A 144,179-nucleotide genomic window follows, 5' to 3' on the forward strand; every position below is an offset into this window, starting at 1 on the left:
AACTGGCTCCCATTATTGTTCTGTCTTTCCTTTAAACTGCTTTTGTGGAGTTGTGTGAAGTGTTGCAGTTGTGTGGTGCAGTGTTGTATATTTCAACTGAACTTGTTCGACTCATGTTGAATACTTTGTAAATAACATATATATATATATATATATATATATAGCACCTTCTTACATTTAAACGCCTATAATAAATCCATGCTGGCAGCGACGGCTCGTTCCGTACTCGTTTACCACGAGAAATACTTGGGTTCGAATGTGCTTCGCGCTTACCCCTGCCATTTGTGCGTGTGCGTGTGCGCGTATGTATGAAAGCACCACAAGCGGATGTGTAGAAGCGTTAGGCGATTCTTCTGGACCCTAAAATAACTAACAAGAACTGGTTGGAAGGGCCTTCCTCGCAAGGCTGCCTTTGGTGTGGCCTAAAACTGTGGCTACTATTTAACCGGGGCTATTTAACCGGTCTAAAGCTGTGGCTACCACCTATTTACAGTCCTACCACTTATGTAATGCCACCGAAGGTTGTCTTGACTTTGTTTGCCTAATCGTTAGTAGCGCTTTAGTTACAAGCTTAGGAGCAAACAAGCACCCTTTTTGTGCTACCAGAAAGTAAGTTATTTGCCCCTCAAGCATTTCCTACCGTGATACCGGTGCACGGAGTTATTGTAATTGGTTCCTTAGGCAAACATGCTTTATTGATACGGCCGTCACACTCACACACGCACGCACGCATACACACACGAATTTTCAAATGAACGAAACTGGTACACTTTAGTCCCTGTTGTGTCAGTTAAAAGGCCACTTGTCAGTTCTGTTTCTGAGACCTGCGAAGGCGCATTGCTCGTTCCACTTTATGTGAGGTTTCTTTCTCTCACGATTTCCAACTTCATAACACCTGCATTTTCCTTTCAATAACTCTAAGTACTGTTACACATAGATTCCCTTTTTAATGCACAAACACTACTACCCGCATCTTGGGTTTTGCCAAGGGGGCTGTGAGGCTACCCTCGAGTAATCAATGTAAAAAAAGAAAAAACTTGCCGCAAGTGGGTTTCTAAGCTAGGCCAAGTCGAAGAGATCAGCTTCGCCGACCACTGCGTTAGACTATTGAATGGGTTATTTCGATGACCCTTGTTTTTCCTTTATTCTCGGCTAAGACAATACCACATGACTAGAAACTATTACGTACAATACATCATCGTCCCACTACTGTGCGTGTTTTAATAAAAGTCGTCAAGAATTCTCTTCCAGCAACAATCTACCATCCTTACTGTTATGACGTGGCTGAAGCAGAAAGGAGTCTTGGTAGCATAGGCCCCTAACGTCTTGTTGTGAAAAAAAGTACGAAGCACTTCAACACGCCTTCACTGATTTTTGGGCAGCCGTTTTTCACTGGGAGATCGTATAGTGCAATCTCAAAAAAGAACTTCCCATTACCTTGCGTGGATTCTGTATCGGCCCCTTGAAAGTGATCGGGGCATATGCTATTTAATATAGTCGTGATCCTGGGCCTTCACAGTTCTTGAAAGACGAGAATCTAGATGTCAATACATATTTGACACATGATAACTTCACTGAAACTGTTTCGTTCATTTCAAAGGTCTGCTGACTACCCCCCCCCCCCCCCCCTCCCAGAAGAAGAAACACTGTGAGTGGGTGAGGATACTCTCGGTGGCAGACTTCACATGCCAAGCTACAAGTATTTCACTCCATGCATCGCCTGTAGCCGTCTTCGTCGTCTTACGCTCCTTTAAAAAGTTGCATTAAAGACAATAATTAGATCTCCTACATCTTAACAAAAGCATAAAATACTTATTAAACACTTAGGTCAATATGGAAAGACTTTGCAAAAGCATGCCTAAACAAAACTAAAGTTAGCTAAACGAGTGCTAAATTGTGCCCCTGCATGTATATCGGTGCTTCGCCACGTTAAATCACCTCAATGTTCTTTGGCAGCTTTAAGTTTCGACTCATTCGTACTGGGGTGCACATTGCTTTAAGACTCATTTCAATAGGAATTTCCCACTTTTTCATGACACACATGAGGCACTAGTTATTACGTGCTCTTTGGGGGAAGTGATCTCTGTTCACTCTCGAATTACGAGAGAAAAAACACAGAACAAGAGAAGAGTGAGAAGAGAAATAATATCAGGAGCGCGACGAGTCGCGAGGCGACTGACTTTATTATCAAGCTGCTAGAACGGCAGAAAAGAAATAAACTCAAGAAAAACACAATAATTAGCGAAAGAAAACATCCCATCCAGACCGCAGATAAGACGTGGGGGGTGCTGTTGAGAAGGAAGGCATAGAGATATATTAAGCAGAGGACGCCACGCAGTCCACACATCGCGCTCGCTTCTCGGAGTCTTTGGAGGAAAAATCTTCCGTGGCGTGTGGTCCTCAATATTTGGCCTCAAAAACTGTCAAAATAGCTCTAGCCTGAACGCCGGACAGCTAGTAGTTCTAAAAAGTGTGTCCTTGTGGTGTACGTATCAAGCAGGCCGTAGAATCAGAGTCCAAAGCAGAGGTAACGTTGTCACTTAGAGCCAGCCGCAACAGTTAAAACGGGCGACCGTACACGATGAAAAACAGTACCGAGGCGACCTCGACCTTCAGGTCTTTCGAGGCCGTGTACGTGTTTATGGCGGTGTTGTACGCCTTAACGCCAACGAACTTGTACCTGACTCTTACCACGGACTCGTCTTACACCGGCCAACGGTGCGAGGCCTGCGCTCCGGTGCCGGAGCCACCTACGTTGTACTCCGTCCACGCGTCCGCAGGCGCTCTCGGTGATGTAGGTACTCCCGAGCGACGTGTCCGGCGCACCTTCATAACTTATTCACTGGTGAGTAATCATCCGCCAGTTTCGTTGTTTATTAGCTTGTTAACTCCATAAATGCAGTCTCGTTCAAAGTGCAACAAAAATGCACTGACAGTTGTTCTAGCTTGTGCTGCATATCTTGAAACCCCGTATTTGGGTTGCCTGTCTCTATCCTCGTCCTTGTGTTGTGGACTGGTTCGACGCCGAAAGGAAAGGAATTCAATAAATCTACATCGATTTTCGATCCATCGGATCTTTCGCATGTTGATTTTGTCGATGCTACCAGCTGTACTTTCTATAAGAAGGACCAAAGCTTTTTTAACTCGCTTACTGCTTCGGCAGACTAATACTTGACCTGAGTATAAGCATTCGGGTAATTCCAAATTTAAGGACATTTTGTCGGATTAGCAGCAATTATTTTTTTCTGTAAAAAATGTGCCTCCGTTTTAATTGCATAGAACGAAGTTGGAGCATGCTCAGCAGTGATTAAAACTTGCGGAGAGAAAAGACATTCACTTGATTTCCTTTTTACTACTGATCCCCACAGCCATGGGTAAGGGGTTAGGGGACTTAACTGCCGTTCTAAAGATCTGGGTTTGATACCGGCCGCGTTCAACGGAGACGAAATGCAAGGCACCAGTCGTTACGCGTGAAGAACACCACGTGCTCAACATTATCGAAGTCTTCCTCTACAGAGAACTTCTTTGTCGTTGTCTCCTTAGAACGTTAAAATTATCAAGCCTTGGAGCCCATTTAAAAATTATTTTTAACCTATATACTGGGCAATCAGACTCGCCTCCTATCCCAGAAAATTCTTTTTTTCTGCTAAGACATGCTGAGATTTTCCGCCGCTCATTATCTTATCTCCCTTGGTATGTCACATTCATTGACTCTTACGGCGCGCCTTGTTACATAATGAGGTGGACTTATAGCACCAACTCTGGCGCTGGCTAGATCTTGAGTTGATTTCTGATGACTGCAGCATTTTATGGTTTCTTTCAAGAGCATGAAGGAGACGTATGCCATCATATGGACGACACAGCCGACATAAGAGATGTTGTCGTGTTATTCATATTTTAGTAGGATGCATTCTAAACATAAGACACGCCAATCAGTGCTGTGGTAAAACTAGAGAAGGTACGATATACGGATGTCACACGTTGCCTCAATATATGCCACCGAGGTAATTTTGAAGAACACCTTTAACAGGCAGTTTTGTTTTTATCTTCAATTTTACGCAAATTGCCTTTGACTTTTTTTCATTTTCGAGCGAAATGAGCAATGAGTAAAGCGAGCCTTATACTGGGGTCATAAAAATTGGTATTCGGTATACTCCAATTAAGAGGCCCACAGCTAACCAAAGCATGTAGAGATATTGTAGTAGAAATGGAAATATATTTACTGCTACTGCAGGAATAAATCACTACAGTATAAAAGTAAGGAGAACTCATAATGTTAAATTGTTGTTCAGAACTGCTCACAATAAGCTGAATCGTCATCCTGCATTGAAACGTTGCCATTATGTTGCATATTCCATCATGTGGACACATCTGGGGGCAACATTGCCGATATACATGTGGGAAGTGCACAGTTTTTTTCTTTCAGGAGCGTCCGGTATATTTTAACGCGAACCTAATAAAGTCCTCCTCAGCGGCGAATTTGGAGGATTCATTGGAATGGTCGAAAAGTTTTGACGTCATACATGGAGAGGTGGAATTGAAATGCGATAAAAACATTTTCAAAAATTATTCAAGGTCGCAACATGACTAAAGGGCCATTTGGATATGTAAGTATATAATGCAAACGAATAGAAGCCAAAGTCACGGACCCTCGAATCCGGAGATAGGCATGAGCTCCCCTACATTTTCTGATCTTCCTTTTTAAATTAATCACATTTTTATGGTATCCCGGCATTAACGAAATACCAGGTGTAGGCGTCGAGTGGACCCAGGTACTGCGGTTTTCGGCTAACGAAGACGATGTCGCGGGCTCTATTTCAGCCTGCGCTTCCGCAGACTTACCCTGCAGTGCACCTAGCAGTTAACGCTATCACTTTAAATAAATGAACAAATTGTAAATAAATAAATACTTAACATAAATAAACATTATTAATCAAGAATCCACAATGAATCTACCGAAATAAGCAAAAAATAATTAATGAATTCACCAATCCCTCAATCATTAATTCGATTAACCTGTCCTTCATTCTGTCCTTCAGTCATATAATAGAAATTGCGAAGGATGTCTGAGCCGATGATTAATTAAGAAAGGAAAGGCCTTGCTCTAGTTTCACTTTGACCGCTAATGTGGTTTGGTTCATAAGGTTGAACGTCACAAAGCGAATCAAGCTATGAGAGACGCTTGACCGATACTGGTTGTACAGACACCGCTACCAATCAACCCGCATGCTTTTCATAATGCGAACGTTTTGGAGTAAACAGTTAAAAAGCGTATAAACTAGTGAATAGAACATAAATTAAAATTGCCCTGATAGATAAAAATTTGACCCATTTGTTCACCGATGTATATTTGCTTCTTTTTTTGTATGTCGCAGGGAGTTTTCTGCTACAAAGTAAGACGCTGCGGTCTTGGGCAGCAAGGCCCCCCCGGGACACCTGGTGACGTATTACTCGTACTTGTTGCATAGCGAATCATCACAGAAATGACAAGTAGAAACTTGCATCATGTGGGAAAGGAGCAAATGCACGCCGATTCGAGGTTATCACGAATAACAACAGCCTCCCAAGGACCCGCCCCAGATAAAAATGGAGAAGATAGCTCAAGTTTTATCGAAAGGCAAGTAGTGCCACAACGCAGTACAAAGTAGAGTAGTCCGTGGATATCGAATTTTGTGTTACGGCATACACATAAAACGAATAAAAGGAGCCCAACTTAATGAAAGTGAGCTGTGGGATGCCGGATACCTCTTCAAATAGCTACCAGGTCACGTGAAATACAACAAATAAATCGTGGAAAATATTAGTTGCACTGAAGAAGAGACATTCTCTGAATCGACAGTGGGCTTGTCAAACATCTATGTAGAAACACTGAGTACGGGCGGTGTCCCAGAATGAACGTGTACCTATGCACAGTACTCCATTACAGCGCCGTGCCCTGAAGTTTTGCCTGTCCATCTAAAGAGCATTTCACTTCCTCACTAACCATAAACTCTTTTTGTGTTTCGCTTTGGCGTGAGTTCGCCTCAGTTAAAATTCCTCACATTTATCTATTTTAACCACTTGTTTCATGTATACCCTTCTTGTACAAGCTTTGTCCTCTATAAACGGTTCATAACGTCAACCGGCATTTCAGCGCTCTTTCAAAGCTGGCTAAATTCTTGGTTTGTCACATATAAGCCTCTACCTGTCTGTACATTTCATTTCGTTTTATTCTCTGTAATACCATGCACGTGAATCTTATATCTCTCTATAGCTATGCTCTACTTTATCACAAAAACTGACGCTTTTCTAACTTCAAAGCTGCGAGACATGCCCGGTCTTTCGCGTGCCCACATGATGACAGGTCTGTTTGTTCCAGTGGTGGCTGGTGGATCAAAAATCAATGGGAGCTGGAAGATATGACACCTGCTGGGCTTTATATGTGTTTTTGGGAAGTGCATGGGTACGGCCGCCACTTGTAAAATTCGGATACCGGATTTCGGGCGTTCGAGCCACCATTGAGTTGCGTAGGTCGACCATATTAATGCACATTACCTCTACGCTACTGATTCATTCTGCTTCACGAAACAGATCACTTCATCGAAAAGGAGCAATCTGCCCGCAGCTATAACAGAGCACAGTGCGAAAGCGCCATATGAAGTGCCGGTATAACCGTATGCCTTATACGTATATTGTACACACGGTGTTATGTCGTACGTGAAATACGGTACAAGGTATACCGGTATACGGAATACTGATACGAGAAATGGGCGCTTTTCACTGCTGCATCTTTGAAGGGCACTCATCCGCAGATGCAGGCGAAACGGAGAAATGTCCGTGTTCTGTGCGATGTCAATGCACGTTAAAGATCTCCAGGTGGTCGAAATTACTCCATAGCCCTCCACTACGGCTCCTCTTTCTCTCTTTCCACTTTTTCTTAGATATTCACAGAACAAGTGTGACAGATACAGCTCCTTTGAATTCCTGTGGACCATTATTATTATTATTATTATTATTATTATTATTATTATTATTATTATTATTATTATTATTATTATTATTATTATTATTATTATTATTATTATTATTATTATTATTATTATTATTATTATTATTATTATTATTATTGTTGTTATTATTATTATTGTTGTTGTTATTATTATTATTATTATTATTATTATTATTATTATTATTATTATTATTATTATTATTATTATTATTATTATTATTATTATTATTATTATTATTATTATTATTATTATTATTATTATTATTATTATTATTATTATTATTATTATTATTATTATTATTATTATTATTATTACTGCGCTCTGCATCTTGGCATCTAAGGCGTTCTTCTCTATGCTCGGTCGTCTCTGTTGCATTGGCAGTGTCGCCCATCGGCCGTGGTGGCCGTGAGCTCCGAATTTATGCTCAGCGCACCTGTTGCTCCTACCCAGTTTTCGTGCATGTCTACACACAGCGAAATGCGTTGCTGATTAGCGTAGCGTAGCTATTGCTACAAAATAAATTAGAACTCGGAGTTCCCAAAGGCTCGGTTCAGTATTCGGACGAAAACGAATTTTCTATCTTTCATAAAAGCAGCAGAGCAGGCAAAAAAGCAGAAGCACACACAGGCACAAAGACAACGCTGCACTGACAGTTACACCGGAAACCGCAGATCTTCTCCCTTCACTTTACCTCTGCAGCTAACTTCTTCCTTAACTTTAACGTCTTGCAGGTAAGCGTAAACAATCTATTTCCTTTTTCAACACTATCACCGAAGGCATGCTAACACATTGGTCTCCCGAGTTCCTGATTGCACATACTTCAAAAATTTCCCTTGTTAACCTGTCCTTATTTATTCTCAAAACATGCACATTGTGAAGGTTAGCTGAGCATTTTTGTACTTTGTACCTAACCTCTTTTGTTCGCAACTATTTGTCGGTGCGCCTTCTCCGACCATAACCATCCAGTGATATTACTAAGGACAAAACTATCTCAATTCAGCAGCACGTTTTTTTTTTGTTTTGTTTTTTTTTTTTTTTTTTTTACGTAGTACAACACGGAGGACCAACTGCGAGATTAGGTGTTCTGTCGATGCAGTCACTAACAGTTCGTGGTTGGGTGATATCTGGGCAGCGTGAGGGAACGACTGGTGTTTGAAGTTTATCCATGGGTGCACTCCCTCTGCAAAGAGAAAGCATTTTCTCTGTTCTTTCTCTATAAGGATGCATGGAGCAAGTGACAGGGATACCAACGGCTTTCGAAAATGGTCAGTGAGCAATGAGGATGAGAAAAGAACGAGTCGTAATTGGAGGAGGATATTACAATTTCCTGTTTCGCAAGAGCGCATGGTATGCGGCTCTCTGTTCGGTTAGGAAGCAGGTGTTTCGTATAATCTCTAAGGAAAAAGGCACCAAGGAAAGCAGGAAAGAGTGACTGATCAAACAAAGCACTCTGTGTGCAACTGATTTTTCGCGTCCGTATTTTGATATATGCTTAAGATAAAATTTCAAAATTTTGTTACTTCATGCATATACAATGTCACCGAAGTACACGTCTTTCCAAACAACGTGATAGTCGATGTCTGCTGAATGATTACGACCACTCCTGTTTCTAGACAAGGCCTGAAAGTTTACTAATCGAGTGCTTTTTATTTTGTTTTTGTATTTTTAATGCGCAAATGTGAAATTCAGCACCAGGACCGCAAATCGGATGCTCGACATAGTGAATTTACAGATGAACAACATTAGGGCTAAGAAATAAAGCCAAACATAAAGGAGTTCTTTCCACATTGCGCACGCCGGCAAGGACCACGGGGCTCGAACGGTGTTCCGGGACGACCGGGCCTAAACGGCAAGGACGGCAAAGCCGGAATTCCAGCACGTAACGGCAAAGATGGAGTTGACGGTCTGATAGGTTTCCTACCCATAGATTAAACACCAGTGCTGTCTAGAATTCTAACAGCAAATAATCATGTGAGTGTGCTGAAACGCACCATCATTGCTGAGATTTCTGTTATTCATAATCTTGATGTTGTTTGGCGCTGTGCTCACGGCAATTTGTCACTTAAATGTGAATACAAGCACTGAGTATTTTTTGTGCTTCTTCTGAGGAGACTTAGATTAAGCTGTGGGAACAGCAAGAGATAGTTACCATTCAGAGACTTTCATCATACTGCTTCTGAATGCTACAAATATTTCTGCCGAGAACAGCAACGAGGCCATCTGGGGCCGCTAAGTTGGGTGAAAGACGGCTAAGAGGGAAACGAGAAGGCAAATACTACGAGTTAGCCACATCGGCTGCGTTTTGGCGAGCGCTCGCATCAGCGTCCGTGACGTGAGAAAGTTGTGTCAAAACTCCTTTGGAATGTCCTAATAGCAAGGCTTGATAGCAACAAAGCAGATACGAAGGCTGTCTGGGCAGAAACGCGAAAGACAAAGCAGGAACTATTCGTCGATGTAGAAAAGGCTAACCTGTCATTTCTCCCTTTTTTTTTTTTAAGGAATGGACGGATTCCCTGGACCCCAGGGACCACCGGGTGCAAAAGGAGAGGCAGGTGAGCAGTAAAGGGGCATGTCCTAGGTGTGTATATTTATTTTCACTAACTGTAGCGTTTTGTAAATGAGCTACTCGTTTCTTTTAAGAATGACAGTTTTTGCCTCAATGCATCAGCGTATCCATGCTTGCATCTAGAGGCAGCCAGAGGAGGTTGAAGAACGGTGTAATGATTATATCACTGTCCGCTACGAAGCACACCTTGCTGCGTACGTCAATTTTGTGCGTCTTGATTATTTAATACCCCTTGCATCACCTCTGACCATAACTGTGTAAACGGCAACAGTTTTTCCTCCTGCTTGCGGAACAGTATCAAATTGTAAGATTTTTACACTAAATGCGTTTACAGCTACACCTCCGAAAACTAGATGCACAATTGCAGAGATGAATCGCAATAACAGATATAAAGGAGATAATGCAGAGGATTTGTTACAAAGTACCTAATGCAGCAAAGAGACAACCGCAATTTTCATCGCGTGTAGAGATATACCAAGAAGACGTAGAATTATTTTCAATTTTTGTGATGTCTACTTATGCACCTGAGTCCGGGTTCCTAGCTTTAACGGTTTTAAACATTAAACATTTGCTTAAATTTTTTTATAATTTGTAGTTCGAATATGTTTTAACATATATCTGCGACTTTCTTTCACCCCTGGACTGTAAAGGCCTAGAACGAATAAGTCCACAAATTTCGAATCTTTTTCCTTGTATTTAGCAGCGACTAATTAAGAGTGTGCAAAGAGAAATACCGAAATTAATTCTCGTATCTTATCCCACCTTCATATATCAACGTCGACAAACTTTCCAAAATACTGCGATGATTTGCGTACGGCAATATTATAATATGTTATATCAGAGTATACTATCATTACACCAGCACATTGGTTGGCTACTGGGCTGCCACTTCAGTGGTATACTTCTCGTACTTGGCGTGCTTCTCCCGATAGCGCATGTGTTTCGTGTAACTCGCGGTGCATCATTCAACACTGATTGTGCTTAGCCATTAACGCGATAAAAGAATAAAAAAATCCAAAACGAAGCAAGGAAGAAAGAGTCACACACTGAGTTGCATGCTTAGTTATGTCCCCCTTTACTTGGCAGAAGCGATTTGTCTCAGGACTCGTCTCTGCGGTGCGTTAGATCATATTAATAAACAAGCCCGATGAATAAAGGCTGTACTGAGAGCTTCCCTTTCGCACCACCTTGCAGTGTACAGAAAAGAAACCAGCTTCGAAAAAAAAAATGCGCGCAACGTTCTTTATACCCCTGTCACGTGGCCATGTTGAAACACGATTGCGTGTTTCAACGGCATTGGATATTTTCAGTCCCGATTGAGCTCGGAGGAGCTGCACCGCTGCTACGTGGGAAAACTCAAAGGCCGTTGGAACAGTTATGGTGTTTGGCGCCAAACTTTTGTGGTGGCAATGGTTGCTTTCGGTTTCACGTAAGGAACTAAACTCTTTCTGTAAGTATAAAATCACATGCTACTTCTAGCTTTTTTCTTAGTAATTGCAGGTTTTTAGTGGTTATTAAATGACAACTATGTTTGATACCAATATTCGCAGTTTTGTATTGCTTTCAGATAACTCATATCGAGGCAGCTTGCTTGTGGGTTTTCTGCGGCTTAGACAGTGTTCGCTGTGTCGCTGCTATGTGGCTGTGTTTCTTCGCGTACAGGTTGCAATCCAGACCATCTCCTTATTTACTTTGTGTGTTCGGGCACGTTGGTAGCCATGTGTGACGAAGCGACGAATACAGACACCTAGAACATGGGTCTCCTCGCTACAATCTCCACATCTTGACGCTAACATTGAGGCGTCAAAAGTTGAGGCAGATACCATCGATGAAGATCGGATGTTGTTGCATAGACTGAACGCCGCAACAGTGGCAGAACCGTCAATCGTGAAAGATGCTCTTCCATTAGGATAGCTAGCTAGGTGGTTCGAGGAGATGGTGCGGCATCTCGGCGGAAAGTACTTCAAGTGCGCGCTTCGAGTCACGCCGGTCACCTTTGGCTACGTTGTCGATACGGTGCGACAGCTGCTTTAGCGAAAAAACACAAAAATGAAAGAGGCCATCACTGTCGACCAGCGGGTCGCGATCATGCTATTATATCGTCTCTGTTCCATCTAGTCGGCGTTAATCGGTCCGGCCTGTGCATTTTGCTGCCAGTCACGCTCCATTCCTCAAACTGAAGGTATTCTGGGACACCAAGGAATGAAAGGTGACGTCGGGACTCTGGAGTTTCCAGGAGCTGTCGGACAACCGGGAACGAAGGGAGACAAAGGTTTGCTTGGTCAACCTATTGGTAACGATGATCAGAGTATGACACCAGCATTATATACCATTATTATACCAGTGCCTTTGTACCAGAACATTATATGTCATTACTATATAATACTATAACATAATTAGTATTACACAATATTGTGCGACACCACATTATAGTCTTGTACCAGCACTAAAATACCATCATTACACCAGCACATTGGTCGGCTGCTCTTCTGCACAGGAACTGCTCTGTTGCTGCCAAGCAGCATCCAGTGATTTGACGTGTTAAGCCCGCGGTCCAAGCAGCGTCTGATCGATGGTCTGAGTCCGTGCATATCACTGTCAGTAACTCTTCACTGTACGAAGTGCAGGTATTCCAGGCAACCCAGGGAAGAAAGGTGACGTGGGGCTGCAGGGGTCTGTGGAATTTCTAGGATTCATCGGAATACCGGGCATGAAGGGAGACAAAGGTGAGCTGGGTCAACGAATCAGTCATGTAGGGTGAGAGTGCGACACCAGCTTTATATGCCCTTATTATACCAGCACGTTTATACTTTCTTATAATACTTCTATAGCATTTTTACCTTTGTAATATATTGTGCGATACTACACTATAGTATTATTGTACCGGCACTAAATTACCATCATTATACCAGCACATTGGTCGGATGCTGGGCTACCACTTCAGTGGTATACTTCTCGTACTTCGCGTGCTCCTCTCGGTATGGCGCATGCGATTCGTGTAATTCGCAACGCGTGTTATTCAACACTGATTGTGCTTCGACTTCGTTATCTCTAAATGAATAGAAGTATCGAAAACTAAGCAAGGAATACAGATTCACGCATACGTTCCATGCTTAGTAATATCACCCTTTACTTGGCAGAAGCAATTCGTCTCAGGACTCGTCTGCGCGGTGCGTTATATAACACTAATAAACGTGCCCGATGAGCAAAGGCAATACCCAGAGATTTCCTTTTGTACCACTTTGCAGTGTATAGATAATAAACCAGCTAGGAAAAACAATTACCACAACGTGTTTTACACGGTAGGTTCCGTGGACCATACCACGGCCATTTTCAAAGGCGATTAACTCCATAGGCATCGATGTTGTCATTTGTGATTGAACTCGAAGGAGTTGTGCCGATACGCGACAAAATGCGACAAACGCAGTTGAAATCGTTCGTGTGTTTGGCGTCAAACTTTTGGGGCGCCACTGTCGTTGCTGTCGGTTTTCCTTAAAGAACTAAAATCTTTTTATAAAAATAAAACAAAAAATAACTTTTACTTTCTGTTTTAGTTACTACTGGATTTTATGTGTTATTAAATAAAAACTTCGTTTCATTTTCAACATGTTGGCGTTCGTACGAATTGTCGCAGTTTTCAAATGTTGTCTCAGCACTGATATCGCGACCGTTTTCCTGCGGGTTTTCTGCGGCACGTTCAGTACGCTGTGTCGCTGCTGTGTTTCTTCGCATGCGAGCCGGCTGCAATCCAGTCCATCTCCCTATAGGGAAGAACACCTGAAGTTTGCTCCCTCTATAACAGCGCCGCCTCTCTCCCCTGGCGGTCATTTCTGAGATACTGCCCGGTAATGTCGCCAGCGGAGCACGTTGAATCAACCTCGTCGTGACTGATACGCGCGCTGTACGCACGCTGCTCGCGCGGGAAGGACGTTATGTCGTGAGTTGAGGAACGGCTTCTCTTGGCTCTTTTTTATTAAAAGTCACAACAGCGTCATGCATGCAGTGTAACAGAGTGTCAGCAATTACTAGTGGTTTTGCCACTTCTTGCAAGCTGTTGCTTTAGAGGGTGCAGTCATAAATGCTAAAAACAATGTTTGCGATAAAACGTTTTGGTCGCACAGTTTATAAGCACAGAGGAAGAGAGGGAGAGAGAAAGAGAGGACACGCGCCTGCAAGTTTTCACCCGCAAATGCACCACATTTCTATGTTATTAATAAAGTATGACATCAATTATTTCAGACACATTTATGTACCAAATGTTTGCACAGAATCGTAACATCTAGATATGCATTTCTCTATTATTGTTATTTAATGACGAGTGTTTGTGTACACGAATGCAATTTCGAAACAAATTTTTTAGAAACCAAAGTGTTTGCTTGCGCATCAGCGAGCACTTGAGTTTGAGTGATGGCTCTGAGAAAAGGTTGTTTTGGTGATATGCGCATTATGATAGCTTTACCAAAATAAAGAACCGTTTATCTGCTTGGTACTTATTCGCCAAGCTTAAGCAGTGCTCTGTTGAACATAACTCAGAAGCTGATAGAATTTTGAGCATATTCGGTGGATGGTCTCGTTTTTCTCTTCAGCCTCGTATATAGCCTCCGGGGTTGTTAAAGTAAAGAAAATGTTTATTATTTTTCGCAGGAAAAAAATATAAAATCGCAAATATTCGGTAAGCGAAATTGTATGCACGGCACATAGCCATAGAACAAAGTTTTGAATTGTGAAGAGCACTACTTCAAAAGAGTTCGCTACTTCAAATTCTACGTAGTAAATTCGCTTACCACTTACTTGAGACACTAAATGCGCCGTTACGATAATAGGGTTTTAGTCAATTTGCCTCAAGAAATGTGCATGATCCACTGGTATATTTTGAAACAATTTTCACGTTCGCGTTGCCAAATTCTTCTAATACTCTGAAGCATATATACGTATGTGCAAGCGATTAAACACGAACGAAAAAGCACTCGACTGCACAAATAATTTGCAGCAGCCCAACACATGCAGAACTGACCCTTTTCAAGAGCTACTGTCAATGGTAGGGGGAACTGGCCTGCCCGGACAATTATTAGTAATCGACTAGAGAGGCTACTTTTTCACTGTAAAGCCCCAAGATAGTTTTTTAGAGTGACGCCTGCAACACCCACCTGCGAAGCTGCGGTCTCATTCTCATCGCCATCAATGCCCAAGCGGAGAACCAAGGTGTTGGTTCTCGCTGCAATCTCCCAGCTTGACGATGGCATCGAGACGTCAAAAGATGAGGCAGATATTATCGAAGAAGAGCTGTTGCTATTGAATGGACTTGGTGAGGCCACATTTGCACGCGGCAGAACCGTTGGTCGTGAAGATGGTCTTTCAATCGCAGCACTAGGTGGCTGCAGGAGACGGTACCGCTACGCGGCGAAACGTACTTTAGGTGCGCTTTCCAGGTCATGCCGCCCACGTTTCGCTACATTGTCGGTACGGTTCGACTCGTGCTGGAGCGAAAAGACGCAAACATGAAAGAGGCCATCCCTGTCGAGAAGCGGGTCGCGATCGGGCTATTATACCGGCTCTGTTCCATATACGTCAGGGTTGAGCACTCTGAGTCCATGTATCTCGCCGCCAGTTAACTAAAAATAAATAAGCATCTACTTACTGTTGATGAAGATGGGAGTTCCAAATCACCTCATCTGTCTCCTCAGGAACCTGTATGAAGGGCAAGAGGCCACAGTCAGAACTGGGCATGGTCTTACTGATTGGTTTCCGATTAAGAAATGAGTGAGACAAGGCTGCATACTGTCGCCCTGCCTATTTAACCTATATGCTGAGTGCATCATGAGGAAGGCCGGTCTGGACGAGTCTTCACCTGGAGTGAAGATTGCTAGGAAACGTATCAACAACCTTAGATATGCGGATGATACCACTTTAATGGCAGAAAGTGAAGTGGAACTCAAGACACTTCTGATGCACGTACAAGAAGAGAGTGAGAAGTTTGGGCTTAAACTGAACATTACAAAGACAAATATCATGGCGTCTTGCCCCATCAAGTCCTGGAGCATCAAGGGACAAGAAGTAGAAGTTGTGACAGATTTTCACTTCTTGGGCTCCAAGATAACCCCGGAAGGAGACTGCAGCCATGAAATTAGGAGACGATGCTTCTGGGAAGGAGAGCCATGGCTAGCCTTGACCGCCTAGTAAAGAGCAGAGACATTAGTCTGCCAACCAAGATCCGTATAACTCGTGCTATGGTCTTTCCAGTTGTGATGTATGGATGCGAGAGTTGGACTGTGAAGAAGGCTGACCGCCGAAGAATAGACGCGTTTGAATTGTGGTGCTGGCGGAGACTCTTGAGAGTTCCTTGGACTGCCAGAAGATCAAATCAGTCGATATTATCGACCATAAACCCTGACAGCTCATTGCAGGGTCAAATTCTAAAGTTAAAGCTCAGCTACTTTGGTCATCTGATGAGAAGAGAGGAGTCGCTGGAGAAAGATTTAATGTTGGGAAAGGTTGAGGGTCACCGGAGAAGGGGTAGGCAGCGAACGCGATGGTTAGGTGGCGTCCTCGAGGCGCTGCAGATGAAGTTATGTGATGTTAGGAAGATAGTGAGAGACCGGAAAGCGTGGCGTGATATGGTCCATAGGGTCACGAAGAGTCGGACACGGATGAACAATTGGACTGAACTGAACTGTTGATGAAACGAAATCACAATAGAGTATTAAATACCAATAAAAGCGTGTAGAAACACTTGAGCTCCAACTTTAAGGATATGGTGCGGCGACGTTAATGGCCCTCGTCTGCAGTTCCCATTGTGGTCCCTTGTTCGCGAAAATGAACTATGACACTCACCTAATCACAAATTTCTTGCCTCTCTCTGTTATAGCACATAATTTCATTGCATAGAGCCTAGAGCTACCAAAAATACTTGAAGGGCCACCCGTATATATGCACAAAGCTCCGCTTCAACCATGCATGTCGCATACGAAATTGCTGGTAGGCCTCTAAGAAGTAGCGTGCCGGAATCGGGTTCTAACGTCCCTTGAAGGTTCTATCCTCATCGCAACCTCACATCTCAAAACAAAAGCTCGAATTGGCAGCCCGGCAATATTATTTGGCCTCGTTACATCACACAGTCTGTCGAACAGTCAATGCTGGGCTGTGACCCTGCCAGAAACATGATCGTGGTTGTGGTTTTTCGCTCATCATGCCGAGATTACGAATGCTAACATTGGCATTTAGGAAGGATATTCGTAGACGACGGGGCTGTAACGGTATAGCTATAACAACCGTGTAAATAATGCTGTAATTCCTAACAGAGAACAAGAAGGCGTGGAGATGCCACCTGATGATAGAGAAGGTTTCCGGTTAAGGCTTGCACACCTTACACTTGATCTCATAGACATATCTCCTCTTACGGGATGCAGCTGAATTGAGCCGCCGTCGTGGCTCAGTGGTAATGACGTTCGTGACCTCATTTCGGTGGAGGCAAAAACACACCTGCGCTCTGTAAGATTTCATGCAAGTCAAAAAACCCCAGGTGTCTAAATTAATCCGCATCCTTCTTATACGGCATTCCTAATGGCCGCATGTGGGGCAATGGGACTTCAAATATCATTTTTTTTTACGATTTAAAGAAAGCTGCCAGGCAGAAACGCGAAAGAGAAAGCAGGAAATATTGATCGAAGGGGAAAAGGCTAAGCTGTCATTTCTTCCCTGTTTTAAAAGGAAATGACGGACTCCCGGGACCCGAGGGACCACCAGGTGCAAAAGGAGCCGCAGGTGAGCAGTGAAGGGCATGTCCAACGTGCGTATATTTAATTCCGCTAGATGCAGTGTTCTATAAACGAGCTACTCTTTTTTTTTTTATGAATTATAATTTTTGCCTCAATGCATCATAGGATGCATGCATGCATCCAGAGGCAGTCAGAGAAGGTTGAATAAGGGAAATGATTAAAATGCAACACATCACTGTCCACTACGAAGCAGATTTTGTTGTCTGCATAAATTTCATACGTCTTAACTATTTAATGCTTTGTCCATCACGTCTGACACTGACTATGTAAATGGCGACAGTTCTTATTTCTGATTGTCGAACAGTACCCGTCCTTAATGCAACAGATCCGTCCTTAAGAAATAGTAACGCCCTTAATTAAACAACGAAACAATCGCGACTTCCTTCGGCAGTTGTGATATACCAAAAAATAAAACGTAAAACTATTTTAAATTTTGGTCTGCTCATGAATTACTCGTAATTAGCGCATAGCGAAGGATCGAAGAAGTGAGGAGTAAAAATTTGGACCACTTAGCAAAATAGCAAAGCACGCCGATTGGAGGTTATCACCAATAACGAAGGTTTCACAAGGACCCGCACCAAACAAAGATGAAGAGGATAGCCTAAAGGTTATCGACAGGCAAGTTGTGCCACAATGCAATACACAGTACAGTAATTCGTTCGTATTCAATATTTATTTGCGGCATACGAATAATAGCGAATAAAATGAAGCCAGCTTAATCAATGTGTGCTGTGGGATGCCGGCTACCTCTTCAAATATATACCATGTCACGTGAAATGTAGCAATTAAGCCGCAGAAAATTCTAGTTGCACTGCAGAAAAATTTTTTTAAATCGACACTGAGACAAACAATCTACGCCAGGGTTGAGCGGTCTAAGTCCGTATGTCTCGCTGCCAGTGACGCTCCACACTTCGATATGCAGGTATTCCTGGCATCCCCGGGAAGAAAGGTGACGTGGGGCTGCAGGGGCCTCCGGGATTTCCAGGACCTATCGGACCACCAGGCTTAAAGGGAGACAAAGGTGAGCTTAGTCAACGAAAATGTCATGTGGGTGAGAGCATGACACCAGCATTATATACCATTATTTAACAGCACCTTTGATACGAGCGTCATGAACTTTAATACTCCCCTAATCACAGATCCTTTAACTGGTGTCTATTCCTACACATGTGCTCATTTGCATAAAATCGTGAGCTACCAACAATACATGGAGGACCACCCGACATATGTAGACAAAATTCCACATTAACCATGCATGCCGTATAAGAACCTGCCCTTGAGACCTCTATGGGTAGCCTGCCCGACTGGTGTACTGGAAAGCTCGATACTCATCTTAGCCTCACATCGCAAACCAAAAGCCCGAATTGGCATCCCGGCCATATAATTTGGCCTCGTCACATCACGCAGCACGTCGATCAAGCAAAGCCTGGTCCTGTGACCCTGCGAGAGACAAGCTTGTCGTTCTTTGCTCACCACGCCGAAAGCATCGACGCCGACATCGACGCTAAGGAAGGATATTCTGGGAGGACGGGGCTGTAACGCTATCGCTATAACAACCGCGTAAATAATGCCGTAATGCCTAACAGTGAACAAAAAGACGTGACGATGCGCGTTGATAGAAGAGAAAAGCCGCTCGAGTATGCCATGGCGATGCTCTCTATTTGAGTTGCAAAGCCCGAATATCGAATATGTTTACCTGCAGCGACCTCTTTCTTTAACGAAGGATTTTACCGGCAAGGAAATATTTTAGATTCAACACCGTTCGTGCAGGCATCAGTGATTTTTAGAAATCCGTAATATAAAGGCTTTCCAGTTGAACACTTGCACACCTTGCGCTTAGTATCTGGGACATCTCTCCTCTTATGCGATGCAGCAGCATTGAGTCACCCTCGTGACTCAGTGGCGATGACGTTCGCGGCCTCATTTCGGTTGAGGCAAAGTAAAACACACCTAGCGCTGTGTAATGCCATGCAAGTTAATTATTCCCAGGGGTCTAAATTAATCAGCATCCTTCAGATACGGCATCCTTCATAGCCGCGTGTGTGGTATTGGGACGTCAAATATCTTTATTTATCACTTCAAATATACATTCAGGCATTAGAATATGGGACAGGATGCGTTATCTTGCAATAACATATTTGGACACAGTAGTCCAGATCGCGGCCATCTATTCACTTGACCAGACATTCACATCTGAATTAGGGGACTTCGGTTGGGCCAGAAACAAACTCTCGAATAAAATCAGTTTTGATGGTGACTTTTTGCATATCGAAGGATGGCGATTTAGGGACTGAGAAATCTCCTGTTGGTGACTTTTTGCCTGTTTTCGTCTTTTGTCGCAGTCATTTTCTTCGAAGCGCCGTGTAGTTTTGTGCAGCGCGCTTGAATCGAAGGAGTGGCGACGCAGTTGTCCAATTTCTGTGTAAACCCACTATTAGGCTGGATTTTGATTCATGGTCATTATGAAGGCTTCGCAGCTTATGCAATGCACGAACTTCATCGGCCGACAGCGCCCTCAGAAATACCGAAAGGTCTCTCGACAAAAAGTATGGGTCTCATTCGCCTCAACTGTGATTGAGTATGCGTGGATAGTAGAAACACTGAGCACGGGGGGTGTCTCTGAATGAACGAGTACCAATGCACAATGCTCCATCACACCGCCGTGCATTCAATTGTTGTCTGTCCATCTAAAGAGCATTTCACTTCATCACTAACCTTGAAATATTTTTATGTTCCGCTTTGACGTGTAATCGCCTCAGTTGAAATCGAACACTTTTATCTCTTTGAACTAATTTTACCTTGCATACGCTTCTCATACGAGCTTCGTCCTACATGAACAGTTCATATCCTTAGACGGTATGTCAGCGCTCTTCCAAAGCTGGCTACAATCTCTGCTCGCCATCTCAGAGCCTATGCCTATCAGTACATTTCAATGCATTTGATTCTCTATAACACTGGCATATATCATTGTTCTATCTATTTATCGCTATGTTGCAATTTATCTCACAAATTGTCGCTTTTACAACTTACAAAATGCGAGACATACCCAGGCGTTTACGTGCCCACAAGATGACAGGTCTATTTGTTTAATGGGGGCTGGTGGATCAGAAATCAATGGGAGCTGGAAGGTATGGCACCTGTTGTGCTTTATATGTGTTTCGGAAGTGCATGGGAACTAGGGAGTGCGGCAGCCAATTATAAACATTTTATGCCTGTTTTCGGACGTTCGAGCCGCCGTTGCGTTGCGTACTTAGACCACTTTAATGCACATCACCTCTACGCTGCTGATTTATTCTTCTTCAACACAAGAAAAATCACTTCAATGCAAAGGAGCACGATGCCGTAAGCTGTGACACAGCATAATGTGAAAGCGTTATATGGAGTTCCGGTATACCCGATTGCCTTATACGTACATCGTACACACGGTGTTGTATACTACATAGAATACGGTATAACGTATACCGGTATACGCAATACTCGCACGAAAAATAGCTGCTTTTCGCTGCCGCATCCTTGAAAAACACAAATCGTGCATTACGGTGCTCTGTAAATACTTGTTCGAACTAGCTTCCGCGCGACTGTTTCAGTTGAAAAAGTCTTCATAAAAAGTAAAAACCTAGCAAGCCCCGCATCGAAAGTGCACTCCGCAATGCAGTGGTGTCCCGGTCTGTTAACAATCTTCAGGTCTTGGCGTCAGCATTACACCTAACTCCGGCTGGGCGGCTTCGATTTCAGTGACGGTCTCAGTATAGGCGCCTTAATTTTGATACAGATCATTTATGAAAGCTATCTAGGGAGCCTGACTTCTACGTATGGTAATCTTCGCAGTTTCATCCCGTAAAGGCATTATCCTTCCTTTTCTCACGGAGATATGCACAGTGCGTGCGCAACGGTGCACGCACCGAGTATATTGCGGCTATACACTGCGTATCATCAAGTGATTTTCTGCGTTAAGCCCGCAGTCCGAGCAACATCTGATCGGCGACAGGCTGCCGGTAGCCGTGCGGCCCAAATGAGAATGGTCGTATCGGGAGGTGAATAGCTTTCAATGCTCAGCATGGTGCCAGTAGAGTTCTGTTTCCATATACGCCGTCCCCAACTATGTCCCTCATGTTATCCTCCTCGCTTCCTTTCATTGGTGACCTGATGATGAGCTAAAAACAAGTCGTAAGAGGAGGACAAGATTACACTTTCCTGCTTCGGATAACTGAAATGGAGATAATACTTAAGGGAAGAGGCTCACATGATTGAAACGAACACGTGACCGCGCCGTATGCGGCTCTTGCTTTGAGCCCTGCACACTGCTTGCACTGTCGGGATGCACAGGAAAGTCACACTTAGGAAGTGGTTGTTACGCATAATTTTAAAGGAAAGGGACATCAAAAAGAGCAGGAAAGAGTGGCTGACCAAACGAAGCGCGTCATATGCTCCTTGTTTTCCCGCCTGCGTACTTCACCTTGTGCTTGGAATCAGTTCAGTTCAGTCGTTCAGTCGTGTCCGACTCTTCGTGACCCTATGGACCATATCACGCCACGCTTTCCGCTCTCTCACTATCTTCCTAACATCACATAACTTCATCTGCAGCGCCTCGAGGATGCCATCTAACCATCGCGTTCGATGCCTACCCCTTCTCCGGTGACCCTCAACCTTTCCCAACATCAAATCTTTCTCCAGCGACTCCTCTCTTCTCATCAGATGACCTTTTTTTTAGAATTTGACCCTCCAATGAGCAGTTAGGGTTTATGGTCGACAATATCGACTGATTTGATCTTTTGACAGTCCAAGGAACTCTGAGTAGTCTCGGCCAGCACCACAATTCAAACGCGTCAATTATTCGGCGGTCAGCCTTCTTCACAGTCCAACTCGTATCCATAGATCACAACTGAAAAGACCATAGCACGAGTTATACGGATCTTGGTTAGCCGTGCAATGTATCTGCTCCTTACTGGGCGGTCAAGACTAGCCATGGCTCTCTTTCCCAGGAGCAGGCGTCTCCTAATTTCATGGCTGCAGTCTCCTTCCGGGGTAATCTTGGAGCCCAAGAAGAGAAAATCTGTCACAGCTTCCACTTCTTGTCCCTTGATGCTCCAGGACTTGATAGGGCAAGACGCCATGATCTTTGTCTCTTTAATGTTCAGTTTAAGTCCAAACTTCTCACTCTCTTCTTGTACGCGCATCAGAAGTCTCTTGAGTTCCACTTCACTTTCTGCCATTAAAGTGGTATCATCCGCATATCTAAGGTTGTTGATAAGTTTCCAAGCAATCTTCACTCCAGCTGAAGACTCGTCCAGACCGGCCTTCCTCATGATGCACTCAGCATATAGGTTAAATAGGCAAGGCGACAATGTGCAGACTTGTCTCACTCTTTTTTCAATCGGAAACCAATCGGTAAGACCATGCCCAGTTCTAAATGTGGCCTCTTGCCCTTCATACAGGTTCCTGAGGAGACAGATGAGGTGAATTGTAACTCCCATCTCTTGGAGAGTTTGCCACAATCTGCTGTGATCTACGCAGTCAAACTCTTTCGCATGATCAATAAAGCCGAAGTAGATGGATTTCTGGAACTCTCTTGCTTTTTCCATGATCCAGTGAAGGTTGGCAATCTGGTCTCTAGTTCCTCTGCCCTTGCGAAACCCAGCTTGCACGTCCTGAAGCTCCTGATCCACATACTGCTGCCTACCTTGGAGGATTTTTAACATCACCTTGCTAGCATGAGAAATAAGCGCGATCGTGCGGTAGTTGGAACAATCTTTGGCACTGCCTTTCTTTGGAATGGGGATGTAAACTGATCTCCTTCACTCCTGTGGCCACTGCAGGGTTGTCCAAATTCGCTGACATAATGTATACAGAACATTAACAGCGTCATGGTTGAGGTTTTGAAGCAACTCAGCTGGAATGCCATCATTTCCGCTAGCTTTGTTCTTAGCAAGGATGGCTAAGGCCCATTCAACTTCACTCTTCAGGCTGCCCGGCTCGAGATCAGTAATCAGAACCGTCTTATGTTGGGTTTGCACATCCGGGTCCTTCTTGTACAGTTCTGTGTATTCCTGCCACCTTTTTTTATATCTGAGGCTTCAGTGAGGTCCCTGCCTCGTTTGTCCTTTATGACGCCCAGCTTAGCACAGAAGCTTCCTTTGATATCTTTGATTGTCTTATACAGAGCTCTTGTGTTCCTCAATTGGCTGTTGTCCTCAACTGCTTGGCACTGTATGTTCAGGAAGGCATTCTTATCTCTTCTTCCTATTTTCCGAAAATTCGCATTGAAAACCTTGTATCTTTCTCTTGGAATAGAACTTCCCGATTTTATTATTTATTACTTATAAAACGTCACCGAAGTACACGTCTTTCCAAACCACGTGACAGTTGATGTCTTCTAAATGATTCCGACCACTTCTGTTTCTAGACACGGGCTGAAAGCTTCTTATTGGAGTGTTGTTTTTTTTTCTTTTCTGATAAAAAATTTTGAATGCATCCAAATTCAAAATGCAGGGCCAGACGGGCGTCCGGGCGCCGACGGCAAAGACGGCAAAGACGGAACTCCGGGACGAAACGGCGCCGATGGAGTTGACGGTAAGATTGGTTTCTACCCACAAATTCGGCACCATTAAACACCATAGATTTTTGGTGCCTAACATCATAACAGCAGTTAATCAGCTGAGTGTACTGAAACGCACCATCATTGCTGAGATTCTTGTTATTCATGATCTTGATTTTATTTGGTTTCGTGTTGTCTGGGATCTGTCATTTAAACGTGGTACGAGCACCAAGCATTCTTTTGGGCTGTATCTAGTTGGGATACATAGATTAGGCTGTGGGAACAGCAAGAGAGAGTTATCATTCTGAGACCTTCGTCATACTGCTTCTGAGTATTTCTGCCGAGCAACAAGGCCACCTAGGGCTGCTTAGTTGGTTGACAGACAGCTAAGCATGAAATGAGAAGGCAAATACTGTGAGCGTAGCCGCTTTGGCTGGTTTTTGTCGAGCGCTCGCATCAGCGTGCATGACCCCAGTAAGCAGTGTCAAAATGTATTTGCAATGTCCTAATATCATGGCTTGATAATAGCAGAGTAGATATGAAAACTGTTCGCGCAGAAACGCCAAAGACAAAGAACTAAATATTCATCGAAGTGTAAAAGGCTTAGGTATCGTTTCTTCCCTGTTTTTAAAAGGAAAGGACGGACTCCCTGGACCCCAGGGACCTCCAGGGGCAAAAGGAGCGCCAGGTGAGCATTCAACTGGCATGTCCGAAGTGCGTATATTTAGTTACACTAACTCTAGTTTTTTGTGAAGGAGCTACTGGTTTTTCTTATGAATGATAGTTTTTGCCTCAACGCATCAGATGGGACATGCATGCATTCAGAGGCAGTCAGAGTAGGTAAATAAGAGAAATGATTAAAATGCGATACATCACTTTCCGCTACAAAGCAGATTTTGTTATTTGCGTAAATTTTGTACGTTTCAACTATTTCAGGCTCTGTGCATCACGTCTGACACTGAATTGAATTGAAAAAATGTATTTCTAGTAATATACAGGAAATAAGCCTCGGGTGAAAAGCTACAACGATAGCTTGAGAGATGCTCGAGGCCCATTAATGGCAGAGCAACAGGACGTCTGACATTAAGGTGAAGATACACATATATAACATGAAAATTATGAGGCACAGATAGAGCACATATATACAAATGAAACAACAAGTTAAAAACCTGCACAGTAAATTAACGGCCCACAATAACGTAACAGTATGCACGAAACATGGCAAAACATAATGAAAATGAAGTGACTATTCTTGTAATAATGTTTAAGGCAAGGAACGGAAAGTACAAAGAGACAGTGCGGAATTAATAAAATATAGCTCAAAGTCCTTAATTGAAGCGGTAAAGATGTTTGGGTTATGTATGCTATAATGATTTAATATGCATGGTAAAGTAAAACGAAGGCTCTGGTTACCGTATAACGTCCTCGTTCGAGGAACGTCCCATATTTGTTTACTTCTGGTGTGAAAGAATTTTTTGTAAGGCTTCAGTCCAGATATATTCTTCCAGATATACTGACTGTGTAAATGGCGACAATTCTTATTTCTGATTGTCGAACAGTACCGTCCTTAATGCAACAAATCCGTCCTTGCGGAACAGTAGCGCCCTTAATTCAATAACGAAATAATCGCAATTTCCGCCGGGAGGAGTAGTGATATACCAAGAAAACGTAGAACTATTTTCAATTTTAGTCTGATGACGGATTACTCTACTTACTGCATAACGAAGGATCAGTTATATGGCGAGTTCAAACTTGGACCACGTAGGAAAATAGTAAAGGCACGCCGATTGGAGGTTGCCACCAATAACTGCAGCTTCATAAGGACCCGCACCAGAGAAAGATGTAGAAGATAGCTCAAATGTTATCGCAAGACAAGTAGTGCTACAACGCAGTAGACAGTAGATCAGTTCGTGCGTATTGAATTTTTATTTAATGCATACGAATAAATGCGAATAAAATGAGCCCAGCTTAATCAACGTGAGCGGTGGAATAATGGATCCTTCTTCAAATAGATACCAGGTCACTAGAAATGCAGCAATTAAGTGGCGGAAAATGCTAGTTGCACTGAAGAAAAGAATTTTTCTGAATCTACAGGGGGCTTATAAAACACACCGAAGGAAAATTTGTTACTGGGCTAGTTAGTTTATGACCATACGGGAGAAAAGTAACCGCAAAGCTCCCGTCTCCTGTCTTCTGTTCGTCTGACTTGCGCTTAGTTTTCTCCCTTATAAAACGTCTATTTAAAGGTTGAGCGGTCTGAGACGCTCCGCTCTTCGATGTGCAGGTGTTCCGGGCAACCCCGGGAGAAAAGGTGACGTGGGACTGCAGGGGCCTCAGGGATTTCCAGGACTTGTCGGGCCACCCGGCATGAAGGGAGACAAAGGTGAGCTTGGTCAACGAATCAGTAACATGGATGAGAACGTGACGCAAGCATTATATACCATTATTATGCCAGCACTTTTACACTGTATCACACTATAACATTATTACTTCTATAATATATTGTGCTTTACTACACTACATTATTCTTATACCAGCACTAAAATACCATCATTGTTCCAACACATTGTTCGTCTGCTGGGCTGCCACTTGAGGGGAATATTTCTCGTACTTCGCGTGCTCCTCGCGGTAGCGCAAGCGTTTCGTGTAACTCGCGGCGCGTGTTATTTAAAACTGATGGTGGTTAAACTTTGAAGCTCCAAAAGAATAGAAGTAGCCAAAACGAAGCGAGGAAGACAGAGTCACATACTCAATTGCATGCTTAGTTATATCAGCCTTTGAGTGGCAGAAACGATTTGTCTCAGGACTTGTCTCCGCGGTGCGTTATATAACACCTATAAACGTGCCCGGTGAGCAAGGCCAATACTAAAAGCTTTCCTTTTGCACCCCGTTGCAGAGTGCATAAAATAAAGCAGCTATGAAAAAAAAAAGCCCACAACCTGTTTTACACGGCATATTCCGTGGACCGTACACGGCCATTTTCAAACGCGATTACGTCGATAGCCTTCAAGCTTGAGATTTTCAATCGCGATTAAGCTCGAAGGAGTTGTGCCGCTGCTACGCGGCAGAACTAAAAGGCTGTTGAAATAATTCTGGTGTATGGCGCCAAACGTTTGTGGCGCCACTATCGCTGCTTTCGGTTTCGCTTAAAAAAAAAACTAAAATCTTTCTCTAAGTATATAAAATATGTACCTGTTACTTTTTTTAGTTACTGCGGGATTTTAGTTAATAAATGAAAGCTGCGTTTCTCTGTAAAAGTGTTGGCGTTCATAAAGACTGTCACAGTTTCGTAATGCTCTCGCAACACTGATATCGCGGCTGTTTGCTTGAGGATTTTCTGCGGCATGTTCTGTTCATTGTGTCGCTACTGTCTTTCTTCGCGTGCGCACAGGTTGCAATTCAGACTACCTCCCTATAGGGAAGCGCACCTGAAGTTTGCTCCCACTACACCAGCGCCGCCTCTCTCCCCTAGCGGTCATTTCTAAACTACTGTCCAGTAACGTTAACGGCGGAGCGCATTGAATCACGCACGTCTTGACTGGTCCGCGCGCTGCTCGCGCCGCTGGCGCCCTCTCCTTCACTGTGTGCACGCGCTGACGTACTCGCAGGTGCACAAGAGAGATGATTCTGGTCGCTGTGAGTGATATTTTCATTCCATGGCGTTTAGAGAGGGAAGAAAGTTATTGTGTCGTGGTGGTGCGGAACGGCTTCTCTTGGTTCCTTTTATTAAAAGCACACACCCGCAGCTTGCTTACAGAGTCACAGAATGTCAGCCTTACAGTTGCGTTTCTCCCTTCTTCTTGTAAGCGGTTGTTTAAAGGGAACAGCCATGAATGTTGAAAAAAATGTTCGCGATGATACTTTTTGGTCGCACAGTTTACACGCACTGAGAGAGTATGCACGCGCTCAGACATTTTCACTATGAACTTCGTCCAACTAGACCAGATTTCAATCTTATTGAAAAAGTAAGGCATCATTTATAGCAGACGCATCTATTTACGGAATTTTTCACGGAGTCATAACATTTAGGAAGACATTTTTATATTATCCTCATTTATTGATGAATATTCATGGGCCTGAATGCAGTTTCGAAAAAAAAACATTTTTAGAAGTCAAAATGTTTGCTTGCACATCAATGAGCACTTGCGTATGAGCGGTGGCTCTGCGAATAGGTCTTTTGCGGGGAAAATACGCAGACGCTGTAATAGCATTAAATAAAAAATAACCGTATAAATATATGCTACTTATCAACCAAGCTTACGATATTTTTCTTTTAAACATATGCGAGCAGCTGGTAGGCATATGCTGTGGATGGTCTCGTTCTCCATTTCAGCCTCGCTTATATCCTTCTTTGCTCTTATTTTATTTTCGAATACAGGAAATTTTTAATAATATTCATACAAACAACTACAAAGTTCCCAACTATTCGCTCTGCGAAATTGCATGCACCGGACTGAGCCATTGAACAAAAGTTTGAATTGTGGAGATGACTATCTCAAAAAGTATTTACTTCAAATTCCATGTCGTAAACGATCTTGCCACTAACTTGAGACACAAAATGCGGCGTTACGATAATGGCGTTCTTGTCAGTTTACCTCAGGGCGTGGATACTATCCACTAGCGGTTTTTTACTTTTATTTTTTTCACGTTTTCGTTGCCGAATTTTTCTAATTCTGTGAAGCATATATGCGTATGTATAAGCGCTCAAACATGAAGGAGAATGTACACAACTTGCCAAACAGATTTCCAGCAGTACTACACATGCGTAACCGACCCCTTTCAAAAGCTACTCTCAATGGCAGGGGGAACTGGCCTGCCCAGACAATTAGTTATATGGACTCGGCTGGAGAAGGCGCTTTTCACTGTAAAGCCCTTAGTTCTTTTTCACTGCCGCCTGAAGAGCCCCCCCTGCGAAGCTGCGGTCCCTGTGCACGTTCATCGCCATCAATGATGAAGCGACAAATACAGAGACCAAGGCCATGTTTCTCTTCGCTGCAATCTCCAAGCTTAAAGCTGACATCTTGGCTCCAAAAGCTGAGGCAGATTTTGTCGAAGATAAGCTGTTGTTGTTGAATGAACTAAACGCGGCCACATTTGCATGCGGCAGAACCGTCAGTCATGATAATGGTCTTTCAATCGTGTTCGAGGAGACGTTGCCGCAACTTGGCGAAAAATATTTCTAGTGCGCGCTTCGAGTCACGCGGGCCACGTTTCTCTACATTATCGATACGGTGTGACCGCTGCTGGAGCGACAAGACAAACATCAAAGAGGTCATCCCCGTCGACAAGCAAGTCGCGATCAGGCTATTATACCGGTTCTGTTCCATCTATGTCTGGGTTGAGTGGTCCGAGTCTATGCATCTCGCTGACACTGAAAAAAAGTAAATAGGCAGCTACGTACGGTTGATGAAAAGAATGCCAATAAATAATTAAATACCAAGTAAAATTTGTAGGAACACTAACTCTATCTTTAAGGGTCATCATCATCATCATCATCATTCCTCTTGCTTTTCCTCGTTAGCGTATATCAACTTCGATACCTAATCGCAAATCCCCTACCTAATGTCTCTGTTATGGCACATATGCTCATTGCATACAGTCGCTACCACATGCGTGGAGGACCACTCGACATATATACACAAAGTTCCGCATAAACCGTGCTCCGCATACAAGCATGCCTGTGAGGCCTGTATGGAGTAGCGTGTCCAAATCTGGTTCTAACGTCCATGGAAGGTTCGATCCTCATCTCATTCTCACATCTCCACAGAAAATCACGAATTGGCAGCCTAGCCATATATTGTGGCCTCGTGACTTCACCCGAACACTCAACACCGGGCTATGTGACAATGCCAGGGACATGCTCGTGGTTTTTCACTCACCACGCCGAGAGCACCAATTCCGACAACATTGACGTTGAGGAGTCTATTCTGGGAGGACGAGGTCTGTAAATCTATCGCTATAATAACTGCGTAACTAATGCTGTAATTCCTAGCAGTGACCAAGAAGGCGTGAAGGTGTGGCTTAATGGAAGAGACGAGCCTCTCCAGTATGTCATGGTGCTGTTGTTTATTTGCGTTGCAAAGCCCCTATATCAGGCTCACATGCAGTGACCTGTTTCGTTAACGAGGGGTTTTACCTGCAAGGAAACATTTTAAATTCAACAGCGTTCGTGCAGACATCACTGATTTTCGGAAGTCCACAATATGCACATTTTCCAGTTAAAGACTTGCACACCTTGCTCTTAGTATCATAGACATCGCTCCTCTTATGCGACGCAGCAGCATTGAGTCACCGTGATTGGTCAGGTGCGATGACGTTCGCGGCCTCATTTCGGTGGCGGCAAAGTAAAGCACATCTGTGCACTGTGTGAAGCCATGCAAGTCAGACAACCTCAGGTGTCTAAATCAATACACATCATTCTGATACGGCGTCTCTAATAGCCGCATGCGTGGCCTTGGGGCGTCAAATATTTCTATTTATGATTTCAAATTTACATTCAGGCAGTAGCATATGAGGCAGGATGCGTTTGCTTGAAATAACTTCAGTCGACACGACAGGCTAGATTGCGGACCTTGTAGTTACTTGACCAGAAGATCCAGGTAGAACGAGAGGAAGGAGATGATTTACACGGTATGAAGGAGCACTGAACAAGGGTAAAAGGGGGGACGCCTCAGTTCGCAGGTCGAGCCAACGTTTCGACAAGTGGACTTGTCTTCGTCTTGTGATCTTCGGCGAGAAGATCACACTTGAACCAGCGGACTTTGGTTGGACCAGAAACAAAACGTTGACTGAAATAAGTTTCCAGGGGCTACGTTTTGCATCTCGAAGGATGGTAACTTAGGGCCTTAGAAATCGCCTGTTGGCAACTTCTTGTTAGTTTTCGCCTTTCGTCGTTGGCATGATTGAAAATCGCTGTGTAGTTTCGTGCAGCTCGCTTGAGTACAATGAGTTGCGAAACAGTTACCTAATATCGAAGGTTTCAACCCACCATAGTGCTGGATTATGATGCACGGCTATTACTGAAGCGTCGATGCACGAACTTCCTCTTAAGACAGCGCCCTCAAGAAAAACCAAAAGATATCTCGACAAGAAGTTTAGGTCCCCTTCGCTTCAACGGTGGATTTTAGAAACACTGAGCAAGATTATGTCCTTGAATGAACGAATACCTATGCACAGTGCTCCATAACCTTAAAATATTTTTTTGTTCCGGTTTGGCGTGTAATCGCCTCAGTTAGAATTCCACACTTTTATCTCTTTTAACTACTTTTTTCATACTTACCCTGCTTGTACCATCTTCGTGCTCTATAAACTCTTCATTACGTAAACCGGCATGTCAGCGCTCTTCCATAGCTGGCAAAAATCTCTGTTCGTCATCTATAAGCCTCAACAAGTCTGTGCATTTCAACGCATTTGATTCTCTACAATACCGGGACATAATTGCTCTATCTCTCTATAACTATGTTGTAGTTTATCACTCAAATCGGCGTTTTTCTGACTTGAAAGCTGCGAGACGTGCACGGCGCTTGCGTGCCCACAAGATAAGTTTGTTTCTTTCAATAGCGGTTGATGGATCATAGGTCAATGGGATACAAAACGTACGGCAACTGCAACGCTTTTTGATGTGTTTGCGAAGTGCATGGATACCAGGGAGTACGCGCGCCATTTATAAACTTTGGATGGCTGTTTTCTGGCGTTCGATTCGCCGTTGAGTTGCGCACCTCGACAACTTTAATGCACATCACCTCTACACTGCTTATAGCATTCTGCTCCACACAAGAGAAATCACTCCAATGCAAAAGAGCACTCTGCCCTAAGCTGCTACTGAGCACAAAGTCAAAACGTTATATAGAGCGCCAGTATACCCGTGTGCCTTATACGTATATCGTGTACATGGTGTTATATCGTACATGAAATACGGTATAAGGTATACCGGTATACGGAATACTGATACGAAAAAATAGGTGCTGTTCGCTGCCGCATCCTTGAAGTACACTCGTCTACAGACTCAATTAGCAAGCACCTGCAGAAGCATAATATTCATTCTTCACTGCGCTTTGCGTATACTTGTTTGAAATAGTTTCCAAGTAACTGTTGTGATTGAGAAAGCCTTCATAAAAAATTAAAAACTAGCAACGCGCGCATCAAACTGGCGGTCTGCAACGCAGTGGTGTCCCGGTGTGATAGCATTCTTCAGGTCTTGGCGTCAGCAGTTACATCTAAATCCGTCTGGGCGGCTTCATTTTCAATGGTGGTCTCAAGTATAAGCGGTGTAATTTTGGCAAAGATCATCATTTATGAAAGCTCTTTAGGGGACCTCGTGTCTGCGCGTGCTAATCTCCACAGTCTCAAAGAGTGCAACCATTATCCGCAGTAAGCAACTGTGGACGAAATGATGGATAATAGGGGCGCCAAAAGGAAGGGATGATAAAAAAATGGTAACGTTGTAACGTTAGAATGGCTCTCCTACTCTCACTGGGGGCGTCATTATGGTGCATGCACCGATTATATTGCGGCTATGCACTGCGTAGCATCCGCGTTATGTCCGCGGTCCGAACAGCATCTGATCGGTGGCAGGCTTCGAGAAAGCATTCTCTCGAAGCTTTAGCTGTATCGGTACATGGCGCAGGTAAGTGGAATAGCAACGGTTTTCGAAAGTTGTCAGCGACCAATGTGGAAGAGAAAATAACGAATCCTAAGGGGAGGAGAATATTACACTTTTTTGCTTCTAACAGCTGCACGGAGAGTGATACGCATACGGGAAGAGGTTCAAATGAGGGAAGCGAATACGGGAGCGCAAGCTATGCGGCGCTTGCTCGTAGCCGTGTAGACTGCTAGCAATGTCGGGATTAAGAGAAAAGTGACTCTTAGGAAGTAGTTCTTTAGTATAGTTTTTAAGAAAAGGGCACCAAAGGAAGCAGCAAGAAGTGGCTGATCAAACGAAGCGCATTGTGGGCTACCTGTTATTCCACGTTCGTATTGTGCTTAGAATAAAGCTTCAAAATTTGAGTATTTAATACATCTACAAATCCGCAAAGTACACATCTGTCCAAACCGCGTGATAGTTGATGTCTTATAAATGATTCCGACTACTACTGTTTCTAGGCACGGGTTGAAAGCTTAATATTCTAGCGTTTTTCTTTTTCTTTTTTTACATTTTGAATGCATCCATATGCGAAATGCAGGGCCAGATGGACCGCGCGGCGCCGACGGCAAGGACGGCAAAGACGGAATTCCGGGACGTAACGGCACTGATGGAGTTTGCGGTCTGATAGATTCTCCACCCGTAGTTTAAGCGCCAGTGCTGTCTAACTTCATAACGGAAGTTATTTATCTGAGTCTACTGAAGCGCACCATCTTTGCTAAGATTCTTGTTATTCACTATCTAGATGTTATTTATGAGCTGTCCGAGATCTGTCATTTAAATGTGAATACAAGCACCGAGTATTATTTTAGGCTTATCTTCAGGAATCTTAGATTAGGCGGCGGAAAGATGACGAGAGAGGTAAGATTCAGAGACTTTCGTCATAATATTTCTGTGTACTACAAATATTTCTGCCGAGCGTAGCAACAAGGTCAACTTGGACTGCTAAGTTGGATGAAGTGCAGCCATGCATGAAATGGGAAAACAAATACTACGAGCATAGCCTCTTTGGCTGCGTTTTGGCGAGCTCTTACAACAGCGTGCATTACCCGAGTAAGCAGTGTCAAGATTTCTTTAGAATGTCCTAATATCTTAGCTTGATTATAGAAGAGTACACACGGAGGCTGTCTGGGCAGAAATATGAAAGACAATAGCACAGAATATTTATCGAAGAGGAAAAGGCAAAACTGTCATTTCTTCCTGTTTTTAAAAGGAAAGTGTTTTATACCAGCCAAGGCCTCTGATATGATTGTACAACTGATGACGTGCGCTGGCCCGGCATGCAATGTTGTCTTTAAAAGAGTGTGTCTGTCTGTAAATAAAAGCTTTTTTCGTTGCTGCCAGTGGAGTGTCTGCCTGCTGCTTTAGAACAGAACATCTGGCGACGAAGATGGGATCCTGCGTGCAATTAATCGCTGGCGGCAGGCAGCAGTCACTAGGGTTAACCATGCACGGTGCAAGGCGGCGCAGAGCCCTTGCAATCCAGGATTTCATCGATGGCCGGGAGCAGCGCAAGAAGGTAGTGAGGAAGCGAGGCGTCATGGAGCTTTTGTATGAACTTCAGCGGCTGGTTTGAGCAAGTGAACTGGAACGGGCATTACGACAGGACACGTCAAGGAAATTGGCTCTACAGATAAGTGAAGTTTGCTGATTATGGCAGAACCAGGCCATGGCACTAAGCTCTGCAGGGTGACAGAATTCAGCCCGAAAAGCGATAACATACGCTCTTATTTTGAACAATTTGAGGACTACGTGGACATAAATTATGCCTCTGAAGACAAGGAACTAAAGCTGCTTGTAAATGTACTCGGAATGGAGGCATATGAAGAGTTAAAAAAGATATTGGTGCCTCACGTGCCGTCTCGAAAGACCTTCGGGGTAATTAAACAACTTTTAGTAGCTTATTTCAGCCCAGCTCACTCAATCATTGCAGGGAATTGTGAATATAATCTTCGAATGCAGCATAAAAATGAGTGTCAAAGGTTTCATGACTGAACTGAAGCGCCTTGCAAGAGATTGCAATTTTGGCGAGTTTCTAAATGATTCCCTAATGGACAGATTGGTAGCTGGTTTGCGTGACGAAGAAACTCAACGGGCTCTTATTGCATAAGCAGACCTGACTTTCGAGCTAGCTGCACAACAGGCGTAACAAATACATGAATCTGACCCCCGCCGTGGTGGCCCAGTGGTTACAGCGCTCGATTATTGTTCCCGAGGATGCGGGATCGAATCCCGGACTCGGCGGCCGCTTTTCGATGGAGGCGAAAAGCAAGGCTGTGCGCTGTCAGTGCACGTTAAAGAACCCCAGGCGGTCGAAATTTCCGGAGTCCTTCACTACGGCGTCTCATAGCCTGAGTCGCTTTGGGACGTTAAACCCCCCAAACCAACCAAATCCATGAATTCGATGAAAAACCACCCAGCATCAACTTCACTCGCGATTACCGGGACCGTGATAAGGAAAAGAAACCGAGGGCAGCTGCACGGTTGAAAGTATGATTGTTGGCATAGGAACCACACTTGCCGAAATTGTAACAAAAAGGGGCACTTCCAATCTGTCTGCAAGAGAGGAGTTAAAACAACGGCTCTCAGATACGTTGACACCACGGGCGATGAATCCAATGAATTGAGTTGTCATACTGCATTCTACTAGGGCCCTTGCTCGTTTGTCCCTTGAATGTTTGCAAGCATTCAAGGGGCATAGATCTCAACATTGATGGGCAGACTGTGTCTATGATAACTTACACGAGTGCAGCAGTCACGGTCGTACCAGAGCGTTTGTATAGGCAGTGTTTTCCGCATGTAAAATGCATGCCGATAGCTGTGTCGCTGCGCACTTACGCAGGGGAAAATCTGAAAGTAATTGGAAAAGCAAATGTTTTGGTAGACCAGGAAGAAAGCGAGATTACTTTGCCCGCAGTTATCTAGCGCAAGAGAACGGAGCGTCGATGCCCGCTCTCATGAGAAGAGACTGGCTGGAAAAACTAAAGATAAAATGGAAAGCAGTATACAGTATGTCCGCGGATATACCACTGGAGTAGAGGGTAGAAGCCATACGGAAGATGAATCCCGAAGGTTTCAAGGGCAACCTGGGGAATCGTAAAAAACTACAAAGCTCGTATCTTTGTAAAAAAAAGTGGTTCAAATAGTGTTCACAAAAGCACGACCAATGCCATTTGTCATAAAAGAGGAAGTAGCAAAGCAATTGAAAAAGCTCGAGCAAGCCGGAAGCAGCTGAACGCGACAGTGCTCCATCCTCGGCTGGTTGTCCGTCGTTCTAGCGTATTAGGGCACCGCTACGAGCAGAAGCCGTGAATCGGCTAAGTATTGGGCGGCTGGTCCTCTTTTACTCTTTTTTCCTGTGCATTTGCGCTTTTCACCGTGTTCATAGCGCTCGCAGAGAGATTGTAACTGTAAACGGATGTCTACGCAATCTCCCGGCCAGGGGCGCTCCCCCTGGTCGGCTTTCATTATGCCTCACGATCTACCTCTGGAAGCGTTCCAACGATCTGGCGTTCCAAACATTCCCGTGGCGCTGGTGCCCAAAGATGGCGGATTTATCAAAATGAATAGCCCTGAGACTGTTCGAGCTCAGGCAGCCTCTTTCCTGTATGACTCGATCACAGAAGTGAGGCAGTTTGGGCGTGGCGGGATACTGTTCCGATCTCCAGGCCTCAATTGCGTTAAGTATCTGCTTAAATGCAATTCATTTGGATCGCTTCAGATAAGCAGCTTTATCCCTACTCATCTTGCATGCACAAAAGGATTGGTTCGAGGAGTAGACTCTTCTTTAACTCCAGCTGAGGCCCTCGACCTTCTTTCGGCGGCTGGTGTGGTAGCGGTGTATCGTTGCAGCTGGGAGGTTAATAATACGCGGGTACCAACAGAGTCAGTAATTGCCACATTGGCGGGAACTTCATGCCCGTCAGAGATAAAAGAATGGCCATTGAACTTTCGTGTGGATCCTCTAGAATCTAAGCCACTGCAGTGCACTAATTGCTGGCTATATGGTCACAGTGCTCGTGGTTGTAAGTCCTCCGTGCGGTGTTGCAAATGTGAGGATGGTCATCATTCGTCATCATGTTCACAACAAAATAACAAATGCTGCCTTTGCGGTGGAGCCCACGCTGCAAACACCTTGGAGTGTCCATCTCGAAAACAGGAGCTTCAAATTCTAGAGGTAATAGGTAAAAAACGCTTTTCACGTCGCAACGCTGTAACAGAAGTTAAAGGGCGATTGCACGGTTATGCAGGTGTGTCAGCCCGATCGGGTGTGCCTCTGGATGCATCAATCACAAAGGCGATAATGACTGCAGTGGAAGCCTCAATGACTAAAATGGTCGACCGAATAGCTGCTACTGTCACATAGTGTTTTTCTAACGTTCTGGCAGTTCAGCTAACGCAAGCCCTGCAATTCGAAACAGCCCCTTTCATAGCAAACATGCCCTCTGAAAGGTCTCAACTGCTTGAAAGCACTACTGTTGCTTCGCCTCACAAGGCTACTCCTCCAGATGAGGATGGAGACATTAATGACGCAGAGATGGTGGAATCAGATGTAAGAATTCTAAAACGGTGTGGGTTTCCCATGTCCAACCATTCTTCTCCGCGGTCCCAACCAAAATCAAAGAAACATCAGCATGCATCAAAGCCAAAGGATAATATTTTGGGGCAGGCAGTTGCGGCTGCCCAGATTTCGCCATCATATGGGCACTAAAAGTTATCCAGTGGAACTGTCGTTCAATTATAACAGCTTCAACAGATTTAGTTTACATTTCTTCTCAGTATGATCCAAATATAATTATTTTGCAAGAAACTTGGCTAACAGCCGAAAAGCATTTCTATTTACAAAACTATTATTCCTTCCGACAAGATCGCCAATCAAAAGGAGGAGGTTTAATTATATTTGTCTGTACAAAATAAGGAAGATTCAATGAACATATATGCCTTGTTATTTTGTTTTCATATTTCATAAAAAAGCTCGGTTCATGGCATAACTTCGTATTAGTTTCATCAGGAAGGAAGACCTATAGAAAAGAAACTTTATTAAAGAGCGCGGATGATGGTCCCAAAGTGACCTACGCCTAGTTGACCAAGGGAAGCTTTTTTTCTAGCTCTGTCCAGAGCAGTAAGGACTCCAGGAAGGTGAAGGGTGGGAATGTGGGAACAACACAATGTGACAGGAAATGAGGCCAAGCCGAGCCAGGCAACCCTCAGGCGCTGGAAAACCGTCGACCCATCTCATTCACTTCCTTTTCGGGTAAAACTATGGACCGAATGGCGTTAAACCACTCTCAAAATCATCTTGAAACCTCATTTTTTTTCTTATAAAAGCAGATTCGCTTTCGCCCTTACGTATCAACACACCCAATATGCCTTCATCGCCCTGTCCTCGTTTCAAGTCCTTGCCCTGGTCACGCTGCATGTCCGAAACGCTGTTGTTGTTGTTGTTGATGATGATGTGTTGGGTTTCATCATCATCATCATCATCAGCCTGATCGACTATACCCACTGAAGGGCGAAGGCCTCTCCCATATTTCTCCACTTAACCCGGTTCTGTGCTAGCTGCATCCACTTGACCCCTGCGAACTTCTTAACCTCATCCGCCCACCTAACTTTCTGCCGCCCCCTGCTACGCTTTCCTTCCCTTGGAATCCAGTTTGTTACCCTAAGCGACCATCGGTTATCCTCTCTTCGCACTACAAGTCCTGCCCATGCCCATTTCTTCTTCTTGATTTCCATTAGAATGTCAGTGACTTGAGTTATTTCTCTGACCCACTCTGCACGCTTCCTATCTCTTAATGTTACCATTACCATTTTTCGTTCCATAGCCCTCTGGGTTGTCCTCAACGTAAGTAGAATTCTCTTGGTTAGCCTCCATGTTTCAGCCCCATAGGTGAGTACAGGTAAGATGCAACTGTTGTATACTTTCCTCTTGAGCGATACCGGTAAGCTGCTAGTCATAATCTGCGAGTGCTTGCCAAATGCGCTCTATCCCAATCTTATTATTCTTGTTATTTCCTTTTCATGGTCCGGATCTGCGGTTACTACCTCTCCTAAGTAGACATATTCGCCTACTACTTCCAGTACTTCGCTACCTAATGTAAACTGCTGTATTCCTGAGGCTGTTGAACATTACCTTAACCTTCTGCATATTGATTTTCAAGCCTACCTTTCTACTTTTCCTGTCTAGGTCATCAATCATTATTTGCATTTCATCCCCCGAGTTGCATAGCAAGGCGATGTCATCAGCAAATCGCAGATTACCGAGGTATTCTCCATCTACCCTTATCCCTTACTGCTCCCATTCCAAGTCTCTGAATACTTCCTCTAAACAAGCTGTGAATAGTACTGGGGAGATTGTGTCCCCTTGCCTAACACCTTTCTTTATGGGATTTTTTTTTTTACATTCTTTATGCAGAACTATGGTAGCTATGCAGCCACTATATATATATATATATATATATATATATATATATATATATATATATATATATATATATATATATATATATATATATATATATATATATATATATATATATATATATATATATATATATATATATATCAGTTCAGTCATGTCCGACTCTTCGTGACCCTATTGACCATGTCACGCCACGCTCTTTCCGGTCTCTCACTATCTTCCTAACATCCCATAAATTCATCTGCAGTGCCTCGAGGATGCCATCTAACCATCGCGTTCGCTGCCTACCCCTTCTCCGGCGACCCTCCACCTTTCCCAACATCAAATCTTTCTCCAGCGACTCCTCTCTTCTCATCAGATGACCAAAGTAGCTGACCTTTAACTTTAGAATTTGACCCTCCAATGAGCAGTCAGGGTTTATGGTCGACAATATTGACTGATTTGATCTTCTGGCAGTCCAAGGAACTCTCAAGAGTCTTCGCCAGCACCACAATTCAAACGCGTCAATTCTTCGGCGGTCAGCCTTTTTCACAGTCCAACTCTCGCATCCATACATCACAACTGGAAAGACCATAGCACGAGGTATACGGATCTTGGTTAGCAGTGCAATGTATCTGCTCCTTACTGGGCGGTCAAGGCTAGCCATGGCTCTCTTTCCCAGGAGCAGGCGTCTCCTAATTTCATGGCTGCAGTCTCCTTCCGGGGTTGTCTTGGAGCCCAAGAAGTGAAAATATGTCACAGCTTCCACTTCTTGTCCCTTGATGCTCCAGGACTTGATAGGGCAAGACGCCATGATCTTTGTCTTTTTAATGTTCAGATTAAGTCCAAACTTCTCACTCTCTTCTTGTACGCGCATCAGAAGTCTCTTGAGTTCCGCTTCACTTTCTGCCATTAAAGTGGTATCATCCGCATATCTAAGGTTGTTGATACGCTTTCCAGCAATCTTCACTCCAGCTGAAGGCTCGTCCAGACCGGCCTTCCTCATGATGCACTCTGCATATAGGTTAAATAGGCAGGGCGACAGTATGCAGCCTTTCCTCACTCCTTTCTCAATCGGAAACTAATAAGTAAGACCATGCCCAGTTCTGACTGTGGCCTCTTTCCCTTCATACAGGTTCCTGAGGAGACAGATGAGGTGAATTGGAACTCCCATCTCTTGGAGAGCTTGCCACAATCTGCTGTGATCTACGCAGTCAAACGCTTTCGCATAATCAATAAAGCAGAAGCAGATGGGTTGCTGGAACTCTCTTGCTTTTTCCATGATCCAGCGAAGGTTGGCAATTTGGTCTCTAGTTCCTCTGCCCTTGTGAAACCCAGCTTGCACGTCCGGAAGCTCCCGATCCACATACTGCTGCAGCCTACCTTGGAGGATTTTCAACATCACCTTGCTAGCATGCGAAATAAGCGCGATCGTGCGGTAGTTGGAACAATCTTTGGCACTGCCTTTCTTTGGAATGGGGATGTAAACTGACCTCCTCCAATCATGTGGCCACTGCAGGGTTGTCCAAATCTTCTGACACAATGTATGCAGAATGTTAGCAGCGTCATGGCTGAGGTTTTGAAGCAACTCAGCTGGAATGCTATCAATTCCGCTAGCTTTGTTCTTAGCAAGGCTGGCTAAGGCCCATTCAACTTCACTCTTCAGGATGCCCGGCTCGAGATCAGTGATCACAACCGTCTTATGTTGGGGTTGCACATTCGGGTCCTCCTTGTACAGTTCTTCTGTGTATTCCTGCCACCTCTTCTTTATCGCTGCGGCTTCAGTGAGGTCCTTGCCTCGTTTGTCCTTTATCATGCCCAGCTTAGCACAGAAGCTTCCTTTGATATCTTTGATTGTCTTATACAGAGCTCTTGTGTTCCTTAATTGGCTGTTGTCCTCAACTGCTTGGCACTGTATGTTCAGGAAGGCATTCTTATCTCTCCTTGCTATTTTCTGAAAATCCGCATTGAGAACCTTGTATCTTTCTCTTTCCCCCATAGCTTTTGTCATCCTCCTTTCCTCAGCTATTTGCAAAGCCTCTTCAGATAACCAGTTTGCTTTCTTGCATTTCTTTTGCTTTGGAACTGCCTTAGTAGCAACTTCTTGTATTATATCACGAACATCAGTCCACATCTCTTCGGGCTCTTTGTCTTCTAGATCTAATTCTTGAAATCGATTCCTCACTTCCACAGCATATTCTAATGGAACCTGATCCAGATTATACCTGAAAGGCCTTCTAGTTTTCTGCGTTTTCCTCAATCGAAGCTTAATCTTGGCAACAAGAAGCTGATGATCGGTGCCACAATCGGCCCTAGGCCTTGTTTTTACTGCTTGTATAGCGCTTCTCCATCTCTGCCGGCAAAGAATATAATCGATCTGATTCCTGTACAGACCGTCCGGTGAAGTCCATGTGTACAGGCGCCTCTTGTGCTGTTGAAAAGGAGTGTTCGCTATGGTCAGGTTGTTTTCTTGACAAAACTCTACTAGCCTCTGCCCAGCTTCATTTGGCTCACCAAGACCGAACTTGCCTGTAATTCCGGATATTTCTTCACTCCCTACCTTAGCATTCCAGTCTCCTATGAGAAAAACGACGTCTGATGATGGGGTGCGGTCTAAAAGGCATTGTAGGTCCGCATAAAATCTCTCAACGTCAGCTTCTTCAGCAGTAGTGGTCGGTGCATAGACTTGGATAACTGTTATGTTGAAAGGGTGGCCTTGGATCCGAAGTGAAATCATTCGGTCGTTTTTGGGGTTGTACCCTAGCACTGCTTTGCCCATTCTTCCATTTACTATGAGAGCGACCCCATTCCTTCTCTTGGATTCGTGCCCACAATAAAAGACATAATGGTCGCCGGAGTTAAATTCTCCCATACCGGTCCACTTGAGCTCGCTGATACCCAAGATATCAATGTTCAATCTGTCCATTTGTCGCTTGACGATATCCAGTTTACCTTGCGTCATAGATCTTACATTTTATGTTGCTATGTGATACATCTCCTTGCAACATCGGACTTTCCGGTCGCTTCCCGACACATCCACAACTGAGCGTCCTTTTGGCTTTAGCCCAGCCGCTTCATTCGTCCTGGAGCTACTAGGAATCGCCCTTTGTTCATCCCCAGTAACATGTGGGACGCCTTCCAACCTGGGGGGCTCATCTTCCGACGCCATATCATTAATGGTATTGTGACTGGCCATAGGGTTTTCTTGGCAGGAAATACTGGAGTGGGTTGCCATTACCTTCTCCAGTGAATCACATTTTGTCAGAACTCTCTGCCGTGACCTGTCTATCTTGGGTGGCCCTACACAGCAGAGCTCACGACTTCATCGAGTTTCGCAAGCCCCTCCGCCCCGACAAGGCAGTGATATATATATATATATATATATATATATATATATATATATATATATATATATATATATATATATATATATATATATATATATATATATGTATATCTTCCAGCACTTTCATGTACGGGTCGTCTACCCCCTGATTTCGCATTGCCTGCATCACCGCCGAGGTGTTGGGTTTAATGGCGCATAAGACATCAGGGACATTACAACTTGTTTAGGAGCATTGCCTCCTCTAAAAATTTAAAACCACAGGCTGTTTACGCATTCGAGAGATCATGTAATACGCAATGTTCAAGACACTTGAGTGTGGGTCTTCTCTCTGCTCGTACATACGTTCCTTCTTTCGCATAGAAGGCGAGAATTCCACTTCCTTTGGAATCGTCTCTCGTGCCTCTTAAGGTGTTCTTTTTAATACCATTTTTAACATTTATATGCAGCCGCCATGTCACATGCAACTGAAACAAACATTCCATGCTTGTTCTAGATAGTTTATGCTTACTACCTCACACTGTGCAATACCTAGGGCTCCTCAGCGGAGGCAGAGACTACGTTCCAAGTAGGCGTCGATACTGAACAATGTATTCCAGTTCCCGACTTCTGCAGGGCTCCATCCAGCACCAAAAAAAAAAAATCCGAGCTCCTTTTTTTATCGCGCATCCGCTGGTTATTCGGTGTCTAGACAGCATAGTGAGGAAAATCCATCAGTCGAATCCTTCATATTAATGTCTTACTGCTTCATTTTGTTGCAGAAAAGCAGATATTTGGGCTAGTTGGTAAATGGTTTCATCAAAAAACAGTGCAAACTAAGACACAAGAGTACAAGAGGATTCCTTGTGGTGCTTCATTCTTGTGCGCTTTCTTGTGTCTTACTATCCGTTATTTTTTATTGTGATTATTCATCTTGTTACTAAGTGTCCTCAGACGCTTGGTGCTAGAGAAGGTAGTGACGACAGAGTAGGTACGTACAACTAGACATACAGCCTTGCAGGGTGAAAAAGAGGACATAAAATGACGGCACCATATAAAGTTGAAGTTGAGAGTTTATTAGGGAATCCCAAACAAATTACCAGAATATTCAAAGCGACCATTGACGAGAATACAAAGATACCTTATAAAGCATGACGGGTATACGCTTTATCGTTTCTTGTATCCAGACCCTTTGTAATGTCTCCTCCGAAACAGAGTGCCTGTTTACGCGTCGCGTGATCAAGAGCATCGGCCTGCCAGTGTTGAATCGCAATTGCGGTGGCGCGCTCAGCAACTGGATGCGCGAGATCAAGCCTTATGACCCAAACACCTTCTACGTGGCCAACGAGCTGGACAGCACCTCGCTCCTGGAGTTCCCATCCAAGGCGGCCTTCCGCAGGGGCACAGGCTACCGTACGCTCCGTCTCCCGGCGCCCTTCCAGGGCAACGGGCAGCTGCTGTACAACGGGTCATTCTACTACCACTAAAATGACACCAACTACGTCGTCCGGGTGTCGCTGGCCAATCGAGGCAGCGGGGACCCGCTCAAGTGAGTACATGTGGCTCGGCGTGCCTGATGCAGTACCTTATAATGCTATGCTATGCACGAATGTTGATTAAGGGTAATCATTTCAACCGGTCCAGCTGCGTCCCCTGCAATACGAAAACATCTCGATCGTATAAGTGGCATTCATTATTAATTAATTATTTGATTGTGCAACTGTCACTAATTATTAATATTTTATTTGTAATCAATTAGTAATTACTTAATTAGTCTATACTTATCTATTTGATATCAATAATGAGGAATTCATAACTATTTATTAATGAATTATTACTCATTATTATTAATAAAGCATTATATTTGCATATTACCTTTTTTGCGCATTTGCGCATACTGTGTGGGGTGCGCGGCATTAATTAGTAATTATATAGCTCATTGCGCAACTGTCACAGCTCAGTAATTAGCAATTAACTAGTAACCCGCAAGTAGTAATTAGTAAATAGGAATTATAATGATTCATTGCGCAGACACCACTAATGAGTATATATTAACTAGTCATGTATGAGTATTCAATCATTGATTCACATATGGTCATATAAGGCTCGCATTCACGCATACTGTGGTGGTGCTCTGTGATTGGTCGAGACCTCCATGATGTCATCTCGTCTCGACCAAACAGAGGCGCCACAAAAACGTAACACTTTTGCTGACGACAACGATGAGGCTATAAAGGCTTTCGCCTTAAAAAAAGAGTACGAAAAATAAATAAAACTGTGCAAACGGCAGTGACAGGAGCGCCCCCAATCGGCCTGCCAAACTAAGGGCTCTGCCCTACAACGTTGACTTACACACAGGACCCTCTCTTACAGATAGAAGCAAAAAAACAAAATGACGCAACCCCTACACTCGCTCCGTGTCGCCTACGCATCGACATCGCACCTGAGCATTTTAACGCCACGGTTGTCAATGCCGATTTGGCGTTATTTCAACGCATCCTTCCCACACTTCTTGGCGCCATGCACTGTGGCCCTCCGGTTTTCCCGAGCTCTGCCCCGTCTGTGACCTTCGCCCCTGCGAGCACGTTATCGTTGCTGAAACGACACGAAACGGACCTCCTCATGGCAGGCACATCTCTTGTTATATACGAGTCTCGTCGTTTTCAACTTCGACTCACCAGTTGTTAGACCCTGTTACGCCTGTCACTTCAACGGCTTTCGTTGCTTCGGTCGACCTTGCATTGCGCGAATACCTCAGTGCCGACAGGTAACTTTGTGCTATCACACACCGCGCTCCAGTCCGACCATGATGTTACGTACACACAAGGAACTACTGCTACCAGGGGCTCACATTTGACAGTATCCGCCACGTTACCGTGTGGACACACCAACCTTTACAGCTATACTTCTTTTTGGGCGGATATTGGCCAACTACTATCGCTGACCTGAGAGGGCCTGCCCAGTGCAATACATCTCATTAATATTATAACTGTTAAAGATACGTTCAGTTTTCTCTTTTGAATTTAGCTTAGCAAAAATAAGAGAGTCATTATACATGCATAAGGAGGATGCATAAAACATGCAAGGAGGAGGAGGAGGAGGAGGAGGAAAAAACGTTTAACGAAAACTCAGCCACACATTCCCAGGAGGGCCCCTTAGAGGGCTTCTGGGATAAGGAGCCCTCCTGGAAGTGTCTGACTGAATTTTCATTCACGATTTTCTCCTCCATCTTGGCTTCTTTCACATGCATGTCTTAATAACTTACTTATCTTACAATTGTATTTTAAAAGAAGCGAACAGCCTGGGAACCGTAGCAAAGCGTATTGAAATGCTTTTTTGTTAAAGGGGGCGCGACTGCGAAAACACTTCTTAGCTTCCTATGGCACAAGCAGAATAACAGGGTTGTCGCACAGCTGTCACTCGCATCGCTCTGTAAAGGTCTACATGGTCCTTGCGGGAGGACAGTAAATTCCGCGTACCCCGTACGGATGGAGGTGGCGCTCACGAACGCCCCATAGGTCAGGCTGCACACAGCTCAGCTACACTTCAAAACAGATGATCGGACAGCCGGCCCCGTAACTCAGCTGGTATAACAATGTGGGATGATTGCGGAGGTAGTACAGATTTAAACAGCACCTCGCTTGTTTAACTTCTATTTTGCAATGAAATATCTTTAAAGTAAAATATGGATTACTGCATATAATTTCTTATTGGCTAACTCCACGAATAAAGACCAAATCATTCCTTATAATTTCCAAGGTTGAATGGCTGTTGGCTACCTTCAGTACAGGACCAGGACACTGAAAGGGGAAATGCTCTCAGGAGCACCAAGTCTGTTGCTGTCAGGGTTGTCTTCGAAGTGCCGCTGAGCTCCGAGTTGTGAGTTTGTTCTAGGTGGCATCGTCTCGAGACGAAACCACACTTTAAATGTCATAAGCTTTTCATTTCGACGCGAAATGGAAATTAACACGTCCGTTATCATGCGCTTAATTTACAAAATCATGAAACTAGTTTGCTCCATCAAATGTTCTACCGCATGAGAAAAGTAGGAACGGGAAGGTTCGGCAAAAAAGTTTGAAAATGGGGAGGGCCTTTTGTGACACGTGTTCAGCATGAGTTTTGTTGCTTAAGCGTTCTCCTCAGTAAAAGTACTCTTCAATCGACGCCTGTGTGTGCCCTCTTTCATCGACCTTTTCTCTTTATTTGCACTCTACAAGCCTAGCCTTATTGCGCAGGTGACACAAATATTTGGCAATGAATATGTCTAGCTTGACAGAAAGACATCACGAACGCCTGCTTTCTACTTTTTTATCCTCCCTTGCTTTGTTAAGATTAGGAAGCATGCCTATGGAAACAATTATTGCGTTTATATTGCAAATAAGCTCTTGGAAAAGAGGGTTAATGAATTTTTGTTTAGTAACGGTGTATTCTTAAAATCTTCTGAATATTATCAGGGTGGCAGCGCGGCTGAATCTGGACGATGTCGTTTATTGCAACGGAAGCTACTTGTACGCGGCACGAAGGAACTACGTCAACATCTTGGCCGACGAGAACGGCGTGTGGCTCAGCTACTCCAGCTGCAGATCCAACAACACCATGTTACTCAAGGTGAACTGTATCTTATGCATCCTGTTCTGCCTTTTCGTTAATACCAAGGCCTGCATGCAGTTAATGCTGAGTGGGTCGATTTGTCATCACAGCTGTCATCACACACGTTATTGCACGTGGCAGTCAGTGAGCTTTGTAAGTACAAGGCAGGAGATCACAATTTGGAGACAGTGTGACAAGATGACCCCTATCGTCTACAATTGCTTCTGAATGTGGCTCGGCGCAGGTAAGGCGTTCACTCTACTTCAGGGGCCCTCATCTCATCCCTCACTGTTCCTAGCCTTCAAACCCGTGTTTCCTAAAATTCCTACAATTGCCTTGATTGCCCCGGTATGTCTGTTTTTTTGCCACATCCATGCTACCCCTCCTTCTAAGTGAACGTTGAATACTTCTTTTCTCGCCCCCCCCCCCCCTCCTTTTTTCCAAATTGTATCAAGGAGTGCCCCTGGCTGAAAATTTCTTTATCGGAGGACCGACTGTCCTTGATGGGACAAGCTTCCGATCTTTTTTAAGATGAATTTTCATTCTAAATTGGTTATTGCGACTCCTGAACTGTTGAGGCCATAGCGGACAATGTGAAGGCAGGAAGGACAACAAACCTTCCGAGACTTTTCACTTAACTTTTCAATTTCGGGAGAAGTGGAGGTTGTAGACGGAGAGCGCTAGAGTTAGGGGGCCCCCCGATAACTACTATCAGCATGGTGGGAACAGCCAAGCACCGCAAATTACAGCGGCACGTGCACCTTGTAGCTTTGGCGAACTGGACAAGAAGTTCTTATATTTGGAGCAAAATGTTCTGAAATATTAAAGTCGATAAATCAATGCTCTGATGATTAGCTTTTCTGCACTGAATGTCAGACGGACACTCCGTGCCTGACTGCGCAGGTCCATGAGGAGAGCCTCCGGCCGGAGTGTATCTGGAACTTGACAGTGGACCGCCGACAAGTTGCCCACCTGTTTGTAGTGGGCGGCGTGCTATACGTAGTGAACAGCTCGAGCGAGCATAGCACTGACGTTGGACTCGTGTACGACCTCTACGAAGGAGCACCGCTTACGGATGCACCGCGGCTTAACTTTAGCAACCCCTTCGGCAACACCACATTCCTGACGTACAATCCGGGCGATGCGTCCCTCTACACCACAGACAGTGGATTCCAGTTCCTCTACCCGCTGCTCTTCAACACAACCGAGGCGGCTCAATCGGAGACCAGCAGCCCTGCTTGAACCGCTGCCTGGCAATGAACCCCTGTCCGCCGTTAAGAGATGTCAAGGAACAAGTAAATAATTGTAATAAAGGTTTCCCTTTCGTTTAACCTACCTTTCTATTTCAAATCGCCATTGCTTCCTCTATTACGTACCGTTTGTTAATAAAGTTCATGATTGCTAGGATAGGGGACCTAAAGGTATTTGTCGAAACTACCTGTGAACTCCTAAATCCGAGATGCTTTGGACTTTCTTGCCTTGAAAGTAGTGAGCTTCTGTTATCTGCATTTGTGCTAGTAGGCATCCAATGCATGACGCAAAATCTTGGTAAAATGCGAATCTCTACATGGAGCACCTTGAGAAAAAGATGACGTTAAGGCAGTCGTCGGCTACAAATGGAATTACCCTCCAGGTATGCTACCAAAAATCTCTCCATAGTAGCGAAGCTTATAGTAAAGAATTTTCAAAAACATGGTATGTGTCCCAGCTCTTCGATCTAAGTAATTTTCGTCGCTATACGCAGAAAGCACCTTGCAGATTGGCCAGCTGCCACTGTCATCATATAGATACCAGGGCCCGTATTCCGAGTTTGCGTCGTTATCGAAAGTGTCGCTACCTCCCCGACCTCGAGTAATCTGATTGGTGAAAAAACCCGGAATATGATGTGGCCACCTCTTCCGGTTCCGTATTGGCAACACCCAGTTCCGGCGTTTCGATCAATCAGATGACTCGAGGTCACGTGAGATAGCGACACATCGATAACGACGCAAACTAGGAATACGGGCCCAGCTCAGCATTATGAAGGAGTTTCTCTACCTCAAGAACAGATAGATGTTCCACTGACTGCGATCAATCCATACTGAGCGTAAGCGGCATAAAATAATAGCGTGAGAGGCAGGTGCGCACCAAACGAGGGAAAATAAAGGGGAGGGGCAAAGGGCGTGGCCAAGATATCCAGTCAGCTCAATTATTGGCTACGTGCTTGGTGACAATAGTCCAGTGGAGGCGTACGGACAGCCCATAACGCACGAAGTCCGCTCAGTAGGGTAAAGCACGCACAGTGACAGAAATGCCGAAAGGGAGTGCAAACCAAAGTGAAAGATATTCCATTCGCACCTCTTTTTACCCTCAGTATTTACTCAACATGAAAAAAATTATTCACATTTCTCATCCCTCTAACAATTTATCGGCGATTGCGACTGGACGATTTCGATTCACTGCACTCAGGTGAAGAACGCTCGGTACGGAGACGGTCTAACAATAAGGAGCTCCTTCGTTTCCACTGTTTAACTGCGTAGCATTTTACGTAGCAGCATCTGCGAAGATAAAAAAAAGAATAAAACTAATCGACGATGGCTACATGTCCTTCAGTGGCTGCATCTACGCGAGCAGGTTGTATTAACCAGATTCTATAACACTGCTCGTTGAGCGATGACTGGCGCCTTCCGGTAGCGCGCAGTGCACGGGTATGTAGCAGAGGTGCCCTCAAAGTCTTCCGCAGCACTAAATCCAGGTCACGGAAACATCTGAACAGCAAACCACATCTTATATTAGCACCACTAAATCACTATCGGAAAATGCCTTGATGCTATTGGGAAGAAATTATAGTTCAGCCATCGTACCATTTGTCCAAACGGCGGCTTGTTCCTCGGCATGAAGTACTCGTACTTCCTGAAACCCTTTGATGCGGTGCGTTCTTGTATAAAGCTTTCCAGAAACTTGATAACAATAGATGGAAACCTAAGCAAAATTGTATGCGATAATGTTAATTTCACCAAACTTTAGCACTTTATTGAAGACAATGATTATATTTTCTTCGTCATATATTTTTCCACACAGAACACTGCAAAACAGTGACATGACATTCCTTCTTGCCTTCGTGAAACATGGCACATATTTATATGGGGGACTAGACAAGGCGTAGTGAGATATACAGGGAAATATCCACACGCAGAAAAGACAAAAATATTAGCACGAACGGGAATTTTGAATAATGTAGTAATGAAAAACGACAGAAGAGCATTGATCCCGAAGAAATTTAATAGATTTAGCAATTCAAGCTACCAGTTGGAATTAGGTAATCAGGGAGAATCTCGCGAATTGAACCCAATGCAAATACTTTGGCACTAGCCCCGTATGGTATAGTAACACTGGTATAGACAAGCGGAGTCCTAACCTGGAGAGAGGGGCCTCAAGGCAGATCGTTCTTTAATGTCTGAGCTTCCTATAGAAGAGGACAAAATGCCCTATAGACTCGACTTCCCCGCATCAGTCACATAGGTTTGTCGGTGTCCACTAACACCTTGCTTTTCGCCTCTATCGAAAAGCGGCTGCCGAGGCCAGGATTCAATCCCGCGTCCTTGGGAACAGCAGTCGAGAACCGTAAGAAAAGAAGAGGATGGCTTTATCACCATTTCTAAGCATCTGATTCATCAGCCTACCCTCAAAAGGTAGGGTACGCAGCAACTAATGGTGGCGATACCTTTATTTCACTTTATCACCTATTTTGGCTAATGAAAGCTTATTTTCCGGTCATCACAAATGTATTGCAAAACAGCGTATGCACTCAAAGCAATTTCAATCTGTCCTCAGTGTACCTTTAGCAGCTTGTTTTGCTCTAAAGCGTAGCACTCGTGAATAAACCCGAATGACAAAACGAAATGGTTGTTGCCCTGTTTTTATGCAAGAAACTTACAACGGTTCCGTTCGCAAGCATCTATTCACTGTTCATGGGCTTCTCCTTCCTTGCTGCTTTTTTTTTTCCCGAAGAATTGGTTTGTGGGGTTTAGCGTCCCAAAGCAACTCAGGCTATGAGAGACTCCGTAGTGGAGGACTCCGGAAATTTCGACCACCTGAGGTTCTTTAACTTGCACTGACATCGCACAGCACATGGGTGCCTTGCTTTTCGCCTCTATCGAAAAGCGGCTGCCGAGGCCAGGATTCCATCCCACGTCCTTGGGAACAGTAGTCGAACGCGTAACCACTGAGCTACCCCGGCAGGGCTTTTCGCCGAAGAAGTATTCAAAATAAATTACTTGGTTTTCGCCGAAGAAGTAGTCAATATGAACTGCTTGGTTTCTGCACAAAAAGAGGTGAGAGTTTAGGATTCTATTTCTCTTTTATTCTTTTTCTTCCGAAGAGATGAGCGGGAAGGCGCAGCTGACAAAGAAAATGTGGCAGTAAGTCACCTTAACCGCAAGATGTTGTAGGTTCTAATATCAAAAGAAAACGCCGACAGTAGTATCCACGTCGGTCTTCGGTGAGTGCCGCAAAGGTCGGTCCTGGCATAAGTGCGAGATGAGCTTCGGATCTTTCCTGTTCCTTCGCGCACACTTTTACTTCTCCTCTTAACTGGTTCGCTCTCATATTTCTTCTCCGAGCGCTTGCACACATGCGTTCCAGTGATAGCTTTGGGGAGAAGAAAGCTTTGAGCTTCGTTTGATGTCAATCCGGTCTTTCGGCCGAATCGTCTTCTCGGAAAAGCCCGTAGAGATCGCGAACTTATTTTCATCCTCGAAACAGCACGACAAGTACCAGTAGCTGTAGAAATAAACGTTTCAGTGCAATCTAAAGGATAGCTGGCTGGAACAATGAACTCGGCGTAGGCGGGCGGCAGCGGCTTAATCCAGCCTCGCCACCACACGGCTGGGGCAATGATGGTGTTCACGCGTGTCGTCCCCAGTGGACCACGATGATCACAGTCCACCCTCGATCACAGTTATGCACGCGGCAGGGAGACGAAAAAGAGAGGAAAGAAGAAAGGGAAAATCTTGTTTGTCCCGCGTTCCTTGTGCAGCGCGCGGCCATCTTCTACCCCTAGGTTGTAAACAGCGACTCAATACTGCTGATCAAATAAATCATCATCATCATCACCACCATCATCATCAGCCTGATTATACCCACTGCAGGGCGAAGGCCTCTCCCATATTTCTCCACTTAACCCGGTTCTGTGCTAGCTGCATCCACTTGACCCCTGCGAACTTCTTAATCTCATCCGCCCACCTAACTTTCTGCCGCCCCCTGCTACGCTTTCCTTCCCTTGGAATTCAGTTTGTTACCCTCAGCGACCATCGGTTATCCTCTCTTCGCACTACATGTCCTGCCCATGTCCATTTCTTCTTCTTAATTTCCACTAGGATGTCGGTAACTTGAGTTATTTCTCTGACCCACTCTGCACGCTTCCTATCTCTTAATGTTACCCCTACCATTTTTCGTTCCATAGCCCTCTGGGTTGTCCTCAACTTAAGTAGAACTCTCTTGGTTAGCCTCCACGTTTCAGCCCTATAGGTGAGTATATGATCAAATAAATGACTGAGTGGAATTGAATTGTTAACTTCCACGGCTACCCCCGACCACCGAGTGAGTCTGTACGAAAGCACTCAATTGAAAGTCGAGCAACGACGTCGGGCTTTATACCTGAAACTTTCCAAGACTATCTGCTGGAATGCGTGGATATATCTCCGAGAGAATAGAGCGAATGCTCATTTTGATAGCGTTCGTGGACGTTACAGCCGCTTTCAAGATATCTCTACCATGCCACCCTGGCCTTTATCTCATTTAATTTTGTTTCCAATTGTCGAACTAGGATCAGCGGCGCTAGGTGTCTATGTCCCGGTGTCCAAAAGCAATGTCGGAAGGCGTCGTATTACGTACTTTAAATATAAGCATATTGTGTGTCTCGTTACAAGAATATTCCTTGCGATCCGCCCTAGACATATTTTTACGGTGAAGAAGTTCTCAGTTCGAGCGAACTGCGAACTGAGGCTTCCCCTGTATTCTTGTTCAGTGCTCTTTCATACCATATAGCCATCTTCTTCCTCTCGTTCTACCTAGAAGGCAACTAGTCAGGCAAATCATATATAAACATTTTTCCGCGAATCTGCAACCTGCAAAGTTTTCTCCGAGACTGTAGGTACCGTAGGGATGTAGAGGTAGCTCGCCCGGCTTGCTACCGAAGGGGCAGTAATTCAAGTCCCACTCGACTAGTTCTAAAATTGCTTCCAGTTCAGTAGAAAACAATGGTGTCGGCGTTTCGGAAAACCTAGCTGTCACACATAACATCAAAGGCTGCAATGAAATTTAGGAAACAGGACTTTCGATGAGAAAAAAAGTTCTGCGAATGTCTCAAACAAACTTAAATTCGTAAATAATTTGGTTATATGAAAAGAAAAATTACCCATTCATGCTTAGGTTAAGATTCTAACCACAGCTTTGATCCGCAAGCTGGCACATCACCGTGACGGTTTTATGACTAGGAAAAGTTGACTTTGCTGAAGTACAAGGGCAGGAGATGTATGGGCGGTCCGCGTATTAATGGAATCGCATAATCAGGTCTGCCTTGCGGCCTGATCGCGGCGACCGCAGGCGGAAACGCACTCTCTCGCCAGAACAGTATTTAGTATGTAGTCTTCATTGATTTCAAGCATTTGCATCACATACCCTACTGAAAAAATTGTATACAGCAATAACCTCACATTTTCTCACACAATCTTACTCAATTCACATTAGAAAGCACATACCAGTCGCATATAATTGCATAAGGTCTCATAGTTTCTTGTACATTATCATAAATTATGTACAATATTTTATGATAATGATGCGCACCGAATGACAGTCTATGCAATTAGATGAGATTTTATGAGGTTATTGCCCCGTAGAGCTTTTGGTTTTTCAGTAGGGATGGCTGAGGAGGAGGGAATAAAGGCTGTGCGACAGCGGCTTGGCTGTATGAATGTATGTGTAGTTGCAAAGCACCCTATTTTTCTCACGAACAAAGGAGAATTTTATGAGAAGAAAAGAAAGAAGAGCCCCGAGCGAGAAGCGCAGAGCACGTTGTTCTTCTTTCTTTTCTTCTGATAAAACTATCTTTGGCTCGAGACTCTCTATCGCTCGGTTAATGCCGAGTTGGATTTACCGAGTGAACGAGGGTCGCGAGCCATCAGCAACTCTAGAAATGGAGGTGCTGAGCGATCAATTCGTACGGCCAGCCCTCGCGAACGCAGACTAAGGATAACCCGGTGGGGCTTATGAAAGATGGACCCCGGTGTCTGTATGCTTCGCCTTAGGCAGATGGCAGACCGCTAGGTTTGTCCCCTTCATTTTAAGTCAAGAACAAATTTTTTACTCTTTCCCTCAGGTTGTATTGTATTTTAATATGCATGGCTGGGAACCTTTTAAGCCTTCACTGAATCACGCGATCGCACTCCTAATAGTTCGCCGCTCAACTGTGCCTGCTGCATATTTGACAATACCTGTGCCGCCAAGGTGAAACATTAAAAAGACGACGACTGCCGCATGTGTGTTTCAAGGCTATGTGAAGCGTCTGTGACTCTCTTGCGCTGCAGATTACCGAAACTAAATCTGTATTTATGTCGTTCGAGGCTATCCGCTACTAACCTCTGTGAGTCTTGCAAAAAAATTGAATCTATCGATCATTTTTTTTTTTTCTCTTCTGCCGGAGGTTCCCATCTCTCCGCAAAATTTACTTAGCAACTCCCCTTTCGAGAATAAGCCTTCCACTAACTATTCCAGTTCTCCTCTCCTTCGGGGCAAGCGTGAAGAGATATGCCTTAAACCAGTGTGGGATGCTATTCTTGATTACATAATTTCAACAGGTAGATTCCTATGGTATGATTTCATTACCTTTCCTTTTCCTTTTTATTTTTTCCAAATTCCAGTTAAACATCCATATTTATCTGAATACTCCAGTCCTTGAACATATATAAATTTATAATCTACAAAGCACCCTGGCCAATCTCCCGCCGTGAGTATGTGCCATTTTTTATGAGGTCATCATCATCATCATCATCATCATCATCATCATCGCCGGCACACCTCGTGGCGCGTGGCATCGGCCTGATTGGCTGTTGTGGTGTGGTGATATAATTTGCTAAACCCCGTAATCGTTTAACACAGCCGTGGCCGCGGCGCCACTGGGGGACAACCGCGCAACCTTCACGGCCCCGACGATCAGACACCGCAGCTCAAGATGTGCGCTGCTCCGACTGCTGCCATGGACAGCGTCTTAGCCAACATGACCACCATTTCGGCTGAAGCGAAGCTCCTCTTCTCGGGCGCAGTCAGGGAGTCTGCGTTCGGTCCCCGAGCCATAGCCCGCTCCATGCCTGGCCTCATGGAACAAAGACGGGCTCGCCAAAATTGCGACGTCGTCTTCTGCCCTCCAGGCGATGCAGAGATATGGGCGCACCGCTTTATACTTTCTGCTGAGTAAGTTGCTATGTTTTGCCAACATTTCTTTTTGAGATGGTCTAGCAGGCAACGACCTGCAGCTTGTTCAACGTGTCTGTGGCGCAGAAAAATAGAACGAGAGCCTTCATGCTTATGCGCGCTATTCTTCTACTCGCTTGTTTACTGTTGAACTACAGTTTCCAAACATGCATTTTGTGCCGAACACCTTCTGTGCCTACCCTACCGCGGTGGCGCAGTGGTTACGGCGCTCGACTACTGTTCCCAAGGACGCGGGATCGAATCCCGGCCTCGGCGGCAGCTTTTCGATGGAGGCGAAAAGCAAGGCGCCCGTGTGCTGTGCAATGTCAGTGCACGTTAAAGAACCCCACGTGGTCTAAATTTCCGGAGTCCTCCACTACGGCGTCTTTCATAGCCTGAGTTGCTTTGGGACGTTAAACCCCACAAACCAAACCAAACCAAACCTTCTGTGCCCGTTCAAATATTCATACTCCATTCCGCATTCGACAAGGGGCAGTTAGTGTCTCTTACTGATGCGCTTAATGTACGGTCTACATTCAGTAAAGGATATTTTCAGTGTGATTAATCAAACCTTATGCACGCCTTCGTCAGTGTTATTTTTCTCGGGTCGACAGCCGAAAGCGATATGGGCATGTACCGTTTCTGCGTTCTCTTTCCGTCGTGGTCAGGTGGCATGTTTAAGAAAGCGACCAACGGTGATGCCTACAACCATCCTTTTGCGAATATAAATGAATCACCTCTTCGAATATACTCTCACGCCCTCCTGTCTTGGGCCCGCATTACGACTGTGCGTCGTTTTCAAAAGTGTCCTTCTCGTCGTGACCTCCAGCCATCCGATTGGTGAACACGCCGGAACCAGATGTCAGTTCGGTTGCCATCACTTCCGGTTCCGCGGTGTTACCACCAATAAAGTGAGAGCGAAAACAGCGAAAGCGATACTTCTGAAAACCGCGCAAGCTCGGAATACGGGCCGTGGTTAAGCAGTGAGCGCCATCTGTTTTTCTTCTCCTTCAACACTTGCGCTAATCGGCTGCTCCTGTCCTTTTCCCCCTTCTCTTCCTTCACTCACTCTTCGTGACACTTTTTGCAAACCATACATTTCATAAAGATTGAGAAGCTATATGCGGCTACTATATGAAAACTAAGGCATTCAAGCTATTTTAGACGATCAATATACATTGTATAGTTCTTAAACAGAAGTAATAAAATATATCAATAAATCCTTCTTTAGCTATTCACATATTAACGAATCTTGATGGGGGAGTGTTAATGGCGGGAGTTGTGTACCACGCTGCAAACGCTCTTTTGCGCTGCATTTGTAGCCATGATTGTACGAGACCACGCAGAGATAAAGGTGACTTCTTAGCAATAATTCTTATCTGTTTAGCACTGCACAAAAAATATTTTAGTCCTGCGAATCGTTTTATTTTCTACACGCCTTTTCACTGTATAGATAACGTCTGTGCGCAATATTGTTTCAGCGAGAAGAGTGCGCTTTCTTAAAAACGGCGAAGAGAGCCTGAACGTCCTCATGGGTTAACGCGTGTTTGTAAATCGATAAAATCGTAAAAATTATAAGCCGCAGCTCTTCTTACTATTTGTCTCACCGAATGCAATACTACAGGTACCCTGGCTGCGCCATACTGTTCACCGCGGGCAGGAAAGTGTCGAACGCCGGAGAACCGCCGGAGCCGGTCCCCCCGGTTCGTGTTATCGTGACCGACCTCAACAGAGACATGATCGAGCTGCTTGTCGACTCTGCCTACAGCGCGCCACTCGAAAAACGCATCTGGTTTCACAACGTTGCTCAGGTTCTTGAGTTGTCCCAGGAGCTCAAAGTGAGTGGCTGCCGTTAAACGCCAAACGTCATCCGGATTCCTTGATATGCGCGACCGCAGAACAGAGATTGGTGAGAGGGCCTCTCCATGAAATGAACAGACAGGACTTGACGGACCAGCCCATTCAGTTGGTCACTGTGCATTCATGTTTAAGCCAAGCATAGTGCGGAAGAGTGGAATTAGACCAGCAGCCTGACTAGCACAGTGAGGTGGTTCGAAATAGCGTAGACATGCTGGCGACATCCTGTGCCCCTGACCGTATTCGGAGACAGCTTTTTGTGGCTATGCAGCCAAAGGTACGGAATGGGACTTCTCTTGCATTATTACCACGTTAAGTAGTCGAGGCATATCGTGTCTCAATTATGGTTAACATTTCAGTTCTATCTTGACGTTGAATTATTCGTTTTTGGGGGAGCCAAATACGAAACAATGTGCTCCTTTACAAACTTCAGGCCTATGTAGAAGTAAATTCACGACTAATCAATTGTCCACTCACGAATGTTGTCCAGACAAGCGCGATTGCGCAAGTGTACTAAAACTGGCGGGGAGACGCGGCCGACTAGGCCTACCTATGCTTCGTAGGTTTGCCTACAGGTGGCGCAGCCATTGGCGTACGCACAGCGTGCCATACTCGTGCTGCACTGGCTAGTATTGTAGTATATGCCTAATTTACCTTAATCTAAAAATAAGGTTTATAATTCCGTAATGGTATACAAATTTATTGCAATATATTTAAGATTTCTAGAGGTAATAAGCTGTGATACGGAGAGAGCTGGTGCGTTTTTAGCTGGGTAGCTTTTGACGCATAGCCAGAGAAAGTTCTCTCTCGGTACAGGCTTTCCAATTGTCTTGATTAACCGCAGCTACGAGAACTGAACATAGTTCAGCGCAGGAGGAGTGACTGCAGACCTGCGGCGCATAAGACTCACTCTCCTGACAAGGCTCGCTTCAGACTTAAATAACAGGTTTACTTAAGCACGCGCAGATCACACAGCAGAAGGTTTGATGGCGAAAGCATCAAGCATGATATTGCAGCCAAAGAAAGTGCTTGCACTGGACACGAGGCCGGGAAGTGGAGACATAAGATAACGCCCAATTAACTTTATAGGGCCCTTATAAAAGCGCGCATCATTGTAGTGTTGAATTTCTGATATGCGATCTTCTCTGGCGCAACGGTGTTATCGCTGAGAAAGTGGCCAAAACATCAGCACAGCAGCCGTGAGTCACACTAGGGCGTACGGTGGGCCAACAACATTAGCATCTCCAAGCACGATTGCGACAGCGAGCAACTGACGGTCAACTGGTTTTTAAGGTTCACCTCTACGTTGGTGGTGCACTCAATGGCCGACTACCATCCCTAGACAAAAGTGAAGGCATTTGCTGCGCCAGAACAGGCAAGGGCGGACACTCACTGCTGTTAGTCGTATTTTGGCCTTGAACCTTTCACTGAAAGGGGCCGTGCTTTTCGTGTTTTCTAGTAATGCCACAAACGGTTGCTTTCAACTAGCCACAAAATGTGCAAAACATATAGCTTCTACGTCTCCGTGTCATTTCGACTAATAAAGTGCGCTAATAATGTCAAAAACGTGAACAAATTGGTCACCTAGGTGATATACCCTTGACAGATTATAAAAGATCGCGCACCGCCGGCCTGAGATATATTTCTCGCTTTCGTGCCTGAATGTGAATCTTCAAAAATAATAGCTTCCAACATCCCAATTTTTCTATGCACATATTGTAGCAGTGTCCCCGTGTGTCAGTAATATATATTTACATGATATATTCCTTGTCTTCGCTCTGCGCTGATTGCGAGCGCATGCCTCTTCGAGGCGAGAAAACAGAAGTTCTTCGGCTGGGCAGCTGCCGTTGAGCCGCTGGCCCTTCTTAGCTCGTTGCCGCTTTTTGGTCCTCAGTGACTATTGAGACCTTACTCCCTTACATCTGGAGGAGGTGCTTTATACCTCAACGCATGCTCCGGACACCTACAATCAGCCGAGACTTCAGCCCTCAGAGATATCCTACCATCGCGATTACTCCTACCCAACAGGGCAGCTGACGGCTTCGAGGTTTTGAGCCTAGATTTGTGCCTCTGCAATTTCATCGTACTGTGAAGACACCAACATCTTCTCTGGTACCACCTTGGCCGACCACGCCTCCTATGACCATGCATGCTGATACTTCTGCGCCGTCTTTCGAGCTACAGGTTCCACGAGAGATAAAGAACTTCCAAGGCTTTTTAGGCGAAGACTCGGAAGACGGGGTTGAAAATTGCAGTGCGTCGCCCAACGCATTCGATCGGCCGATGACCAGAAGCGGCAGCACATATTTTTCGTTACATGGGGCAGCTCGCACCTGGTTTGAAAATCACGAGACATCTGTAATAACGCCGTGCAGTTCTTTCAAAGGCCAGTTCCTGCAAGCTTTCACCATCGTCCTCCAAAAGACACGCGTTGAGCTGTTTTTACAGGCGCGAGATCAGCTCCCCGCAACGACAGCGTCCTCGTCTACAACGACGGCATAATGTTATTCCGTCGGGCTGACCTCAACTGTCTGAGGAGAAAAACTTCGTTATCTCAAGGGGAATTAAATAACGTATTATTACTGGCTTAGTGCGATGTCCGCGAAACACCATCACGGATATTATGTCCGAGGCCACTGCCATAAGAAGACGCACGATATGCTATCTAAGCACAGGCCGAAGTCACTCGCCGCAGTCACTCGCCGTGTCTGACCAGCTCCAACTCAGCACCTGGAGGCCCATACATCCGTCCAGCCCCTCCTGCTCGACTTCCTCATGTGCGTTCACGAAAAACGACGTCTGACGCAGTCGCGATCATCACCCATTCTGCTACCACTGTGGCGAGACTAGGCACCTGTACTGCCACTAATTTTACCTAAGAATGAGCCTGCCAGCGCAAAAACCGCAGTGTGCTGTGACGGCCCCCTGCCATTGATGCGTACTTTACAGAATAGCCCAGAATGTCATTCGACTATTCCCGGTTGCCGTCGCTCTTCAGTACTCATCGAGACACTTCCAAACGCCGGCGACGCTTGTTCACCGGTGAAATTCTGAACATCCTCCACCACTGCAAGGATTGTCAAACCTTTTCACGACGATACGACGCGCACCGCCCTGATAAGCTACCTCGAGGCTTATGTTCTCCGACGACACGAAACCAGTTAGTGCCGGACCGCAGCCGTGATCGGACACCGCCACGTTCGCCTCCATAGCAGTAACCGTCGACCTAAACGTTTCAAAGGGTAGAAATGGTCGCAGCGTTCGTAGACACCGGCGCCGTTTTACTGTATTCAGTGGGCCATTGCCATTAGTCTGAAAAAGGTGGATAAACGCTAAGCCCTGTGCTTCGTTCTGTCGGAGGCAACTTGATCACACCGACTGGTGCATGCACGTCTAGACTATCAGTGCAAGAAGAAATGTACCTAGCAAACTTCGTCAAACCTGCCCAGTGCTCCTGTGACGTAATCCTTGGTATGGATTCCTTAATCGAAAAAGGAGCAGTTACTCACCTCAGCAGCGTAGGTTAGTTAGTGGCCTTATCGACTTTACGCAGTGCTTCAGAACGACCAACCGCCCTGTAAATTCTCAATAATAGTGCCATCATTCCGCCCCGTTTCAGTGTCATGACGTCTGTCACCACGACGACACCACGCAACTGCGAAACTTTGAAGGTGTCATGAAGAGCAAACACATCCAGCTTTTCGAACAGTCTTGCTGTCCCCAGGGAAGTTGTTCACCTCCAAGACGGCAAAGCATGACTACGAGCCCCTACATTTAAGCATTGGGACTTTAGTGCTTCCGATTTGTAGTATCGCTCACATTAAAAACGCCTCGGGCCTTACGATGGTGTCGTAGACCCAGCCGGAGAGGCATGTGACCGATTTACAGTGCGACATTAACACCGCGCTTTCTCAAATACAGCAGCGACAAGTGAAAGGTCTTCTCCAGCGCTATCGGCTGACATTCTCCGATTCTCCACTTGTTGGCAGGACCTATCTCTCTCACTGCATTAGTACTGATGACACTGTGCCCCCTCTTAGACAGTCATCTTACAGAGTGCCTCCGACTGATCGCATTGCGGTCACTCGACAAGGAAAAGATGCTTCGCGGCGATGTTATTCATCCCCCCCCCCCCCCCATCCAAGGATTCTGCGGGCTGCTCCTGACGTTCTCGTAAAGAAAATCGATGTCATACAACAGACGTATTTTCTCTGCAACAAATCGATGGTGCTCTGGATCGCCTTCGCTCCACTAATTATTTCTCTGTGATGGACCTTGCATCCAGATACTGACAAATAGAGGTAGATGAGAGAGTTCGAAAGAAGGCAGTATTTATTACTCCGGATGGGCTCTACGAGTTTAAGCAATGGCCTTCGGTCTGTGTTCTGCGCCAGTTACCCTTCAACTGCTTATGAACACAGTACTTGCAGATCTCCATTGACAGACACGTCTCATTTACCTTGACGACGTTGTATCCTTAGCTTCAATGTTCGATGAGCACCTTCGCCGCCCGAAATAGTATTGGAAACCGTAACGTCATCTGAGCTTACCTTGAGAACGAGAACTGTCATTTCGCTTACACCGAACTCGAGTTCTTGGAGCACATCGTAAGCCACGGTTGCATCCTGACAGATACCTAGAAAGCGTCAGCCACTACCATCTTTTCTCCGCCCGAAGACCACAAAACCGTTCGACGATTTATTGGCTTATGTGCCTACTACCGGCTTTTCGACGGATTTCCCTCGATTCGCTGAGCCCTTGACGCGTCTGACAAATACACACACATTTTACTTGTGCCGCACCTCAATTTTAAACCTTTGAAGAGCTACAACGCCAACTATGAATACCTCTCATTTTGTTTCACTTCGACAAAACGCCAACACAGAGTTTCACACCGATGCCAGCAACGTAGACTTTGGTGCCGTCGTATTTCAAATGCAGTGCGGCCAGGAACATGTCATTCATTACGCCTGTCGTTGTCTATCTAAAGATGAGTCTAACTATTTTTTCACAAAAGAAGTATATATAGCCGAGCAGCTTGTTGGCCGAGTTGGTTGAAAATTATGTTAAAACAGCGCTAGAACACGGACAGATAAATAGCAATGTGTGTTTGTCTTTATCTGTCCGTGTTCTATCGTGTTTTAACATTATGTATAGACATTGTATGGACGACATCGATATATCGACCGTAATTTTATGAGAGATATACTATCCACCATGCCCTATGTTGGCTTGCGAAACTGAAGAACCCACCAGCCAGCCTTTTGCGATGGAGTCTGCAATTAACCGAATTCGACATAACTATCACGTACAAGTCTGGTCGCCAGCACTCGGACGCCGATTGCTCTCGCGTGGCCCTGTAGATCTCCACCGATGATATTACTGATGACACCATAATCCTATACGCCATGAGCATCCTAAATGTCTCGCTGAATTCCAGTCTGCAGACCCCGAGCTTAGCCGCATCTTGGACTATATAAACGGTGCAGCAAAACTCTCCCGAGAGCTTTCAAGCGTATTCTTGCGTCGTGACGTGTAGGCTACGGTATTCTGATTAAGAAAAACTTATTCGCCTGCCGTACGCCGTACCTGATTGTTGTAGCTACGTGTCTGCGTGATGAACTAGTATATTCTCATGATGAACCAACTTCCGGACATTTGGGAATCAACCCCACACTTGCAAGGATCCACAAAAAAACTACTGGCCTCATCTTAACGCGGACGTCTCTCACTATGTCAGCTGTCAGCGTCGCAAGGTGCCGTCGACAAACCCACCATGTTCTTGAAGCCAACAGACCCGCCATCAAGGCTCTTCAAGCAGATTGGCATGGACATGCTGTGATCATTCTCCTTTCACACTCCCCTCTACCCAACGGTACTGCATTATAGGCTACTTACGTTTTTCATCCATCACATTGTTCTGCGTCATGCGACCTCCCCTATCATCTCGACGGACAGCCTCGGCAGCAGCGAGAGACGACGCCGGGATGTCGGAGCGCGCGGATTAGTACGACCGGGGAAGAATATTAGAAGCTTCCAATAAACAACTTCGCCCGCTGGCTGTTCCTCGGTGTGTACATCTTGACGACCACGGCTGCGGCCCGAGCTAGCAGTTTGGAGTTTGGCTCTGAGAGCAGAGCCTCAGTCCCGATAGAAACCCCCGCCACTTACAGAGATCCAGGAAATGTATCACTGGCCTTTTCTTAACGCGGACGTTTCACACTGTCAAAACACGTCAAGGCCGTCAGCATCACAATGTGCCGCCGATAAAACCAATTGCGCTTTTGAAGCCGATAGACCCGCCATTGAGGCCCTTCCAGCAGACTGACATGGACGTGCTGGTACCTTTCTGCTTTCGCACTCCGGTAACAGGTTGGCCATCGTTGCTACAAGTACATCACATGATACGAGGAAACCTCCGTTCTACCTAACGGTACAGCCTTAAAGGTTCCAAAGTTTTTTACCATCATATTGTTCTGCGTCAAGGTGCATCGGATATCGTATAGGTGCCGTATTCAGAGCTGAATTCCTGCAGCAAATTTTGCTGCACAGTTCCAGTGACGAAGACACCATACCATCCTCGAACGGCTTGACCAAACGGCTGGACAAAACACTCGTGCTCTCAATGTACGTCAAATGCTCTCAATGTGCCGTCTTTGCCAAAAGTAACCAGGCTGCATATTTTGCTTCTCGCTTGCATTCTAAAGCCAACATTTATTTCCTTTGCTTTACACTGAATTAGAGCTTCAGACGTCGTACGAATTCTCTACTACCCGTCTTAGAAGCGGAATACGCAGCCTGGTTACTTTTGGCAAAGACGGTACGTCGACGTGGAGGACAAAACATGGGATGAAGTGTTGCCGTATGTCGCCCTTGCATACAATACGATGGTTCAAAAAACAACGAACATGTGACCGTCACGCTTAGTCCACGGCCGCGAGGTGACCGTGATGCTCAACGTCATGTTACCGCATCTGGAGGACGCAAACAAGCAGGCTCACTTTCACCCCTTTTAGCATCTCGCTGAAGAGGTCCGTCAGGGCGCGGAGTCAGAACCAAGAACGCCGAGATGTCCAACGCTGCAACCGCCGACATCGTTATGATTGGTACTCAACCGGAGATCATGTGTGGATCTGGTTTCCTAGGCCTCAGCGAGATGCTCCTCTGCCAATATTTTGGACCAGTTGGGGAGCTAACCTAAGGTGTTTACTGGTGGCTTTCAAAAGTCCTGACCACGGTGTAAGAATAGAAGGCTCTCTCAACGACCGCTCCGCACGTTGCACATAAACCCTCGCAGTTTCCAGCGTTCCGAAAGATGGCGCACCAGTAGAAGATAGCAAGAAAATGCTTAAATATTGGGGAAGTATACATTGAGACGGAATATGAACACTTAATTTAAGTATAAACCTTAGCCACAATCAGTTTTTAACTAAAAAATCAGGCGCATATTTTCTCAATGTTTAGCAGTAGTTCTTGTGACCGTCGGGCCTTTAATGCGTAAGAAACATTAGAAATTCCCCACAATTCACTTGCCATCAGGCCTATAAAGAGTGGAGGCCTGTATTTATTGGTCATCCGTTATTTATCAACATGTCGAACCGAAAAACATTCACGGAATTTAGTCCCAGAAATGCAGCTCGTCTGAGCAATGGTGTGGACGGTTGTGGGCGATTATAATTCTTTCGTTATGGCGGGCTGAGCTGAACAGAATAAACTGTCTCAAGCATGCCAAAGAAGCGCGCGCAGGCTGTTTAATTTTGTGAATCGGTCCACATGTTATACTGAAACTGGTTATATATTGCACTCGTAATTAACACCGTTCAATTGATTGGGCACAGATGACTAGATTTATTGTAAAGAGCAAGAAACTCTAAAATTGGTGTCACTGGAGACTGTAAAAAGCTACGCACGGCTTACAAGAAAAACAGTACATAAATTAGAACTCGAAGACAGGTTTTTAGGAACGCTTCTGACTCAACCTAGACCGTCACGAGTCGATGGTAGCCCCGCCAAGAGCTCGAAAGCAAAATATTCGGCGACGCCTCTAGCATGTAGCTGAGACGACACGATGTGGTGTCCTATGAGGATGATTTCTGCAGGCCCTCCTCCGTAGACGTACGGATCTTAATTCGGCGCATCGTCTTGAGGACCATCGAGTGGCTCGTGAAAACTGTGACACTTCTTTGGCACCGAAATGCCGTGCTTCTTAGCAGACCTTTTTCTTTACTTGCTGACTTTCGGCAGGCATGCTGAGAAGTCAGGAAAGAAACTTTTTTGGCACTACACATTTTTCAAGACACGGTCGCCCCGCCGGTGTGGCGCAGTGGTTACGGCGCTCGACTACTGTTCTCAAGGATGTGGGATCGAATCCCGGCCTCGGCGGCCGCTTTTCAATGGAGGCGAAAAGCAAAGGCACCCGTGTGCTGTGCGATGTCAGTGCACGTTAAAGAACCCCAGGTGGTCGAAATTTCCGTAGTCCTCCACTACGGCGTCTCTCATAGCCTGAGTTGCTTTGGGACGTTAAACCCAACAAACAAACCAATCAAGACACGGTCGCCTCGGAGCGCTCACGAGTAGGTGGTCCTTGTAAATATATATTCCCGTGATTTTGACGCGAGATGAGGCTCTACATGCTGCTCCCATAAAAGGTCTGAAGGTTGGAGCAAACGTTCCTCATGTGAGATAACATTTTTTGAAACCTTCAAGCGTTCTTCTTCCTTTGGTGCCGAAAACAGCGACAACTTTTCTTTGCCGGACTTCTAGCCTGTGGCGCATAGCGGAGCATAGCCCTTCCGTCCCATCGTCGACGCACCGGAGCACCGGTGACAGCACCATACACAGCCACAATCAAAATGCGGTAATTTTGCAGTAAAAAAAAAAAAATACAGAGCGAATTAGAGCACCATGCCGTACAAAATTTACGTTTAATGGCGCGTTCACTGCAATCAGATGACAAAGACGACAACGACGCAAACGGCGGGAGCATGCCCGCGCCGCCTGTCAGCAGGGAGCGGAACTGCGAGACTATATTGCAAAGCTCGGAGCCCAGGACAAGCGGCATCGTTGATACACATTTCTATTTTTCACCATGGTCGCTACTCTCCGCAGTCCCTACTCTCCGCAGTCCCGCAGTCCCTGTGGTCCCGTAGTCCATCTAAAACCCTATAACGGCCGACAGAGTAAATGTTTTGTGCGCCGAACGACTGCCCTCCAAGCAATTTTTTTTCCTTCAAATATACTCGTCCAGCATCGGAACGATGCCTAATTTACCCCAGAGATAAATATATAATCGGTGCATTCCTCGTCTTTGTTCTGCCTGATCGCGAGCGTGTACCTCTTCGAGGCGATAAAACCGAAGTGTTTTCGACTGGGCACCTGACGTTGAGTCTGTGGCCCTACCTAACTCGCTGGCACTCTGCGGTCCTCGATGACTGTTGTCGAGACCTTACTATGTGACAATGCTAAAGGGATTCCGTACCCAAGTGAGGGTAAGCTACATTCACCTCTAGTTCCGATCTAAGTGGGGATACCTGCAGGAAAAGCCAGAGAGACTCAGTATAAATTCACTTCTGAACATACTACAAGAAGTTTCTGAAAATGTAATGGTCCTCTTATTTTTCTAATTTTTTGTGTAAGTTTTATAAAAGTCCCAAGTACGGCCGCCGCAAATCTTCCGGGCTTTGTGACGTTTTAATGTGATCTCAGTGAATTTTGATGGCTTTACGCCGTTCTTGAACAAAGGCATACATGCCTTATGTAGCCTGTTTTAACCCGAAAATGGCTGTGGTTCGGTTTGACAAAAAAGGCGGCCTCAGCGTGATTTAAAAATCAGCGTTTCTCGGAAAGGGTCGTGACTCAGTCATGTCGTTACAGGTAACACCGACACCAAAAAAGAAATATTGGGTAGTTAAGTGAAATCAGACTTCTACGCCTCCGAGGTACGTTAGTTCAACTCAGTTAAGAAGCAGTGCGTAAAGAAAAATCAAGTCAGTACTGTAAGAAGGATAAAAAGCAGGTACAAATCCGGCACAAATCCATCAATTGCTTTTGTTCACATGCTGCATTGAGTATATCAGGATCAGGATCATACCTTTGATCCTGAAACTACTCCTATCACACGTGCTCATCGCATTTCTCGTAACTCTCACCCTAACGCCGTCTATCCAATGAAAGCCTGCACCGATACATATTATCAGTCTTTTTTCTTGAAAACAGCTCGAGACTGGAATGGCCTTCCATCCGAAGTGGCAACCATCACCAACCAGCCAATACAAAACCGCCATCGAAGATATTTTGTATTCATATTAAATTCCACAGCCCACCCCTCATGTAATGTCACCGGACCTTTGAGGAATAAATTATAAATATATTGGGGCTCGTCTTGGTGCCTTTAAAGAAATATCTAATAGAGCTGGCGTTGTGGCCCGTCTTGGCGCCTTGAATGAAAAAGCTGGTAGGGCGGGCATTGTGGTTCATCTTCGCGCATTGAAGTGCATTGAAGGGAAAAGGCGGTAGATCGGACGTTGTGGACTGTGTTGGCACTTTGAAGGAAACAACTGGTACAATGGTCCCTGTAGCCCTTCTTGGCGCCTTTAAGGAAAAAGCTGGTATAGCGGGCATTGTGGCGCCTTGAAGAAAAGTTAGCTGTTGTTTAGCTATGGTTAAACCTGGATGGAAGCGGGATCTTTTTTTACCTGGCTACACCTGTGGCCGAATTATGGGAAACAATATCCGCCTTTAAGCGTATGACTCGATAGTGTAGGCTAGTCTGCCAGCCCACGTATAATGCCCTGCTTTAAACAAGCCATACCAACGTGCCTGCGTGGCCAAGGGCTGACGTGAATGCAAGGGTCCTGGCAGGCTGAGTCTGATATCACCCTCCCATATGAAAGGAGAGGCCAAGTTGGCAGCTCCGGCCGAACACTCAGGCAACCTTAAGCCAAGTAAGTGCGCGGTAATGTCAGCTACCAGCTACCCCCTGTCACTGACCCTACCGACAACTACCGACACTAACGGTAAAGGCTTGAGCTGGATGGCTTAGTAAAGCTTCCACTTCAAAAGGTTGGTACGAAGTAGGCACACATGCCCTTGTTCAATGGTAGCTCGAGGCAATAATAAGAATATATGTGAATTGATTACCTTTTGTGAATAGTGTTCGAGGAAACTAATAAAAGATGTTGTCACGTGCTTCGGGTCGTCAGGAGAAGGAAGAAGATGGAGAGAAGAAAAAGAATTTGGTGTGCCTTGCAGACTCGCAGCGCTTAGACTACAAATAAACATCTCCGTTACGTACTGAGTAAGTAACAATATTAGTTTTAGACACCTCTTGTATTTCAAGTACGCGCTACACTGTTTTTGATGGGCAAGTAGAGGTGTCTCTTATGAAATTTGTTCTGTACAGTTTGCACCCCGGGCATTCAACACCTGGTCAATGCGGTGGTTTTCAACTTATGCTTTACACTCTGACGATGCAGGTAAACAAGATTCGCCGTCACTGCCTCAACATGCTAGAGCGGAACCTTGCACCAGACACTTGTATCGGGACTTATCACCTGGCACTCAAGCATCGATACTCTTTCCTGGCAGCTGACGCCCTTCGCTTTCTGATTGGAAACTTCACCGAGGTACAATCTTTATATTGCGGCATGGGCATCCAACAGTTTTGACGCAACCGCGCTAAAGCCCTCGATCCCCGAAAATAAGACATTGGCGTTGTGAGTGAAAAATCACGAGCATGGCACTGGCATGCAATAGCTAGCAGTTGATATGGCTATTCATTAGCTGGATAAGGTTGTCCGATATTACGTTTAGCAGGAGCTTCCAACTCGGGCCTCTCCTTTCATATGTGAAGGTGATATCAGGATCGGCCTGCCAAGACCCTTGCATTCATGATATAGCGAAAAAACCGTATGAGTCACAATAACCTCATACAGATTTCTCATAAAGACTCGTACAAACCTCATACAAATCTCATATAATCTCATATATTCCTCATACGTTGAATGATATTTGTATGAGATTATATGAGAATTATAAGAAATTAGTATGACAAATCTGTACGAGGTTATTGTGACTCATAGAGAATTTTCGCTAGGCCACGCAGGCACGTTCATACGGCTCGGTTAAAGCAGGGCCTGGTAGCCTTGGCTTCCGCGAGTCATTCCCCTCAAAGTGGAGCTTGAGTGTCCCCATAATTTCTGGGATTGCCGAGCGCGAGCATTTAACACTGGTAACCGTTGGCTCAGCAAGGTAATATTTGGACCATAGAGCAGAATACTTCAGAAGCTCTGCATCTGGCACTGTTGAGTTAGTTGCACCATTTTGGGGGCCTGACGCAGGTTTGGAGAGAGAGCGCCGACTACCAGTCGCTCGCGTTCCATGAGTTGCGGGCCATTTTGGCTGATGATCGGCTGAATGCACCTAACGAGGTAGAGGACTCGTTCTGTGCCATCCGAAAGTGGATCTCTGCGGACGTCGCCGAAAGACAGAAATACCTGGCCCAGCTCTTGCCATGTGTACGATTCATACAGTGTACCATTCGGTGAGTCTTGTGTCGTGCCGGTTTAGTACTCAATGCGATTGTTTGTTTTTTTTTTTTTTTCGTCGAGGCAAAGGTGTGTGTTTAAGGTGCCTATGCCTTTAAGGTGCCAATAAGTAAAACACGCATTATAAGAACAAATTATCCCGAGAGCAGATAGCTGGCACGCCACGCTTCGTTCTTCGCCACAAAACTTGCAGTGATTAATTTGTGGGTTGTGAAAAAACTTGTTCGGCAGTGTTGGCCTGCGAGTATCATGCAGTTATTGAAAGGTTCAAATAAGCTTCAACTGATTTTGTTTATAAAGAGCGATGCAAGGTGCTGGGTACATAATTACTTGTCCGCTGGTTTAATATGCAACTGCATTTAAACATTTGTCTATTATTTTCAATTCTTTGAGGTCCATGAACACTGTATTTGAAGTGAACAAATGGAAATGAAGCCTAGGCCTTGAAGTCCGCACCAAATGGAGGTAGACGAAGGCCATTTACTTGCAAAATTAGCCCGTGATTTTTGTTGCGAAAGCAACACTACACCAGCCAGTTCGGCTCATCAAGGACACTCTCGCTTCACATGGGACGATTGTGTCAGAATCAGCCTGCCACGACCTTGTTATTTACGTTACCACTATAGGCCACTAAGGCACATTCAAACGGCTTGGTTAAAGCGGGGCTTTATATGTGGGCTGGTAGCCTACGCTATTACGTCATACCATTAAAAGTGGAGCTTAAGTGCCCTCCAAATTCCAATAAACGCCTTTACCAGCACGTCGTCAGCAGAGTTGAAACCGAGTCTCTCTACTTCACCGATCATCCCAACGTCATCATTGGTATAAAGAATAAACCCCTAGTTGTTACGTGAACAGTTTGTCTTGTCTATACAGAAATTCTAGGGGGCACTTCGGACCACGAAAGTGTGATGAGACGAAAGCCATTATAGCGCAGTGAATCGTAGCCCTCCACAACGGCACCTCCATCTCCCTCTCTTCTTTCCCTCCCACCTTCCTCCCTTCTTTTACGGTGCCCCGCCGGGGTGGTGCAGTGGTAAGACGCCCGACTACTGTGCCGGAGTACCCGGGTTCGAACCCGACCTCGGCGGCTGCGTTTCGATGGAGGCGAAACGAAGAGGTGTCCGTGTGCTGTGCGATGTCAGCGCACGTTAAAGATCCCCAGGTGGTCGAAATTACTCCGTAGCCCTCCACTACGGCTCCTCTTTTTCTCTTTCCACTTTCACTCCCACCTTCCTCCCTTCCCTTACGGCGCGATTGCGGTGTCCACAGAAAACAAGTGAGACAGTTACCGCGCCTTTCCCTTCCTATAAATAAATCAGTTTTTTTTTCTTTTACGGTGTGGTACATGTGTCCGCGCACAGATACTGCGCCTTTTCTATTCTGTAAATCAATTTCAAACGCCGCTGATGCCTGCTTTACTAAATCCTCCTAGATATCTGGGTCTGCTTATGTTTGCTGTGTGGTGGCGCGTTCGAGGAAGCGGCAAATGAAAGGCGCCGCACGGAGCCTGGATCGGACGCCCAGCGGGGTCAACTTCGTATATGTATGAATCGTCTGGTGACGTCATGACCTGTTGTGGCGGTACATATCGCGCGCCCCTTGTCGAACACAACCAGCATGATTTGAACGCATCAAAGCTCACCGGCGTTCTACAATTCGTTTACAGAAAAGAAAAGGCACAGTATATGTTACTCGCGGAATCCCGCTAACATCCTCACGGTAGACAAGGGGTATTAAGAAGAGCGTTTCACGTTTGGTCAGAGTTTCCTTTCGTGTTATGTAGTGTGCCAAAGTCAGGGGTACGTACGGCGCAGTTGTTAAAGAGCTGGGCTGGGATACAAAGGTGGAGGTTCCACTCCTGCTGGATACAAGGTTTATTAACTTATTTTGTCGCGAAAGCAACACTACGCCAGGTCTAACCGCTCGTCGCTGCGTGTCGTGTCCGTGTCCGTGGTCCCCGATCCGGCACTGCGCCTAACAGAAGAAGAAGAAAAAGAACGCTCGGTCACCCGCAGCTAATGATTTCGCTCCTTATTCGGTTCAGCAGCGTTGAACCCTTCTAATTTTTTTCTCTCGCTCTCGAAAGAGTGACATCTCTGGTGACATCTTCTGACATCTTCTGTCGACAACAAAGAGGTGTTAAAGGCTTTCTCCTTAATAGATCTAAACCAAATGCTTAACCACAAGCGTAGCCATGCAGCCGTTGCTATCGCAATTTAACTAGGGTTAACCAGAGCTAAACCACAGCCAACGTTTTTATTCTTTTTTTTTTTTTTTTGCTTTTTTAAGCACACAAATCCTCCGTTCTTAAGCGAAAGTCTGATTGCGCTATTAATTCGTCGCGGTAGTTCTGTGGTTAGGGTTCTCGACTGCTGAATCAAATAATGCAGGATGCGGCAGCGGCGGCCACTCCTCCATCGAAAAGATCCCGGCCTCGGCGGCAGCTTTTCGATGGAGGCGAAAATCAAGGCGCCCGTGTGCTGTGCGATGTCAGTGCACGTTAAAGAACCCCAGGTGGTCGAAATATCCGGAGTCCTCCACTCCGGCGTCTCTCATAGCCTGAGTTGCTTTGGGACGTTAAACCCCACAAACCAACCAACCAACTTTTTAATGGGGGCAAAAACAAAACAACCGTGTGTTGTTTTGTGGGATATCAACCGTGTGTTGATATCCCACAACAAACAGCTGTGGGATATCTGGGCAATGTTAACGAACCTCAGAAGGTCTAAACTTCCGGATCCCACCACTACGACGCCTCTCATAGCCTGAGTCGATTTGTACGTTAATCTCCATAAACCACACTAAACCTAATTTGCCGTTAAAATTTTGCGGTCTATGGATAAGTAAACCAACTTTCGTTTTCTCATAGCCTCCTTTCAGAAGCAACGTTGGCGCTGCGATCACCTCGATACTAGAAGATATAAAAATCCTGCGCATCGTGTGACATGACGTCAGCTACGTGCTAATCCACCATCTGGCTAGTGGCTCCCCTAGCGCTGTGCTTTGACTCTTCAGAGGCTGAACATGACACAAAGCTCGGAATCGCAAAGTACTTTCTTGCCTCTTATAGTGAATTCATTTTGCCGAGTTCTCTACCGGTTCATAAAATACACCGAAGGCTACCACGTTGCGAACATTCATCAGAGCAGCGCAGCTTGATTGTGCTATTACGACACTGTGCGCTGTGCGATAGCGATCGGTATTTCTGTTGAGGTTTGTTTTTCTTAGAAAGCTTTCCGCGCTGTTTTCAAGTAACAATGTAAAACATGCTTGTGCGGTAGAAGTTCTCCTACGCACTCTGCAAACGGGGTGGTCCGAACGAGTATCAGTGTTTCCTGTTACCTCATGCATCTTCAAGAAGGCACAGGACAACCCAGGGCAACGCACCAGTCTGGTACTTGCGCCCTAAGCGTTCTCATAAATTCTCGCTCCGTGCTTTAATCAACGATACCCACTGACATCCTCCGCAGATTTAACGCTTCATTAATATTTTGTTAAATCCGCTGTAGCACTGTAGTCTCTGCACGGCATTTATTTGTTTTGTTTTTTCGAGCAGTGAATGTGAGACGGTGGTCACGGATCCTCTAGTGCAGGCCGATGAAGACAGCGTGCAGGTCCTGAACGTGATATTCGAGGTCAGTTACCCTTTCATGCTAAAATAACTAGACTAATCATTTAATGTAAACGTGAGTGCCTCTGATGCAGTTCCAGCAGCCGTCAGAGTGGAAGCACCTGAAAGGCTTGCAAAAAGGCGTCCAAACATTTCCTACCTCCTTGAGAAATTGCGAGTTATGGTTTGGCCGACCGCAGGCATAAATAAATGGTTCGATACAGGCGCAGAATGTAGACAAAATTTCCGTTCTGTTTTGCACTAGCGCACCTGATTCAGAGCGAAGTAAAATGTAGCCGAGTTGTATCAAATCTATGTGTGGAGCTTAGAATTGTAAATGTATTTAGCGGTAGGCTTGGTTCGCACAGACAGGTTTAATCGTGTGTCTGTAAGTAAAGGTGACTTACGTGTGATGATATCGGTGACTAGATAACCTGATATATACACACCTGGCCTCCACTGCATTTCGTAGCTTTGTTTTTGGTGCCTCCTCGCAGTGGCTCTTTGATTGGAAAATGCTTCTCGAGTCGAAACGGGATCAAATACCGGCATGGATTCGATTTCCGCTTCCACTAAAATTAACTCATCTTTAATTTTTTTTATTGCTGTAGTTACAGGGCCGTTCAGCGAAATTTAGCATCCAACTGAATATTTTCACCTATTTCTGAAACAAACAACACAGCTGATATGTGGATTTCCTCGAATTTTGTACAAATGGGCGGAGAAGGGAAGGCGAAAACGTAGCAGTTAAATCCATTCCTACAATAATATGGTTGCTGTTCCGCGGACACGCTTGCGCCGCGCAGACTGTGTGCGGGCAGCCGATGGAGGCGGATGAGTTCGCCGGCGTGGACCTATCGGCGCAGATGTGGCTCACCCCACGCCTCCCGAAGGGCATCGTCTTCCTCTTCGGCGGCTACGGAGACTGGCGGTACGGGACGGCCAGCAGCGACATGCACGTGTACAACTGCCGCACTGATAGCTGGCGTCGCCTGGGCGAGCAAGACACAGCCCCCAGGTATGCAATTTGCTCGCTTGCTTTCTTCGAGAAAATATTGTCGACATCTCTCCAGGAAACTCACTACAACCCTGTTGAAAAGATAAACTGCGACGAGCAGATCAACTTTTCCTGCACCACATAAATCCAATATTCTCAGTTCGCACTGCGTAGAGCAGCGTGGATGCGGCCGAACCCACAGCGACACTGGAGCAGCTCTCATCCCTTAATTCAAGCCGCTAACTAGGATGTAGCGCCTTTGACGAGCAAACCATGGTCTTTCCTAGGAATTCCCGCTGGGAAAAGTGCCATCTCCGCCATCAAGCAGAAGGTTCTTGGTATTTTTGTCGAGGAAAACAGAGGATATGAACTTGGGTTTTTATTGATGCCCAATATGGCTCTTGCATTACGAAATTATCATGATGAAGTTGTTTTAGGCTCTGCCAGTATTGTTTTGAGGCCGCGCTAGAACAAAAAGTGATCACAATTCATCAAGAGTCCCAACAAAAATTCATTCGCTTGGTCAAAGATCTCGCACAGGTAGAGTAGAGAGGAAAGCAGCCAAGACATATTTTTGAGGAAGCGATAAAATAAGAGTTTGTTTGACGTATTTTATGTGAACTAAACCGGGTTGTCTTTGTTCTCAGAGTGTTCTTATGGTGCAGTTAAGTGTTCTACATTAAAAAAAAAAAGTTACTTTCACCTAAAGTGTGCATCTAATCCAGCAGGACCACGAAAGACTGCATACAACCGGAGCAAATTAGGAGGGAGGAGAGCAGCGAGGCCCTTTGCCGATGGACATAGATTATAGTGCACATATATGTATAGTATTTTACGTGTTATCGATACAAATTGAATATGCCACAAATATAAAAGTGTCACTGACTATTTAAATTTTAAGTCATCGTGAGCTAATGCTCTCGTGATCCATAGTGAATTGTCGAAGGCGTAACGTTTTTGCTTGCTTTTCATATTTCAATTTTTCTCATTTCTTTGTCTGTTTCGTTTGTGTTCATTTCCCTTGTGGCTGAACCTATTGCTACTCTACTGGCAGTTTCGAAAGACGTATAATGCGTTTGTATATTATTCTATGATTTAAAGTGAAATTAGCACAGCGCCAGGCTTGCGCAACCTCTTCAAGGCTGCTCAAATAGCAGCCACCTGCGTGCTACAATTGTGGAATAAGTTCCTGGGTAAGGCAGCTCATGATTTCGCGTGATTTGAATAGCTTTAAATTCAAACGAGGTTTGCTTTGTCGATCTTCACTAGAGACAGGCTATATCAACCAGGTCCTTTAGAAGGCAGGGTCCGTCCATGCCGAAAAGAAAAAAAAACGAATTTTAATCTACATTTCCCACGACTGGACCCTGATATCTGTGTCTGAAGTGACTTCAGGGGCCGTAAAACTGCACGTGCAATATGCTTGAGCTGCCACCTGGAGCCCGTTTCGACTTTATATTATAAAAGAATTCTATGATGATATGCAGCACTGAACAAAGTGATAAGCAATAAATAATTTTAGACTTAAATTTCTTTCCCGCACTAAATCTTGCACGTGAGCATAATAGAACAATTATGTCACAGTACTTAGAGAATTTTCTCTCAGAAAATGTATTGCCATATTAACCTACATTTGTTTCCGCGGGAAAATATACGGCATGAAGCTATCGAAGATATTGATCATTTTAATACTACATGGGACACCCCTTGCAAAACTAATTTTCCAAAGTAACATAGTGACGTAACTCCGTGCGTATTTCACACGCAAGTCAAGCATTTCTTTGTGGATTGCTACACTTTGTAGAGAACGCCGAGACATGTACTCAAGAAAAGCCAAGGAAAACGTACTTATTTCGATGCTCTTAAATGTAACGAAAATTCTCCTCTGCCCTGCAGACTTTTTAAATGTAGCTTTAAGACACTCGTTCAGCGGACAAGGCTGCGTCGGCGCTGTCAAGAACCCCATGTTATGCCAAGGTGTAAAGAAAGAAAACAATTGAATATATCACTTCAAATATGAAATAAAGGTCGGAGCTTGTCTGAAACTGGTTAACTCTAAAAAGCACTTTGAATTTAGGTAAATAAAATATACATAAATTTCCGTCGGGGTTCAAACGCACGAATCTTCGATAATCAACCGACCGATCAACCGACCGGTCGATAATCAAGCTACCGACAAGGCCACGAATCATTTATTTCTTCAATGCATTTATTTCGTAACACAATACAATCTGGCCGAATCGTCAAAGTGCGCTGGTTTACATCCAACTCGTTTCATTATAAAAGATTTAAGTTGATCATCTCCAATACGCTGGGCAAGTGACTCACCTTTCAGAACATATATTACTGGTCGAACAGAAGGCCCAAAAATGCGACATGAATATCATCATGACTAACAGTACTCGGCGTTTTCCCACACTTGGGCTAATTTGGTAGAAAAGCTGCCTCCAAATATGCTGTGTTCTTTTCACTTAAAGCGCGATCTAACGCTTGCACGCTAATGAGTGTGTGTCTAATAATAAAAATAGTTGCTAAACAAGTAGCAAAATGCATGTTGGCGTTTCTGACCCTCTTTGCTTGACGTGGCCGAATGGCGCTTTGACATGCATTCACCACAGGAACACTCCCGCGATCAGATGTACTCGTTCGCCGCTGCGCCAGGAGATGGCACGCGAGTAGAATAAACTTTGCTCTGCGGAGCCTGTCCACGTGGAGCTCTCCTTTGTGACTTCAGCGTTGTCCAATTGGAGGCTGATTTTGCAGCATAAACTTCGTGCCTCGTCCGATTTTCCTGTGATGTTGCTCCCCAGAATACAAGAGGCGACTATCGTGTTATACCTTTAAGGCAGTGTTTAAGTGTCCCCCTCACCCTTTTCTGTAAACGCGGTAGCGGTACACAAAAAATCCAGCATCGGCGATGTGAGCGAAATATCACGGACGTAGCTTTGGCAGGTGGTATTTGGTGGCTGGCAGGGCCGGGCACCACCTGGACATAGGGTCGCCTGACATCACGTGATATGACATGGCTGATTTTTCAGGAGCTACTAACCCAGGCCTCTATTTCAGAGGGGAGGGTGTGATCAGAACCCGCCTACCAGTACTCTTGAATTCTGATTCAGACATGCTGCCCTATAGGCCGCACAGGTACGTCCCTACGGCTTGGTTAAGTGGGGCGTGATACATAAGCCGCACGGCCTTTCCCAATTCGAATATATGCTAAGAGTATGTGTGAGATATTAGAAGAAGAAATTCAAGGATTCCTTATCGGACGAGCAGCAATGTTTATGTGCGCAAGCAATGATTCGCAAGAAGTTTTGGAAAACGGGAGGCATTACTGTTATCATGTCACATTCTTAAAGTCGGCTCTTACATGTCCCCCATTCTTTTCAACCAATTCCTCACAAACCTTGAGTGCTTGGGGGCATCGTTTCAGTTGGAACTAATATCTAAAGCGCAGATGCTTGCGTGGCTATGAAGCCCCAATATTTCCAACAATCACCCGATAAACTTCTTTGCTCGTTATATTTTGATTTCAGAAAAAGACGAACGTCATAAAACCTAACACACCCACCAACCACCAGCATGAGGTCGATCCCCCGCTCGTGAAGTTTCTCTCCTCTTTGACTAAATTCTAGGTACCATGGCAGAAGAGTTGAAATTAACGAAAATGTAGTTTTTATTACCACGCAAAAACATGCATTTAAATAAAATTGCAAGCTGAATCGCCTTTTTGGTGTTTACGAAAAGGAGGATGACCAAGTGTAGAGTGGACATTATGTGGGGCAAAACAAGGTGTCCAGCAATTACTTCATATTAGCTCTCTTAAATTAGCAACACGCGTCGTTTGAGAAAAGAAAACAGCCAGCAGTGCCGAGCTGAAGTTCGGCTAGCTGCTTGTAATTGTGGGGAAATCTGAACAAACACATAATGCTTTCAAGACATCATGCTTCCTCGGCGACAAGGAGTGATTGACGGGAAGTGCCTGTGTGCGGACTATGGGAGCTAGGCATTAGAAAAAAGCATTCTTGAATATGGTTGCCCTATTTTGTCTAATGAAACAAGTTGCCGATACCTTCACATACTGTAGAAAGCAGTTCCTCAACAAATGATCTCTGTGGCCAGATTCTGCCTCAACATGATCATACATACTGGCCACTATGGAGTAAAAAGCCTGAGATTGTCTCCACTTCATCATCATGCGCAAACTTAAGCGTAGTAAAAGGAAATAAAATTCTAAAAATTGAAAGTACGTTTGTTTTCTTAATCACGACTATGGCCAAGAAAAAAAATTGAAGCTTACACTAACTTGCCTCTTCGCAACAATACCCGCGAATCATTCGATGCTGTCAAAACAATACTCGATGTCATAATTTTTCTGGGCGAAAAGCGGTGAAAAGAATTCAGATTTTATGTCCAAATTTCTCAGTAGGCAGAAGAACGGCAGGCTATACAATGCAGTTTGTACTTATTCTAAAGTTCCAATGCTTGCGCTACTAGATACAAGAACGCAATCAGGCATAACGGCACTCGTGTTGTTACCAAGTGTTCATCTGTTCTCCCTGGTCATGCTATGTTCACGCCACCCAAGCAAGCCACCTGAATATCAAGAAATACGGCGCTTTCTTAGCGTTCATTCGAAGAACCTTGTTTTTAATAAAACTTGTTGCTGGGCTAGTTGGTCATGCATTCTGTGCTCGTCCTTTTGCGCTACCTTTTATTCTAAGAACGTTGTTTTTATTTTAAGTGTGACAACTAGAGCCGACTTCAATAACTTTCTCATTTTTGCGCCTTGCCTCTTGTCGACATGCACTGGTTTCCTCTTCCCACAGGTTTGGGCATGGGGCAGCGGTGCTAGGCTCCTGCATCTACATCGTGGGTGGAAAGAACGTCCGCGAGGTTTACTGCTCGGTGGAGTGCTTTGACGTCAGTCGAAACGAGTGGAGCAAGAAGGCCAACCTAACAATCGCCCGCACTAGTCTCAACCTGGTCGCCCTCCAGGCAAGCACGTCCACGACCGAAGAGAACGAATTTCTGGATCACGCTTGCATGCCTATCTACCGATGTCATTTTATTAACGAATGTCATGTGCCTTTACAGTAGACAATTTGCGAGATCAACCCGATCATGTGGTCAATCGGATATAAGCTATTTATAAATCCCGACCTATTCTCTCCCCACGCCTATGCGACCCTGCATGCCAGTTGGGAAAGGTTAAGAACCAAGGTGCTCCTTTAACTTTCTAACCTGGGCGTTCTTGCGAGCAATCTGCAATGTTGCCAGGGCACACGCTAAAACTCGGATCACTCAGAATTCTGCTTAGACTTTGAAATTAATAAGTAGTTTTCAATCTTCACATTCGTCAGTAACAGTCGATTGCAAGAAAGGAAATTCAATTTTTAAATCCAATTCCTAAGCTATAAACGCTTTCTTGCTGGGGACCAAACACCACTGTATCCCAAAACAGCCGCAATAGCGGTTTCCAGAAAGGAGAGAAATTGGACGGAGTTCTCGGTAACCTAAATGTACAGATGCTAATCAGAAAAATATGAAGCCATGTTTTGCAGCAGATTGAGTGAACGCCGTAGTCAGTTTAACACTGGTGCCTACCTTTTGAGGAAGGGTTTTAAAATACTTTTTAGAGCCATATAGACAGAAATTGCCTAGTTTCGGAAACGTGGCAAAATTTCGCGTCTGAATTTGGTCCTGCGCTCACAAGGAGTACGTAAGGGACTGTGATAAAAAATCAGAGTCGCGTTTAGGAAAATTGATGGCGCAAAACAAGAACCCTGCCTACGTAGAATCTGTCAATATATTGACTGTTATTCTTGCTTTAGGCAGGATGTCAATAAATTACGTTCATAACTCTCTTCCAAAAAATGTTAGAAATGTCTTGGTGTGGGCTAAGACAGCCTGTATCTCCTTTACTTTCGGTCTTTTTCGAACCTAAACCCGCATTTCTAGGCTCACAGCAGAAAATTTTATTTTTAAAACCTTATCCTGTTTTTCGTCACTTCTCCCAAATTAGTAACGCCAGTGATGAAATGGACTTTGTGATCACAGATAGGAGTCAATAGCTTCTTGGGCTAGGCTCAGGTATCCGTCACCAATAAACGAAAAGATCCAGAACAGCAAACATTGATTGCGGTAATGAGAAGTGGTGTTTACACGTATACTTCACTATGTTTTATGTAGTCAACCTTTATTACTCGAACTCAGTTTTCCTTGAGTACCTCTGTCAGAGATTATAGTCTCACTATACCAAGCTCCAAAGCGCTGAGATGTTTTATATATACGCAATCTTACAAGGCACTTTTTTTTTTACTCTCCAACATATATCACATGACATCGCAACGTTTGGAGACGTGTTATCATCATATAGTTTAATAATCATTTTTCTTTGCTTGCGCCATTGCATCTTCGCATCATTGCGCTATCATACCACTGTTTCAAAGTTGGTACTGTTCATACGTACACTGTCAAAATATATCTATGCAATATCGACTAAGTTATTCGTATTACTTCTCACTGGCTGCCTTCCAGCTGATGAAGGGGGCGTGTCAGGATTCACAAAATTCCCACGAATACTATGCATCAGAATTAAGCTAGAATGTTACTCAGGGATAAAGAAACTGCGTTAGCTGTCACGAAAGCTGTCTGCTTGATATTTCAACTCGTGACTTGGTATCGACAACTGGTATTACGTTTACAGCGCATCCATTGCCCACTGTTGATTTAATTTACGAGAACAAGCCCCGCCATTGTATAAACGTGTGAGAAACACCAGTGCTGAGTAATGCAACCTACTTAGCATGCTGATAAGCTTTTTATTAGAAGTACCTTCCGCTTGACCTTTATCGCTTGGCATCTACTTCCCTGGTGTCCCCATTGCAGGGCCTAATCTACGCCATAGGGGGCGTATACGACCGTTGGTATACTGTAACTGAAACGGTAGAGCGTTACAACCCCAAGAGGAATGTGTGGTGCATGGTGGCTTCCATGAACGAAGGCAGAAGCCACGCAGCGTCTGCAGTGGCCAGAGGACGCATCTACATGTAAGATATATCGACTCAGATTTATTTAAACATAATTGTTGCACGTTTAAGACCCACTGTAAATCTGGAGAGGTCTATAGGCGTCGTGCACGCCGCCAGGAACCGCCAGCATCGACGATGCGTTCAGCGCCACTGGTGGCCACTTCTGCGTTCAATGAGGGATGGGGCTCTAAGGAATACATATAAACCAGCGTTTTAAAAACATTTTTATGATTTTACAGTGCAACTTCATTGTTGTCGCTTTGTGAAGAAAGGCCGAGTAAATCCACGAATAGGTCACGAAAATATGAAACCGTCGGCTGAGTCCCCCGTGCACGTTTCGCAATATTTTGAAAATATTAAAACTTTGAAATAAGATTTCATGCTCATGCTCGCACGTTGCTTCGGAATTAGATGCGTAAGTCTGCTATACTCCGTTTGAGAAGCTGCTTGCAGGTCTGCGAAAGGTAAGGGTGATCTGTGCTAGCTATGAGGGCGCGCGCAACATTATTGGGCTCCTACCCGCCTGTCGGCGACCGCAGCTGTCAGTGACGCGGGCGCCTTGCGACATCACATAAACTTTTAGATGGTCACCATCCTTCAAAACAGTTTTTTTTAATTTTACCCTATTACTAACATACATCCTTGTCAAAAATATAGTCTACCAGACTTGTTTTTGAGTTCTGCTGGTTTACACATTTTATTACCGGTATTCCAAGTCTCGCAATGGTTCGAGGAATACTCGTTCTCGCTTTTCTGGAGCTTAGGTCTTCATAGGTGCCTCAAGAGCTCTGCCTGCACGGCTATTTTTGTCTATGTCTTCATTTTAATGACTTCATGAAGTCCAAATCTTGTGATTTCATTGAATCGCTTACATGCAACCCAATATTATTCCTGAAAATATTCTGAGGAAAAATGTCGGCTTTTAATCTGACACTCTGTGATAGTGGACTGCTCTTCCTTCAGTATTTTATATAAATTAATCCCGCGAGCTGAATATCATGTTACCCATCCACGCGCTCATTTTCATTCCCAACCTATTCCCATTCGGTAATGATATGGATATGAATCCTCGGGACGTTACACATCCCGCCGATCAATCAATGCTCAGCCATGCCACCTGCCAGCTGTTACCTTCTAGAGGTATGCTTGTGTCAATGAGAAATATAATCATTATTATATTATATTATATTATATTATATTATATTATATTATATTATATTATATTATATTATATTATATTATATTATATTATATTATATTATATTATATTATATTATATTATATTATATTATATTATATTATATTATATTATATTATATTATATTATATTATTAGAGCGAACACGAAGACAATGGACAAGATAAAAGAAAGCCACAGTACAAGCGCTGACTCACAACTGTGCCTAAGCCCTTTACTCCAAAGCCCAGAAAAAACAAAGAAAACGAAACAATCACGTGAAACAACCCCTGGGTTCACCTGCTGCACAAAAAGTCACTTAAAAAAGACACCTCTTTGCTTGAAAGAGCAAGAAAAGTCTTGCTGACACACTTATTGTCCGTTGAAATAAAATATGATTCCATTATCTCTCTCGTCATCTTCTCATAAATACCAACTCGTCCAACAAAGTATCTTGGTGAGAAATATAATGCTTTCTCATTACTCCGTCTGCACGAGGCGGGAGCATGCTCGTATTTTTGACGCCATTGGACGCTGGACACCCAAGCCACTGCATTTTGTGCTAATGGCCCATAAAAGGTTTTCACCTTGAATTTTCTGCAAGGTCTGGCAAAAATCAATAACGGTATAGCGTTAAAGTACCTCTTTCTGCCGAAAATTCGGCGTCGTTGTTGTCGGCGTATCGATCGAACAATTACTGGCATCATTCTGGCAGGTGGTAACTGACAGGGTGACATGGGCGAGCACTCATTCGTCGATGATGTCTTTGAGGTAGCGATAACAAATGCTGTCACAAAGATGAAAGGAGCTGCCAACTCGGGGAGCTCATTTGAGATAGGATGCTGGGATAGGAATCAACATCGAGTACTCCTGGATGCCGTTTCAGGCACACTACTTCTATAGACCACGCGGCCACATTAATACAGCTTGGTTAAAGCTGGGCTGTACATGCATTTCTGGTAATCGCTTACGACCAGTACCAGGAATAAGTGGCTGCTTAGGACGGTGGGGTAATAAAAATATCTGAGATGTCGGAGGCACGATTCAAGTGATCGAAGATTAAACAAACAGAAACCACATGTCTGAGAAAAAAGAACCGCAAGGGGAGCCGCAAACGGAAGCCTATCATGTCATACCGTTCAGGGCGGAGTATAAGGGTTACCCATAATTTTTGTATTTCATACCACCTATTCTTGTCGCCATCCCTGGATCAAGAAGAGCGCGGATGCTAGACATGCGAGTGCCAGGGTACAACAAACGACTTGGTTCATGACCATACGTACTGCCAACATCTCACCGTCTTATCGGTTGCATTGATTTTTTTTTTCTTTTTTTGCGCGCCGTTCAATAAAAGCGGAGCTTGAGTGTACATCTTAAGAAGTCCTTTGGGCTCAAACTAGAAGCTTCACAAAACCAGAAGGACGTAATATGTGGTAATAGCCTGGAAACAAAATTTAGGGTAACTTTCACCCACGTGAATAAAAATAAATTACATCACTACTCTTTGAATGCGTAAATGGGCCATACAATACAAACAGTTTACACCCTAATTGATGAAATAACTAGAAATATCAATGCAGTCTTTATTACGAAGTGTATTTCTTAAAACAAAGAGTAAATATGAAAGCAAAGAATTTGAATCGTAGATCGCGATTATGTTTCGAAACAGTGCTTCAAACCAAATGGTGACACCTAATGCTCTGTGGATCTCAGAAAGAAATAATCTGGATATGTTCCATTTGCAGAGCTTGACTCCGTGCGCTTATACCCCCCTCTTGCTTCCCAGAATCGGCGGCACGCGCACCTTTCGAGCACTGGATAGCGTGGAGTACTACGACCCTTCGTCGAATACGTGGACCCGGGTGGGAACATTGTCAATGCCACGCAGCAGCGCCAGTGCAGTTGCCCACGACAATATGATTTACGTCATGGGCGGCAACGGGGGAGGCATGGACTACACCTCGAGTATGACTCTGTTTCACAGCTTTCTTTTTTTGCGTGCGGTGTAGTGCGAAAATGGTTCCTCTCACTCAAAAAGACGCCATGCTTACGTGACCATCGTAAGCATGACATCTTGAATAATGAGCACTGACGTATCACTGACGACGTGACCATCGACTCCTGTGAACTACAGTGGCCATCAGTGACGCTTTGGCAATATTAACGCCGCATATTTCGCGGCGTTGTCAGCGACTCAGGATGTAAAGGCCTAACTCAGGATGTAAAGGCCGCCGAGTTCTCAAAGTTTAAAGGAGCTACAAGAGTTTGCAGCTACTGTAACTTGGCCATCTCATATGACCACTTTGTCACACACATTTAGTACCCTATCCTGGTACCTGCCAAAACTACTGCATTGACTACATTTCTGTTCCTGCTGGTCTGCATTTGCCTCAAAATTGATGTTGTACCCACTCCTATCTTGTTCCAGGCTAGACCGATAGTATGTACAAATAAATAAATAAATATAGAAACCCGCCTGCAGGTTCATTGCCTTGATTAATCACTAACAACGCTTAGTCCTCAATTCTGCAGAGTGGGGCCCTTAAAGCTGTGCCTAACCGCTTTCCAAGCCAGTCTTTCTTTACAAAGAAAACAAAGAAACATTCGTTTGAGGCACTTAGATCTCTCTTAAGTGCGGTAAGCCTTTCCTGCGACTCTTTACACTCACTTGCCGCCTTTTCACTGATTTGCTTTTTTTTTTTCATTTCTTTTGCTGCTTTTTCTGTTTCATGGTAGTTTTTTTACTCTTTCTATTTTTGCTCATTTGGTTTTTTTATTATATTAATAATTTTTATTATATTTTTAATGATATTTTTATGATATTATACTGTTTTATACTTTTCTTCCTGTTTTATTTTTGTCTGTTTTCAATGTTGTAATACAATAATGGGGCCTGATAGTAAAGCTTTGCAACGTTCTTTGCACGTTTTCTGCACCATTTTTACGTATTTTGTACAATCTGGACGTTCGTGGCTGTTTTGACGTCTGCAAACTATATATACGTCATTGGCTATTTCGATGTCATATTGACTTTTTAGCTCAAATTAAAGGGACAGAACACTGGCGAAAATATGTCATGAGATTATGATGGAAATTAAAAGACCTTGGCTCATATAGTACAGATCCAAAAGTACAATGTCAAAGAAAAGAAGCTTTACATTTTTTTTTTTTTTTGCCATTGAAAATCGCATAAAAACCACTGAGGTGCTACCTTGCGGAGAAACCCCATTTCGTTCAGTTTAGTACCCCACGTGACTACATCTCAGCAAACTATCGCCGATTTTTGTTAGGGCTCACTGTTCTTTTTTCTTCTTCGAATGCTTGTCATAATTAACTATATTTAACGCTCTCTCCAGTGCGTCCTTAAAAGAAACCACCCCTCCTTCTGCATCGTAAGAGGCATCCTTTCAGCTTTTGCCACTAGATTGCGCCACAGTGTTTTGAATTCCGTGAACGATGATAGTGGCCACTAAAACTTTCGTTGACGAGGCGTACGTTATTGCTCCGTAACAGCCTTGAGTGTGGGAACTGAAAAGGACGCTACTCTATGCTAAAAAATGTCTAATTACTGCCTGACGAGTGAAATTTATATTTATTTTCGGTGAGTCTTTTTTGACGACCACCAGGTGTCATCGCGGTCGCTGCTCATGATTTCCAGAATTGAACTGCCTTAAAACGGGCGCATGCACTGATCGAAAATATTCTCAGTGAAAAATTTCTACTGCGTTTTTACGAAAACCACTATGGAAATGAAAATTTAGGCAACGATCTTTTTATTGCGCCGAAAAAAAAAATTCGATGCCTGCATTCCAGTGTTCTGTTCAGAGGAATTGGTCCCTGTGAACACCTGAACAGCGCTGTAAAAAAGGGATGAAGGTGGGAATGGAAGTGGAAAGAGAGAAATAGAAGCCGTAGTGGAGAGCTACCGAGTAATTTCGACCACCTGGGGATTTTTAACGTGCGCTGGCATCACACAGCACACGGATAACACGGACTCTTTCATTTCACCTCCATCGAAGCGCAGCCGCCGCGGTCGGGATCGAGCCCGGGTACTCCGGCAAAGTAGTCGGGCGTCTTACCACTGCGCCACCACGGCGGGGCTCCAGTGTTCTGTCCCTTTAACTAATCACTTCACATCAGGAAAAGTTTGCACATAGAGACATTTTTCATCCTCTATTTCGTACAACAATTAATCTTTTACTCATAAAGCACGCCATTCTTCTACAGGAACAGTGTGACACCGTTTACGGACGGACACTTTTCTGCGCACATCCATGTGGCTATAAAGGTTCTCGCCTTAAAAGCTTATGAGGGCACCTCAACTCCGTCTTTTTCGGCATGATGCGATGACTTTAATGGCTACAGTGTGTAGATTCATTTGCAGTTCCTCGTTTGCGTGTATGCAGTCTCCGCTGCCTTAACTGCTCGCCTCTTAGCTTGCGCCTCTCTAGAATACGGTGTCAAGCTACCGCATTATCCAGACATTAGCCCCGCGTCTTTAAGCACGTCGTACCAACATCCCTTCGTAGGAACGTGCCTGATTTGGCATTCATGAGCACTAAAAGGTTGATCCCTGCCCAGCCTTCCACCTCAAATAAACGGTCCGAATTTGGTAGATCCTCCAAAATTTATGTCAGCAAGCGGCATCATTAAATCATGCAGCTTATCAATGAACCAGTGGCTGGTTATGTCAAACTAGAAACACCTGCCTCCCATGGCTGTGCCGTGAATTTTCGCTCAGCGTCGAATCGGCAACGTCGATGTCGGATCTTCTGGAGAACGAGGCCTTCAACACTATCGAGTTAAAAACTGACCAGTAAAGAGAATTCGTTCGATGTTTTCCTCTGTCGTCCCACTCCACAGAGCGGGTTTGGGACCTATTCTTTTAAGGCGAAAGCCTTTAATGGCTCATGCTGTCGTGAACAAAATGCGCCCCGCTTTTGCGGCGGCTCTAATTGGCCGAGGCGAGATGACGTCATAGAGGTCTCGACCAATCACAGAGCACCACCACAGAATGCGCGAATGCGTGCCTTATATGGCCATATGCCAATCAAAGATTAATTACTAACGAATGACTAATTTATTAATTATCTGCTTAATGTCTAGTTAGATAATTATTCGATGCCTAATTAAATAATTATATTATTAATTACTGCCAGTTGCTTAGCAGAATGCGGCCCTCAGGCTTTCGCCTTTCACTACTTTAGTCGCTTAAGTCCCTCGTAATTTTTTCGACGGGTATACCCTTATACAAAATTACGATTACGACGCTAGCAATCATCACAACTCCGCAATATTTCTCGTCACGTTAAAAAGAAAATAGCCTTTAAACACTCGAATTTTTTCAAGCGATAGCGTCAAAGGTACACTATCCACAAGATCCGGCGTCAGTGTAGGGAGCGAAAAATTACGGACATGTCCCTGGCAGCAGATGACATGGCCTTGTACCCATCATTCCATGGATTGTGCGTTGGTACGAGAAGAACTGATATAACCGAATTGACAGACGTAATCAACACAACCCTCGCATTTGAGATGGGAGGCTGAGATTGGAATGCAGCCCTCCCGGACCCTTGGATCCCCAGTTCGAAAAGCTGCCCCTAAACCACGCAGACAAGTTATCAAGGCTTTGTTAAAAAGGGGCCTCTATCTATGCTAGGTGATCTTTCCTGCAACCTTACGCATATATGCTAATAACTACGCATGTGATAATTGAGGCACGAATCAATGATCAGGAATTAAGACAGTAGCAAAGTGGCGTATACAAACGAGGATTCGCAAGGGGAATCGGCAAACAGAAGCCGTTAACGTTGTCACGCTGTACCCTTCAATAAATAACTTACGGATCCCCTCCCCCCCCCCCTTCTTACTTTTTTTTTTTTTTTCAGTGGAAGTGTTCGACGTTAGGAGGGGCCACTTTAGGGATCTTCCCAGCATGGCGCAAGGCGGAAGTGGATTCTCAGCCGTCCTCCTGGAAGGATACATCTACGTCATGGGATTCTTTAGAAGTAAGGAAGTACACATACCTCCTATGTGGATTACAAAGCACGCAGTCTTCTTTCAATCGTGCTTAAGCCATTCAGCAGGTGACCGGAGTTGCCGCCGAAGTTAGTAATTAGAACCCGCTGCAACATCGAAAAGGAACAATCAGGGGTACCCTTGAGAACTTCAACCCTTACTCACTACGATTTCGGAGCTCAGTTAACAACACCTAGACCCCGGCGATGTTCTTTCATACTTTTGAGTAGCTTAACGAGCGCTGCTAAGAAAGTCTTTCGGGAAAAGATAATAAGGCAGAGATTTATCTCTGTGATGAGGATCTGCCAGCAGGAAGCCCATTATTATAAACGAGTCTATCCAGATTGATATGATTTTAAAAATGAGTTCCTCTTCACAAATTATATGCCTATAGAGTCCCAAACCGACACCGGTGTTCAAGCGGTCTAGTTACTGCAGACATGTAAATATGTCAGCCAGAAAAGAAGTCAGAGCGTAGCCCATGTGATGGCGGTATACCTTCAATGGACAACTATGTTCTTCAGCTGCACAAAGGTTTAATCATATCTAACACCACCTTTACCAGCCCCGTCTTATCTGCTAGTGTAAAATGCGCTTTCTAAATAAATGAGAGAGCGTTAGCCGATCACAATAAAAAAATATCAACACATGAACTTTTTCTCTATAGGTTTGTTGGCCATGCAGAAATAGCCAATTTTTTTCGCATGCGTCTTGCGCCGTCACAGATCTTCCGCGTAGGCATTGCTCTCGCGTCCCCAATTATTCATTCAGTTGGAAGTTTTTTGCTTTAAGTACCCACCTTTAAACTTTAAATTAGGGGACACTTATATATGTAGTGCAGTATAGAAGGCGGAAAAGGAAAAATATAGCAAAGTTCAGGCTTAACTAACAATCAAAGACGAACTAAAAATTCAATTTATTCTGATTGTAAATTGGTTCATAGGAAGGAAAAGGCGCAGTATCTCCCGCACTTTTTCCCTTGACTGATCTGATTTATCTGATTTATTTATAGGAAGGGAAAGGCGAGGCAACTGTCTCACTTGTTTTCTGTGGACACCGCAACCGCGCCGTTAGGGAAGGGAGGAAGGTGGGAGTGAAAGTGGAAAGAGAGAAAGAGGAGCCGTAGTGGAGGGCTACGGAGTAATTTCGACCACCTGGGGATCTTTAACGTGCGCTGACATCGCACAGCACACGACGCCTCTTCGTTTCGCCTCCATCGAAACGCAGCCGCCGAGGTCGGGTTCGAACCCGGGTACTCCGGCACAGTAGTCGGGCGTCTTACCACTGCACCACCCCGGCGGGGCTTTTCCCTGGACTTCTGACCCGTGCCGTAAGGAAAGAGAGGAAGGTGGGAGTGAAAGCGGAAAGAGAGAAAGGTGCCATAATGAAGGGCTGGGGAGTAATTTTTACCGCATCGCACCGAATACGGAGGACGCCTCTGCGTGTCATTTCCATCCAAAGCATTTATGTCAGATAGATGCCCCGCCGGGGTGGTGGAGTGGTAAGACGCCCGACTACTGTGCCGGAGCACCCGGGTTCGAACCCGACCTCGGCGGCTGCGTTTCGATGGAGGCGAAACAAAGAGGCGTCCGTGTGCTGTGTAATGTCAGCGCATGTTAAAGATCCTCAGGTGGTCTAAATTACTCCGTAGCCCTCCACTACGGCTCCTCTTTCTCTCTTTCCACTTTCACTCCCACCTTCCTCCCTTTCCTTACGGTGCGGTTGCGGTGTCCACAGAAAACAAGTGAGACAGTTACCGTGCCTTTCCCTTCCTATAAATAAATCAGTTGTTGACTCGGCGGCTGCGTTTCAATGGAGGCGAAACGAAGAGGCGTCCGTGAGCTGTGCGATGTCAGCGCACGTTAAAGATCCCCAGGTGGTCGAAATTACTCCGTAGCCCTCCACTACGGCTCCTCTTTCTCTTTCCTTTTTCACTCCCACCTTCCTCCCTTCCCTTACGGCGCGGTTGCGGTGTCCACAGAATACAAGTGAGACAGTTACCGCGCCTTTCCCTTCCTATAAATCAATCAGTTTTTTTTAATACAATCGCTCTGCAGCCCACGCTTACTTTTTTGGGTTCCTGCAGGAGACGTGCAACGTTAGTCGTATTTTGTTCGATGTGAAATCCAATGGTCGTGTGCAGCGCGTTGTCAATATAATATTTCAGTAAACTCGATGATCGCAACTGTCGGGCCATAGACGCTCTACTGTGATAAACAGCTTTGTTGAAGCACTTGCACTTCAGATTCACTGCTCAATGCTTCCCCTTGGCATAGCAATAGAGTTGAGCTGTACGCACCTACGTAATGCAAATACTTATGACTGATTCGCGGTCAGCCATGAAAGGAAGAATGTAGCCTCTGCCGAAGGGCTGTCTTGCACGGCGAGAATCACACTATGCTTTCATGAATTAAACCGGATTTTTTTTTGGGGGGGGGATGCTTAATTACACTACTATTTAGGAATGCGACAACATTAAGGTTCAAAGTCTGCGCACTGGGCTTCCCCTCATCGGTGATTGCCGCTCGTCGAATAGGCTAAACTTGTGCATGCAGCCGCCGTTAGGTTATGTTAAGCGGGTATGTCAGTAGTCGACCCATCCGCTTACACTAGAGACTCGGCTTTGATTGTAGCTCCACTTCAATCTAACATGCGTAGCAGTTAGACACGTGTGCACACAACCAAGTGCCCCTCCTGACTGACGCTTGCTCCGCCACAACGATCGGCAATGTCATGTGACCAGCACGACTGCCAATCCAGCCATGTAACGTGGTCTGATGATGTACGTAACCTGTATTTCAGTGAAAAAAAAAAAATCTGACAGGTAGCGGCAGATGGCAGACGCTACCAGGTTTCTGCTCTGATGTGTTTTTGTATTGAAAACTATCATATATTAGTAAATCGGAAAGAGCTTCTTGAGTGGCTTACTGAGTCGCGCAATGCGCGCAATTTTTCCTATAAGATAGTTGTTTAAGCGGTTTCTCTCACCAAACTTGTCGCAAAAATCTTTATTTTGCAATCTAGAGTTGGCTACAGGTATCAATTGAAGGTATTTGCACGAGACGTGTTTCGATGTTCAGCGCAATCCGTACCTACAAGGTGATGGGAAAGAGGGAATGCGGCAAAGGGATGGTTTCTTCAGATTTCAGTTTGTCGAGTTCGTTACGAAATAAATAGCTCTCAAAATTAATCGAAGATGCTCATGCAACGTATTTAAGGCATCATGCATACTTTAATTGTTTGCATAAGTTATGTATAAATGCCATTTATTGCCAACGAAGTAAGTGGATCTTGGTGCAAACATCGACAGGTTTCGTCATCTGGGCTCAGCTCACTCACTAGTTACGTGGGTAACGTCCATTCATATCAACGATGGGATTTTCGCTCAGTAGAGCTTAGCACGGCCGAAATTGTAATAAACACGAACACTTTTCCCTCATTAATTCCTTCACGTTTGCCACCACCACCACAACGCCAGGCATGAATATGACGAGGGCGCCTGTGGAGCGCTACGATATCAAGGCCCAGAAGTGGTATCAGCTTCAAGATGGGCCCGTCTCGTGGTATGGCACCGCCTGCGTTGTCTACGACGTGGAGCAACCAGGTAAGATGTCATCCCCTGGCAGGAGCCTTCACGCGTCAAGCTCGTATACGATCTTAGTCTAGCGGACAGTTTTATCGTAAATTGAACTGTGTCGCTTATCATTCAGCCTCCAAAGCATTTTTCCGCCAAAGTAGACTTCGCTGGTGCTATATATAAAACCACCCCAGGTGGCAAATAATTTCAGTTGTTTATGAAACAATGGTGAGCAGGGAAAGAATGCACAGGTCTGTTCCTAAATATCAACGGCTACAAGCAAAGGAAGACGTAGAAGAGGAGGCGACACAAATATCGCTACCTTCAGAACTGAAATTTATTGAAAGTCATCATCATCATCAACATCAGCCTGACAATACCCACTGCGGGGCGAAGGCCTCTTCCATATTTCTCCAATTAACCCGGTTCTGTGCTAGCTGCATCCACTTGACCCCCGCGAACTTCTTAACCTCATCCGCCCACCTAACTTTCTGCCGCCCCCTGCTATGCTTTCCTTCCCTTGGAATCCAGTTTGTTACCCTAAGCGACCATCGATTATCCTGTCTTCGCACTAAATGTCCTGCCCATGCCCATTTCTCCTTCTTGATTTCCACTAGACTGTCATTAACTTGAGTTATTTCTCTGACCCACTCTGCACGCTTCCTATCTCTTAATGTTACCCCTACCATTTTTCGTTTCATAGCCCTCTGAGTTGTCCTCAACTTAAGTAGAAAGTAAAGTGTTGGATGTAAAGGCAGATAAATATACCGTGCATATGTACCAGCATCTACCTTACCCCTAGTAATTATGGATCTGATAGAAATATATCTGTCTACAATGGTAACCTCATCTGAATGAAGCATAGGTATGTTTGTTCTTATTTCATAGGGTGTTCAAAATTAAGCCACCAGGCGTTGAAAAAGGGTACGTTTGGTAATAAATATATTGTCCTTCACTACTGTCTCCTTCAAAACCAAGTGTTCCGCTAAAATATAGCGCATTAATTCTGACGTATTACATGCGCTAACGTAAATTAGTTTCATATTTAAAAACGTAGCGTATGGTACGATGAGCGATGGCATGGTATTATACACTGGCAGGGCAGGTGTGATATGATAATCTTGGTTTAGATTAAGCGACACGAAGTTCGTCTCATTCCAAATTTTTCCCTTACTAAAACATTGATTCTTTGGCACACTCTACGCTTGTGCATGTTTTTCCAGCAATGAAAGACGCAATAACTGTTCAGAAAACCGCATTTACTCATGCTCCCGCTACTCCAACGTTCTGATGTCTACACTGGAAATTGCTCCGTGATTACCATTTCGTAGAAAGATGACAAAACCTAGCCTCTGCGACCAGCACGCCGAAAATGTCCGATACACTAGAGTTCACTTGAGCAGTTACCCGCTACCGCTAACAGTGGCAATTATATTTCTCTTCTTTGCTTTTTTTTATCTCACGAAGGCTCAATTTTCAGTAAACGAATCGTTTTTTTTTATTAAATTATTGATACTAGCCGCTATAAATTTAAGTCCAAAGTTGCCTTTGCAAAGCTGCGCATGCGCCATAAGAGACGCTGTACTAAAGCGCACCGGATTAATTTTCGTCCGTTAACATGGCGAGTAGCACCTTCCTCTGCCTGCGTTAGAACCTTTCCGCCCATGGGTTCCACGCGTCATTGCAAGCTTGTGGCCTCTCTCACCTTTGTCACAAGCAAAGAGGGAAATTTTTAAGCGTAGAATGCTTTTAGCTAGCATTGTCAGCAACCTTGAGGTGAGTCCAGCCAACACGGTAGCCAACATCCGGGCACCGACTTGCCGTCATCTGGGTGCGGATTTCCCGTCATCCGGGAACCGAAACGAGATTTTGTCGCCTCACAGCGCCACCTGCCAGTCATGGTGGATGGAAAATGGCTCTTGGAGGCTTTAGTGTACACGGAATAAGTTTTCCTGGCAAAGGACCTCTGATGCTAAAGCATTAAAAAATATTAATTAGTAAGTTCTTACACATTCATCTTGAATTTCCGCTTTTCTGCACAGAAAGCATGCGGAAAATATACGGGGGACGTCACATACCTCATTTTTTAGGAGTGTGCATAAAATTCTTTCTAGATGCCTTTGAGTTTCATATTCATGTAATTCGTTTTACTTCGTTCATACTTCGTTTTATATCAGTGCATTCTAATCTGTTTTTTTTTTACTTCTGTACACTTCTCTACAGAACGATATCTCTGACCGGACTTCAACATCACCATTTAAAGCTCCAACGTTGAACACGGTACCCGCGTTGGGGCCTGCCCGGATCGCCACCTTACAACCATGACATCACGGCTCTCCGTTGCATACAGCGCCACTCGTAGCTGCCATTAACGAGTTCAAGAAGCGTAGACCGGGATCCGTTATAAAATTCTAAATCATACGTACTCCTCGGTAGATCATTTTGTCTGCATACTTCAGATTCTTGATTACCGGCGGTTGTTATTCTTAATGGCTGGATAATTTTTTTATCGTAGCATCTTATAAGGTGCCTTAAATTCAGCTGCTTATAGCATTGCCAATGAGAACGCAAAGTTGTTAATAGTTTTTTTATTAACTGCTGCTGATAAGCGTATTTTGTTCGTGATTGTGTTCGCGCTGCTGATACATATGAATCGCAACCAACTAGCCCCGCAGATAGTGTTATAGAAATGGATTTTTCATGCCGCACGTACAATTTTGAGCACATCCACCAAATTTTTAAAACCAATATAAGAATTCAGGCGTCGCAGGTAACCTGCAAATTCGATTAGCCTTAGCTCGTCATCGACTGTCTTACAGTCGAGTAAACGCCTGCACCGTACCGAGAGGCACAGGTGGTTGATGTAAAGCATTAAGCGCACTTCTGTCGAGCGGCCGGGCAGCAAGTACGAAAGAAGATAAAAAGGGTACATATTTGAAGAAACTTACCACGTTTACTTTAGCTCTCGCTCAGCTCTATAAAAGCCAAGGGCGCTCAAAGTTCAATTTTCATTTTAAAAAACGAAGACAACTGTAGAACCTTCATTGGTACAACCCGAAAGGTTTTGCGTGACAGCGTTGGGCTTCTAGTCGACGCCTTTCAACATCTACTTCCCCACAGGACGTGACTCAGCAATTTTTGTCTCGTGAACCACGACTCACATGGCTCGTCACTCATGATTCGAATTACATGAATCTACACTGTCATGTCAAATGACTAATGGCTCATAACTCGTTGATGCACAGCACCTATTTATGCCATGACTTAGCCTGTCATCAAGTCATTTATTAGGTCGAGGAGACCAATTTCCGGAGACACATTTCACGAGCCCTTCTGCCAGCAATTAAAAAAATCTACATAAAGATTCTTTTGGTACATGGATTTGCAGCCAGGGGGACCCTAAATATGAGGATAATTGTATTAATTATCAGTAGCTAAAATGCAATAGTTTAATTTTTATTATTTGCGATGAAAATGCACGTTTGTATTGACAACTTTGTGTCATTCGGTGATTATTCTACTTTGAAGAATTTCAGTACAGTGGCTGTGCCCTGAGATATACGCGTGTCAAAAATTTCATCCCAATCTAATTACGCATGCCAGACTGCGGTACACGGGGTGAAGATCCGCCCTGTCATGACGCAGCTGTTGTGTATGACACTCCATTTCACAAAGCATGGAGTCGCATATATACATTTTATCGTCATTTATTATACCCGTAAGTAATTAATTACCTACTAATTACTAACCAATCAATAATGAATAATTACTAATTAGTGTTAGTTGCGTAGCAGAATGCTGTACTCAGGCTTTCGCCTTTCACTACTTTAGTCCCTAAAGTCCCTCGTAATTTTTTATTTAAATACTACTACATGTAGAAATTTATAGCTGACAAATGGCAATAGTCATATCAGGGTTAGAGAAATTTTTAAAACGTGGCATTTTGGCGCTGCGGTGGGATTAAATGGCGGTCAAAGCCGACGCAGAATTTTCCAATCACACGAGAAATGGCCAATAATCTTTCTGTCAAAGCGCGAAGAGTAATCACGTTTTCGAATATTCAAAAAAAAAGTTTAGCTAGCTTCATTATCAGCTACAAATTTCTAATCTGAAATAGCTGAAAAGTTGACTGTTAGAACTTAGTCAACCAAACCAGACGCCCAATTAATTTTACTTACCTTGATTATGCCGTCCGCCAAAACTGGTATCACTTTGTCACTTTAGAGCAAACACCACCCTTTTACTTCAAAATCCCCTTTTTATTATTATATTGCCAGTATTTCATTTAACACTCAGCCCAATCTCCGGATTTATTCGCCTTTTCTGTTGCCCTGGACTAATTATGTGGACAATCCCCGTGGTGGATGACATCGCTGCATCTTGTCGCTCATTCCGCGTTTTTACACAAACTTCAAGCAAGGACACAAAGGCAAGCCACCGACGTTCAGGCTTTGCAGTCTACTCATAAGTAATACTCGGAGATTGGTGCTTCGGCGGCATTTTCGAATATTATCGGCCCACGGGCAGTAAGCAGCTAGAGCAGAAGCATTACAACATGATTGGGCAACGCCTACTTGTGTAGACATAATGAAAACAGATTCTTCTGAGACACACCCACGAGTCTGAGAGACAAACAAAGCCGAAGTTATCGACAGCGCCTCTTCACAATTAGTTATTTGCCTTGATCGCTAGTAAGGAGCCTTCTCACCCACTTTTGTCTTTCTGCAAGTGTTACGTAATAGATTGTGATCGACTTCCTTAGCATACATCAGCACGGACGCAGCTTAGAGCGGCGTGACCTCGTTACACGAGCAGGCGGGTAAAAACTGCCCATTTCTCTTAGTTTGGGTCAGTCGCCACTAAGAATCCTGATGGGCATACAGTGTTTACGATGGCTGGAACTTCATTTCGTTAGTTACTCATATCAGGTTTTATGGCGTATAAGCAGCTAGGGCTAGATGTGCCCAACACAAAATTCGAATGTCATGCTACGGTCGAAACTGTCCTATACTTATGCCAGCTTCTTTGAGAAACTTAAACTTATGTGAGGTATCAACAAGTGCTTGAACGCCTTAAACCAACGCAGGGTGAAATGAGATTTATTTAATGCCAAATAATGTAAGACGTATTTTGTTTTTGTTTTTTGGCTTTCTTCGAGCTCTTTAGGAGAAATCAGGATGTGGTTTAATGTGGGTTCGCTCCTGAACCTTTCGCAGAGAGAATTGCCTTATTTCTGCAAAAAGATGTTGTTTGTAATGTGGGTCAGCTCTATGCGTAAGCAACCTAAACCCTCTTTCTGTTACGTTTATTAAATTAAGAAGTGCATGCACCACATCCGCTAACTTTAAAGCGTGCATCTCTGCAGTAACACTTAATATGTAAAGAAGCAAGCTTTACAGGCATATCACGTTCTTCCACAGCAACACGGCGCCTCTTTCTCTTTCTTCTTTCACTCCCACCTTCCTCCTTTCCCTTAAAGCGTCGTTCAGATGCGACAGATACTGCGCCTTTGTTTCCGTAAAAAAACGACAGAAAATTTTATTTATATCTTCCATGGCCATTAAAGCCAAAGGCATTCATGTGATGAAAATAAGACTCAAGATGGAGGGTTCTTTCCAACTGTGCTAGGATACAGCTTTAAAAAACAGCAGTTGCTAACTACGTGCAATGGTACGCAACGTCTGTATTACTCCGCTGAACAGTAAACAAACTCATTCTTTAATATTTCACTATACCAAACATCGAAACTTTGAGCCTTGTATTGATCTGATAGTAGCTTTTTATAGATAACCTGAATAGCCTCAACCGCGGTTTACTTTGTCACTGAGAAATTGTGTGCGGCGGTTACTGTAGGCAATTTGTACTACACTAGAGTAAAATGTTCTGAATGTGTTTTCACCGGCACCCTGTCATCGGTGCGGAGCAGTGGCTTGTATTGACAGGCTTTCAGAACGAGAGGTACGACTCCTGAGCTGTGCGTGCTTCCTCATTACAGCTTGAGAGCAAAACACGGAATACGTTTTACATCTCACACATACTTCTGAGCGGTACAGAATAACCTTTCAATCTTTAGCATCTTTTTTATTCGAAAAATGGCTCGTACATTTTAGTACGCGGCTTATTTTTACCTTGCTCGAAAGCATTTCACTATACCGAATATGAATTAGAGGCTGATTGCAGTTTGAGATATATAATAACATCGTGCGCCTTGTCGTTGGTGTATTACTCAGTCTTTTATGTTCAGAAGTGAAAAATATAAAAATCTGGCTTCGAATCTAGCATCGTAGAGGCTAACCGCAAGCTTGTCTTTATCGTCGAGCATTTTCAGGTTCCTCATCATTTGTTCCACATGGGCAGCGCGCGCTTTGACACGCTCCTGTGTCCCATCGCTTTCTTTTTTAACATTCTGGATGCAATTATACGCATATTTACGTCTCCTCGTTTGACCATAAGACGAAAGAAAGAGAAAAGAACGAGCGGAAACTTTGGCTACGAAACAATTAGTCGGCACACAGCTTGCTATCGACAAACTGGAAACAAAGTCTCACTATTTTATTGACCGTCGGAGCGTCTTCAATGGTACAAACAGTAAAGTTTAAGCCGTTACGTAAACCATGTATCTTACTTTAAAGCGAAACCTAAGCGTAGCAGGGGTATCTAGCTCCCGCCATTCTAGCGGGTTTAACCAGATCTAAACCACTGCCAATTTTTTATTTCTTCTTTTTCCTTTTCCTTCCCTTGTAGTCCATTATGATCCGTCAACAACTGCCCTTGCGCGCTTGTAAGACGACAGTATATGAAAAAGAGAGGGAGTGATCTACCCATGTATTATACAAAAAAAAGCCGCAGTGGAGGAAAAAGATGGGAACATATAATAAGGCTGCGGAGTGCTCACAGCTCTTTGCCTCGCTTTCTGCTTCAGATACTTTAAAAAGTTTTCAAAGGCTGTGCCCTTCACTCCACCCCTATTCACTTCAGCCCCTTCCATCTAATCTAGAAAAGCTGGAGTAAGCATAAATTTTAGGTTGAACCGAACAAGGTGGAGGAGAGCACAAAAAAAAAATACTATATTTTACAACAAAAAAAAACTACCGGGAATGGCGCTCCAAGTTTGCGCACAGGCGTCCAGAATTTGTTTCTCCCACCTTTTTCCTCTCAGCCTGTCCCTCATACCGCTTTATCTTCAACCAAAGCCGCCACGGTTTTTTTTTTTTTTTTTTTTTTGTTTTTTTGTTTTTTTCCTCCGTCCTTAAAGAGGTAAACTCTGCGGGTTTACTTGCAACCCAGCGTTGTAGTGCCCGAACTCGACGGCCTTGGTGCTGTTGTACGCCAGAAGAGAGAAAACGCTGCACAGAAGGTGCCCACTTTAGTTCAATAAAACCGTACAGCCTTGTCGAACTTATTGCCGTCTCTGCCAATCTGGAGCTGATTTTGCAGATAGTCGCATGTTGCAATGACTCATGATTTGCAAGCGGGGGTGTTAGTTGGCATCCTCCGCCCAGCTGCACTCACTGTACAATAAAGGTATATCCCATACATGTCCATTTATTCCGGTCTTGTGATAGTTGAATCCATCTGATCCCCTCAAAGGTTCTTATCTCCTTCACCCACTGAACTTTGTCATGCTCTGATCAAGGCTTGCCTTTTCTTGGAAAGCAGACCGTTACCAATAATGTCCATTTATTACCTTGCCTTCGCATTACATGCCCTGACCTTGTCTATTTCTTCCTCTTGATTTCTGCAAGAGAATCGCTGAGTTCCCTTTGTCCTCTAGCCTCTCCTGCCATCTTGCGGTGTCTTACCACAATCAACGTATGTTTTTTTTTTTTCTGTTTTTTGTTTTGCATAGTTGGTTGTGCTGACTTTATTTTATGTCAGCCCTTTTTGTTAGCCTCCGTCGCTCTGCCCCATATGTGAGCAACGGCAAGTTGCAACTGCTATACACTTTTATCGTGAACGACAACGATATAGTAACAGTCATCACCAGAGGTTGTATTCTATATTCGCTCCACACCAAATTATTTATTTACATGTTTTAATTCAACATCACCAAAACCTTGGTAATATTTGAGAAAAAGTCAAGGTCTTAAGCAACAACTCGCGCCGCGAGCAGTAACCTCTCAAATTTACCTACGCACGCATGCATACTTCCCTTGTTTACCGGCTTGGAGCTGCTGCTTTCCTTCTCCTCTTCGTGTGTATTGAAAGGCTGCTAGCAATATTTTTCCTTTATCCTCTCCCTTGCTCCACGCATAAGTGGTTTCTCTGCCGTAAGCTTGTCTAGCAACAACCCGGCTATAGACCGCGCCCTGCCAGGTTCTTTATGCAACTAAGAGCCGAGCGCAAACTCCGAAGCAGTACTGCCTGTTCTGCTCTCAAGGGTCGCTACACTGGAGAACTTACGTGAGTGCGGGGCGATAAATAACGGGATGCCCTTGCTGAATACGCATACGAGCCGAGAGAACGTGCGCAGTTCCACCTTGCATTTAGCTATGTACTCATACATGTAAACGAGGGAAGGCAAAATGGGAGCGCAAAAAAAAAAAAGAGAGAGAATTTAAATCCCAAATAAGACCGAAACGAGGTTGCGACCTTAGCGCGCTGAGAAAGCAGCCGGGCCAACAATTCTCGTGTGCACTCGCCCATGTTCTCAAAATTTTAGAGCAGTGTTTGTTAGGACATTTTTTTTTTATCAGTATGGATGTCCTACAACGAGGAGGACATTCTGAATTTGTCTGTAAAAAACAGCGAGCGTTAAAAACCATACGTTGCTTGCGTAGCTTTTAATTTAGCCCTGGGTGCGAAGTGCACTTTACGGAATGTCTTCTCCAGCGTTGGCTGTTAGGACGAAGGTAATGGGCCCTCCGTATTCTTTAGTTGTCCCTTTGGGAGTACGAAGACCGAACAACCCCGGTGCATAAAAACCCTTGCATCATAGCTGACACTGAACCTGCCCGAACAAAACTGAAGCAGTCACACAGTCATGCGTTAAAGTAGGGCAATTTCAAAACCGCAAAGAGAAACAGCTAGGGTTGATGTTACTCGTTGCCATGAGTGTGTGTGTGTGTGTGTGTGTGTGTGTGTGTGTGTGTGTGTGTGTGTGTGTGTGTGTGTGTGTGTGTGTGTGTGTGTGTGTGTGTGTGTGTGTGTGTGTGTGTGTGTGTGTGTGTGTGTGTGTGTGTGTGTGTGTGTGTGTGTGTGTGTGTGTGTGTGTGTGTGTGTGTGTGTGTGTGTGCGTGTGCGTGTGCGTGTGCGTGTGCGTGTGCGTGTGCGCGCGCGCGCGCGCGTGCGCGTGCGTGCGTGCGTGCGTGCGTGCGCAAGTGCTGCTTGTGTGAGTGCATATGCTTGTGTTCGCGTGCTTTTATGCGTGCGTGTACTTATGTGAGTATGTGTGCTTACGTGCGTGCTTGATGGCGGTTGAAACATTTATCGACAATATTGCAAAGGGTGGGGCGAAACCCCCTACATGGCACTCGGGAGCCCTTCCATTGTAGGTTGGGCCACACTACAAAACGAGAGCCCTTGGAGGGCTGTCCAGGGAGCATTATTAATGATATTGCGCTGGTCCCTTTCGCGGTAGAGGTCAATAATTAATCTAGGGCCACCTCTGGCGCAGGAGGATGTGGGAATTAGGAGCAGGTAAGTAGTGTGTTTAGAAAGTCACCATGTTGCTTGTGCGCGCGTGTGCTTGTGTGCGCGCACGTGCTTGTGTGTATGTGTGTGCTTGTATGCGTTTACGCGCCTGCATGTGTACGCGCTACTCTCAGGACTTGTGTGCTTGCGTGTGCTTGTGCGTGTGTGTGTGCTTGCGTGTACATGTGCGCCCGCGTATGCGTGTTCTTGTGTGAGTACTAGTGTACGTGTGCGCACGTACTTAGAGAGCTGTTATAGAAATGCTGAGCTTCGACCCCTTAGTGATGCTTAGTTTTTTTCTTTAATAGCATTAGTTTCAGCTCCTGGTGTTATGTAATACAGCGTGCCATAGCGTCACCGCTAGCGCTTAAATCTTTCGCAGGGATTGCTCGTTTTCACACTAGTATTCACGCAAGTAGCCAAAAATAATATAATTCGACTCACTCTCTATTTGGTGTGAAAAAAGTGCTTTTAATACTTGGTGACTTTTTGCGCTGTTTACAAAATTCTATTTAAAAACACACTGAGAGATACTTCTGCGTTGTGCAGCAAACAAATCGTACATTATGTGCTAGGTGTTTATATAAGTAACCATTCAAGCAATTCAAACCATTCAAGTAACCAATCAACTTCAGTAACCATTCAACCTTTCTTTTTTTTTAATTTTGACTTCAAGGCACTGTTATAATGAGGAATTGAAGGTCACCAACATTAAAACATTTTCTAATCGGCAACGCTGTTCGAAATATCACACGTAAAAAATACGCTTTGACGCATCACACATTTGTAAAATTGTATCTGCACGTGGTATTATCGCCTAAATCACGTTACTTTTTTTCTGAATCAAGCTGCTTTTTGTTCGATGCTTAAAAAGGGGCAAGCGACACCGTTTTATAAACATGCTTTGCGTGAAATCTAACTAGATGAGATTCCAGGGGTGTATTTTACAGGTTCGTTATTTTGAGCCAGAGGACTCAAAATACGGTCTCCGCTTTTATGTTGAAGCATTCTATTCCATGTTCAATTTACTCTTCAATATCAAAAATCTAAGATTAATTAGCTAATTTATGTAAATAGTCATCTAATAATTATGCTTTTAACGCACGTAATGATCACTTCGCTGTACAAACTTCTGCACATAAAACACCGAGGTGTTTTCCATATTTTCGAAATTACACATTTGTAAGTGTATAAAAACGCACGCTGGTGTAAGTCTAAATTTAAGTATTTTTGTCCTAGTAACAACGTCGTGTGTATTTTGTTTTGTATTTTATTTTTTGTTTTTTGTTTTTTGCTTTGGAATCTCCAAAGGATGCATTGGAGGCCCCCCTGCCCAGACCACAGCTTGTTACCGTTCCCTTAAAATATTGCGCCTTCGAGACACTTGAGCTGAACGAAGCTCTAGGGAATGTCCTTAAATAGCGCGCGAAAGATATGCATCGCGTCTCGAAACGTTTTCACAGCAAGAAACCTTCGGAAAAGTGATAAACTGTGCAAAAAATTGTGAAAAAAAAACAGAACCTTGATTCGCCGGCTTCATAATGTTTCTTCTTCTTTCTTTCTTTTTTTTTTTGTGTGTGTGTTTTTTCCGAAGTTACTGTCTAATCATAAAAAAAAAACTGGAGGTCATCACTCGTCAGTGCTCGGAGAGCATCCGAGCATGCCGACGCAAAACGACTGGGCTTCTCTAGGGAAAGAGACGCTCCGACGGCTGGCGAAACGACGCTCTTTCCGGGGCGCAGAATATTCCCTCGCGCTGAAGAGACGTGCTTTCATCTTGGTAGAAATGCACGTCGTCTCCACACAAATAATGTCCTCAGAGGCGCCAAGGTTCCTGCATCACCCAAGAGGCCGTGCAGCTCGCGCCGCTTGAAACCACCCGGTTTAGGTGCAAAGACGCGGGGGAAAAGAACTAAGTACGCCCGCGTCATGAACCGGCACGGATGAAGACGCATTTCGTGCTTCCAGCCTTGACAGTTCGCAGGACGGCACTAAGAGCTGTCAGCCGCAGGCTTCAGGAAGCGAAAAAAAAAGGCAGCGTTGAAATTATGTTTTGATGTTTTGTTGTTTTTTTTTTTTTTTAATGACAAGCACAGAGATGCATAAGGCAGCAGATTAAAAACCTCGAGTCGCATACACAGCTCACCCTAACGCAATAGGAGGAAATGCGCAAACTTCTTGAAAGAAAACGAACTAAATCACGTTAGTTCTATCACTCTCTTACACCTCTCCGAATGCTCGGTTGCATTGAAAATACTGGGGCTCGAACGCTATTTGGTCATCTCTCCCGCAAAGGAGGCAGGAAGACAAGGATACTATAGCCGAAATTATACATAGAGACAGTAGTAGAAGGAAAGCCGTAGACAAATAACCTCAAGGCAATGGTACTACAAAATTTCCTAATGTAGCCAAAGCAAGCCCGCAAGCAACGGGCTAGCTGTGTTACAGCTCAACATGTAATCGCCATATCAGAAAATGTAATTGCCATATCAGAAAATAAGCGTTTTTCACCCACGCACTCACAAACCTGAAAGACATTTCACCGTCAGCTGCAGCGATCTTTCATGGTTCGGGGAAGCACTCGCAGGGGATTTTTTTTCTCGAGAAGACTACTTCAAACTTTCATTCATTTTACTACTGTCCTCGTTTCCGATAGGTTGTAGAAAGCCTGAAACAAAATACATTACAGAATAAGAATGTGTTCATAACGGATGTGGCGCTCTTAAAAATTATTCCAAAGGCGGTGACGTGAAAATGTTCGCACTGTTCTTATTGCCAGAAGCAATAGCAGAAAGGTGTAGAAATTTACGTGCACAAAGAGATGTCTGGACGTAAATATGGTCTTCAGCACTAGAGACTACACGTCATTGCTCAAGAGGCCATGTATTCAGTGTGAAATCTTGTGAGCGTCACTTGCACCGTAGCGTGTTTGTGTTCATTTGAGACAACTGCTCGAAAATCCTCTGCTTTCCTTTTTGACCTCAGAACATTAAGAGCACACTGGTTGCAGCTTTGACTATTTGTTCTTATTACAAAAATTTCTATGAGAGTTTCTGTCGCTTTTTCTCCTCTTAAGTGCTTCTTGGATTGGTTTTCCAATTAGTTTTCAGCAGAACATCACGGCGAAATAAAAATTAGAGGGTCTGAGATGTTTCTTAAGAGGAGAGTGACGAAAACCTACCCTTCCTATCCTATAATTTGCCTCCCATCGTTTGCCTCTTGTCCGCATTCATTGCAGTGCTACATATAATTATAATTGGTTCACAGGAAAGGAAACGTGCGGTTTCTGTCACAATTTATCTGAAAAGTGTGCGTTTGGACGGTACACCATCGCTTCAGTCGCGTGGCGTTCCTTGGCGCGCGTTCAAATATGGGATTGCGGATGGCAGGAGTGCTAGACAAGATGAGACTTCTGGTTGGTCGCTTCGAATGTGGCAGCTGGTGACGTCACTTCTCTGTCGACCAATCAGGTGCGCCGATCGCGTGGACAGCTTTTGTCGACGACAGTATGAGCCAATAAGCGGAATGTCAGCCGGAACAGCATATATATATACCTTGAGTCTGTCATCTCGCTAGTGTCTATACCATCGTGAAGTCCATGCAGCAAAAGCAGCAAAATAAAGTTTATGATTCGATCAAGTAAATGCGAGCTGTCGGTGAAGCAGACACTTCAGCTCAGCCTTCACACCGATTCCTACTGCCATTTTCATCGCAAATCATGCGCTCAGAAGACTTAAACGGAGCTTGCATTCCGTGTTGCGCAAGTCTCACCCGAGCACCCAGACTGCTTTTCGCAGTTGCCGATGCACCATTTACAGCGTACAGGCAACGGATATCCGTAATGTCGATATAGAGAAAATAACAGAAGCAAAGCGCAAGATTGGTTAGTGGTTGCCTACTTCCCCAGTGACAAGCAGTGACAATACAACGAGAAAACGTTAAAAAAACAGGAAGAGTAGGTAGTGAGGTAATAAAAAAAGAGCGGCCTTCTACAGTTACCTAACCTGTTGTACATTACAGCAGTCTTGTTCAGTATTTGGAGCATGACGGTAAGCCTGCTTCCTTTGGCCGATGCTAAAGGGGGCTGTTGTATCGCAGCAACAAGACATGAGAACGTTTTTCTGTGACGCTGTTTTCTGCCGCTCGTGTCTAAGCTGATTGTCACCCAAAGCTGGTTTCTGCTTTTCTAAGCGTTATATTGAAGCCACCAAAGCGGCTGTTAAGAATGGTCTCTCCGTAGAGATAATTCTAAAGATAACGAAGAAAATACCATAGTAAACAGCAGCTTGTTCGATTCTCTAATTTCAAGGGGCCAGCGATTGAGGCCGAAAGTAAGGCATGTGCAGTTTCATAGACCGAAAAGAAATCGTTGTTTGCGCCGCATGTTATTTTTAACGTAGCAGCAAGTTCGAATGTACACCCACACCAGAAATGTTCGTTTTGTTAGCCAAAAAAAATATACTTTTAAAATTTCACGAAATTTTGGCTAAAATTCTAAAATTAAGTGAAAGCGGTATTGCACAGATTTTGCTCTTGTGCCGCCTAGCTTTATGCAGTTGGCTTACATACGAGGAACATATTTGAAATCAATTAAATCTCAGCTTTCATTGATTGGCTGCGTGACTGCAGCGCCATACTGCGGAACTTGCAGTTGCCTCGGCGTCGACGCTAGCAGCGGAGGCGAGTTCATTGTGCCAAGGTCAAAGGTCAAGTCATGGTCGGGTCATGTCTGACCCTGGTTCCGGCTATCATGAATAAAAGCAATGTCATGACTATGCTTGGTACACTGTAACAGCGTTGAGTGACGCTAGCTGAATAGAGATTAACGAAGATTTCTAACTAAATTTGGCGCAGGATATCAAGCAAAGCGGATAAAAAATGAAAAGGGTAATGTTAAGAAAAATGAATGGAGCAGTGTGATTGGTAAGACAAACTAAACAAATGATAACATGCTGTTCTTATTAAGAGGAAGAAATAGACTTGGACGAGGACCATAACGCAGGTAACAAGTGAATGACGCTTTGTTACTACTTTTGACACTGTGAGTTAAAATTGTTGGCGCGAGACTGGCAAATCACATTCGGTGTTTTCCGCTGGAACATTTTATTTACTATTTGGAGTAAAAAAAAAATAACTACTTCAAAAGAAAACCAAAACGAAGGCGTTAAAAGTAACAACTCCTAGTGCATTCCAGACCGTGGTGTCACTATAGCAGCGAGCGGCCCAAAAACATTCCCTGTGGCACATTACCAAGTGCCGAATCCAGCTGTTGGAGTGCCTTCGTATTTAAACTTTTCCAGCTAAGGAAAACGTTAAAAAAGCGCACTTATCGGTTCTCGAAGTTTTTTTAAAATAACTTAGTCCACACGGTAGGAGCAGAATGCGGCTGTCATCTGTCAACCGCAAGCCTGGGAGACATCCTGAGGCATGACCTGAGGCGTAGGAAGTCACGGAGGATCAACAATGAGACCGAAATAAACAGAATAAAACGGAAGCTACCGCTTAACTTGATAGCTCCCTTCATTCAACTTGTGACGTTAACTTGACAGCACCTCGTACAAGTGCCCACACGCTTGGTTACTTCTTTAATGTGTCTTTTGGGCGATTCAATTCCCAAAATCACTAAACTGCATTTTTTATTGTCGTTGTTGTCTCTCTATTTTCCAGCCAGACTTCTCTTTCGTCGCTTTATGCTCAGTGTCGCATCATTCGCCTGATATCGTGCGCAAGTTTGTGTCGAGCCCAAAATGTGGCCCAAAACTGCCGCAGGGCGGAGCAATGTATAATTTTCGTGCTTACGGCCTCCAGGCCTTGCGAAGCTACGGAAGAAAGTGGTACTTTGCAGTTCCGTTCAAGCCCCAGTCGTGTATGGAGCCCACGGGGCGCATTTAGCCGACACCATTGAGGCTACCTAAGTTAAGCCTGGGAAGGAAATAACCTGAGTTGAAGGCCGTAGTGCCGGGCTGCGTACTTTCGAATGATGATCGACTGCTTTACTTCGTCGTCTAGCGTAGTGCAATCAGAAAACTCAAAGCATCTCCTTCGGGCTGAGCAAACAAACGTTACGTGTTAAAAAAAAAAAAAAAGCAAGGTATTTGAAGCAGAGTTATTCTCCTTGTATACGGAGAAAAGTTTATACTTCAGCGCCCACCAGCCCCTAGGCGTCAAGTGGCTCAGTCAGGTGAAATTTTGTCTGAAGTTTTCTTAACTTTCAATGCCTTAATATCTCGCACATTTTGTTCATTGCGTTAGATGCACACGCGAACGGAATCCGAACTTTTATTTTGAAGAAAAAGGAGCCTTCTTTATTTGCCTTTTCGTTCCTCTTTTTTCATCTCCGTTGCTACTCCTTATGTCATTTTCGCTTTTTTACCGGCAACATGCATCCGTCTTTTCAGGAGCGAATCAACTTGTGTGGCGGCCCCCAACAATTGCACAGACCTTCAACCATTCTCGCAAAGCTGCCCCTGTCAAAACAAGGCGTATACATCAAAGCCCTGTACTTCAGGGTGTCATGCTCCCGCGACAAGTCCCGTGACCCTCGGCGTTTTTGCGCCCAGCCTTGACAATTTTAATCTAATCATTTATTTTGGTTCCATTTCATCTAGTTTTTTTTTTTTCATTCTAACGGTTCTTCTGTGGTCTTTATATTCCATTTCGCAGAGCTGCTTCGTGACAAAGGTGTCGTTCCAATCCATCGCGATTGACTGGTTTATGAACGCTTCGCCTCACTATTTACGGCATGCAGTCGTGTAAGCTTTACAAGCAAAATTGGCTTTGGTAATCACTTTTTAATACGTAAGCTCTGGCTATGTTTGAGGACTTTGTCACCAGAACGCTGGCAGGTTTATGTTGAAGTTGGGGGACACATGAAAGCGAACGGCTGCAGTCGATAGAGGATGAAAAATTGGTGCATGTGGAATCGTTATATAATTATTAGAGCCGGATAAGTGAATTATACGTCCAAATAACAAAACGGGGTAATGTCGACGACCACATTAGTCACGTGGTATCTCACTTCTGGTCACGTGACCTATGAGGACGTCGAAATAGTAACGTAGCTATGTCGACATTGAATAGGACGTCAGTGTCACGTCATAAAACCGGAAATGGACGTATTTAGATTGAAGCTGAATAAATGAGTAAAAGTGATCAGAAAATGGGCAAAGGGTGTTAAAAATATCGTCAAGGAAAATTTTTGTGCATATTAGTTTATTAATTAGGTTTGGTTTGGTTTGTGGGGTTTAACGTCCCAAAGCAACTCAGGCTATGAGAGACGCCGTAGTGGAGGACTCCGGAGATTTCGACCACCTGGGGTTCTTTAACGTGCACTGACATCGCACAGCACACGGGCGCCTTGCTTATCGATTAATTAGAGCCAATTAAAGTGTTAAGCCAATAAAACATCTAAAAACTAATTGGGTAATATCGACGTCCCAAGTGATCTGCTTACGCATTCCTCAATGCTGGCGGCCGCAGCGCAACGTCTTTTGCTTACTTTAGCCATAATAACCTCCATTCTGCCGAGCGCTGCCCCACAAGCCCATTGTTGGCTTGGGCAGGCTCGTATTTGTATGTCATTTTTGAAATAAATAAATAATTTATATTATTAATTTATATTAATTACAGTTTTTAAAGCGTTCATTGCTGTCATCCACTGAAGTCCGAGTGTCACCTGCGCAAATACAAGTGGAGCTGAGGCTTGGATCGCGAGATGCTAGTGGCTGGGTCTTGGATTGTTCTTTTTGAAAAATTGGAGATGGCTATGTTTGAATCTCATATGCAACACCACAGCTGTATGTTGCAGCCAGAATTGAGGATTACGTGGCGAAATGTACGCTACTAAAAGATTGCTACTATACCAGGGAGAACCGCAAGGCAAATAGTACTTCTTGTACGTGTTACAAATAATGCGCATGTTTGTTTATCCTTTGCAGTGTTTTTCCTCGCAGTAAAACGGCTCGTTATAAAATGCGCTTAGGCTGTAATGTCAGGTGAAAGCATTAAATGACCCGCTTCTGCATCTTTACTATCTCGAGTATTATCTCAAAGTGAGCGCGTGAACACAGGCATGAGAGATATGAATATATACACTTTACTTTTCGACGTATACATCCGAAAGTACTTGAAAAAAATGCGTGCCATCTTCTCCTTAGTACTAACGTAAACACAAGTAGACGGAGAAAGCAGGTGCTGCCGCTGGTGCGTAGTTACGTCTACGCCATTGCTGGACGATTGAATCGCAGGCTACTTAATCACTCTAATAATGTTCCTATCATACTGTTTGTGTCGTATATGTAGGGACTCAAGAACTCTAGGGTGCAAATTAATTTGATAGCCGACGAGAGACATCGTGAAGAAGGTAAAGTCCGAACGGGCTCCGGCCTAACGGGTAAGGGCGGCGGCTTAGTCCAGCAGGGTCCCGGGATAAGGACTCCATTCATGAAAAGGGTCCTTTTTGGGCCCGCACACTCTCATTTTCTAGTTAAATATTTGTTTTTCACCACCCCCACCGTGAAAGAACAAAAACTTCCCCAAACCAGCGCCGCAGCCGCCATATGCAATTTCGGCACCGGGCTGGTTATTGTGACGGGCGCGTTGGAGTCGTCCGCCTCCTGTGCCCCAACGCACCCACCCGCAGCGCCGGAAAAACGAGTACCGATGTTCAAAGAAACGTCGCAGCAGCGCGGATCAGTTTCCATTCTCCCATTGCAGTTTCTACAGGGACCTCAGCGTAACACCAACGCGCACCTACCCATCCCAACCAGAGTACACACATCACAGTTCTTTCTTTTGTTTCAAAAATCAGGCCTCGCACAAACGGGCAAGGCCTTACAAAAATTGGCCGATAGGCTCATTAGGGTGCCCCACCCCACGGTAATCTTTAGTAAAAGGCGAAAGAAAATGTTTTATTACACCCGAAGGTGACATGTCAAGTACAGCAGTACAAAGCAGACCCATCAACACCGTAACATGGGATCAATACAAATATGTGAAAACATGACAGGATGCTGGATGACAACAGGAGGACAACACCCTCCAAATCAAAATTGGCTGTAAGCATGAATATTGTTCACAAATGACAACCAAATGAGCAAATCATCACTTTGCACACACCCAAAAGTTACGACAGACAACAAAAGAGGCCTAACCTTATAGGTTACACAGCTGCTGGTGTGGGTCTGAGCTTGCCGCTATGTTACATCAAAGACCCTCAAACAGTTAAAAACACTCTGTTTTTGGATACAAGAAAATATCGTGTTGACCATTGACGGAGGAACTCTTGTTCCCCCAAAACAAACAGCCGTTCCTCTAAATGAGCATGAATGATTGTACGCAATTTGCGCAACCTGGGAAACATTGCTCTGTTTTGTCTTCTCGACCTCTCGGAAACATTACGGAAGTGCCACAGTACATACATCACTGTATAGTACACCAAACATTCAAATTTATTCCGCTGTCTCGGGGCATGTGTAGGAAACACACCGAATACCTTCCCAACAAACTTCCACATAGTAGACGCGACTACACATTCTTTTATAGGATGATTATTAGTCTCTACTTGAGCACAGTTTATGCATTTATTATTTGGCACCATGCCCCATCTATTCAGCCTGTCCCTGGTTGGCAAGATGCCCCACGAGTACTGCCAGTAGACATCTCTGACAGTCGATGGCAAGTCACGCGAAGATACAGGTTTCCAATTGTGTGTCGGACCTGGCAAAGACTTCGAAGGCGGGGCCGACATACACATGGTTTCACACAGCCTGGATACTGGTGCTGAGCGCCACAACACATTCGGAAGCGCTTCAAGTTGTGCATACATACGTGCTGCAGCAGCATACTGGGGCGCTGGTACAACAGCTGTTGGTGCTAAGTTGCCTAGGCCTCGAGGCACTAGAGTGCGCTTGTAATGGCCTAACCAATACAATAATAATACCCTTCCTTGAAAAGATTCGTCTTCTAGAAGATCACAAGTGCACTTTGTACAGAGAAGTCTGCTGAAAGTGACGACGCAAGGTAGGCTCCAGCCTCCATTTGCCTTAGGAAGACGGAGGGATGCTTGTGTTACGTACTGCGATTTCCCAAGCCAGAACCAAGAGAAGATGAGAGTGTTTACTGTGCGTACCGTTGATGACGGTGGTAAGGCCACTCGTGCTGCAAACCAGAGCTTGCTACACATTACGTTCTTAATTAGATAAGCTCTTTCTTCCAAAGACAAAGATCCTGCCGACACAGCTTCAGTCTGTCGTCGTATCCCGCTCACAATATCTTTCCACATGTGCGGGGAAACACCACTTGCGCAAAAAATAGCGCCCAATATACGCATGTGATCCACTTGTCTGATTCCACCTGGCAAAGCGATGTCGTTATTTCCCAGATTTAGTGCTTCGCACTTATCGATGTTCACTCTGGCACCCGACAAAGTGGAATAAACATTGTAAGTTGTAAAGACCCCTGCAAGGCTGTCCACATCTTCTAAGAAGAGGGTAACATCATCCGCGTAAGTAAAAGGCGAAAGATTAGCACGAATTTTGAGGTGAGGCCTGAGCATGAAATACAAACCAGCGCTCAGCCGAGCCCTTTCACGGCGACATGTCAATGTACATCGGTTACGACAACAAACAGAACAGAGACTTCGGATGAGTATTGCGCTGTCCGGCTATCGCTTTACAGGATATGGTTCGTTGGCCTGCGCTGCACAGAAATATTATTGGAAGTTTATGTTTGCCTTTCCTTTTCTTTCATGGAATCATTTTGTTACCTGCATTTTTGAGCGATTGGCTGATTGCTGCGGAGCGCGGCATTAGCGCCACCTCTCGATCAAAACGGGCATCATACCAAGAGCACTGACACGCGCGCATGACTGTTTAACCTAGTACGCGGCCGGCTTAACTATGGTTACGCTTAAAGGCTGAGCCAACGTTTATAGATATACTTCTATAAACGTTGGGCTGAGCTACATGTACGCGAAAACTCACGCGAACGCGACGGCGGCAAGCGTCGCACGACGCTCTGATCTGCCGAAAATAGAAAATTTCACTCGTTCACCCGGAAGTGCAAGCGCGATCAACCAACAGCATGAACGCGAAGCCAACGTTCTCGTGAAGCGTACCTCCCTGTCGCTCATTTTTCACGTCTTTGTGTGTGTGTAGCTCTGCCGCTCACCGCTACCGTCTACCGCTACCGCGCGAGTCAGTACGCAGCGCAGATAACCCAGACGCCGACAGATGGCGCCACGTTCCTGTCGAATTCCGCCGGACTCCGCACGCAGTGACCATTCAGCGCGTGCTGTGCTGACAGCACGCGGTAGCGGTAGACGGCAGCGGTAAGCTAAAAGTCTCTAATATCTTATCTTTAATGTGGTTTTTGGAGTGCCATCCACGATGCGTAAACAGCGCGTTCCAGCGCCGCACGATGGCACCGCCGTGGTTGCACCTGCTCCCCCATGCCGCAAGCGAACGAGTCAAAGACACGGCGGATCGCTAGCGCCGGCATCAGAAATAAAGCATGCTAAAATTTGTGGGCGTCTGGAACACTGAGCCGAATATCAAGATTGAACCGTCCTTGAGGATCGCTGACCAGCGGCGAATTGCTGGTAAGAGCGTTAACAGCGATTCAAGCAAGTTTCTGTTCAAGCCAGCAGCCGCCGGTGTATCGCGGCTCAACCGCTCTGTTTGTACAGTAGCTTTGCGACTAGTGCGTCGCTAAAGTTATTCATGTTGTTCTTTTACACTGACAGAATAGAATTCACAATATGGCAGTTTCATGAGTAGACCATTTTCCATAGCGTTGATCAGTTCCAAAGCGCCGTCCACCGTGGCTTCGAAGCGAAACATTTTAGGCCTAGCGACGACTAGGGAGTACTGCACGGCGCCGCGCCGCCGTCCCCGCGCTCGCGAGCCCAGCCGCCGCGGTAAGCTCAGACAGCTCGCGGCATAAAGTGCAGCAAGCGTTGCTAACTCGTGTACTTTCATGCTAAGGCCGCACACTTTTTGTTGTTCCGCTCAGCAACAAGCCGTGCAAACGATACTGCATAGAGAGGATGGGGATGCGGTACGCATCGCTGCACCGTCGGCCGTAACCGAACACGTCGAACGACACAGTAGGCACCGCCTATTTTATTTGTCAGTCTTTAAACGTGATTTATTGGGCAAATGAATACATTGTTGAAGCAGACCAGCTGGTACGCCTCACCCACTCGGGCTCCGACGAGCAGCTTTTGTCAACAGAGGGGTATTAGCCAATCCAGAGTACCACAATGTAAGGATGCATAGAACGCCCTGGCAACTCTGTTCAGACCTCCTTGTGAAGTATTTTAACAATTACATCTAAATAATAGCGCGATTGCTTTAGGGGCACCGTTCTACAGAAACTCCGGCGTTGTGTGTTGGCATGGTTTCATGAGCAAGCAGTGGTTGTTCGAGTAGTTTTGCAACATAACTAGGTCAAATGACATCATAAAGTTGGGAGGCGCTAATAACTCGTCTTGCTAATAAAGCTGGGACGTTTGGATACGAATCACCTTTCCATGGTTTTTGGATGCCGAGTCAGGCCAGCTGCTCCCAGGCCACTCAGACACGTTCGATTTTTAAAAATATCGCCAATATATTTAAAACTTTAAGCGGTTCAGGTCGATTCAGAGACATCCAGTATGGATCATCTGATAGCCCACAACATTGCATCAAAACTTAAATATCCTTTAAGCACTTGAAACACACTGTCAACGCACGCGAACAGCGCTTCCACGCGCAATTGGCAGGCCACTTACCCGCCTCAAGATGGCCGCCCCAGCCCACAGGCCGGTATAGGGGACACCCTCTCCAGCAGTTTTTTACAACCTCCTTGGTGTGCACACACGTCACAGTTAAGGCCATTTTGTGGTGCATGAAGCACGTGGAAAGGTGGCAACATATCTAATCGGTTTATCCTTTCGTATTTCGGCTTGCTCTAATGAAGCTGTGCTCTGCACCACAAAATAGTGCTCATGACGTCATTTAAATAAGTACTATTGTCCCTCCATACTCGGCAAAAGGCGATGATGGAGTAATCGCCATGCCGCACCCATCAGTGCATATAGGGACCGGACAGCTGAACGGGTGGCGCCGCCTCTCGGCGCATCACTCTATCGCCGGAATGCGCCGGCCCCCGGCCGGCGCATTGCCAGAGCATTGGAGCGTACTGTTTGTCGTTGGTTTGTGTGGAAATTGGAAATCCTAAGGTTTAGATGACGTTGTGCGTGAATATATCCTCAAGAGAACAGAAAGTTGGGCTAGTTGTGTGAATATGTCCAGTGAAATGAAGTCTGGCCAAACAAGGCTGGCGAAACATGCTGCGTTGTTGGCTCCACTGGCAGCTACGCAAACTCGTCGGACCTTTCTAAGTCGATTCAGTTCTGCTGGTTTCCACAGAAGCATGAGTGGCGGGTGACCTAAGCATGGTTCTTTGAAAGGCAAAGGCACGAATCTACGTATTTGGTTATTGTGTAATCATGAAAAGTGCCGAATTTTTAAAATTCCGCTTGCTACCGGATGCTCTGTGCCTTCTGTTTCCCAGGAGTGACGGCACGAGAGTCTCGGAGTCGAAGCCGCACTCCTTCATCTGTAGTCACTTTATTGACAATTGGAAATCGAAGTAACCCAACAGCATAAGTTACAACGCTATCATTTCCCCGCCTTTGTACAAGAAAACCCCAGCACGGAAAAAGAAAAGGCAGCTCAACCATCGTCGTTCGGGCTGCGTTACGATCTTCAGTGATGGGCAGAGACAATGTTTGTGCAGATACTTTCGCTGACATAGTCAAAGATAATTTACTTTTTTTCTTAACAGAAAGAGCAGATAGGAGACATGAACAATTCCCATTACCATAATCTTGTCATTTTTCCTCTTTTCGTTTGTCAACCAATGAAAATGCGCTGACAGCTCTGCGTTGATACTCTTAGAATTTGTTAACATTTGTTTGTGGCATGTCCATTTCGCCTAATAAAATCACTCATTTCACAGCTCAATCAATACCGCATGGTCACAAAATCTGCTATCGGCTGCATATAAAAGTCGAGCAAGAAAAAAAATACAATTTAATTTGTGGAAACGAGCATGAACATAGCATTTTTGTTTGAATTTAGAAGTACGTGTAGCAGTTTTTTTTTTTTCGCATTCACGTTGCACCTGACACGGCTTTACGTATTTTCTCAGCAGCGTCCATTTTCTGGCCCGCCTAAATACATGAGTTTATCATCGGCGTTTTAGTGAACATGAGATTTCCTGATTGTGGCGTAGTATGACAAGACCGTTTTATCTCTCTCAGAAATTACTTCTATGGCCAATGTAAACAGATTTAGCAGCAGTCCGGCAAGCTGCAGTAACAAAGTTGTAAAAGGAATGGCTTTCAGTTATCCGGATTCCTTTACGTGCAAATAGAAAACTACATACATGGTAGTGTCCCCTCACACTCATCAGATATCGAGGTCAGCTAGGTATCGGCACCGCAAGTTCGTGGTGCGCTTAGAAAGTAGAGCACCTTAGCGAACGAGCCATCAGAGGGATTCATTTAACAATAGAACGCTCTCTTAGTTGTCGGTGGCTTATCTTACAACACATCACACTGAGTTTTTTTTTTCATTGTATTTAACAGTTTGACAGTATTGGACTATTGCCTTCAGATGTTCAAGGCAGGTGCGGTCAATCGCATTGAACTTCCTGCGCTGAGAGAACGCTAGCAGGAAATTAATTTTTTTTCTTTTCACAACATCCGCAGCATGTCGGGAGAAAGGCATGTATAGTATAATATTTTCTAAGTCAATTATATGTAGCAGCTCCGACGTGTTCAACAAGAGCATTGTCGTATATGTAAAAATGATGCTGAGGGGGTATTACTCACTTGGCTTATATTATGATTAAGTTTGATAGTCTCAATGCCGGGTTCAGTGAGCTATTGCAGCGTAATTGTGCCGGAAGTCCTGGAAGTACATGTGTGTTTGCTATTCCAACCATAAATAGGATCCTACTTTTGTCTTGCTTGTTTATTTTTCTCCTTTTGCAGCTCTCGTTGCAAGGTTGAAACTGGAATGTCATTTGCTATTATTCTACTCTGAATCGTGTGAACCTATAGCTATTACCAAAAACGACAGGTGCAGCATCTTTTTCGTTTTACATGAACGCTGACCATTACAACTACCACTACTACAGCGCCACGGCTACACGGCTCGGCAGTATTTGATCTTCAGGCAGGTTTCGACTAGACCTAATATAATATGGACGCGCAGTGCAGGCGCAATTCCCATCTTCGAAGTTGCCTTAACAAGTGCCTAACGAAGGTGTTCCTATAGCATGGTGAAATCACGCGCGCGGCATTTTCGAGTATATAACAGAAATACCATGCGCCGGGCGGTTTCAAAAAGAAAAAAAAACGCACGCCCTGCCGAGAACGGCCCTTTTATTTTTCAAGATTTCCCGGTCAAAAAATACTTGCGATTACTCAAACAGCTCAAAGCTCTCAAAGCCACACCGCAAAACGACGGGTAAGGACAGGCTCAAAAACGCCTCGCAGAACGGAAACGACTGCGCCGCTCAGCTGCCTCGGCATTCCGCTGTTTCGGCACTCAGCCGCGGGCGGCGCTGTTCCACCGAGGCGACGGTGGCGCCATACAACGGGCGCCCGGTCCCTATACGGTTAGGCTTGCGACAAACAAGCGGTCACCGCTTATGTATGCGTTATTTGTTGAAATATGTTTGTCAATACGAGTTGGTTTGGAAGCAGCGTGTCTTTTTGGGTTATAAAATACAAACAAAAAAGGTCGTAACAAGTGACATGCCTCCTTAGCTTTACCTCATTTCTTGTGTCATTACACCAGCATGCATTATCGTCGAGACCCCAGTGAAAAGCAACACACTATACTCGCGAAAAGTTCGTTCTGCGCGGATTCTAGAATTCATGGCGTGGAATTGGTCTGCAGATCAGGTAAGCGACCTCCTTAACATATTGTTACGGAGCGGCAAGACGAACACAGGAACAAAGAGATGGCCGATGACGATGAGGCGGTATTTTAGTGACTGCCAGGCTTCTCTACTTTTAATGTCGTCCCTAGCGCCCGGAGACCTAGGGCATTCCCAACATATATGGTCGATGGTCCCCCTCGCTTCGCAGTAGAGAAGCCTGGGTAACCCAGCGGAGAAGCGACGTCCCCGCTGACCATCAAAAAGCCGTCCGCCTGGCGGCTGAGGCTGCGAATAACCAATGTATATTCGCCAGTCCTTGGTTGCGGAGGTTCCAGCCCCCGTTCCTCAGGCCTGCGTGCCAGGAGCGGGGAGTAGGGGGCCTCCTATATAGGTGAAAAATAGTTTTAATCAATCAATTATTGACTGCCGGCGGGATTTGCGCGAGCACTCCTGCCCGTGCCACTGTCCGCTTCATCTTCGTTCGTGACAATATTGCCTTGTCTGCCTATTTTTCGGTCCCAGCAGGCACTAGAAGGATAAACTTCTCGTTTGCTATGTTATTTAAGCGTTGATTTCATTTTGCAAGCGAACAATTTTTTTTTTAATTTAGCTATGTCTCAAAACGGTTCAGTAACAGCGGAGCATACTAAGCTATGAATCTGTCAAGCATTTGAGAAACTAGATTCTTGTAATTTGCCCCAGTAATCGACCTATTTTATGACATTGCGTTTAAGTCGCGTTCATGTACAACACTTAACAAAATGAACTTAGCAAATTTAACTGATATAATTAGGCACATTGCAAAAGACTGACGCCTCCGTTCAAGGCTAGCAAGATATGCCGCGTGACTAACAAGGCTGAGATCGCCGTCAGTGCTTGATCACAGACCGGGTGCCGTAGATGCGCATTCAAAGCATTCCCTCTCACGTCATCGAGGTTTCTGCATCAATTGAAGACAAATAAGGGACCCTTAAACACACATCCGACGATTTATTGACTGATTGCCAGTGCATCCCCGACAAATCACCGCCCCGCCCATGTCGTGTGCGAACCATCCCCTACCGCAGGCATGCTAGGGATTTTTCGAGGCTACCAAGTATCAAAAGGAAAGTTCAAAGGTATCGGTGCTTTTCATCTGCCAACGACGACTTGCTAGATGCAAGCTGGTAATTTCCAAAACGTATAAAAACCCTCCTTTGGTGATGTCCGTGATGTGGGCACGTGGTGCTACCATCTGCCGCCAACTATAAAGACCGAGCGCCGCAACGAGCGTGCGCCATCGCCGCCGAGTAGAGCTGCTCACCTCGAATCTGGCATGGAAGACCTGTGTGATAAATTGGGTTTTGACAAATAAACACTACAATAGAATCAGCATTTTGTCTTACCGCTCTAAGCGAAAAAAGAGCTTCTAGCAAGGCATGGAGGTGGATGAAGGTTTGGTTTGGTTTGTGGAGTTTAAATTCCCAAAGCTACTCAGGCTATGAGAGACAACATAGTGGAGGGCTCCTGAAATTTTGAACACCTGGGGTTCTTTAACGTGCACTGACATCGCACAGCACACAGGCGCCTTGCTTTTCGTCTCCATCAAAAAGCGGCCACCACGGCCGGGGTTCGTTCCCGTTTCCTTGGGAACAGTAGTCGAGCGCCCTAACCACGGCACCACCCCCGCGGGATTGGTGGGTGAAGGCTTTTAGGAGGTAGCCGTTCGAAGATCAAAAGAGTAGAACAGAAGCCAAGAGAAATAAGAGAACGAAACAGAACGAGTAGAAAGAAAAACAAGGGATGAAAGTTCGGGCACGGTGATAAATATGTATATATATATATATATATATATATATATATATATATATATATATATATATTGACGCATATAGAAGACGACGCAAAAGATGACATCTGAGACGACAAGCGCGAGCCTGGAAGTGAAAGAAGCTTGAACGCAAGACTTGTTCTGGTCGACCATTCAAACCATCTATCGCTAGGTTCTCCTTGGTGTTCTACCGAGACGTGACACTGGTGGAGCGCGCTGGGGTATGCATAGGACTCCTTCCGGCAGTCCACAGCGGATCCCAAACGTCGACACGCCTGTCCATCGTGCTAGCCGCCGCCTTCTAGGCCTAGCGCCGGAGTACAGTCACCTACCGAACGACTCCTCAAACGCCCAAGTTCCTCAGACCTCCCAAGCCATGGCACATACCAACCCTACGCCGGTGACTCTACAGAATACCAAGGTGCCAGAGTGCTTTCGCGGGGAAGCGTTTGAAGATGTGGAGGACTGGCTCGACCAGTTTGAGCGAGTGGCCAAGATAAACCAGTGGAGCGCAGACCAGAAGCTTTGTAATGTTTATTTTGCCCTTCAGGATAATGCTAGAACGTGGTTTGAAAACCACGAGGCCAGCTTATCCACATGGGATGACTTCCGCTGCCAGCTGGTCGACACTTTCGCGAGAACTGACCGACGGGACAATGCGCTGCGCCTGCTTGAAGTGCGCATCCAGAAGCCAAATGAGAGCGTGGCTATGTTTGCGGAGGACATGGCTCGCCTTTTTCGCCGTGCCGACCCTGATATGAGTGAACCAAAGAAGCTACGGCATCTCATGCATGGTGTAAAAGAACAGGTGTTTGCCGGCTTGGTACGCAACCCACCTAAAACGGTGAGAGAGTTCGTTAAGGACGCTACTGCTATAGAGCGAGCCCTACAAGACCGGTGCCGCCAGTACAACCGACCCGTTAACTGTGTTTCGACGACTGCGGCGGCGCTGAATGCAACCGATAGGACCGCTCTTCGAGGCCTCATTAGAGAAATTGTCCTTGAGGAGCTCCAGCGAATTACGGCTACGAAGGCTCAGTCATCACAGGCCCTCGTGGAAACCGTCAGGAATGAAATTCGGTATGCCTTATCACCGTCTGCACCATGTAACCAGTCTCATCCCGTCGACAACGCGGCAGCTATTTCGGAGCCATACCACGCTCCACAACCGGTCAGCTTCACGGCCGACGTTCCTGCACCTTACCAGGAGCAGCAACATGAGAGCTATGCCGCAGTCCTTCGTCGCCCGCCTCCAGACTACGCCCCACCGAGCTCATCGAGCCGTCAGGAGACGCGACTCTTCCATGGACCTCAGTGGGCGCCTTCCAGGCGCTTTCAACCACGCCGAACTGACAGGTGGCGCAGTTATGATAACCGGCCACTCTGTTTCTACTGCGGACAACCGGGCCACGTGTATCGGTACTGCCGCTACCGCGAAGAGGGGCAAGCCTTTCCGCCTGCTTCTGCTCGCCAACACTTCAATGCCGACACTGCCCAAATCGAGGACGACCCTCCGGTCAGCAGGGAAAACAAGTCCCGGGGCTTCCGCCGCCGCTCCTCCCCATCACCACAGCGTTATCCTTCGCCAATGCGCCGTAGCATTGCTGACGCTAGCGGACAGCGGTCCCCGAGCCCTCACCGGGGAAAATAACAGCCGCAACCTCGCGAGGGGAGGTTGCAACCAGTCGAAAAATGCCAAACCCCTCACCACCGCCGCAACCGCCGACAACCTGTGCTTCTGACGCCGCTGTTAACATTAACATTGACATCGCCGCACTACCGCCGAAAATGCCGCCTACATTACCGCCGAAAATGCCGCACCAGATGAGCAGCCCCGACGACGAAGCTGACAGCGCCGACCTTGCTGCACTTCCGCCGCAAATGCCGAAAAAGACGAACAACCTGGATGAAATTGTTAGTGCTGACCTCGCCGTTTCTATTGACGGGCTGGAGGTACATGCTCTAGTGGATACCGGAGCGGATTTTTCAATTATTAGCCAGAAACTGGCTGATACGCTGCGTAAAGTAAGAACTGAATGGACTGGGCCAGTAATTAGAAGTGCTGGGGGTCAGCTACTGGCACCGACAGGGAAGTGCACTGCCCGGATAGCAATAGGAAACGCGGTGTTTGTCGGCAGTTTCGTTATTCTCCCTGACTGTTGCAAAGACCTCATCTTGGGCATGGACTTTCTGCGCCTTCATGGGGCTGTAATCAGCATTCGAGATAGCGTCGTTGCCTTCACCAAGAATCATGGAGACCTTGGTTATGCGGAAGTACCACTGATGCCCTTACGCGTCGCCAAGGAGACGGTGACATTACCTCCGCGATCATGCTCTCTTGTTCAAGTGAAGTGCGACGTGGCGCATACCGGCGATGGAATCGCCGAAAGGGCAGTCACCCTGGTACTAAGCCGAGGTGTTTCTATAGCTCGGGGGCTAGTCAACTTGACCGATGGACAGACCGAAGTGCTGCTGACAAACTTCAGCGACGAGCGTCAGCAAATTCCGAAAGGCACAACTGTGGCCTTTTTCGACAGCATCCTAAATGCGCAGCACTGCTTCTCACTGCAACAGGAAGAGCCAATGTGCAAGACGCCCGTAACCATCGTCGATGTGAGTCCAAATTTGTCTTCTTCAGAACGGGACTGCCTTTTGGATCTCATAGATCAATTTCGAGACTGCTTTGCTTCCGAATCACGGGTCGGCCAAACGCCCTTGACAAAACATCGAATCATTACGGATGACTCGATTCGCCCAATTCGACAAAATCCTTACCGTGTGGCTCCGAAAGAACGCGAAGCCATTCAGCGCCAGGTGGCCGAAATGCTTAGAGACGACGTTATCCAGCCGTCACAGAGCCCCTGGGCTTCCCCCGTGGTGCTTGTTAAAAAGAAGGACGGCAGCTTACGATTTTGCATAGACTACCGCAAGCTCAACCAAGTGACTAAAAAAGACGTGTACCCTCTTCCTCGCATCGACGATTCCCTTGATCGCCTACGAAATGCACGTTACTTCTCATCAATGGACTTGAAAAGTGGATATTGGCAGATAGAAGTAGATGAGAGGGATCGGGAGAAGACAGCATTCGTCACTCCCGACGGATTGTATGAGTTCAAGGTGCTTCCGTTCGGTTTGTGCTCTGCACCAGCAACATTTCAGAGGCTGATGGACACTGTGCTCTCGGGACTTAAGTGGCAAACATGCCTGGTGTATCTTGACGACGTGATTGTGTTTTCGGCCACATTTGAAGAGCATCTACGCCGTTTGCTAGCTGTGTTTCAGGCCATACGATCTGCAGGCCTCACCCTAAAGCCCGAGAAGTGCCACTTCGGTTACGAGGAGCTGCAGTTCTTAGGCCACGTCGTTAGCCAAGAAGGTGTGCGGCCTGATCCTGAAAAGCTATCCGCAGTCGCCAAGTTCCCAACACCTACGGACAAAAAGACATTACGGCGCTTCCTGGGTCTTTGCGCCTATTACCGTCGGTTTATTGCTGGCTTCTCACGAATTGCCTGGCCATTAACTTCGTTGATGCGTGACAACGCTGTCTTTAGCTGGGGTGAAGAACAGCAACAAGCTTTTAATGAGCTGCGGAGGCGTTTACAGACACCACCTGTTCTGGCACACTTTGATGACGACGCCCCTACACTGCTTCATACGGATGCCAGCAACGTGGGCTTAGGTGCTGTGCTGGTGCAGCGCCAGGATGGTGTGGAAAAAGTAATTGCTTACGCCAGCAGGACCCTATCTAAAGCGGAAGCGAACTACTCGACAACTGAAAAAGAATGCCTTGCGGTGGTATGGGCGGTTATGAAGTTCCGCCCTTATTTGTACGCTCGCCCCTTTGAAGTCGTTAACGACCATCACTCTCTCTGTTGGCTGACGAACCTAAAGGACCCTTCAGGGAGACTCGCGCGTTGGAGCCTTCGATTACAAGAATTTGACATGGCCATTATTTACAAATCTGGAAGGAAGCACACGGATGCTGATTGCCTTTCCCGAGCGCCGGTCGAACCTTCCACTATTACCGATGAAGGCACTGCGTTTTTAGGTGTCATAGATGACGCAACGCTTTCCCAACAGCAGCGAGAGGACCAGCAATTGCTCCCTCTTATTGATTTCTTGGAAAAGCGAACTACGGTTGTGCCTAAGACTTTCGCCCGAGTAATGCCTTCGTTCTTTATTCGCAACAACGTACTTTACAAGAAGAACTTCCGCCCAGGGGGAAACAGTCACTTACTCGTCGTCCCATCAGCTCTCCGCAGTGAAGTTTTGCAAGCGTGTCACGACGAGCCAACCGCCGGTCACCTAGGCTACACCCGCACTTTGGCTACAGTACAGCATGGATACTACTGGCCAAAACTGCCGGCGACAGTGAAACACTATGTACGTACGTGCATAGACTGCCAGCGCCGTAAATCACCTCCTGTAAAACCAGCTGGCCTACTCCACCCTCTTCAAGTGCCAACGACGCCTTTTAAACAAATCGGCATGGACCTCCTGGGACCATTTCCGACGTCCACAGCCGGGAATAAATGGATAATTGTAGCCACCGATTATCTAACCCGCTATGCGGAGACCAAGGCTCTGCCAAGGGGTACCGCCGCTGAAGCAGCTCGGTTCTTCGTTGAGAACATTGTCCTGAGGCATGGCGCCCCGGCACTCATAATAACAGACCGAGGAACTGCATTTACGGCCGAACTTTTGGAGACCGTTCTCCGCCTCAGTGGCACCAGTCATCGTAAAACTACAGCCTATCACCCCCAAACCAATGGGTTGACGGAACGTCTCAATAAGACCATCGAAGACATGCTTTGCATGTACGTCGACGTGAACCACAAGAATTGGGACGAAATTCTTCCCTACGTCACGTTCGCCTACAATACGGCACGCCAAGACACCACTCGTATGACACCATTCAGCCTCCTTCACGGGCGACCAGTAACAACTATGCTGGATGCAATGTTGCTCCCAAATGCTGACACCGATGATCTCGATCAGGACGCCGAGGAATTCGCTCAACGTGCAGAGGAAGCTCGACAGCTAGCGCGTGTGCGAATCAAAAATCAGCAAGAGCATGATGCACGACGCTACAATCAGAGACACCGACATGTCATGTACGAACCTGGCGACAAAGTGTGGGTCTGGACTCCTATTCGCCGCCGTGGACTCTCCGAAAAATTATTGCGGCGATACTTCGGGCCCTATGTTGTCCAGCGACGTTTAACCGACGTCACTTATGAGGTGGTGCCAGACAAGGTGTCGACATCAAAGCGACGCCAGCAACAAGCAGACGTCGTCCACGTTGTGCGTATGAAGCCGTACAACTCGGACTGACCTCATCGAGACGATGCTTCCTAAGGAGGGGGGCAAATGACGCATATAGAAGACGACGCAAAAGATGACATCTGAGACGACAAGCGCGAGCCTGGAAGTGAAAGAAGCTTGAACGCAAGACTTGTTCTGGTCGACCATTCAAACCATCTATCGCTAGGTTCTCCTTGGTGTTCTACCGAGACGTGACAATATATATATATATATATATATATATATATATATATATATATATATATATATATATATATATATATATATATATATATATATATATATATAGGAAGGGATTTATAGGAAGGGATTTATAGGAAGGGAAAGCACGCACTGCACGCACGTGCAGGCGCCGCACGTGCGTTCCGTGACGTCACGTTGTTTACTAGAGGGGGAGGTCTGACCTAACTAACTAGTTAAGCATTTGATACATTCAAATGTGGCGCCAAGCCATTGGCCAATGAGACCATTTTCGCCTTTACTTTTACATTTCTTGCCTCTAATTAATTACCTAATTACCTTTTCGTCCTAATTACTCTCTATCGATTGAGACCACTCATTAACCTCTATCACTTCTCAATTACAACTGCTGCGGTCAACTTTTACATTTTTTGCCTCCAAACATGTACCTAATTAACTTATCACAACAATACACCACCCTCTATCGATTGACACCACTCATCAACTTCTACCACTTTCAATTACAACTGCTGCGGACAAAATTTTGCGGATGCGGTCAGAAATCTGAACATAGCAAAGTAATGCTTTCGCATTAAAATATAAAGTTCTGCTTTAGTCTAGCCGTACGAACGTGCTTGCGTGGGCTAGGTGCAGCGTGTCTGGTACTCTTACGCACCACTTTTGTAGAGTTAGAGCACAAGGTTTTCAAGTCAGGCTACAGCACAGAAGCACGTGAGCACTGTTGACCGAGTCCGATGGCTAAACGGCAAACACTCATCACAAAAGTCTAATCTCAGCCTTCCACCTCAATTAAGCAACTACCAACTTTGCGACAGCAAGGGATCTCATGCTGTCGCTCAACCCAGTTCCTATTGTGTTCTCTTGTGTCTTGTGGTTGCCTACTGAAAAAGTTGTGAGGCAATAACCTCACATTTTCTCACACAATCTCACTCAATTCACATAAGAAATCGCATACAAGTCGCATATAATTGCATAAGGTCTCGTAGCTTGTTGAACATAATCATAAATTATGTACGATACTTTCTGATAATAATGTAAACCGTATGAGAGTCTATGCGATTAGATGAGATTTTGTGAGGTTATTGCCGCGTAGAACTTTTGGTTTTTCTGTTTTACCCTTGCGGTTTTCTGTTTTCTAAGTTCAAGATGCACGAACTCGCCCCCCCCCCCCCCAAAAAAAAAAAAAAAAAAAAGTTCTAATGGAGTGTTTTAGTCGATACAGCCGCACGAGTTTCAATTTTCAATTGTGCTTTCAGTCGACAGGCACTATCGGTTCGAGGAAATACTGCGACAAGAGCATAAGGTGACTAATGAAATCAGTACAACATTTCGGGTGAATGCGGTGTTCGTATTTTTGCTATCGCGCTTCCGAGCTGAATTCATCAGCCTTCATAAAGATGCCAAACAACGCTACACTGGAAAATTCGGTCTCAGCAGATCACATAGCAACACGCTTGAACCAATATGACGGAGCGCGTTAAATTTCTGAATCGTCAGAGTCAGGCAACGTATATTTTATTATTCTGTTTCACGCAAGCAAACGGACAGAGAACTGAACAGGCATACCTGTCAGTTGCTGGCGTACAAACTGCTGAGTAAAATCTTGGACCGTATAAAGTCTTCCAAAGCACGCAATCTTCACAGCAAAGATGTGATGTACGTACGCGGCATGTTCTAAGCAATGTTGCACTGAATACTTCACAGAAATAATACTGTGTCGGCAAACTAGCTAAAACCTTTCATCAGCTATATATACAAGAAGTAAAATTCTCAGGGCGTTAAAAGTCATCGCAACTATAAAATAGAGCGCGATTCAAAGTTAGGGTGTGTTCCCGTAAGAAACAGCCTACTCCTAAGCGTGCAGAAACAGTCACACCTGTCCTCAAGTGGCAGTCGCAGGTAATCAACACCACATTTCATGTCAGACACATAATATCGGTATGTTCACGAGTCACCTTCTGCAACAAGTACCATAGCCTAAGCCATGCACAAGCAACAAAAAGCAACCAGTTGCGCAGGAAAACAAAAATCAGAGTTCATAAAACGCATAACACAGCGAGAAAAGATGAAACCAAGCAATGTATGCTACAAACAAGGTCACGCAGTAATGTTATGCGGGAACCACTATCGGCCCCAATGTCCACTCTTATCGTTGTGATAAGTTCACGCCGCTACGTGCGCCCGTACACGTAATCCTTCAGTATTCAAACCATACGCCATCTTTCTGATTCCCTTACGCGTGCACTTTGGCAGAGTTATAGCACAAGGTTTCGAAGTCGGGCCACCGCACAGAAGCACGTAGCACTCATGATCGAGTCCGATGGCTGAACGGCAAACACTTTCATCATCACACAAAAGTCTGTCTCCTCGGTTCAGTCGAAAACCCTGGCGGCGAGCCGCGCGATTCTGTGCCGTACGGAGGGCTGCGAGCGGGCTTCAGTTCGGTCACGTAAGGACGCACGGACGGCAGCCCGACGTCGTTCAAGTCCTCCTTGCCCTCCGGCGCTGAGAATTCCTGAGGGGGCAGCTCACCCGAGGGCGCTTCGGAGGACAGGTCCGCTTTATCGGGCGCAGTCGGAGTACGGTGGCCCCTCTTCGCCTTCTCGTCCTCGTACACGTCCATCAGGTAATCGGCTGAATAAGAGTTGATGGGACTGATGCCGTAGTACATCGACGTCGCGTACGGGTTCACCTTGTCGGTAGAGTCGTCGATGCCGCCATTCTCCTTCTTGGGCGTCGAACCATTTTGCGTTAACGGAGCTGAGATGATAGGCCGAGGTCTGGTTGGCGGTCGCGGAGAACTGTCGTTCGAGTCATCCTTCTTTTCGCCTCGCCTCCTGAAGCAGATAAAGAGCACGATGATGATAATTAGGATCAGCAAAAGCAGCAATGGAAGCACGATGGCGAGCGCCAGCTGTAGGGACGTCATGCCTCCCCTGGCATAGTTGCGGTCGTTGTCCAGATCTGAGCCAGTCCCTATCCCGTCTGGATCACCACCGCTGCCGCCATCTGGAGCAATCGTAGGCGTGAGCTTGGGAAACTGGACTTCGACGACGTTGGACACCGGCCCATTGTTTGAATCGTCGCTGGCCCGGATCGCGAAGTAGCAGCTATCTCCGGGCTCTCCACAGTTTACATTAAAAGAAGCCTTCTCCCTCTCGCCGAAAGGTTTCGGCGAGTAAGCAAGACCGTCGATGCTGAATGGATCGATTTTCTTACCGGACGAGTCAAAAAGCGGCGCGAAGTCGACGGCTCTTTCGAAGTATCTTATATCATAGCCCTTTGCCGCACCCTGGTCGTAGTCGTTGCCTGGCGCAGTCCATTCGAGTGTGACCCGCCTGTCCTTCGGATCAACACTGCTCACCTTCAAGTCGGTGATGCGGCTTGGAGGATATACGTCTCCTCCAGGTCTGTCTTGAATACTGAAGAAGGACCCATATTCAAAATAGCGCGAGAAAGGTTCAGTCGGCACGGACGCAGATTCTGGGAACTGACTTCCGCAGCAGCGAGGAGGCGATGATGACCCACCATCCAAAACAGCGCCATTAACGACGACGCTGTCACCAGTGCCTTCGGCTATTACTGACAGCTTGTAGTGACCCTTTTTCGAAAAGCCTGTGAAGTAGCGGCTATAAATTCCATCCCCAGCCGTGATATCAGGGTCTCCAGCCCCATTGTCCACAAGATCTAATTCCACCAATCTTCCTTCCGGGTCGATTATGGTAGCGGTGACATTAACGTAGCGAATCGGATTGAAACCTTTCCGAACTTCGGCGTAAACGAGAAACGGTTTTGAAGGATCGACGCTCGTAAAACTAGAGCTCAACCAAGCATTAAGTGAAACGAGGGGATCAGTTACGGATGTGGGCGCAAGCCAAACTTCAAGCTTCGCAGGATCAAGAGCGACATGTGAAGGTTTAACGCGTAACGTCCACTGGCCGGGAGCTGCACTCTCTATCTTGAATTGCTGCACGTTAAACGCCTGAGGCGACAGTTCCTTGCTTCGCGCGTCGTATTTTTTGCCGGTTGGAGAAGACAGTGAGACGTAATTTATGTAATCCGACCCCGTATCTTCGTCCTTGTATATCATGTCCACCCTGAGCGTTACACCGGTATGAGAGTCAACATAAAAAACCTCACTGACTTCTTGGCCCGGTTGAACTTGTTCGATTATCTTCTGTTTCAACATCATCGGGGCCTTGGTCTCGGCGTAAGATGTTTTGCTGAAAACCAAACCAGCCATTGCGTTCGCTTGGTGCGTGTAAAACAGCGCTCTGTTCTCGGATGCCTCCGCTAAGAACACCTTACCGTCATTGTCAAGACAGAGCGGTTCTACTCTATTTCCGGCGTTACTTCGAGAAAGCAGCAGTGCATGGACTCTGACGTCAGCATCAGCCAGTTTCTGCACTGTTGCATTGAAATCTTCTCTAATCTTGTCATGGGTTATTAAGAGAATCGTCCCTTGTGGTCTTGATTGACCGTTCGTGTTTGAGCCTAGTAGGGCAAGAGCGCTGTCAACGGCCCGGTCAAATCTCGAAGGGTCGTAATCGGATCTAGGATAGCTCTTGGCAAACTGTTCTCTTTCTGTCTTGGTTTTCATTGAGATGAGAGCACTGTCGGCGTAAAACATGTCAGTGCTGTAAGCCACCAACGCCATCATCGCGTCGTCTGGAACAAGTACCTGCGCAAACTTCTTCAGCGCCGTGAGAGTAGGCGCGTACGGCGTGGATGACAATTGGCTTTGAGTAGGTTCCTTTGCTTCAACGTTCCAGACTACCACAATGCGCAGTGGAGACTCTTTAACGACTTTCAGTTTGACTCGCTGGTACAAAAAATCTTGGCCGACTACATTGCTTAATTCATCTGTCTTTAAAATCACTTCACGAGCGCTCCTGGACCCGCACTGAACACCGTGCTTGAGAACGGAAGCCTCCGTGTATTGTTCGGAAGTATTGGGCACTGATTCTTCGCTGAACACGCCGTACCTGAGACGGTACCACTCTTCGGCCATAGCTTTGCCATCGGCGTGGGCGACGTACGAGAGCGGTAATACTGTTCGGAGGCCGGGGACTCCGCACGATCCATACTGCAGAGTGTATGGGTGCTCACCAAACACAGAGAATTTGTCCGGCTCGATCACAAAATGCGCCGAGCCGAAAGTGGGTCTAGAGCTCACCGTGACTTCGACGTTGCCGCCACTGCTGCTGCTGTTGTCGACGAGGCTGGAAGCACTGAGTGAACTAGGAACGAGTAGGGTCACTTCCTTGAAAAAGGCGCGGCCGTTTAGGTCCTGGTACACTTTCTTCGATGCCGACTCGACGAGTTCAGCGACCGTGTGAGCAAAGCCATCAGGCAGACCTTCCGGCGGTATCCGCGGCGACAGGGCTATTGTGATTCCCGTGTAGCCGTTACCACGTAGCACAACGTCACATCTGACACCCGGTAGATTCAACGCGCACCAGATGACCAAGACGAGCAGTAAGAAAACGCGGCAAAGCATTTTCGTGGCCCCAATGCTGCGCGTGTGGCAGCAACGATGTTACTGCGAAGTGGCGGCCATATTGGAAGAGAGGCCAGCGTGTGTGCACACCCGTAGGCTGGGGGCCGATAAAGGTTGCTTAGCAATGGTCCGTCGCCGTTGCAACTGGGTGATAAGTAGGCACACGGGAATGCCGGCTGGGTGATAAGCCATGGCAGCAGACCGCGGCGATATGCGAAGCTCGCTGCTTTTGCATTTTGTCGATCAGTGCCGTGTAAGACTACGGCCTCTTTCTTTCTTTCTCAGCGCATATACTTGACTTGCAAACAAGAGCTGTTGGGGATGAAGCGGTCGTCTTTTAAGCATGCACGAACAGCACTTAATACTTGTGGCATTATCGAAATGTGTGTGTTTGCGTAAGGATAGGAGCACCAACAAGCCTTTCATCTAGGCCAGGTTTATTCCTTCAGAAAACTTTACTACAACGGTTCATTTTCTTTTTTTTTTTTCATTAAAGAAAATCGCACGATAATTTAAACGCAGGAAAAGCCTTTACTACGGGCCTGTGATTCAAGACTAGCTGGTGCGTGCTCATTCACCGCTCGGTCGACGTTTTGCTTTGACCTTAAGAAAAAGCAGCGATAGCAAAACTAACGCCCGTAACGTGTCGGGATGCTATCGCCAAAGATAGCAGCGCAAGGGATAAGCACACAATGACTTCAGCGCCAATAACTGCACCAGTGTCAGGGTGAATCAGACAATTTGTAACGCTTTGTCGCGACCGGAAAAGACACGAAGGCCATAAAAGGAGACGTCCAATCCATCTGCTTGAAGGCTTCCTGTTGTGCTTCCAAGTGGAAGGAGATACTTGGACTGGCTACAGGAAAATGAGATGTTCTCGCCGACCTCCTTCACGCTCATCACGGTGGAATTCATTTAATTTTGAGAGACCGCGTATTCAAATTAACGACTCTAATATCGCAGTTATCAGTTTCCAATGTATTTAAAATATATTTATTCAATACTGTGGACCTGTAGTTTGTCCAAGCAGAGCAATAAATATGCATAATAATACCATTTGTTAATTGAGGCCGCATCACTTGTCTTCATCTGGGACATCGTGTTTGCGATTATCAAAGCCAAATAGGAAATGGTCTTAACCGTCTCCTAGACTTCCTCATAGCTGCTGCCATGAGGGAGGAGGCATATAGTGCGCCTGATGGCCCCGGTTGTCGCGACGAATACCAGATGGCGCAGCATGTCTTTTCAGCACAACTCAAATGATTACTTATTATTGCAGTCTTGTCTGCTTGCTTTCTTTATCGTATCTCGCTGCCCATGCAGACAGAGCGAGAACTTTGGCTGTCCTGGAGCAGCAAAATAAAAAGCATTGCATTATTATCTCCGAGAAGCGCAGCGTCTCGCAGCGCAGCTGCAAGGATCGGTTTGAACGCAGTGCAGCAGAACGCATTTACATACAAAAATAAGCCTATATGCACCTTTTCCTCCCGGCCTCTACCAGAGATCCTGTCATAACCCTGTGGCACATGTGTGAAAAGCACTGTGGGCGTGGCTCCGAGCACCTCTCAGCCCCACGATTTTGGCTTGGTACGTCCGCAGGCCAGACATGCCAGTAATTAAATGACTTTTCTAAGTGATATTTAACCTAATGAATTACTCGTCTGGTTTGGCAAATTAGTAATGAATTATTTTCGGGTGATAATTTTGTTTTGTTTCATTTATGACAATTTCAGCAGAAAATGAAAAGAAAGTAAACACAACGACAAACATCACATTATTACAATCTTTAAAACAGGATAGCAGAAAAACGTGGGATAAATCGCGATGCAAATGTTAAGGGCAGCGATACAAATCTAACGAGAGAACGCAGTCAGGCTACCACGGTGTGCATCCCTTTTCAGTGCAGAGTGTATACTCTACTACCCTAGTTGAATCGCGAAATCAACGGCGGAATTTTCTTTTGCCTGCTACCTTATGTCCCTATCGCGACCTATCGGTGTAGGGTACTACATTATTGGGGACTCTTACGCTCATCCTTTAAGGGTATGACGCGAGGGCGTAAGCGGCCAGCCCACATATAAAGTAACGCTTCAACCAAGCCGTATGAATGTGCCTGCGTGTCGTAGGGGCAACGAAAATGCAAACGGTTCTGGCAGGCTGATTCTGATATCACCCTCCCATATATGAAAGGAGCGACCCGAGTTGGCAGCTCCTGTCCGTGGCATAGGGGTAACGTGAATTCAAATGTCATGACAGGTTGATTTTTGTATGAGGAGACCGTAGATACGCCTCTTCACGGCGTAGCTGTGGCCAACCGAGGTCTCGCTTTGGCTGTCGGAGTATTGCAATAAAGCCCAAGGTAGTTGAAGTTTCCAAAGCCCTTAATTCTCCCTCCCCATTTCTCGCGCCAGAACGCAGACGCCGAAGGTTTTAATTAATGCTAATCTGGTTTTCCCATTGGCTACAGGTACATAGGTGAGCCAATCAACCGAAAAGAGTTTAATATTTACACGAGATCCAACAGCAGCTATTACGTTGCTCTGGTCCCTGAACGGGACTCTGCTGCACATCAAATTATATACCTCACAAAAATAGACTCGCAACCGCCAGTACGTACCACCTGTTGGCTGTTCACCAAATGTTCTTCAGTTGTTTTCATAGCACCCCTTTTAAGCCGCCCTTTGCAGTTTCATGATCAACTTATGGCAAGAAACTTCATCGAAGGATTTCGCAATATCTATACAAATGGCATCCATCTGCCCATGCTCATCTGCAGCTTTCGAACGGCCGAGTATAGTCCCCATTAGCTTCTTCACTCCTGAACACCCGTGTCGGAAATGTGTTGGTATTCAGAAAGCGGCCCGTTTGTTTTCGAGGAGTTATCTTTCAAATAACACTTTTCATGACATCGCAGCTGAATAATGTGACACAAAACGACATTTATTCAACAATTATCAAATTCCACCTTTAGATACAGGTATTACAACCGCAGAGCGCCTGTCTTGCGGCACGAAATGAAAAAAAAAAAGCGGTAATTTCTGAAACGTATTTACCAACTAAAGAACACTTATTCAACATAACTTTTCAGAAAATATGTTGTTATTACATGAGAGCCTATAGCTTCCTTCTCGTCTACTTGCACCAGCTGCTGAGGCAAGTCGCTGTGGGTAAAGCTGGTAGTATGTACAGAACTGCAATCGAAAGCAACTAATTAATGTGGAAATGTACCTTTACCAAGAACGCACCTCTGCATTTTTGTTTGTTTGTTTGTTTGTTTGTTTGTTTGTTTGTTTGTTTGTTTGTTTGTTTGTTTGTTTGTTTGTTTGTTTGTTTGTTTGTTTGTTTGTTTGCTTGTTTGTTTGTTTGTTTGTTTGCTTGCTTGTTTGTTTGTTTGTTTGTTTTTTGCCTGGTCAGGAACCTAGAAATCAGGAGCAAAGCGTAAAAAGAGTAGGTTAGAAAACCATTATAGTCTGACACGAGGGTAAGTATCGATGTGTGCGGAGACCTTTGCAGCCGTCTTAGAAGTGTCGAAAAAAAAAACGATACATTAATTCTGCAGCTTCGTACGAACACAGATACACTGACACAAATATTTACAACTATTTAGTTCTTTCTGAGGCTGAACATGAGGGAGGAGGGGGGGGGGGGCTTTTTTTTGTCATAAACAAGGCTGCCCATAAATTCGTCAGCAGACCGGCTATTCAGCATGACTGAGGGCACCCTATCTTCAAAGCATGTCAAGAATATCGACAATGCAATTTGTAGCTTTATGTGCGATAAATTTATTCATCAAATTGGGAAATCTGAAATTACTGCGCAAGCTGTGTCGAGTATACTTTTATTTATATGTGAAAATCATAATTGGTAACCGACGAAGAATGGCAATTACTTTCTGAACTTGACTGCGCGATGTAACGTCATTACTTCTTAACCAATAAATAGTGATGTATTTGTATACGTCTTTGTGATGCTTATGAAATTAATAGAGGTGTAATGTGGTTACCCTTTAAACGTAATTTCACCATGTATGGTATCGGCTTTGTGTGTGTATAAATATATATATATATATATATATATATATATATATATATATATATATATATATATATATATATATATATATATATATATATATATATATATATATATATATATATATATTTTTTTTTTTTTTTTTTTTTGCTGCAGCACCGACTGATATTAATCGCAATTTCAATAACGTATGAACTGATCCTAGATGTTACTAAGGGTGAGCTATAAATCTCTTTTTTTAAAAGAAGGAGGCACTCACTGGAGTAGGTAACATGTTAACTATTACATATTGGTCGTAAAACTTGCTGGTTGACGACGCACTCTATCGCAATAAAAAGAAATATTAGCTGTTTTCAGGTGACCACCAAGAACGACAATATCATGTCAAAAAAATAATTACAATAATCCTGTAATTTAGAAACCCTGCATTTAAAGAGTGCTTATCATTCAAAGCGAAGCACCACAAAGAGGCTCAATGCATTCACATGCTTAGAATATTTAGTGTGGGTACTGTTCAGGGTCGCTCTTACTTTCGCACGAAGTGCGCAAAATAATCGCACAAACTGAAACGAAGGTTCTGTTTATCGCTAGTAAGCGGACGAATACAAGTTCCCGCTGTGATTGTAGAATCAGTCGCTTCAGCGATATGAGCCTAATGAAGGCTAACTACATATATTATGCTGAGGCATGCAAAAGGAAAGAAAAAAAAAATAAAGGCTAACTACAGCCAACACATAGCCAACGTAGCTCCGCCAAAGCTCACTATCAGTTTACATCGCAAGAAGCTGCTCTCACAACCCATTCCTTTCGGCCGTATACTAGAGGAAAATGTCTGACCGCATGTTCGTCGCCACCTTTACCCTTCCAGAGGTAGAAAACAACGCGATTTAGTGGTGAAGAGAAATTTTAAAGAAACTTACAGAATATTTCCAGCTTTGTTTACTCCCATAAATCAGTCGCAAACCTCTGCTACAGCCAATAAAGTTCACGGCAAAATAGAAAAGAGCACTTTCAGCATGACGTCATACTGCTTCTTGTCCATATGGACTTCTTGTACCAAGGTCACAATACAGGCTAGCATGTTGATTAAAGCTACACTAAACGCGAATAGTAAGTCACGCGAGACCGATGGCTAGCGACTAGCCTTAGCAAGTATGTCACTTTTGCCAAAAAAAGAACGAAACTACACTTTTATAGCTGACAATTTGACGATTCATTGGTTCCCCAGTACACCTTGAGAGAGAGAGAGAGGAGAAACTTTATTTTTCTTCGTGAACTTAATACAGAGTAAGTATCCAGGAGGAGGTCCCGTAGTAAGGGATTGAATTCATTCTCGTATGCTTACCTTTCAACGACATGCACCCCTGCTGTGCTTCCAAGTGAGTGATTTGCTCTTCGACAAAAATTACAGTGGCGTGTCTTCTCCGCCTGTGTGCTCTTAGTCACTAATATGCTTTGTGCAGTCCCAACGTACATTACACGCAGTAGCATAACTAGCCGTTTTAGCACGATTACGGATATTGCTACCCCAGCGCTTGACAAAGCAAGCAAAGGGAAACCAGATGGCGACTTGTTTGCGGGCACTCTTCAATATCCCGTGCTGCAAGTAACAAAGATTCCGCCTCCGTGGGCCAAGGTTATCTGAGAGAGCGCACTGAATGAGCAAAAGGTGTAGATAACAAGCCGTCCTCCCCGCAAGCCCGGCAACTACCTTTCGCCGCATACGTGCCTGGATATCACGCTAGTGAGGAAAGCCGCCCTGTCAGTGCGCCATCTTCCCGCCAGAACTAAGGTATGTTTTTACATGTGGCTTTGTTAAGCCTGAAATTGGCAGCATACATTGTGCAGTACAAGCTCTGACAGCTAAAGCATTCCTAGTTTTTTTTTGTTTGTTTGTTGTTGTTGTTTTTTGGAGGGGAGCAGAAGATTGTCATATCCTTAAAGCTTTGCGCCAACAGCGTTTCACAACGACCTTCACAACGCAAACTATCAGCTGCCGAAGATGCAGAACGATGTCGTGAGGCTGCTTTTTGAGAATGCTAACTGGTCACGTGGAACAACACGCAATTTAACGGGTGTACTTCTACATCAAGGCATTATAAAACGATTATAAATTTTGATTATAGGTCTGTGCCATAGCACGTGTACGCGTGATACATAAATAATATTTTATGAATAGAATGTCCGCTGTTCCAATCCAATTTCTGCAATATAAGGTAAGTAAAGAAGAAATCTTCGAATTTCAAAGCTTCTATATATTCCCCATTTTGGTTTCGTTTGGTTAAATGGTTTTACAGCGTCAAAGTGAATCCAGCTATGAGAGACGGTGTAGTAATGGGCTCCGGAAATTATGAAAACGTTTGAGTTCTTTAACGTGCACTGACATCGCAAAGTAGAAAGGCGCCTTGCGTTTCGCTCCATTGAAAACCGCTCGCCGCGGCGGTGATCGAACCGACATCATCTGCACCCGCAGTGGAACACTCTAACCTCTGAGTCACTACGGATGGGGTTATTACACATTTCCGTCGCCTGGAAATTACAGGGATCCTTTGTATCTGTTGTGCAACTTTGGCAGACAAAGGCACCGGTGCGGACATAAGTAAACGGAGCACAATTTTCCGTTCAACTTAAAATCATACCTTCTGCTTCGGTGATAAAACAATATTTGTCCAAGTTAAAGGACACTGGCGTCTACTACTGGTTCGCATATACGTTTCCTGCCAGTTTCAGTTATGCAAAGCGTGAAAATTTTTAGACAGAAATAGCGTGCTCTATTTACTTTTGTCCGCACCGGTAGTGCAGTGTTAAAAGTATCTCTCCCTTTCAAGCACGGCCGTTTCGGCTTCCTTCAATGCGTCGCCGTGTTGCATGATTGGATGGGTGGATGAGAGCTACACGTATATCGTGAAAACAAGAAAAATGCGGTTCAGTTGTAGCAACAGTGGTGTGCGAGAGTTGGACTCCTGCGTTACGCTTTCTTCTGACGGCTCAAAACCTTACTTTGCTCTATGGTGCACTTGCTTCAGCAAGCTTGCGTACTCTTTAAGTGATTGCCAAGACAGACCGTTGAATTCTAAGCTAGAAGAAGGTTTAGATTTTCCATTTCAGCGCCTGTACTCATCAGGGCGCAGTTTCTCGTCAACGGAATTTCTATCATATCTTCCTCTTTGATCAATATGTGCTTGCTAATATGGCTCCTGATTAGCCAAGGCCTCGTGATAATCAAACGACTATTGCCATGGACAGATTCTCATGGCATCGGGGCTAATCCGTTTGTCCGTGGTTTATCTTTTTTCATCTTCAAACTCCCTGCGATGTTATCAGGTTCAAGAAAATTAAGCGGGACGTCATGATACCTGGTCGGCGCCATTGGCTGCAAAACTTCCTTTGATGGTCATTTCAAGTTCAAGTTCAACCTTATTTCCTTTCTTACAAAAGAGGAGTCGGGACTAAAAGCTGTGGTAACAGCTTGAATAAAGGTCCCGAGTCCCGACTCCTTGAGATAGCGGCAGTGCAGAGGAAAGGCGAGGGTCACAACGTTCACATCATTTCACGCTATCGTGGGTAGGCCCTACAGAGCCACACTTACGCTAAGCGCGAACACACATGCAAGAAACCACACAAGAAAAAAAAAAAAACACATGTGGTGAAAGCAACTATAATATATAAAGTACAGGTGTCATATAACAACCAACAAGGAATTTCGTATGTCTGCTTCTTTCACATACAGAAATTGTCAGGGCAGTAGTGACGGATTTTGAGTTGTTGGTAACATCAAAATTGTCATGGCTTAAATTGTTTAGCAAGACGGGCAGGTTGTAACTTAAGGACTGGTTCATAAAATAAGTTCTTGGTTTAGGGTCATTCAAGTTTCTCTGTGTCTCGTGTTACGGCAGCTGATGTTTTCCCTGAGTTGTCCAAGTACAGTTAAGGGATTATCCCGTCGTTGTGAATGATATTTATAGCGTAATAGAAGCCTCTAAAAGTGCAAAGATTGGAAAGACATCATACTTTATAAATATATTTCTTGTGGGGAAAAAAATATGGCGCATTCGCTATAGACCGAAAGCTTTTTTCTGCAGCAAATGCAATGTATGAAGATTTGTTACTCCTGTTGTGCCCCAAACCAAGCTGCAGTATTTAATATGAGTTTCTAGTAACGCGTTGTATAGCAACATCCCTTACCCTTACTGGAAAAATATGTCTAAAGCACGCAAGTATATTTAGAGCTTAGGAAACTTTTGAACAAATGTGTTCTATGAAAAGATAACTCCCGGCATTTTACAGAAGTAACAAGCTCTATTTCTTGGCTATTTAAGACTATTTTGAGAGGTGTGGACATTTTATTTCCCTTCGGGAGGTATAAGGGAATTTGTGTTTTTGCCGGATTTCCGCGCAGAGAGTTTACATCTAGATTGTATCCGAATATAAGTGACAATGGGCCGCAAACCTGATTATATATGTTTACTTCTAACCTGTTTCATGTTGTGTCAAAAGAGATCACTTAGAAGATGTCCGCGAAGCGAAACGTTTCACTCTGGTGAATAGTTCCGCAGCGAGATCTAGTCTTTCGTCCACGGATATACAGCTCCAGAGGTTTGTCATTAGCATTACCTTGTTCATGAATCGAATGAGAGCTTTGGTCAACTTTTCTTTTTCTTGCGCCCTCTCCGTATCGTTGAGCACTGCAGCCAGCTCGTCGAACTTCTTCAGTACCTGCTGCAAATGATGACACATAGTTTCAATATCGCCAGCAGAAACGATCTCATCTGCCAGTGTGCCTAAGCGGTTGGAGATTGCTTCAACATTCGGTGACCTCTCAAAGAGCTCCCACTGCTCTTGCATCCACCAAGCTGGAGTACAGGAAGGAGCACTCTCATCTGAGCAATGACCACGTTTGCCACACTGGGACGGCATGGTTGACTCTCCTGCAGTGATGTCCCGAGTCGGTTCTGGCCAGTCGTTGGTGTCCTCACAGTCCGCATCGCCAAGGGGAAATATCCCTGGCGGATACAGACAAAAGGACAGCAGTTTCTCCGAGCAGTTTATTCGTTGTTGCACGAACGTGTCGTCGATCCGTTCGAGGAACATGCATCTCCCGCTGCACTTTCTGAGCGGCTGAAGCCAATAACGTGACACTCCGTTGTTATGCGCATTGTGCTCGTGTTCATCGGTCAGCTGTTTGTAGTCAAGGTCCTGCATACCCTCCGGAGCCAAGTACATGCCTATCTTTTCACAAGCCTCAACACTTTGTTGGAAAGTCAGGACGTGACGGTTCAAGCATTTCCTCGGACGGATTCTTGCAGTTATATTGACGTCCTCACAGTAGCCGCCGCTCTGTCCCCGCCGCTCTGTCCCGCCGCTCTGTCCAAAGAGAGTGAAGTCCTCGTTCTTATTTCGCATACATAGATAAGGAAGCGCCTCGGAGCAGTTTCGAGGGGTCCTCGACGGGAACCATCCCACTATGTCCATGGCAAAGCAGCTGTCGTTAGGTTCTTCATGATTGGGCAGGTATTGCCGATCCCACACGAGTTCCTCTACTCCAATCCACGGACCACTTACCCAACCGTGAAAAAGTTCCCGTAAATTTGAACCCTGAAAAATGCTCATTGAGTTCTCCTCACAGAAATCCTGGGCGGCTGTGAAGTTATATAGGCGGCGGTCTTCAATGCAGATATCAAAATGCTTTTCTGGACTCCGCCACGAGCAGTTGCTCTCTAATTCAAATTCATCATAGTACGGCCTCTTTGGAGGTTGTACGCATAGAACAGGTAAGCTTTCGTTGCAACTGCGCCTGAACACCCACTTTTCCGAGCCACTGAAATGCACAGTGTAGCATGCGGTCTCGTCGAATTCATGTGTGCTTAGCGCTATCATTGCGTTTAGTTGACCAGCATCTTCTTTTCGGAGGCGAACCCAAAACTCTCTTGGGGAAAACAGTAGCGGCATAATATACCGTATTAAAGAAGAATCCAAAGTCGTTATATCTGGTAGAGTAGCCGACCATTCTCGGCAACGATCGCTGCTTTCGTGAGCAGTGACTCTCTCGTTATAGTAGCAGTATTCAATTTCACCAGCAGCTTGTTGTAGCACGACACAGTTAGACAGACTGAAGCGGTAGAAAGGCACTTCGCAGACGACTGCAATGTTGCAAAGCCAGCATCCTTGGTGAACATTTGAATTGTTCGTGACTCGGAGTGGTTGGCTGCACTGATCCCAAGAAAACAACCCAATCGGCTCGTCGGACGATAGACTGGTAAACCAGAGCTTGTATCCTTCTAACTGAAACAGCCTCATCACAGTATGTAGGCGCTCGGGAGTGTTGCGTGATTCCAGTAGGTCCATCCCCAAGTCTGCACACGCTCGATATACATTATAAATATCAATGGGACCAGCGTAGTTTAGCAGCAGGTGGCAGTATGTACTCAGGGGTGGTGTAGTGAAGGAGTAACACCTCAAACCTTTATGGACCTCTTCGTAGGACCGACGACGGTCTACTGGCCGGCGATCTACCCCGATGATCCGCTGCATGTCCTTCTGGACGCTTGACATGCTGGACTGAGCGGTGCAGATGATATCGCAATAAACGACCGCCAACACAAACCACCTTCTCCGGCCACAAACGGGTTCGGCGAAGGAAGGAGAACTTGCTGCACTGGTGTTCGTCCTCTCGCGCTGCATTCTTTCTGCTTTTAAGCACTGCCTTACAGGTTAATGCTGCTGTTCTTGCTTCTTCTTCTTTTTCGTCTTCTTCTTCTTCTCTCCTCTGTACATGAACAACAAATGTTGTCGTTGTTGTTGTTGTTGTTGTTGTAGTTTTTGTTTTGTTGTCGTCCTCAGAACCGATGGCACACACTCACAAAGGGAAATCAGTACCCTTTGATAATGATGCGTACAAGAAATAGCGCATTTAAGGCACAGTCTTCTTTTTCGCTGCGCTTGTTTTTGTTTCGAATTTTGACCGCCACGGTCGATTTCGTTCCTCCAGCTGACTTAAATGGCGAGAATTGGAGCGAAGAAAGCGCACCGGAGGCAATTAATTGAATCGAACGTGATCAAGTCATGAGAGTCCATTTAATGGATAAAGAATTAATTTTCAAATACTGCTGTGTTGAAATATGCATTTTGCATATGCTCAGCAGAGACCTACCAAGTTAATTTTATAAACACCTGGCATTACATGTTGACGCCCCAGCCCACTGAAGCGAGCTTTGATGCGAAAGAGATGCGACAGAAGATGCGCACGGATAATCCAGCAGACTGAGGGTGAGGGAAGGAGCACACTCTCAAGAGCATTCGCCATAGTGTCCGCTCTCTTTTCACATGCTCCTTGTAGCTGACGCATCTCAGTGACTCAGTCAATGTAGGGATCTGGTATTGAGCCCGCAGACGCATGATAAAATTCCGGCCGCAACGGCAGAACTTCCACGAAAGCTAAACGCAAAATTCCCCCCGTGTGCTGTTCAAAGTCAGTACATTTTAAGGAACCACACGTACTTGAAATTATTCGCACTCCACTACTGCATTTCTTTCACCCTTCCTTCTTTTTTACTCCCTCCTTCATCTCTTTCCTCGCGGCTGGGTTGAGAGGTCCAAACAGAAGAAGTGAGACACGTTTCCTTTCCTCTCAACCGACTTTCACAGTGGCTGATATCGTCGCTTTTTTTTTTCCTTGCAACAAAATGACGCGTAACCACACAGGGATTGGCCATGATCAGGCGGTGACTATCAGCTTCTTCCCAGGGATTAAATGGAAAAAAGAAAATATAATAGAACTACCGTTCCCTGCTAGAAACTGATGCTAACACACAGATGATATTTGCCAAGTATGGCTCGCTTAGTGGCCTGATTAGAGCAATGGGATTTAAGTGACGACCTAAACAATGAAGATTCTGTCTACTCCCCTTTATCCCCATCCACGGCCATTAGCCTTCCCATTCAATAAAGGACATTCAATCAATCAATAGACAGAAAGGGGGGGACAATTTGGATTCAGGACCAGAGATAGCTGAACGTGGAAAATGGACCTCAAGATCTAAACGTTGGGAGCAGGCAAAAAGATTGGTTTAGTTTATGGCGTTGAACGTCCCAAGCGACTCAGGCTATGAGAAATGCCGTAGTGGAAGACTCCGGAAATTTCGACCACGTGGGGTTCTTTAACGTGCACTGACATCGCACAGCACACGGGCGCCTTGCTTTTCGCCTCCATTGAATAGCGGCCGCCGCGGCCGGAATTCAATCCCGCATCCTTGGGCACAGTAATCGAGCGCCCTAACCACTGCACCCGCATGGCGGGGGCAGTAGGCAAAAATAAAGGAACAAAATTTCCGGCTTAGCTTGGTTAAGCCTGGATATCAGAAGCGAAAAGCTGCGACAATGTCATGGCTTAGCTTGTGGTTCCTTGGCGTAGTTTTGGCTTACCTTGCTGTTCACGGTTGCACCTTATGATATTCCATGGCTTATCATCACGGTGAAACGTTGATTACAGCCGTACATCACATAAGATTAAACTTTATTCCGATTCCCCATCATCATCACCGTTACACTTCTGTGTGGACATAAACACAGCCCGATGATCCGTATAGTAACATGCAGCTGTTTCCACAGTTTTGACACAGTATTCAGACTTTACACTGCATGCGCGCAGCACCGGCTAAAGGTCAACCGGCGGAGTCGCGGCGGCGGCAGCGGCGGCTGCGACCACCTGCGCCTCTCCTGTGACGTCACGTGGTTTGCGCATGTGCAGCTGTGGCTTTTTCTAACGACGGAGCACACGCGACCGTCCGTCCGTCCGTCCGTCCGTCTGTCTGTCTGTCGGTCCGTCCGTCCGTCCGTCCGTCCGTCCGTCCGTCCGTCCGTCTGTCTGTCTGTCTGTCTGTCTGTCCGTCTGTCCGTCTGTCCGTCTGTCCGTCTGTCCGTCTGTCTGTCTGTCTGTCTGTCTGTCTGTCTGTCTGTCCGTCCGTCCGTCCGTCCGTCCGTCCGTCTGTCTGTCTGTATGTCTGTCTGTCTGTGTCTGTCTGTCTGTCTGTACGTGCGTAGAAAAATATTCTGGCGTGCTTGAAATTGAGCATATGCAAAAGGAAAAGAACGCAGGTAGAAATTTCTCTCTAAATGTGTGCCAATGAGGGCAGCAGCATGTCCTCCTGCGGCAAAGCAGGAAGCTCAAAATGAAACGTGCACGTCGAGACTGTGCATCGGTCTAAAGAGCAAACCTTTTGGCAAGTTCCTGCAGCCCAGCGACACACATACATACCCCTTTTATACAGTAATTACATGTTAGTACGTAGTCAGAGGAAGATATGAGACAGTGACCGTCAAAAGTCGTATATGCACTTATGCTGACGCCGTGCAACAAGACGGCTAGGCGGTTGACCGCGTAGAGGACTAATATCAGGAGGCAAGAAATAAATCATTCTCCATTTTGGAAGAAGACCGACTGAGCCTTCGTACATTAGTTCTCTACATGCACTCAGCAGCGGTGACTCAGCAGTTAGAACAATCGCCTGCTGATCCCAAGGATGATCCCGACCACGATGGCCGCTTTGTGATAGAGGATAGAAGCAAGGCGCCTTTGTGCTATGCGATATCAGTGCACTTTAAAGAAAAATTCCAGGCAGTCGAAATATCCTGAGTCCTTCAATACGGCGTATACCTTA

At 45.2% G+C, this 144,179-nt stretch overlaps 3 protein-coding genes and 1 long non-coding RNA gene across 4 annotated transcripts; 3 read left to right on the plus strand and 1 right to left on the minus strand.

The window, feature by feature from the left end:
• Positions 1-26,146: 26,146 nt before the first annotated feature.
• Positions 26,147-33,849, plus strand: LOC146197068 (uncharacterized). The gene is made up of 2 exons (XR_014705660.1): positions 26,147-26,248; positions 33,048-33,849. It is a non-coding gene; the product is annotated as an uncharacterized LOC146197068 (long non-coding RNA).
• A 104-nt stretch (positions 33,850-33,953) lies between these two features.
• LOC146197069 (olfactomedin-like protein 2A) lies at positions 33,954-48,060 on the plus strand. Its single transcript, XM_084597119.1, has 5 exons — positions 33,954-34,076; positions 43,416-43,641; positions 46,014-46,107; positions 46,683-46,836; positions 47,722-48,060. The coding sequence occupies exons 1-5, from the start codon at positions 33,954-33,956 to the stop codon at positions 48,058-48,060; spliced, it is 936 nt and encodes a 311-aa protein (XP_084453245.1).
• A 3,120-nt stretch (positions 48,061-51,180) lies between these two features.
• Positions 51,181-81,334, plus strand: LOC146197070 (kelch-like protein 10). Its single transcript, XM_084597120.1, has 9 exons — positions 51,181-51,218; positions 54,955-55,266; positions 56,891-57,104; positions 68,598-68,747; positions 69,462-69,664; positions 73,228-73,306; positions 74,088-74,299; positions 79,108-79,276; positions 81,170-81,334. Exons 1-9 carry the CDS (start codon positions 51,181-51,183, stop codon positions 81,332-81,334), a joined length of 1,542 nt encoding a protein of 513 aa, XP_084453246.1.
• A 45,155-nt stretch (positions 81,335-126,489) lies between these two features.
• On the minus strand, positions 126,490-130,620 carry LOC146197071 (calcium-activated chloride channel regulator 1-like). The gene has a single exon (XM_084598805.1). The coding sequence runs from the start codon at positions 130,489-130,491 to the stop codon at positions 127,339-127,341; it is 3,153 nt and encodes a 1,050-aa protein (XP_084454931.1). The 5' UTR covers positions 130,492-130,620; the 3' UTR covers positions 126,490-127,338.
• Positions 130,621-144,179: the final 13,559 nt, after the last annotated feature.

Source organism: Amblyomma maculatum, chromosome 3, assembly GCF_055883805.1.
Source record: "Amblyomma maculatum isolate TAMU_Amacu chromosome 3, ASM5588380v1, whole genome shotgun sequence".
NCBI classification, from domain to species: Eukaryota; Metazoa; Arthropoda; class Arachnida; order Ixodida; family Ixodidae; genus Amblyomma; species Amblyomma maculatum.

Bases quoted from the DNA above. Each gene is read 5' to 3' on its own strand.
- LOC146197069 (XM_084597119.1), top strand. From the start codon at position 33,954: ATGCACGGTGCAAGGCGGCGCAGAGCCCTTGCAATCCAGGATTTCATC. The intron at 34,077-43,415 runs GTTTGAGCAAGT...TCTTGTATCCAG, and splicing joins TGTATGAACTTCAGCGGCTG to ACCCTTTGTAATGTCTCCTC. The intron at 43,642-46,013 runs GTACGCTCCGTC...GGCTACCTTCAG, and splicing joins CCGCAGGGGCACAGGCTACC to TACAGGACCAGGACACTGAA.
- LOC146197070 (XM_084597120.1), top strand. From the start codon at position 51,181: ATGAGCGGGAAGGCGCAGCTGACAAAGAAAATGTGGCA. The intron at 69,665-73,227 runs GTGAGTCTTGTG...TTTTTCGAGCAG, and splicing joins TTCATACAGTGTACCATTCG to TGAATGTGAGACGGTGGTCA. The intron at 79,277-81,169 runs GCAAGCACGTCC...TCCCCATTGCAG, and splicing joins TCAACCTGGTCGCCCTCCAG to GGCCTAATCTACGCCATAGG.
- LOC146197071 (XM_084598805.1), bottom strand. From the start codon at position 130,491: ATGCTTTGCCGCGTTTTCTTACTGCTCGTCTTGGTCATCTGGTGCGCG.